Consider the following 144,179-nt stretch of genomic DNA (forward strand, 5'->3'; position numbering starts at 1 on the left):
GGAGCAGAGCCAGAAGAACTCTATACACAGAGACTGACATTCTGTGGTAAAATCGAATGTAATGGACCTCTGTACCAGCAGCAATACAATGACCCAGGACAATTCTGAGGGATTTATGGTAAAGATGCTACCCACATTCAGAGGAAGGACTGCAGGAGAGGAAACATATAAGAAAAACAACTGCTTGAACGCATGGGTTGGGGTGGACATGATTGGGGATGTGGACTCGAAACTACCACACCAATGCAACTACCAACAATTTGGAAATTGGTCTTGATCCAGGACACATGACAAAACTAGTGGAAATGCGCATGGGTAGGGGGGGCATGGGGGGGGGGGTTGAAGGGGTAAGGAGGAGCATGAATCATGTAACCATGTTAAAAATGAATATTAATAAATGTTAAAAAAAAAGTAAATATAAGTGAGCAAAGTGGACTATAGAAGAATGAAGTGTTTAAATTCTAATAAGGGGAAATGATATGAATATTCATTCAGAATTTGGAATCATCAGATATAAAAAGGGCATCATAAAAAGGGCAAGATTAGACACAGGGTCTAGTGGTAATTTTTTCTATTTCAACAATCTTAAAAAAGAAAAAGGAGTGGAAGAAAAAAAGGACTACAGTAAAGAAGAAAGGGGAAGGAAAGGTGGTGAAATTTATATAATTATATTGCTCAAGTAGAAGACCATACAAAGAGTGAGGAATATATGCCACTTACATCTTATTTTCATCTGTACTGATCAAAGGAGGGTAGAACATACAGTAACACACACAGTGTTTGGCATAGAATTTGGTTAGTGTTTGGCATAAAAATTGGTTAACTTGATTTTTAAAAAAAGGAAGAAAGTGAAATTAAGTGTCAAAAATGAAAAAGGTGAATTCACAACCAATGAAGAGAAAATTAATTATTAGACTTATTTTACCCAACTGTATGCGATAAATCTGATAATTTAAGTGAAAAAGATGAGTATTTTTAAAAATATAAATTGTCCAGATTGACAGAAGAGAGAATACTAAATCAATATCATCTCAGAAAAAAAACTTGAATAAACCATCAGAGAATTCCCTAAGAAAAAGCCCTGGGACCAGATGGATTTACAAGTACATTCTACCAAACATTTAAAGAACAATTAATTGCAATTTGGAAAAATAACTGAGGAAGGAGCTCTACCAAATTCCTTTTATGACAGAAATATGACATTGATACCTAAACCAGGAAAAGAAAATAACAAAGAAAGAAAGCCATAGACCAATTTCCCTAATGAATACTGATAAAAGAATTTAATGAAATACTAGTTAGGACATTATAGCAATATATCACAAGGATCATACACTTTGACAAGGTGGGTTTTATATCAGGAATGCAGGGATGGTTCAATATTAGGAAAACTATCAGCATAATTGACTACATTAATAATAAAACCAACAGAAACCATATGATTATCTCAATAGAAGCAGGAAAAGATTTTGACAAAATATAACACTCATTCCTATTAAAAAACACTAGAGAACATTGGAATAAATGAAGCATTCCTTGAAGTGATAAATAGGATTTATCTAAAACCATCAGCAAGCATTGCTGGGAATAAACTAGAAGCCTACTCAGTAAGTTCAGAAGTGATACAAGGATGCCTATTATCACCATTACTATTTAATATTGTACTAGAAATTATAGTTATAGCAATGAGAGGAGGAAGAAATTGAAGGAATTAGAGTAGGTAATGAAGAAATAAAGCTATCATTCTTTGAGATGATATAATGGTACCCTTAGAGAATCCTAGAGATTAACCAAAACCCTTACTAAAATAATTAACAACTTTAGCAAAATTTCAGGATATTAAAAAACTCACATAAATCATTAATATTTCTTTATACTACCAATAAAGTCCAACAGCAAGAGATAGAAAGGGAAATTTCATTTAAAATAACTGTAGACAATATAAAATATCCAGGAGCCTACCTGCAAAGACAAACCCAGGCACTATTATTATCACAATTACAAAACACTTTTCATACAAATTAACTCAGATTTAAACAACTTGTATAAATGGAGATTTTGAACCTTGGACTTCATCCCTCATGAGTCCCTTAGTTTTCTCAAAATTCCCTTTAATCTCTCCTGCACCTCCACATTTGTGTGGTCACATGATTGTTTTATAGTTGGCTGTAACTCCTCCCTCTTTCTCTTTTTGGCTCTGGTGAGTGAACTGATTAGTAACCTTTTAGTTACTCTCTTCTGTTAGTTTATTATTAATAAAATCTTAATAAATATAATATTTACTATTTTGCATATTAATTTTAATCCCCATAAACTGGAAAACATTAATTACTCATTGGTAGACTGAGCCAATATAATAAAAATGACAATTCCGCATAAATTAATTTACCTATTCAGTGCCATACCAAACTACCCCAAAATTATTTCATACGGCTAGAAAAAGTAATAACAAAATTGATCTGGTAGAACAAAAGGCCAAGAATATCATGGGAATTAATGAAAAAAAATGGAGAAAAATGGCTTAGCTGTACTGTAACTCAAATTGTATTTAAAGCAGCAACCATCAAAACAATCTGATCTTTGCTAAGAAATAGAATAGTGAATCAATGGAATAGATTAGGCACTCAACAAGCAGTCATAAATGACCAGAATAACCTAGTGTTTGGCAAACCCAAAGATTCAGACTTTTGGAACAAGAATTCAGAATCTGACAAAAACTGCTGAGAAAACTGGAAAATAGTATGGCAAAAACTAGGCACAGATCAACACATCCCACAACAGACCAATGTAAAGTCAAAATGGATATGTAATTTAGAAATAAAAGGTGATAGCCATAAACAAATTAGGAGAATGTGGAATAGTTTACCTGTCAGGTCTATGGATAAGGGAAGAATTTATGTTCAAACAAGACATTAAGAACATTACAAGATGTAAAATAGATAACTAATTACATTAAGTTAAAAAGGGTTTGCACAAATAAAACCAATGCAACCAAGATTAGAAAGGAAACAACAAACTGGGGGAAATTTTTTATATCAAGTATCTCTGACAAAGGTCTAATTTCTCAAGTTTTAGAAAAGAGTTAAGTTTATAATACAAAGCATTTTGCAACTGACAAATGGTCAAAGGTTAAGCAGGCAATTCTCAGATGGAGAAATTTAAACTATCTTTAGTCACATGAAAAAATGCTCCAAATAACAATTAATTAGAGAAATGCACATTAATACAGCTCTGAGGTACCACACTTATGAGACTGGCTAATATTACAAAAAAGGAAAAGGATAAATGCTGCAGAGGCTGTAGAAAAACCGGCACACTAATACACAATTGGTAGAACTGTGAATTGATATAGCCATTCTGTTTAGCAATTTGGAACCATGTCCAAAGGGTTATCAAATTGTAAATGCCTTTGACTTGACAATACCACTACTAAGTCTGTACTCAAAGAGAATAAAGATGGGGGAAGGACGTATTTGTGCAAATATATATGTATATATATATATGTTAGGACATATTTGTTTACATATTTTTAATAAATTTCTACATAAAATTTTTGAAGTTACATGATTATAGTCTCCCTCCCTTCTTCCCTTCCCCCTCCTGGAGCTGACAAAATTCAATCTAGGTTATACATGTATTATCATGCAAAACATATTTCCATATTATTCATTTTTGTAAGTTAACATTCTTATAAAACCAAAACCCCTCAAAATATACTCATAAAAAGTAGTAAATCATATGTTTTCATCTGCATTTATACTCTAACAGTTCTTTCTCTGGAGGTGGATAGCATTCTTTTTAAGTTCCTCAGAATTGCTCCATATTACTGTTAGTAACAGTCTATCACATTTGATGGTTCCACAATATTGCAGTTACTGTGTACAATGTTCTCCTGGTTTTGCTTATTTCACTTTGCATCAGTTCATGGAGGTCTTTCCAGCTCTTTCTCAAATCATTCTGTTCATTCCTTATAGCACAACAGTATTCCATCACCTTATAGCACAACAGTATTCCATCATCTACCACAATTTGTTCAGTCATTCCCCAGTTGATGGACATCTCTTCAATTTCCAATTCTTTGCCACCACAAAAGAAGAAATTATAAATATTTTTGTACAAACAGGTTTTTTCTCATTTTTAAAAATCTCTTTGGAATACAGACCTAGTATTACTGGATCAAAAGATATGTATTCTTTTGGGCATAATTACAAATTGCCCTCCAGAGTGGTTGGATCAGTTCACAACTCCACCAGCAATGCATTAGCATCCCAATGTTGCTACATCCCCTCCAACATTTGCCATTTTCCTTTACTGTCACATTGGCCAATCAGATAGGTATGAGGTGGGACCTCAGAATTGTTTTAATTTGCATTTCTCTAATCAAGAAAGATTTAGAACATTTTTTCATATGGTTATCAATAGCTTTGAATTCTTCATCTGAAAACTCTATTCATATTCTTTGATCATTTATCATTTGGGGAATTACTTGGATTCTTATAAATTCGATTTAGTTCTTTATATATTTGAGAAATGAGACTTTTATCAGAGAAATTTGCTATACCCCCCCCAATTTATTGTACAAAAATATTTATAACAGTTCTTTTTGGGGTGGCAAAGAACTGGAAACTGAAGGGATGTCCATCAATTGGGGAATGGCTGAACAATCTGTGGTATATAATTGTGATGGAACATGACTGTGCCATAACAAATGACGAACAGGTTGATCACAAAACAAACTTGAAAAGACTTATATGAAGTGATAAAAAGTGAAGTGAGCAAAACCAAGAGAAACATACATAGTAACCGCAATACTTTACAATGATCAACTGTGAATGACAACTTTTATCCTCAGTGCAAGGATCCACGACATCTTCTAGGGACTCATGATAAAAAAGGCTATCCACTGCCATAGAGGGAATTAAAAGAGTCTGAATGCAGATTGAAGCATACCATTTTTCACTTTATTTCCTCCATGAATTTTCTCTAACAACATGATGAACATGGAAATATGTATTGTATGATAACACATGTACAACTTATATCATATTATCTGCCCTCTTGGGAGGTGAGGAATATTAAGAAGGAAGGAGAGAGCATGAATCACAAAATATCAGAAAATGATTATTAAAAGTTGTGTTGTCATTTAATCTGGAGAAAAAAAGAAAATAAAGTCTTTTGCACAAGGGAAAGAAAAGAGGGGCAGCAGAGCAGAAACAGGTAGCATCAAGCATAGAGAGATAGGGCTGAACTTCTTTTTCACCTCTCCCATTTTTTTCTTTGTAAAGGGAGTGGTGAACAAAGAAAAACTATGAAAGAAGAAGTCTAGAGATACACACTAACCATTGTAAGTGTGAATGTGAACATGATGAACTCACTCATAAAATGGAAGAGAGAAGCAGAAAGGATTAGAAAGCAGAATTCAACAATATGTTGTTTGTAAGAAATACATTTGAAAAAATATTCATATACAAAATTTAATCTCTCTCACTTGCCACTTCTGTAGCATCTCAGTAACATATGTCAGCTAGGGTTCAACTCTGGCATAATATGGAAATTCTGCAACCAAGGTCCCCTATCCCTAAATAGAGGGGAAACATATGTTTCATGATCTGTTCTTAAAGACCAAGATGGATCATTGCAATTAATAAGAGTTCTGTGATTTCAGTATTATTTTCATTTATATTACATTCATTATTTACATAATGTTCTACTGATTATACTATCTCCACTCTGCATCAGCAAACACAAGCCTTACTCTGTTTCTTTGAATTCCTCAGTCATCATTTATAACACTAATAATATACCATTACATTTATGTACCACAGTTTGTTCAACTATTCCTCAGTGGATGGGCACTCGCTTGTTTTCAATTTTGTGAATTATAAAAAGCTTTGCTACAAACACCTTGATCACTATTATTATATTCAAGCTCTGAGAGTTGGTTTGTCTCACCTTGATTGACAGGCGAAGACAGTTGGAGATCTTGGAATGTTTGCAGGGGCAGTTAGGAGAGGGAAAAGTCAGTTGGCCTTAGGATATAAATAGCCCTCACAGTGATCTGGGGGGAGGTCTTTGGTCCTGGAGGTCTTTGGTCTTGGATCTTGGATCTTTGAACATTGCTCTGAATCTCCTTAGATATTTAGGCATTTGAATCATCATTAGCTATTAGGTATCTGGGCCCAGGAGGTGAAGGGAGGAAAGGAGGTATAAGAAGAAGAGGGTGGATTTCCTGAGGGGTTATTGATCATAGCTATAGTGACAGGGTCTCCTATCTCCAATCTGTTCCTGATTATTCCTTTCCCTATTTAACATCTATAGATAAAGTTTATTTAAGTATCTTCCTGAGTGGTCAATACATCACAGCCCTTGGGGAGGGAGTGAAGCAGTCAGAAGAAAACATTATCCAAGGCACATAGAGCCCAATAATATTAATTAATCCAACCCCAGGTGGGACCTGAAAGGATTACCCATCTATCTGACCCTTAAGGGTCCTGTCTGGGCACTGTTATATTTAGAAAGGGACTTATAACATCAAACTAAGGTGACTGAGTGGGTATTCCCAGCCACCAGCTGCCTAGGGGAATACAAAGGGCACAGCTTCCCTAACCAATATCCCTAGGAGCATAGCACTATCAAGAAGCATATTTATTTATTTATTTATTTTTATAACACTATATGGGTCTTTGTTGTTGACCTTCTGGAGGTACATTCTAGGGGTGCCATCCTGTTTAGAAGCAGTTTAGTGACTTTTTTCACATAATTCCAAATTTGACAGAGCTATTTTCAGAGCTGGCAGAGTACTCTTCCTCATAATCTTGCTGTATCTATCATCATTCCTTCTCCAGGAAAAAGGCCAGTCTCTTTAGAACTGAGAATTTGAGGTAAGGAACTTTGTAATTCCTACTATTACCCCTAGATATATACTTAAGAGATTTAGAAGGATCTATTTATTGCCTCAGAAAATGCACAGTGTTAATGGTCTTCTTTTGAACTTCTTACTCACTATTCTTCATCTACTCAGAGAACCTAAAGCAATATGCTGGGTCCTTTGACTGTATACTTTGTGTAGTTCAGAATTCATCCCAATGTGTGTGTGTGTGTGTATATATATATATATATGTATATATATATATATAGTATAATAAAGTATCTCTTTGACTCATCTTGTTCCCCACCATGCACTGCTCAATAGGCATAACCTGCCCAAGTGATTTCTAGAAATACTACTGAAATTCACCTTCCACAAATGCAAATTACAAATGTTTGGATGAGCAATCCCAGAAAACCCTTATGTCAGAGACTCTTTTATAACATAAAGGGCTCAGTAATATTTGGGGGGCATTTTCTTATTGTATTGGCCCATAATTTCCATGCAGGAAACTTGGGGAACCAGATGCATAGTACATCTTAGTTTGCTGAGTGCACCTTTTTATTTTCCAATACATACTAATGAAAAGTTATTTTTTTCCTGGATTTTGTTAGGTAATTTTTTTCAATTAATATACATTTTCTTTCCCTCTCACTTTCCCTTCCTCCACTGGAAAAAAGAAAAACCAAATCCTTGTAAAAAATATGCATGGTTAAGTAAAACAAATTCCCACATTGTGTAAAAATGTATGTCTCACTCTACATCTTGAGCCCATCACTCCTCTGTCAGGATGATCAATACAATAACTCAGAGGTCATTGATGCATTGATCAATGCAATGAATCCAAAGGACCAGTGATTTATTAAAACGCAGAGCAAAGTTTCATGAAAAAAGAAAGAAAATAGAAATCCTATAATAATTATTAGTTCTGACAATTGTGTAAAGCCTTATACTCATCTACAGTCTTGAGTATAGATTTCTCTGGCAGAATCCCTTCTTCACAAATCCTGTCCTAGTCCATTCCTCCATTTTGTTCCTTTGTGCCAGAGGGGAGGGAAATGAGGGAGATATTTCATTTTTTTTTCTCATGATCATCTAATTTTCAAGGCCAGTGTTATTAGTCTTCATATAGAGTTCTCCAATTCTCTTTAGGTTACCATCACTCTTTTTTTGTAAGCCTTTCTCTCTCCCCTTTAAACTTGATCACTAGTTGGGACATAAGTTATCTGCCACAGCTATCAGCATGCATTTCTCTGGGGCCAGATATATTTATTTTTTCCACTTACACAAATGAGAAAGTGGTGGCGGCAGGAGACAGGGCAAATATTCCAGCTCTTACTATATCGCATCCTTCCTTTTGTATTTGTTATTTCTTTTAATAAATCCTAAGCTTCTTAAAAATAGAGACTATATTGCTTTCAATTTTTGTTTCTCTAGTGCATGAAAAATAGGTGTTTAACAAATTGAATGTGGCAAATTAGGGTTCCTTAACTACTTAGTCTTTGTGTTAGTCAGTATCTCTGATGAAGCCAGGAATAACTGCCCTCTCAGAATATGTGACTTTCTTTGGCTCTTTGTTGAAAGGATGAGTACTGGACCAGAAGATCCATATGTCTGTGGGAAATTACTCTATGAACTACCATAGAATGTTAGAGATAGAAAGGACTCAGAAATTTAGCCTAACCCTACCCTCTTCCCATTTTACATGTAAGGGAGTGACCCTTGACAGGTCTGATGTGGGGCAGTGAGATCATGTTTTTGTCTAAGGAATGAATAACTCAGGCAATCTCCATGTATATAGCAAACTTTATTATAAGAGGGCAAAGCAATAATGTTAATATAGAGAAAGTGGCTATAGAGGGTGCCCATAGATAGTTAGCTAATGGGAGTACCTGAGAGGTTTTCAAGAATGCTTTTTGTCTTGATTGGTTGTCAGGGAAGGAGCTGAGGTGTTTGGGTGGTAGTAGCATCTCTGTAACTGAGGAACAGACATCACTTTACCCACAGTTCACTTTAGTCTGCATGGCTTTACCCAGGAGTCATTTTGTTTGCCTGGTGGGTGTGAAAACTGAAATATAAATGGGATGCTGATGAGATGTTAAACACCCCAGGGCAACTTTTGGTCAAATTTTGCTATTTCTGTGCAGATTCCAAAGAGAGCAGTAATTGTGGGAACTGGGCATTGTTTGACCTGGTCCTGTGTGTCTAGGAAACCAAATCACCTCTACTTGCTTTTCAGAGACCCTTAACCAAGGACCTAGATTATGACTAAAGATTGATGTAAGAAGTTTTTTTCATAATTGTAAATCTAAGCATCCCATATGTCTTATCTAGAAGGTGGCCCCATACCAATCACTTAGTTACTATTTTCATGTTCTTTTGATTGTTTACAGCTACTTGGCAGGGAGTGGGACATCTTTTTTCATGGCAGCCCACATTAATTCCATTTGGTTGGGACATAAGTTGACCTTGAGAAAGGCAGCTGTTGAGTTGTCTGCTTTGACAGTTCATTTGTCTGGGATATAGATCTGCCTAGTTCTAGGAAACGCAGCTCCTAAAGTTAGATTTTACTCGGAGACAGCAATTACTCAGTTAAATGTGACAAGCTATAGAACACCAGAGTGAAGGGGCACTTTATGCTTTGGTGGTTTGTATATGAAGAATTAGAGAACTTTTAGGTTAATAACTGGAGGAATGCAGGCATCAGAACTGTCTTGTGATACAGAAGAAATATAATTTACGTGATTATGGACAGAAAAGGAGGCTTTAGTTGCCAACCACAAGCTAAATCAAAGTTATTTTCAAAGAGTTGAGACTGAATCAATCTATCCATCAACATTTATTAAGTACCTATTATGTACTGGGTACTTTAAGACCTGGAGATACAAAATGAGCAAAAGACAGGATCTGCTCTCAAGGAGTTTATGCAAGCTAATGGGGGGTAAGACATGCAAACAAATACATACAAAGCAAGTTATATGCAGGATAAACAGAAAATAATTAAAAAGAGAGAAAGCCCTAGAATTAATAGGAGTTAGGGGAGGCTTCCAGATGAGATGGAATTTTAGTTGAGCTTTAAATGAAACCAGGGAAGCCAGTAGGTAGAATGGAAGAGAGTATTCCAGGTATGGAGGATAGCCAGAGAAAATGCCTGGAGCAAAGAGATGGAGTGTCTTGTTTATGGAACAACCAGGAAGCCTGTGTCATTGAATCAAAGACTACTTGTTGGGAAGTTAAGTTGTAAGAAGACTAGAAAGGTAGGAAGGGGCCAGATTATGAAGGGCTTTGAATTCCAAATGGAGCATTTTATATCTGCTCCTGGAGGCAAGAGGGAGCTAATGCAATTTACTGAGTGAGGAAATGATAGGATAGGACCTTTATGTTTTTGAGTCTCCTTTTCCATTTGGTCTATTCTACTTTTTAGGAAGGTGTTTTCTTTTTTGAATTTTTTCCCAAGTGGTTGAATCTGTCATTTCTCTTATTTGATTTTTTAAACTTCTTCAAAATTCTTCCAGTTCTTTTGGGACTTAACACTTTTTTGCCCTTTCCTTTGAGGCCTTGCATACTTCCATTTTGGCATTGTTGCCCTCTTCTGAGCTGGTATTCTGATCTTTTCAGTCACTAAAGTAACTCTCTAAGGTCAGGTTATTCCTTTGTCTTTTGCTTGTCTTATCAGTTACTCTTTTTCATTACCTTGTCTATATGTCGAAGTTTTGCTTTGCTCCTGGTATAGAGTGCTGTTCCAAGCCTGCAGTGTAGTTTGCTCGGATATGTGGAGTATGTCCAACTGCTTTTGAGTCCCACAGTTGCAGGGGGATGGTGGCCTGGCTGGCTTGCTGTGGGTTGCTTGCAGCTGTTTTGTCTAACTGGATTCTACTCTTTGATGCCAGTTCCCTTGCTGTCTCTGGAGGTGGGCTGGTTCCCAATCCTACTGTATTCCTTCCCTGCCCCCAGGCTATGCTGGGCTTGCTGATCCAGCTTGCTCTTGGGTTGTTTGGTGGGCCGGTCCCATAGGTACCCTTCTCAGCCTTGTTGGGCGAGTTTATCCCACTGGTACCTTTTCCTGGGCCATGTGTGGTGGCCTGGTCCCTGTTCTGCCAGTCCCAAGTTGCACAGGCTGATCCACTCTTCCTTCTTATCTGGTTTCTTCCTGCTTTTCTTCATTTAAAGGCGTATTTGTAGGTGGATTTGGGCAAACTGTAGTGTTCCTTACACTGCCATCCTGGTTCCAGGAGTGGAGGTCAAGTTAGTCAAGGAGATGAGTTTTCCCCACATGTTTGTTTCCCTGCTATGTTTCTGTGTGCCCACTCCTCCCCCCACCCCCCAGATGCTGAGTGCACTAGTAGGAAAACATGATCTAAGTTTATGTGTGGACTGCAATGTATTTAATATTCCTATATTTGCCTTCTATTAGTACCTATTGCTTTGATCTTATTCCTTATTAAGTAAATGGCCATGTTTAACATGCGATGTATCGTTATTGTGATTACTACGTTTTCATAAATGGAAACTTGAGCTACCATAGTGATTAGAGTGAGTGTATTCCTCTACAAGAGTGTACCCCTAGGGCCCTGGGAGAGTTTGAGTGTAGTTGGGAGCAGAATGGTGATGGTCCTTCTCAGGGAACCTAGACCTGTCAGTGAGAGCAGGCTGGGGGTGAGTGAATCATTCCAGAACATGAGTAAACAATAGAGGCACATAATGCAGACAAGAAAATTGAGACCTAGAGAGAAGTTTTTTTATTCAGGGTCATCATTTGAGTTAGCAAATGCCTAGAACTAGAACCCATTTTTCCTGATTCACAATCCAATGCTCTTTTTTATTATGATATACTGAGCTGGTTTTCTCCTCTGTAAAACAGGGATAATATGCTATCTGCCTACCTAGGTTATTTGTTTCTTTTAGATTTATAATTTCACTGTTATATAAAGAACTCCCAGTGAGAAAACCCCGTGTCTACAGTAGACTGGCAACTGTTCTATACTTTCAGTCTATAGGATTGGCAGGAGAACTGAGAGGTCAGGTAATTTGCAGTCAGTATGTATCAGTTGTGGGATGTACAAGTCTTCCTGACTCAGTGGCTGCCCCCCTAACCAAAGTAGGCTGCCTCTGGATTATCATGAAGACAAGATGACAAAGTATCTAAAGCACTTTGCAACCAAGAAATATTAAAGTTTAGTTGCTGCTATTAATGAAACAAGTTGTGACCAGTACAAGCTTCCAGAGCGGAATGGATCAATCACTACTATCTTTTCAGTTACCACCAACCACAATGGAAGCATATGTTCTTTCAGCTGCTTCAAGAGCTGTTATAATGGCCACATCCTGTTGGAAATGATTTTTTTCGTTAATTGATAGGAAACAAGTTTCACAGATGATAGAGAGGCAATTCCATCTGGTGCTTTAATCATTCCACTCATACACATTGATTTCAAGATGGAAATCCATTGCACAAAAAAATTGGAATTAAAGCAACGTACTGTGTACATAAACTAAATGAGTCTTTGACATACACAATGCTCTTCACATAGACTCTATTATAGTGGTGCTGTTGTTTTTCAGTCATTTCAGTCATGTCTGACTCTTCATGACCCCGTCTGGGGTTTTCTGGGGAAAGTTACTGGAGTGATTTGCCATTTCCTTCTCCAGATCACTTTTCAGATGAGAAAACTGAGGCAAACAAGGTTAAGTGACTTGACTAAGCCATACAACTACTTTGTCTCAATTAAGTCCAACGCATGTGCAAGTCATCATCCTCATAATGTCATTAGTCCTCTTTGAAAAGAACAAAAATAATACAACAATGTAGTGGTGTTTGTGACATCTGAATATCCATTTGACCAAATGGGGGAAATTCCACCGATGCATTCATCATTCTGTCTCTAATCTTGACTGGCTAAGCCCTACTACCAAGATTTTGGTCAGCTAAGAGAATAATACCCTTACCAAAATAAAGATATCCTATAAGGGCAGACCGAACTAATTCCAACAAATGTCAATCAATGAATCTTGAGTTAAAAGGGACCTTAGTGGCCATTTAGTTCAACACATACTCAAAAGAACTCCTTGCTATAAAATAACCCAAGAAGTAGTCATCAAGTCTTGGGAAGGCTTCTGCTTGAAGACCTCCAAGAAGGAGACTAGATCAGGTCAGGGGTCTCTTCCAGCTCAACCAATAATGAAAGTTACTGCTTGACATGCTTGATGTTAACCTTCTAGTGTTGTGGCAGGCAAATCTCCATGTTCTCCTGTTCCTTAAGAAGAAATCTTATCAAATGTTAAGAGCCCTAGACTCATTAGGTAGGGATGATTTCTTATTCTAGATTTTGCTCAGCTCTACAAAATTCAAAATGTAAATTGTAGATGAGCATCCTTATTTTATCATTTTTATGGATTTTTTTCCTGAGGAAGAGGAAGGCTAAAGACTATTTTTTTTTAGTCTAACAGGATGGCACATTCCTCAATATCATTTCATTTTTCTCCAATATAAGTTGTAAAACATAATAATTAGGTTTTGTTAGAAAAATGAATCCAGATCCAATATATAACACAATCATCTTAAAAAAAAAAAAGCCCAAACCCTTACCTTCCATCTTAGAATCAATGCCATGTATTGGTTCCAAGTCAAAAGAGTAGTAAGGGCTAGGCAATGGGGGTGACTTGCCCAGGGCCACCCAGCTAGAAAGTATCTGAGGCCAAATTGGAACCTAGGACCTCTCATCTCCAGGCCTGGCTTTCTATCTACTGAACCACCTAGCTGTCCCCCAAAATCATCTTTTCCAGTTGCCTTTTGGCATCTAGACACTCTATGGCAAAAATGTGGCTAACTAAAATATTTAGGTACCATATAGGTCTATACTGGCTAACATTTAAGGGGCAGCCATGTGTTCTGGGCAGTTCTCCTCAAACCAAATAGCAAAATGCCCTTCTTTATGTCACCAGTGGCTGGCAAGCAGGAAAACACATTTGAGAAATTTTAATAGGCGTGGGTCCTTGGAAACCTATTACACTTGGATATGCATTAAGAGAAGAGGCAGGGGCAGCTGGGTAGCTCAGTGGATTGAGAGTCAGGCCTAGAGATGGGAGGTCCTAGGTTCAAATCTGGCCTTAGACACTTCCCAGCTGTGTGACCCTGGCCAAGTCACTTGACCCCCATTGCCCACCCTTGCCACTTTTCCACCTATAAGCCAATGCACAGAAGTTGAGGGTTTAAAAAAAAAAGAGATGAGGCAAAGTTTGGCTATGTTCTTTCAGAGGTATATGATAGGAAGTGTGGTGGATGTAATCTTATAAGTAGACCTGGACTAACTCTGAAGTACTAGATATTTGACCAAGGGCATGCTAATTAACCAGGTTAAGACAGTGATGGGCAAACTTTTTAAAGAAGGGGCCAAAGGAAAGGAAATGCTCATCTGTCAGTCTGTTTTGTAATGTGGATAATTTGAGGAAAGGTGTGTGGTACAAGGGAATTTTGAAAGGAGGTTATCAGGGATTTATTAAGATAGTAAATCTAGGCTACAGGTAGGCTGGGGGAATAAGGAGATTCAGGATATAATAGGGCTAAGGTCAGGAGTTTAACACTGAAGGAATAAGATCTTCAGGGAGAGGGAGAATTAATCTAAACAGGCAAAGACAGCAGGGCTTATAGACCAGGACTCAGACTTAAACACAGGCTGAGGGAAATAGACTAAACTGAAATTAACAACAGGCTTAGTTAATTTCACAGGAAGGGACTTGTTTTGAAGTTACACCTTCCTTCAAGATGGATACCCGGCTTCCCTTCAAGCCCAGAGTATGTTAGTTCTTTCCCTCTTCTTCCCTCTCTTAATAACTAACTGATCAATTATACTAATAAGTCTGTTAAAACACAAAAGGGTTTATTATCTTTAAAGGTTGATGCGTCAGGAAAGTGGATCAAAGGAAGCCCTAACAGTTGTCTCAGGAACCTCAGGTGGGGGAAGGGAGGCAGAGATGGAGTCTGAGTAAGGACCTGCCTTTAACTCAAGCTTACAAAGTGCTCTTGATATCTAAAGGGAATAAATGATGACTGACTAGTTTCTTTATATCTAATATTGTCAATTATAATTAACCCTTCACAGATTTGAACTCCTCTCTAATTACTCTCCTTATTAACTCCACAGACATATAAGGTAAGGGAGGGAAGGTAGGAAATAATATTGGGAAGGAAGATATAAAGGGTTTATTCAAAATAACAATTTCTTAAATAAATATTTCAAAGCTAGGCTAAATTCCAATACTACAGATAGGTAAGGAGGCAGCTCCGCTGATCAAACAACCTCCCTCCATGGGAGACCCTAAACAACTGAACTTTTCCTCAAGATGCCAAACCCCTAACTGCTTTCAGAACTCAGCCAAAGCTAGAAAAAAACTATATGACCCCTCTCTCTATACTACAGTTTCTAAGGCAACTCTTTCAAGTTTCATTGTATTGTATCCTACTCATTGTATTCATCATATTAGGAATCATGTCTTGCAGTTGGATAAAACATTTTAGGCCTCCCCCCCAATCTGGCCTGCAGGCCCTAGTTTGCCCATCACTGCTCTAAGACAATGAATTACAGGGGAGTCTGGGGTGTGTGTATTGTTTTTACATCAGAAGAGGCCACCATGAATGAAATCAGAGATCCTATCCCAAAGGAAAAATCCAAAGATATTCAAAAGCTTCAAGAGGAAAGAATCTGAAGGTAGAAAAAGGGAGTAGGCAGAACAAAATCATAGAACTTGAAGAACCTCTCTAGGCCAAGAATATACTCTATAGCCCTAAGAAGCAGTCTTGCAACTTTCACAGGGGGGGCCAGTTACTACTTCTCAAAGCAATTATTTTGGGGTTGGTTTGTTAGTGTTCCTATATTTCAAGCCTAAATTTGCTTTGCTCTTCAGGAACAAGATAACCTCTTCCATATTCTAGTCCTTCAAATACTTAATGGCAACAATCTACCCCCTCCCAATTTCCTATGCTATGCTGATTCATAGTTGAAGTCAAGACTATTTTTAGTTTCCCCTTTGTCAACGAGCAGCGGTGTGACCTTGGGTAAATCACTCAACTTCTGTAGACTCCAGATTGCTTATCTATAAAATGAAGGATTTAAATAGATTCCTCCAAGCCCTAGCATTCTGGGTTCTCAAATCCCTTCCAGCTTTCCCATTCTGTGATTTAATGACCATCTTCAATGGAGTATATAAATGTTTGAGAAGACAACTGCTTCCACAGTGTGCTCCCTCTGCTGGCAGCATTACCACATAGCAAACTACATTCTTGATTTTATGTAAGCAGAAAGCCAACCTGGACCCAATTTATTTGGTGTTACTCTTCTCCTTCACCAGTGTAAGAAATCCTCCTCCTCCTCCCACCAAACACACACACACACACACACACACACACACACACACACACACACACACACACTCACACACTCACTCTCTCTCTCTCTCTCTCTGTCTCTCCCCCACTTCCTCCCTCCCCCTTCATTTGAATCATTCTATTATTTTATTTAAAAGGATTCCCAGAACAAGGGGTACCCAGTGGTGCAAGGCCACCATCTGCTCATCTGTGTCCCAATGGGAAATCTAGCTGTGAGTGAGCCAAAAAATGTAATGCAGAAATATAAAGTGGTATTTTATTTACATCTGCCCCCAGTGTGGTTGTAATTATGTTTTCTATCTTGCCAGCAATTATTTGGCAGGCTATAAATAACTATGCTGTTTGGATTTGAACCTATTATTTATCTTGAGCAAGATTTATATGCAGCACAGCAATCTACTCTCTCCGACAGACAATTTTAAGGAGGCAGGGTTTCTGTTTCATAGCTTTTGAAGGGCAAGTGACTTCTCACCATGGTGACAATCAGGTTGCTGTGGTGGGCAACACCAGTACTTTCTAATTTAAAAAAAAGAAAGAAAGAAAAATAGAGCCTCTCTAAATGAAAAACATCAGCGGGTAGTCTGGAAGAATAGTGCAGACATGTTCAAAACAGGACCCACTGAAATGAATGGCTTCTGCCACCAGCAACCTTTTTCAAATGCTGGTTAATTTTCCATGAGGTAATTGCCTGGAAGTCATCCAAGCAGTCCCTTTATTCATCGTAGCTTTGCCTTGCCGACAGCAGGGCCAAGCAACATTGAAACAGACAGTCTGAACCAAGCATATGTGATGCCTACTGCACAATATACCGAAGTCAGGAACAAAGGAAAGAAGGGGTACTTTAGCTTCCAAGGGGTGAAAGGAAATACAAGTTCACAGCAGATTTCCAAAGGCCCCAAGCCAATGAGGTAGATGGTTTCCATCCTATTAAGAAGTTTTTCTTTTCTAAGGAAAGAAAAAAAAGACTGTTTTAGGGCTATCCCTCTAGTTGAATGAACATTTTTCCAGTTCAAATTTCCAAGATCCATTATCTTGGGGAATAAAATAAGAGAGGCTATGTGGGGTGGCATGGCATAAGGCTGACCAGGGCATATATTCTGAGCCACTTCTGTCCTCAGTTCGCTATACCAACTTGAATCAATTACTTCCCCTCTTTCAGCCTCAGTTTCCTCTTTTATAAAGTGGAAATGTTAGATTAAATCTCTAAGATCCCTTCCATCTCTTTGTCTGTGAAGATAACAACATACTTTACACAGCACATGAATGTTTTACAAAGTGCTTTCCTCTTAGCACCTCTATGATGTAGGGAGGTAGGTACAATAAGCATTATCATACCCCATTTTACAGATAAGGAAACTGAGGTTCAGTGAAAACACCTGCCTAGAATTACACAAGTATTAGGGACTCTAACCCAGGTCCTCATTTTGAGTACCATGCTCTTTATTAACACCTAGTGGCTTCTGGTTTCACATATGGAAACATGGATGACAGAACATTATTATTAATTGTAAATAATAAATTCCATCCTTAAATTTCTGTAGCACCCAACCCCAGTATATTATAATTCTGCTGAGATGCTAATAATGGGGCTGTCTGTGAGCAATGGAGATGGAGGAGTCTAAAGACAAGTAGTAGACAGCTGCGACCAGAGCAGACATAACCAACTCATTTCACAATCACTTACCTACTTAGTGAGGTATGAATTAGTGATCGATATGACACAATGTGAGTTTGTAATTCAATAAGAGCATATCTCTCCAAACCTTCTGCTTAAAAACTGCTCTAATTCATAATGTATTGATTATGGGAAATGATATATTTACTCGTTTAAGAAGCAACATATTTTACAAGAGTAAATGTGACTTAAAGTAATTTTTTTCTGATTACCTGAACAAAGTCTTCAGTGATGAAAAACTATAAACAGTGAATAGTAGCATGAGTAACACTTTAATAGGGAATTCTAAAAAACAAAAGTACAGATTACATTCATTCATTAATAAACATATTATTAAAACCCTACTATGTACAAAACATTGCCACTTTCTGGAGAGAGAAAAAGTAAAAGCAAGGCCTCTTGCTTACCCTTAAGTTTATAATCTAGTGGGAAGATAAGGCACAAAAACATAAGTGTAATATGCAATACAGTCATCTAAGTGCATTAGGAAGGTAAAAGAGTGAAGTAAGTGTAGCATGTGAGTGGATCAGGACAGGCTTTCTCCAGAGGAGGCATTTGCAATGGTCTTTAAAGAATAGCCAGGAATTCAAAGACGGCATTCTAGGTACAGGTTTTGAGCGAAGGCCAGAAACAGGAAAAGACAAGGTATGTTCAGTGGGTAGTGCAGAACCCTTTGGCAGGGCTGTAGAGATCTAAAGGACAGTGATAGGCTAAGGCTAGAAAATCAGGGTGCTGCCAAGTCGTCAGAGTTCTAAGGAGGAGAATTTGAACTTTATTCTGCAGACAACAGGAAGCCAATGAAGAGCTTTGAGTAGAGAAGAAGCTATTTATTATAATCAGTAAGATAATACAATGATGGGAATATTGCTCTAGATATTCAATGATATACCATAGGTAGATATACCTCTAGTTATGCCTTGAATAAAACTGTTCCCATCAAGGTAGTTTTATAAGATATCGTGCCAACATAATTTATAAATATAATGTTAGTTGCATCCTAAGTAAAGTTTACCATGATTTTGTGATTGTGCCTTAGGACACTGCTCTGGGTGGTGGCTTTCCTGTCACCAGGGAAAGCCTCTACCTCACGAATGGAAGAGAGTAGGGATTCTGTCCAGTCAGAAAATGGATGCTGCAGAGAGACTTTACCTGTCTCCACCCATATAAGGAAGAGGACACAAAAGTTTCTTGCTTGGTAAAATTTCATCTAATTTTTCCATTCTCCTCCTTGTCTAAATTTTGGTGACTCAGAATTGGAACTTTTGGTTCAATTACCCTCTAGAATGTTGTTCTACCTAAAATATGATAAGATTGTAGAAAGAGCACTGTCCTTGTGTCAAGAGGACCCAAGCTCAAATTTTGTCCCTGACACTTATTATTTATGCAACCTTGGGCACACCTATTAACTTCTTTGGGTTTCAGTCTCCTCACCTAAGATATGAGAGGATTGAAGATTTCAAGTACATCTCACAGTGCTGGACAGAGGGCAATACCTATCATTTTAACTAGGCATTTAAAGATTAGAGGTAGACTAGAGGGTGTGCTAGCACCTTAGGGAATTCACCAATGAAGGGAATAGCCAGATTTCTTTGCAGTGCCCCTGGAATGGCCATTTATGTTAAGTGAAGACAAGAAACTTAAACCAGAAATGAACCTTATTGCAAAGTGGAAGGTGGTCAAACCAACAGAAGCAGGAAGCCCACTTACCTGGGGCCGTGAAGAGCAAGGGGAAGAGGGAATAATGGCCGGTTGTGGTCAGAAGCAGATAAATCCCAGCATCTTGTGGCTTTCCCACAGACAAAAGGCTAGAATAAAAATTCTCATGTTGATTAACTGTCTTATAAACAATCCCCTCAAATCACTGTTAAAGAATGTGAATAAAGAGTGCTCTAGTCAGTCAGGTCACTTATGTTTGAATCCTAGCCCCACAATGCCTAGAGCCAACTGTTAAACTTATTTAAAGTTCTGAGATCTGCAGCTTCCTCATCTGTAAAATGAGGATGACAATGCTCACCTCATATGGCTGATGTGAGGAAAGTGCTTTATAAACTTTAAAGTGCTCAGATCCATGTGAGTTGTTGATATTGCTTTCTGTTGGGTGGTACAAACAGATAACACTTTTTCAATGTAACTAACAAGTGAAGGATACTAATTTTTCATTTATTCATATTTATTGATTTTTGACTATTTGCCAGCACCTCAACATTTTCTGATCTCTTTGGCCAATAATAACCGTTTAAAAAACTTCTCTAATATACTTATTTTTTACTTTTATTTTTTAAAATCCCTTACCTACTATCTTAGAATCAGTACTAAGTATAGGTTCCAAGGCAGAAGAGTATAAAGGCTAGGTAACGGGATTAAATGACTTGCCCAGGGTGACACACTTTGGAAGTGTCTGAAGTCATATTTGAATCCAGGTCATCTCATCTCCAGGACTGGCTTTCTATCCACTGAGTCACCTAGCTGTCCCTTATCATGTAATATTGTCTATTACAGCTTCTGTGTTCAACCTCTACTGGAGAACAGTAATGTTATTTTTATTATTATTCTTTTTTAATTGAAAATTTTATTTAATTAATCTAGAATATTTTCCCATGGTTACATGATTCATATTCTTTCCCTCCCCTCCAAAACCCCACCCCGCTCCATAGCCGACACGCAATTCCACTGAGTTTTACATGTCAGTGATGTTATTTTATTGAAGCTTTGTATTCTCTTCTCCACCCTATCCTTCCACCCTTAACCCATAGCCTAGAACAGGGCATTATACACAGTAGGCATATGATAAATATTTGTTGGGTTGTACTCTAAGACCTTGAGTCAGGTGTTGGGTGTGGTGGTGGTGAGGAATAGTCAAGGATGATGCAAAGATGAACTCACCATCTAGCAAGGGAAAGAAGCCACATATACAAACATAATACAAGGTGTATTACAAAGTATAAAAAAGACAGGGCTATAAGAATTCGGAGAATGTTTGCTGTTGTTGACATTTCTGGGTAGGGCAAGATGATAAGCCAATAGAAGGATAAATGATTTTTATAATCACTGCCTAAAGTCTATAAGACAGAAATAAACTCCCCCTCCCCCCACTATCATAGTATCATAAATTCCAGATCTATAGAGGGCCTCCAAGATATCTGGTGCAATCCCCTTATTTGAAAGATAAGGAAACTGGTCCCCAACATTTCAAAGGTTACATAGGCAAAAATGATAGAGGTGGACTTGAAGTCACTTCTAGTCCATTTCTAACCACTTTTAGCCCACTAGCAGCCCATTCCCTGTTCCCCAGGGGAAGCCTGAAATTGGTAGTCACATCAGCTATTTTAAATTCTAGTGGAGAGCAGAAAAGAGAGTTCACAGTCTTTCTTTTGAGATGCCTTATTTTCAGCCAGCTCAGCATGTATAATGATAGATGTGACCTTCCCTTCTTTTGAAAGATTGAAGGGTAGAGTCTGGAGGTAGGAAGACAAATCCGGAAGTTATTACAATAGTCTAGGCAAGAAGGCAACAAATGGCCTGTATGAGGGAATAAAGAGGAGATGGGTGAAAGAGTAAAGAGGGGATGGATGACAGACTAATAGATAAATGAGACATCTTCAGAATACTAATGAGAATCAATAACTCAAGTGCATTTTCAATTCTCATAGATACTATTTATCTATAAAGCATGCATCACTACAGAACCTCTTTACTGTGTCTGAATGTTGTACTCAAAGCTTCTATAATAGAAAGTTGTCAATATTTTTGCTTTTAAGCCTCACAGGATTTTGAAGATGTGCTAAAATTTTCCTTAGTTATCCACATCCACTCACATAAAATGGTGTTTCACCTCTGTACAACACTTTTACATCCATTATCTCATTTGGTTCCTGAATTTTAGAGCTAGTCAAGGGCTAAGGGACTTATCTTAAAAAGCTGGCGGCAGCTGGGTAGCTCAGTGGATTGAGAGCCAGGCCTAGAGATGGGAAGTCCTAGGTTCAAATCCAGCCTCAGACACTTCCCAGCTGTGTGACCCTGGGCAAGTCACTTGACCCCCATTGCCTACCCTTACCAATCTTCCACCTATAAGTCAATACACAGAAGTTAAGGGTTTAAAATTCAAAAAAATCAATCAATCAATCAATCAATAAAAAGCTGGTGGCAGAGCTAGAACTAGACTGAGGGCTATTGAATCTTCATTCTCACTTGAAGGGGTGGATGATGGATTAGAATTTAAAGTGTAATAGAAGGGGAGGCACAAAATGGCCTGCATATTTCTGTTAACACAAGGTGTAGGTAAGACAAAGTACCAGACATAATGTAGGAAGAATATTCACAGGAGGATAAGGAATCCATAGGGGTCAATATCTAAGAAGATATCTAGAAATAAAAGGCATGGCTTCAAATGCATGTAAAAGACCAACAGTACTTCTGTTTTAATCTAACAAGATGAGTGAGTGACCTTGAGGCTAGATAAAACATTTTGGGAGGTTAAAACAAAAATGGTTAATTGTCAAGTCAACGAACATTGATTAAACACCTACTCTACATCAGGCATCCAAAAGACAAAAGTCCTCATTCTCAGGGAGATCATAGTCTAATGGACCTACAAGCAACCATGTACAAACAAGCTATAAACAGGATAAGGTAGAGATAATTTCAGAGAGAAGACACTAAAATTAAGGAGGATCAAAAGAGGCTTTCTGTAGAAAGTGAGTCTTCAAGGGAGCCAGGTGATTCAGTGAATTGAGTACTAGGCCTAGATGGAAGTCCTGGATTCAAACCTGGCTTCAAACAGCTATGTGATCCTGGGCAAGTCACTTAACCCCATTTGCCTAGCCCTCACCACTCTTCTGCTTTGGAGCCAATACCTATTCTAAGGCAGAAGGTAAGGCTTTTGTTGTTGTTGTTGTTTTGAAAAGAAAGTGAGGCTTCTGCTGAGACTTGAAGGAAGATAGAGAGACCAGGAGAGAAATGAAAATGAAGACAAGTTTCTATCAATGAACTCAAGTCACCAGAACTGAGTGAAATACATCTTAAGGTATGGGGAAAAAAAACTAGTAACATCACTTCAGGGCTTTTCCCAGTGACCTCTAAAAATCATGGAGAATAAGATAAGTACTTTATACATATAGCACCTGAAAAGGGGAAAATCCCAATTTTCAGAAAAGCTTAGAAGAGGATAAAATCTTCAATCCATAGTTTAGTAAGCTTGATTGCTAACAAAATTTTAAAGTACATTAATAATGTAATGGGAAAAAGATGAAGAAGGATGACTTCAAGAACATTTCATATCAAACTAACCAAGCTTCCTTTTTTTTGGTCAGGTTCCTATGGTGTGGATAAATCTATGGTTCAGTTTGGTTTCCAAAAAAATCCCCCCCAAACAGACTGGTATAAGTATAGCTAGAGAAGAATTTATGTGAAAAATATCTGATGATTTTATCCACCTGACTGTAAGCTTTACATAGGTCAACAGTTGGAACTAGTAGTCAAAAACACTAATGTGATCTTAGAATGCATTAAGATCAACATTATGTCAAGAAAAAGGAAGCTGATGATTTCATTGTACTCTACCCTGAGGTGTATCCAGCACACTGTTTTTAGTTCTAGTGTTCAGATTTTAGGAATGATGGGAAAATTGGAATCCTGAGTTGAAGAAGTCAACTAGGGAGGAAGACTAGGAAATCATTTCATCTGAGGATAGCTAAAGAAACTAGTGAGGTTTAGTTTAAAGTCATAGTAATTGTTGTCATAAAGTATAATGGGCTGTCCCAGAAAATAATGGGAAGATTTGTCACTGATGGTCCTCAAACAGCAGGTGGCTAACCATTTGGTAGAAATGCTCTAGAGTGGGGCAGCTAGGTGGCTCAATGGATTGAGAGCTAGGCCTAGAGAGAGGAAATCCTGGATTCAAACCTGGCCTCAGACACTTCTTAGTTGTGTGACCCTGAGCAAGTCATTTAACCCCCATTGCCTAGCCTTTACCACTCTTTTGCCTTGGAACCAATACACATTACTGATTCTAAGATATATGGTAACAGTTAAAAAAAAAAAGAAATGCTCTAGAGGAGATTCTTGTCTAGGAAGGTATCAGACCAGTTGCCTCCTTAGTATTTCTCTCTTTGACCCCTCAAAGCACCATGTGAATTTCTCTTATGCTCCTTATGAGATTTATAGTTATATTCTTATCTTATTCAATTGTTAACTACACAAGGGCAAAGATTATGTCTTATTCACTTCTGTATGTCCTTCAGATGTGCCTAGGACAGAGTAAAGACTCAATAAATATTTGCTGAATGAATTATTAGATGAATAATGGATTACCTACTGGGAGAAGTCTTTGTATGTTCTAGAATATATATTTGTAACAGGCAAATCAAAACAAGGATAATAGGTTCATTACGAATTGTGTCAACAACAATATAAATAAAAGATTGGGGGGGCACAGATGTGAAGTTTGCTTACCTCATTGGGAGAATTGCTAGGAGTATTGCTTTTTCATGAACATGCCATCCAAACATGAAGGAGCTTAATGCACAAACAATTAGACACCGAAGAAAGCCTCTGGGTCCTTGGGGTTTAAACCAAAGACAGAAAACAGATGGCTAGAAACAATAGGCAAAAACCAGACTTCAGTATCATTTTTAATAAGCTTTTCAGAGATATTTTTCAGCCTAGTTGGATGTCTGTATCATCAACAAGATAATGAATGATTCAGACAATCCTCAACAACTGGGAAAACTGATCAGTTTCAATAAGTTGATACCAAAGGAACCACCACATGAGGGAAAAATAGGGCTTTTAAATATGTTTTATTCTATAAAACCAACTGTACTTGTCAAAAGCTATTTCACTATGGTTCAAGAAGTCTAGTACAAGCCTAGGCCACATCCCCAACTTTAATTTATTTATTAAATCTTAGTTGAGCCTAAAGGTTCCCAGATAGCTTATAGGAATAATTATAACAATTAATTTCTAAGGTATATTGAGCTTTAGTAAGCACTTTCCTCACAACAACATTATAAGGTAGATGATGCTCACTTATGATCCCCTCATTTTCTCTTTTTTCTTCTTTTAAAAATAAAAATACTTACCTTCTGTCTTAGAATGAATACTGTGTATTGGCTCCAAGGCAGAACAGTGGTAAGGGCTAGGCAAATGGAGTTAGGTGATTCACCCAGGGTCACACAGCTAGGGAGTGTCTAAAGCCAGAATTAAACCTAGAAGCTCTGGTCTCCAAGTCTAGCCCTCTATCTATTAAGCTATCTAGTTACTCCTATAATTCCCCATTTTCTAAATGAGGGAATTGAAGTTCAGTAAAGTGACCTGGTCACACAGCTAGAAAGTATTGGCAGGAGGAAAGAAACTCTAAAAATTTAAAGATTATTATGGTAGGAATTAATCAGGATCTATCACATAGAAGACTAGATTTGGAGTCAGTAAATCTAAGTTCAAATCCAGCTGTTATTCAACAGTTGTGTGATACTGGGCAGGTCACAACCTCTCTGGGCCTCAATTTTCTCATCTGTAAAATTAGGGAGTTGGTCTAGATCACCTCAAAAAACTTTTCTTGCTCTAAAATACTTTGATTCTATATATTTGTTTCTATTTTGTATAAATCTTGTATTTACTTATTTGTGAATATGTTGTATACCCTGCCTCTGGAGTCAGAGGACCTGAGTTCAAATTCCATGTTAATTCAAATTCCTCAGCTTTCTCATCTGGAAATGAGGGGCTTGGCCTAGATGGCCTCTGAAAATCCCTTTTAGCTTTAGATCACTGCCAATGTGCTTAGTAGAAAGTAAACTCTTGAAGGCAGAGCCTATCTCCCCTTTGTCTTTGTATCCATTGTGCCTGGCACAAAGTAAGTGTTTAGTAAATTCTTGCTAGTAGAGTTATGTTGCATCACCCAAAAAACATTAATTAAAAAGATGGGTTTTTGTTTCAAGAAACAATTTGAGCTCCCTGAAAGTGCTCTAAAAATTTCCAAGGTCAATCCAGTCTATTCCCTTTCCCCATCTGGGGAATCTGGGCCCAGCTTATCTTTGGTTTGCAGCATCTGACTAAGTTGTATGTTCTCATGGATCAGCTCAAAGGAATGTGTACTCATCTGCACCTCCTAGTCCAGACTAGGGGCCCTCTGTCTTCTTTTGATTTCTTTGCGTGGATAGTTAGGACTAACTCCATAAAAGTGGTTATGGAGATCAGATAAAGAGGTTCTTAATATTGTTTGTATGTTGGGGCTCAATGCAATCAGTACAATGTCATCCACAAACAAAATCAACTGGAAGACATCACCATTTGGATTCTATGTTGACATCCTCCATAGCACTATCAAATAACTCTGGTTGAGTATGTGTCCATTTTTTATGCCCTGGTTGATTGATAATTAGAGGATCATTAATTAAAGTTAACTTGTTTATTAAAGAATCTTAAAAGTTCTCAACATATGCATGGCTAACAATTTGTGGAAACATGGTATAGTGAAAAGAACACTGAACTTGAAGTCAGTACAGACCTGGGTTTGAATTCCTCTGACACTGACTAGCTATTTCATTATGGGCAAATCACAACTTCTCCAGGTCTTTGTTTTCTCATCTGTAAAATGGAGAGATTATTTGTAGTACTTATCTCATGAGGCTATTGTGAAAGTCTTCTGCCTTGGAATCAATACAAAGTAGTGATCCTAAGATAGAAGAAAGGGTTAAAAACATGTATATGTATAGACATATGCATACATATGGTATTAAATACATATACAATACAAGTATTAAACATGCTGGCAAGTTAATGGCTTGGATGATATTAAGGATTGTTCAATCCTTGGAGAGAAATTGGGAGGCAATATAGTAGTTTCATTTGAAGGAAGACCTTTATAAAATGACAGTGAAATGCCATCTGGAAGTGGCTTCCATTTCTGCAGCTCTGTCATTTGGAATAGTGTTAGGTTTTTGTCCCCTACCAAATCTTCCCAGAAAACCAAGAAGATTTCATTAATTTAAACAGCTTACCAGTGATTGCCATTAGACTGTTTCAATCTTTGTAGTTGTATGCAGAACTCAAGGAATGCCCTCACATCACATTTTAGCCAAAACAAATGGCATTGTATGCCTTGCAGAACTAAGATGAAAACTATAATCAATATGAATAGCTTAGAAACTGCAACGGGCTATTTAATTGAATGCCATGAAAGTTTGATCCACTGGTCAGATGCTAAATTTCATTCAGTATTATTTAGAGTTGCACTTGATTGCAGTTCCTGAAGTTCTTGTGCTTTGTACACTTTACCTGCCTTTAACACACCTATTGTGACATGGTATATATATATATACATATATATATATATACAGCTAGACATTCATATGTGTAACTATGCATTGGAAGAGCTTTTGTGTTATAAATCTGTTCCCCTCAACAAGGAATGCCAATTAAGGTGTCATAACAGTCATCAGATTATTGTAGTAGCTCAGGGTTCATTCCTGTTATCTATAGAGCTTCCTAAATGACATCCCATCTTTGGTCTCCATGCCTTTGCACTTGCTACCCTCCATAACTGGTATGTACTTCCTCTGTCTCAGATAGTCCTTCCATTCCTTTAAGATATGGCTCAGTGGTCTGAGAATCAAGCCTGGAGATGGGAGGTCTTAGGTTCAAATCTGGCCTCAGACACATCCTAATTTTGTGACCTAAGTTAATCATTTAACCCCCATTGCCTAGCCCTCACCACTCCTCTGCCTTGGAACCAATACATAGCATTGACCAGGGTCAGTCCTGGGACATGAAAGCCAAAAAAGCATTCTGTGAATTTGAGCTTCATTGGGAGGCATAGCTACCAGGAATAAGTAAGTCGTGTTAGTTAAAATCACCTGGGGTTCTATTTGGAAGGATTGAACCTCAATATAGTGTTTGACAAACTTCTGTGGACCTGTGGGGGTCCTTAAAACTACATTTCCCGTGGTCCAATGGGTTTCCTGTTTTAGATGACGTATTGAAGGTGAGGGACTGTTTTAAAAGAGGGGGAAGTGACTTGGAACTTCCTCTTTAGTTACCTGCCTCTTTAGCTACCTGAGCTGGCAGAGAGAGGAAAGGTAAATGGCGGAGGTGAGGTTGGAATAGGTTTCTTACAGATGCATGGTCAATTTATCTCTATCAGCATGGCTTTTATTAAAATACTATTCTTCCTTTTGATCTCGACCATCATCATTTTTAATCATAACAAAGTGCTTGTCCCTCTGTACCATACTCTAGTTAGACAACATCTGAAGTACTGGGTTGTTTTCTTGGCATGCTAGTTTAAGAATAGAGAGGGTTCAAAAGAGGGTAATTAGGATAGTGAAAGGCCTTGAGTTCATTTCATGAACTGATGGAATTGAGGATGTTTAGCTTACAGTGAGGAAGACTCAGGGGGGATATAACAGCTGTATTCAAGTAATTAAAGGGTTGCCATGTAGAACAGGGATTAGATTTATTCTCTTTGATACCAAAGGACAGATCCAGAAGCAAAGGGTGGGAAGTTGCAAAGAACCCTTGGGCTTGATATAAAAAAGTCCAACAAGTTTCTAGTGATTAGAGTTGTCTAAGGGTGGAATGGGCTACCTCAGGAAGTGGTGGAGTCTCCTCCTTTTTTTTAGGTCAGTAGTCTGCCTACACATAGAGAGCTTCTTTAGAAATGACTCCCACACTAGTAGTCAGTCATTTCTTTTCTGTTAAGATCATTCATTTCAATTTGTGTGTATGTGTGGTTTGGTATTAACCTGTCCAGTGCCTTCTGACTCTCTTCTGGGAAAAAAAAAAAAGACTATTCAAGATATATAGATATGAGGCTTTTGGATAATCTGTAAACCTTTAGACTCTGGTTTCTTAATCTTAAAATATGCTTTCACTGTTCCTCTCATGTTCATCTTTGCATGGAAAGCAATCTAAGTATTAAATACACATTGACTTAGTTTGAAGGATTTTACTAAATTCTCTGTGAATTCTACCACTTTTTTTCCTCTGTTAGATTTTGGTATATAAGGTGTAATTATTTTCATGGTGATCTGTTATGTTCATCATGAGTACTGAAAGTCTAAATGATTGGATGTCCCATTAAATTATGCTTTGTGCTGCATTTGGATGTAAAATAAAAGCAATTCTTGCAAATATTTTATTTGTCTCTCTCAGGAGAGTATGGGAGTCATCCTTCCATTTAGTGGAGACTTCTGATATCTTCTGTTTCATTTATAATGAGACTGACAATATTGATAGTCAGTTCACTCTTTAATATATCAACAAATTGGTCCTTAGATGAATTTGACCATCATTTATTTAGTTATGTTTAAAGATAGCCTAAAAACCATGATTCTAAGACTCCTCTGCACCCTGCTGATATTGTTATTGTAGAATTGGAAGGATGCTCCAGAGGACTGAGAACTATTTCAGTGTTTTTCTTTGTTTCATGGGTGGTGTGGCCAGAGGACTTATCATCTGGTGGCTAGTCTATTGGAGATGAATTTGTCAATACACAGACACAAGGGTCTGTATGTACATAGACTCTCATGCGGCAGACATGTTTCTAAGACCATGCCCAAAGACTAAGTAGCTTGGCAGATCACATAATAGCTTATACTCCACAGGCATAGTTTTCATGATCTCAGAGTCACCTCTCTCACTGGGGTAGGACTTTTCTAGTATCAATTAATAAATATTTATGAAGTGCTACTGTTAGGCACCACATGGTACATTTATGGCAAACTTTTTCTGCAAGTATTATATGAGGGAAATGAAGCAAAGCCGTACAATCCTTAGAGATATTTTCCTCTACAGAGTATTGCTTAGGTATCTGCCTTGTAGAGACAGCAAGACAGATTCATACAAATATCTTGTTCCAGGGCAAAAGCAAACAAATGTCTTAAGATTGAAGTTTAATGTGATACTGGAAATTTGGGAGTCCTTGAACTAATTTTGAGGTCCTTGATCTAAACTTCCTGAGGACATTTAAGGCTCTTTCAAACTACATTTCCCATGATTCCTCTTGTGTAATCATGTAGATAGGAAGTGTAATAATGTAGAGCAGTGGTTCCCAAACTTTTTTGGCCTATCAACCCCTTTCCAGAAAAAATATTACTTAGCCGCCTGGAAATTAATTTTTAAAAAATTTTAATAGCAATTAATAGGAAAGATAAATGCACCTGTGGCCATCACTGCCCCCCTGGATTGCTGCAGCACCCACCAGGGGGCAGTAGCACCCACTTTGGGAGTCACTGACATAGAGAGACGAATAAAAAGGAAGTGCCTGGAAAGACACTCTCTTTTGATGCTGAAGCAAGATGGTGGTGGAGGTATGGTGGGTCCTTCAAACTAACTCTTAATATGGCACATGGCTTCATTTTTCTAATGGCTATTAATAAACCTTTAAAAACCATAATATTTTTAAATCTATTCCTTTATATCCATTTTATTTCTTACATTAATAAAAAATATAAAATAAAACTCAAGAAATGAATATTATCTTTTCAATACTTACCAACATGGCAATCACAGTGCAAATGAGGGTTGCTAATGGAGTTACAGAGGGCAGGACAGTGTGTTGGAACTGTTGAACCAAACCACTTGTCATTGAGGCCTTGGGAATCTTCTTGGGATCAAGAAGATTGAATTTCAAGCCTGTGGAAGATATAAAGCATTAAAAAAAAATAGACATCATAGTGTCTAAGAAAACAATTCAGCTTTTTTTTTTAAACCTTTATCTCCTGCCTTAGAATCAATACTGTGTATTGGTTCTAAGGAAGAACAGTGGTAAGGGCTAGGCAATGGGGGGCAAGTGACTTGGCTTGCTAACTACTAAGTTAGCACACAACTAAGAAGAGTCTGAAGCCAGTTTTGACCCCAGGACCTCTCGTCTTCAGTCCTGCTCTCAAATCCACTGAGCTACCTAGCTGCCTCCAAAATTTAATTTCATGAAAAATAATTTAGTTTTTTAGTGATGTTCTATAGCCAAGATTTTATAGATAACTAAATTTGAAACTATATTGTCTAATTAATTATATCATCAGTGTGTTGAACACACATGGAACAGAGTAATGGAATGCAAAAGCTGCTTGGGTGTGGAAGACTCCAGGAAGTTGGCTGAATGAATAATAATCCACCCTAGCTGCTATTTGCCCCAACTTTTTCTGATACCCACACTAAAACCAAAACACAGGATAAATCAGAACTTCTTATGTTTCTTTTTAGGCAAACTAACAACCAAAGGCAAAAGGCAGGAGAATCTGAGATATATTGTAGACTTGTTCTGTTCCCCTACCTATGGCAGTGAAAACCAGTAATTAATGGGAAGAAGCTAGACCAGTAATCAAAGAAAAGGAACATCAATTTCTTATAGTACTTGACAGTTTAAAAAGTGCCCCAGCTCTGTAAGGTAGGTACCACAGTATCTATGTTTTATAAATGAGGAAACGAATGTCCAGAGAGATGAATGACTTTTCCCAGGATCACAAAGGTAAAATTGGAGTCTTGGACTCTGCCTCTAATTTTAGTGCTCTTTTTCCTAGACTTGGTGTCCTTGACACGCTGCTCTTTCCTTAACCTGTCACCTGAACACCCATGGGGGTCTCTAATGTTCTTTAGAGCAATATCTCACTAAATTCTTGAAGATACAAGATAGGCTTGAAAAATGGGATCCCCTACAAGAGTAGAGATTATTAACAGTAAGCATATACAATTCTCATAACATTTAAGATCATTATTGCAGAGTACTAATGTATGAATCCTAGAATACCAAGTATAAACCCAAAGCATTACAAATGATCAATCTAATCTAGAAGGGAGTGTTAGAGTTAGCATGGATGCATGATTAAATACACAAGAAGGAGCTTTTATGTGTGGCTGTGCAGCAGTTACTGAATTTGGCTGAAGACAGCATTACTCAAGATCATGCTTGACTGAATAATAATAAGAACATACATCAAAGGTCAGGATCTAGTAGAAATCCAAGGACTTGCTTTGACCACTGGGTGGTAAGCCAGCTGGCAATGATCAGGTCATGCCAGACTAATCTCATTTCCTTTTTTGATTAACTAGACTCAGAACAGGGTGATATAGCAGGCACAGTATACCTAGGGTACAGTAAAGCATTTGATAAACTCTTGTGTTTTCTTCCTGGACAAGGTAAATTGATATGTGGTAACTAATAGTACAGTTAAGTGGGCTAGAATCTGGTTGAATGACTAGACTAAAAATGTAATTATCAAATGTCAGCTCAAAAGGAGGTATCAGGTAGAAAGTTACAAGGATCCCAAGAAGTAGCAGTGTTAAATGGTTCAATATCAGAAATGGATATGGCTTTATCAGTAGAAATAACATGGGATCTTCCATCTATCTGACTTTTACCTGAAAGCTCCTGTATGTGCTGCTAGAATGTGAGTTCCTTAAGAGTAGGGATTATAGGGGGCAGCTAGGGAGGTCAGTGGATTGAGAACCAGGCCTACAAATGGGAGGTCCTGGGTTCAAATCTTGCCTCAGACATTTCCTAGCTAGGTGACCCCGGGCAAGTCACTTAACTTCCATTGCCTAGTCCTTACCACCCTTCTGCCTTGGAATCAATACACAGTATTGATTCTAAGACAGAATGTAAGGGCTTAAAAAACTGTTTTGCTTTTCTATTTGTACCCTCATGATTTTTACACAGTAAGAACTTTGTACACAGTAAGAACTTAATAAATGCTTTTTTTTCTCCTCCCTTCCTCCCTTCTTTCTCTTCCTCCTTCTCTCTTCCCCTACTTTCTCTTCCATCTCATCCTCCATTTCTTTTCCTTCTTTCTTATTTTTCTTCCCTTCCTCCTACTCTACTTTTTCCTTCTTACTCTCTTCACCCAACTTTTCTCCCCTCCCTTCTTATCCAAGAGTGTAACTGGCTTCCTTGGAGGAAAGCAGCTTTCTTCCTCCATGAAGATCTGGAAGCAAAAGCTGTAAGATTACTTCCTGGGTGCTGCATGCTAGAGAAGGGATTCTTGTTCTGGCTTGTATTGGCCTGGACAACCTCTTGGGTCCCTTCCAAGTCAGATTTTGTGAGAACAGAAACTGAACTGTTCCTGTATAGTTATTAAAATGAAACTAAATGAAGGGGGCAGCTGGATGGCTCAGTGGATTGAGAGCCAGGCCTAGAGACAGGAGGTCCTAGGTTCAAATCTGGCCTCAGACAATTCCTAGCTCTGTGACCCTGGGCAAGTCACTTAACCCTCTCATTACCTCGCCCTTATCATTCCTCTGCCTTAGAACCAATACACAGTATTGATTCTAAGACAGAAGGTAAGGGTTCAAAAAAAATCCAACAAAAAATTAATTAATTAATTAATTTTAGAATTAAGAAAAAAAGAAACTAAATGAAGGCAGGCCACTTTTGCTTCATCAGGAGCCAGGATAGCCCCGTAATTGAGTATATGTGCATGTATGAGGGAGGGAAGGAAGGAAGGAAGGAAGGAAGGAAGGAAGGAAGGAAGGAAGGAAGGAAGGAAGGAAACAAGCATTTATAAATACCTCGTACTAGCCATACACTGTGCTCAGTGCTTTCCCAGTATTATCTCATTTAATACTCCAAACAACCCTGGGAGTTAGGTACTTTTATTATTCCCAATTTACAGTTGAGGAAACTAAGGCAGGCAAGTTAAGTATCTTTCAGGGTCACTATCCAGCAAGTGTCTGTGGCTAGATTTGAACTTGCCCAGTGCTCTTTGCAATATATAGCCTAATGCCTGAAACAAGGGAGATAAAAATTATGATTTTGAAAAACTGGAATTCCATGTCTGATGGTATGTGTATTATCTTACCTCTATCATCTGAGTTTATTTTTTAGCATCAACACTTCTTGACTCCAGCTAAGTTTATTGCTGTCTCTATTCACTGTGTTGGCTAGGAGAAGTTTTCTGGGGGATAGTAAATTTAGAGAACTTATTTATAAATTATTTTATAAAGGGTAGGTACACAGTTGCTGGATATCTAGTCAGTGACATCCTCCAATTACCTTTTTAATTTATGTATAAATTACTTTAACCTCACAAATCCAAATTTAAATGTACAGCTCAACTTTTCTATTTCTTCTTGTCTCATGCTTTAAGACAGCTTAACTTCTTTAACTGTTTGGCAGAATTATACAGAATCATAACTTAAATTATTTGAATTCCACTCATTCACTTTTTGATTCTTCATTTATTAAAGCTTAGAAACAAAGCTCACTTAGTCTGAATATTTGTTTCTCCAATCAAAAATTGACTTTTAAAAGAATTCTAAAAATTGTTTTATCCCCCAAGAAAAAGATCAATAACCTCAATTCTATACAAAGCTTTAGCAGGGATATTTCTCAACATGTTGTTTATTGTACCCCCTTCTTAATTCAAGGAGCCACTTCCCTCAATAATCCTCCAGCTTTGTCTGAACACTTGTGATTTGGTTTGTGCTTCTGCATGATGCCAGGAAACAAATGCCTGGCATCCTCTCCCAGCCTACAGCATTCCCCCACAGGACAGACTAAGCAGCAAGATTTTTAAATGAACTATACCAATAATGGAGAGCATCTTATCCAAAGCATTGTACAAAGCCCAGAAGTTTGGAGCCCAGTAGGCATGGCAGAGACCCCTCTTGAAAGGGAAAAGCCTTGAAATGACTTGAGGCAATTGGTTCTGTGAAAAGGAATAAAAAATCGATTAGAAGAGAGGTGAAAATGTGGAGACTGATGATAGGATGATGTGGTGAGTTTGGAAAACTGGTTTCTAGTCTTGGCTTTTTACCCTGGGAAATATCCTATGACCTTTTTGTCTCAGTTTCCTCTTCCTCTGAATGGGGACAATAGTATTTGCTTTTCCTATCCCCTGGATTGAACAGAAGCAGATATAAAGGGAAAAGAGATGGACACAGAGCCAAGAGACCCAAGCTTTTGCACTATGTGATTACGAGGGCTGCTGTGTCAGTCTCTGTCTATACACCAGGGATGACACTCACAGGGCTGCTGAGAGGAAGGCTGCTGAGATGGAGTCAGAGGGACACTACAAAGAATTAATACATAGGAATACTTGGAGGAGTAAGTGGTATGAAAAGGAAAAGACTCATTCTTCTTCCCTTTACTTCAGGGACATCAAGAAGAAAAGGGCTCAATGTCTATAATCTCCAAAGCCCACCACCTGCCTAAGGATGTAGGGCTGAGAAAAGAAAAGAGGCAAGACAGGGCCAGTGCTCCCAAGACACTCAGGCTCTCAGTGTGCACAATGCTGCAGTCTACGAGGATGGGAACACACAGTGCCAGAGATGTTGAACTTATCAATAAGGACAACAAATGCTACCACCAAGAATGGTGCCTGGCTTGAAGACCTGCCCCCACCCCCCAGCTGCCACTGAGGCCAGAATCCCCAGTAGAGCCTGCCTATCTGGTGGTTTTCCAGTCTCTGCTCAAGGCCCTGAGATGAGAGAAACTTTACTGATTCTCAGGAATCTGCTCTACTTTGGGATAGCTCTCCCTGTTAGAAAGATGTTCCTGACATGAAGTCTAAATGTGATTCATTGCCACTTCTATATATGTCTCCTGGTTATGCCTTCTGAGGCCAAAACTAATTCCTTTTCTATGCAACAGCCCTTTTATGAGCTCTTACATTCATTACTGCATTTTACCCAGAGAACACTGGAATACGGGAAGCCATGTGGTGATTTCATTGGTGTGGGACTTCCTCCACAGACACAAAACACGGCCCCTCCATGATTTCATGACTGTCTTCATAAGATGCTGTCGCTTTGTGGTGAGCCTGTGCACTTAATGTGACTGGTCCTCAGAGGGATGCATACATATGCCCATTCCTCCATTGGTCCTCAAAGCTTTTTCCGGTTTGGTAACACCTTCCAGTTTTGTCTCCATAGATACAGGCTTAAGAGCCCTAGCAACTAGAACACTGGACTTGGGAAGATATGAGTTAAAATCCTTTCTCAGACTTTATAGCTGTATGACCCTGGGTAAGTTACCACATCTCTCTGTGCCTCAGTTACCACAAATTTAAAATTAAGGAGTTGGGCTCAATGGCCTGTAAGATTTCTTCTAGCTCTAAATCCATGTTCCTATTATCAGTACCCCAATGTGACATTAGAGAAGACCTTTAGTATAACTTGGAACACATCTCTATTTGATGAATAAGAGATGCAAAGAGAGTGTTCTTTCTGCTAAGCACACCTATAAGAAGGTTTCCTGGAGGTAGGCTTTGAGGTGTTTTTTTGAAGACAAATGGAGTATGGTAAATGAAAGTTCTTCCTTGATCATTATCATTCTTATTAAGGATCATTTGGGGCAGCTAGGTGGCTCAGTGGATACAGCACCAAGCCTGAAGAAGTTTTGGGTTCAAATCTGGATGCAGACACTGTGTGCTGTGTGACCCTGGGCAAGTCACTTAACTCTGTTTGCCTAGCCTTTGCCCTATTGTCTTAAGAGTTGTTACCAAGACAGAAAGTAAGGGTTAAGAATAAAATTAAAAGAATAATTTATTCCATGTCATCTGTGCCACAGTGTAAAATATACCAAAAAAGTGAATTTTTCCCAAGTAGAATACAGCCAACACAATATTAACCTCAACAAGGTTCTAAAGAATACCTGAACAAACAATGATTATTACATAAATTATTAATATTACTGCCTTTACTGGGTGAGAAAAAACAGGGAAATTACTTAAGAGATCAAACAGAACCAAGTCATTCGCTTCTTTTCTGCTTCAGGAATTATTCAGAAAAAGCCTGATATAGATCACTATGTTGGAAATAGAAAGTTCCACATTCCAGTTCTAGTGGTAGAACATTTTTTAGCCAGCCATCTACCAATGCACTGCAAGAGTTTTATATATATATATGTATATATACACACACACACACACACACATATATATATGTTCACCCATCTATTTATTTATTTATGCATCCATTCGTTTGTTTGTTTATTTGTTTAATTATGTATGTATGTATGTTTAAAAAAAAGAATCAAATCCTTTGATCTAAACCTCTATGTTATTTGAAATATAATTAGGACTGGAAGCCTCATGTAGTAAAAATAGCCCTAGCCCAGAAGTTAGAAGAACTGGCTCAAAGGCTTGGCTTTATTATTTACTAGCTATGTGACCCTGGGCAAGTCAGCTAACATCCTGGGGATCAGTTTTCTGGGCTCTGAAACAGGAATAACTAGAGACCCTAAAGAACTGTGAACATTATATATTCTTCCTGTGAATACTAATGAACATGGGTATAATAGTGTACTAGATTGTAAATGTGCTGACTGATATAATAAGTAAGATCAACATAAACAGGAACTTGGGGGGCAGCTGGGTAGCTCAGTGGATTGAGAGCCAGTCTAGAGATGGGAGGTCCTAGGTTCAAATCTGGCCTCAGACATTTCCCAGCTGTGTGACCCTGGACAAGTCACTTAACCCCCATTACCTAGCCCTTACCACTCTTCTGCCTTGGAGCCAAGGCTCCAAGATGGAAAGTAAGGGTTTAAAAAATTATAAAACAAAACAAAACATAAACATAAACAGGAACTGGGCTTATAGAACAGAACAACAAAGGTACAAATTTGAGGGAAAAAAGGCAAAGACAATGAAAGAAGGAAACTGAAGAAGGAAGGAAGTAGTAGTTTATAAAAACCTGTATGAGAAAGGTCTTTTTATTTATTTATTTTTAATAACCCTTACCTTCCATCTTAGAATCAATACTGTGTTTTGGTTCTAAGGCAAAAGAGTGGTAAAGGCTAGGCAATGAGTGTTAAGTGACTTGCCCAGGGTCACACAGCTAGGAAGTATCTGAGGCAGATTTGAACTTAGGACCTCCTGTCTATAGGCCTGGCTTTTAATCCACTGAGCCACCCAGCTGCCCCTGAGAAAGGTCTTTAAAAAAAGTTAAATTAGTAACATTTATTTCACATTTATGAATATAAATTCATAATAAATCACACATTCATAATAAATTATATTTATAATTGCCTTGGATGAAATTTCTATATGATTTTCATGTAGTGCTTATAGAAAATCTGGTCTATAGTGTTACTATAAATTGCTATTTACTCCAAACTAACATGTCAAACTATAGAAAGTAGAAATTCCCAACCTAAATATTATCAGCATGTTGCTGCAGAAAAAATGAACATGAATTTCAGAGGCAGGAGAATCAGGTTTAAAATTCTAGTCCTGCCAAGTTACATTATCTTTATCATCTCAGTTTTCCTCATTTTAAAAATGGAAATAAAAATATTTCCTTGTATTACCCCATGTAGTTAGTTGTAAGGAAAATGTGAGATATTATTATTGCTGTAGTGAAGGGAATAACTGACATCAACATCTGGATCCTTCCCATCAAGTTTGAGAGTTGAGAGGTCATAGTAGGGTCCCAATTTGTGAAGCTGTTTTTTGCACACATGCCAGTGTTCTGTTAGAGCAATGGATTTAAAGTCAGAGAACTAAGTTTTAATCCCAAATCTGCTACCACCCCTGCTTCCTTAACTGCTCTGAACCTGAGGCATCTCATCTGTTAAATTAAGGAACTGGAATAGATTAGTGACATCAAAGCCAAATAGAAACAGGGCTACATAGTGATTTAGAAAATCATAAATTAACAATAACTATGTTGTATTGCATTTTTATTTTTTGCTTAATTTTCCCCAATATAATAAGCATTTATATAATACTTGTTATGTGCCAGGCCCTCTGCTGAGCACTTTATAAATATTTTCTCATTTGATCCTAAGGTAGGTACTGTTAATGATGGTCATTTCGCAGTTGAGGAAACTGAGGCAAAAAGAGGTTAAGCACTCTTTTGTGCCACAAAGCTAGGAAGTATTTGATGTTAAATTTGAACTTGGGTCTTCATGATTCCAGGCTCAGTGTTCTGTCCTCTGTGCCACCTAAGTGATCTCTTAAGGTCTCTTTTCAGCTATAACTCCTATTAGCCTAAGTAAACAAGTTTCATAGAATGATATACTTAGGAAGACTTTGCTCTCATATGTATAATATTTATATATCTTTATGCGTATGTATGTGTTGTTTAAAAACAAGGTAAGGAAGATACATACCATGGCTATAAAAGGACCCAAAGAAAGAGCAGAAACAATGCAAACAATGAAACCCAGGGTAATTAGTCGGAAAAAGCTGAAACTGCTCCATCTGACAGAACCATCTACAAAAGAGAAACATTATAATTAGCAAAAGGAAAGAGAAGTAATATCACAACATGTATTAAAATGATCAATGAGGTCATCTCATCTCCCTTATTAAACTAGAAGTTAAAAAAAAATACAACAAACTCTTACCTTCTGTCTCAGAATAGACACTAAGGGGACAGCTATATGCCTTGGTGGATAGAGAGAGAGGACTAGAGACGGGAGTGTCCATTCTAAGACAGAAGGCAAGGGTTTAAAAAAAAATAGATACTAAGTATCAGTCTTAAGGCAGAAAAGCATAAGGGCTAGGCAATGAGGGTGAAGTGACCTGCTCAGGGTCACACAGCTAGGATGTGTCTGAGGTCCAATTTGAACCCAAGACCTCCCATCTCTAGGCTTGGCTCTCCATCCACTGAGCCCCCACCTGCCCCAGATAAGAGGCTTCTTGAAGGTAAGGGCTACGTCTTACTCATCTTTGTATATAAAAGACACTTAATAATCATCTTCATGAAGCTTTTCCTAATATCTCATTTGAGTAATGACATTTCTAAGCCAGTCAATAAACATTTATTAAGCACCTACTATATGCCAGGAACAGTGTAAAGTGCAGAGAATACAAAGGAAGGCTAAAAGGAGTCCATGCTTTGAGGAGTTGACAATCTAATGGGGGAAGCAGCATGTAAACAATTAGGCACAAATATCTATGCAGGATAAACTGGAGGTAACCACCAGAGGGAGAGCAGCAGCACTGAGGGGCATCAGGAAGGCATTTCACAAGAGTTAGGATTTTAGATGGGACTTGAAGGAAGCTAAGAAAGCCAGATGGCAGAGATGAGGAAGGAGAGCATTCCAGGCATGGGAGATAAACAATGAAAATGTCCACTCAGGAGATGAAATGACTTGTGGGAGGAGCAGCAAGGCCAGTGTCCCTGCATTGTACAGCACTTGGGGTACAAGTCAGGGATAAGATGACGGGAAAGGGAGGGGGGGGGGGGGGGTCAGGGAAGGGTTGTGAATGGCTTTGAACACCAAACAGAGGACTTTATATTTGATCCTGAAGGTTTTAGGGAGTTGAGGGACAGTGAAGAATCAAGGAGGACAAGTGAGTTTCAGGCCTGGGTGATTAGGAAAATGGTGGTGTCCTTGACAATAAGAAGGAGCTTTGGAAAGGAAGAAGATTAAGGGGAAGTTAATGAGTTCAGGTTTGGAAATTTTGAATTTATTTATGGAACATCAGTTTGAGATGTCTAATAGTCAGCAGCAAAGATGCAAATCTGGAGGTGAGTAGTGAAGTTCGGGCTGGAAATTCTATAATTGAGAATTATCAGTATAGAGATATTACCTGAAATAATGTGAGCAAACAAGGTCACCAAGTGAAAAAGAGGGCCCAGAACTATGGTCTACATTTCTACAATACAATTATCACAAGGAATCATATAATTTAGAACTCATAGAGACTTTGGAGATCATCTCGTCCAGCCTCTTCATTTTACAGATAAGGAAACTGAGGCTCAGAAACATTAAGTGACTTCCATATGGTTACACAGGTTATAAGCCACATAGATGTGATGATGATGGTGATGATGATGATGACAATATTTCTTTAGTATTTTAAGGCTCAGAAAGTGTTCTGCATGTATTTTCTCATTTGAATCTCACAACAACCTATGAATTAGGTGCTATTATTCTTAGTCCCATTTTACACAAGAGAAAACTGAGGTTGAGAGCTAGTACTGACTAAGGCAGGATCTAGCTCAGGTTGTCTTGATTCTATGTCCAGTTTTGTATTCCCTCTTACAACTGGCTGTTGGGATCTGCCCCAGGTCCTCTGACTACAAATCCAGTATGTAATTTTGTGTCATTTTGCTACTTGTGTCTTACACACCTTGTTGTTCAATCATTTTTCAGTCATGTCCAATTCTTCATGACTCTATTTGGGGATTGCCTGGCAGACACTGGAGTGGTTTGCCATTTCCTTCTCTAGTACATTTTACAGATGAAGAAACTGAGGCAAACCAAGTTAAGTGACTTGCCCAGGGTAACAAAGCTATTAAGTATCTGAGGCCAGATTTGAACTGAAGAAGAAGAATCTTCCTGACTACAAGTCTGGCACTCTATCCACTGTGCCACCTAGCTGCCCTACTAGACAGTAAATTCCATTAAAGCAAGCTTTATATTTTATCTCAGTTTTATACTTCCTTCAGTATACTCAATAAGTAGGTACATGCTATTGTTGAACTGAAGCATGGCCTAATGGAAAGAACACTGATGAAAGAATGAGAGGATTGCTAGTTTGGATCTGCTGCCAGGATGTTTGCCAAGAAACTCCAAATGGGGCCATGAAGTGCTGGACACAAGTGAAAAACAAATGAACAACAAAGACCTGGATCTGCTATTTAAATACAATAATGATGATGATAACAGCTCAATCACACTTTTTCTCACTTTACTTTTCCCAGTCAGTCCACAAATTAGGTATTTATTGCCTACTAGGTGCCAGGCACTATTCTAATTTCTAGGGATATGTACTACATTAGATGAATAGTGTAAATATAATATTGTTATCTCCATTTTATGGATGAAGAAACTGAGACTCAGGGCTGATATGCCTATGTACAATAAGAGTTCAAGATCAAATCTTAAAATCTTACAGAACAATTATTATTTGTGTGAACCTGGACAAATTGCTTCTATCTCTAAAAACCTTATTTTTCTAATCTATAAAATGAGGCTCATGGACTAGAATCTAGATCATCTCTAATATGCCTTTTAACCCCAATATTCCATTATTTCTCTTCGATGTCTGTGATCCAGCTCTTACAATGTGAAGGAAAAAAGAATGGATAAAAACAGAAAAGAGTAGATTAAATCAGAGATTAGGAGATCAACCCTGGACTGCAGGTAGTCTGGTTCCCAGGTCCTGGGACAGAGAAGTTGGTAAAGAAAAACAAACCATATGATGGCTCTGAAACTTGCCTGGATTATTTGAAGTGAAACAGTAAGATCTCAGCAAATAGATGCCATAAGCTGGAGCCACATAAAGGTAGATGTGTTTAAAATGCAGGAGAATGGCAAAGAGAAATGCTCCTTCCAAATGCTTTTTCTGGGAGATTTAAAAGAGAAAAGTTACTTGAATGTGTGCAGAAGTGATTTTAGCTAGTTTTGTGCACTGAATTTAGCAGGTATATGTTATGATTAATACCTTCTCAGTACCCCGGGGAATCCAATTCCCATTACCTCCTTGCCATACTATAGAACGTTCAGAAGAGCTTACTCTATATTGCATATCATTGTGGTGATGGGGGAGACTGAGATTCTCCTGATGGTTGGAGGCACACAAACTGCCCAGTCCATGGAGGTCTTGGCTACAGGGGAGTGTAAAGGCCCAGAATGAAGTCATGCATAATATGGTATTAAGAAGGACCTACTACATTCTTCCTCTTCATCCCTCCTGTTACATACCACCTGGCTGGGACCTGATGGTAGATGAGACACTGGTTCTGTCCCTTCATACCCAGGCTTTCCAGCCCTGCTCTCTCCTCTGAGTGCTCCTGAATGGATTTTCCATCCTCTTTCTCCCATCCTCTATGGAGTTTTTCTGGATTCCCTCATCTTTCCTTATTCCTTCACCAGTACTCTGAACTTTGCTTGGGCCCTTGCCAGGTTGTGTTTCCTATTATAGCTGGGTAAGGCTCACATCTCCTTTTTGAAGCTGTAAATTCTATCTAGGACAAAGATGACACTTGATGTTTGCCTTGCATATGGTCCCACAAATAGTAGCCACTGAATTCAAAGGCAGAGAACATTACTGAGCAATTACCTGAAGACCAAGAACTAGATTAGTGCCTTGCTATAAATATTAGGAATGAGCTGAAGGTAGTACTCTTTTTTAAAAAGCTGATAGTTTCTAAAAAAAGAGATGAGTAAATAGTCCTAGAATTCAACAGAATTGCAACATGGATAATGAAATTCCCTGTTTTACTCTCATTCTTTTGTCAATTCAACCTAAATAAACTGGAGAAATATGATAGAGAAGAAAGTGGGAAGGTTCCTGTTTGCTCTTCACTAATTTTTATGATTTAGACTCATAACCTAGTTTTAAAGTCAAATTTTCAAAAAGACAACTTTTAAAAAGGTAGTTTGGATTTGGATAGCATACCATTGGTACTTTAATTTATTCCAGTATTTAACATTCCCTGAAGATGTTGTTGAATGCAAAAAACAACACAGGGCCCTAAATATGAATACTAGAATATCAATAATCAGGTGCTGTCCAAACATGAAAAGCTTTTGTAGTTCAAGTTCCTCTTCTTAAAAATGAAGAGGCAAATTGGACACTGGGAGGGTCAGCCATCAAGAACTTAGCAAACTTGCCTGAATCTACTGACTCAACATATTGAGTACCTCTTTCCTGGAGCCTTTGAGAGTTAAAAAATTATGTTTATTTAAAAAATAAAGAAAAATCTGTTTCCAGTACATTTTGTGGTTACCTGAAATAATCGAGCAATTGAAAGTAGCATTAATCCAAATAAAAAACCATTGTACTGAAAATGAATATCTGGATTTTGGGTCAAGGAAAGAGTAGGGAAGATCCCAAATTCAAAATTGCCACCATGCCCAAAATAATGGAGAGGAATATGAACAGTAATTACAAATACTTTTAAAGATGATTTAAACACAAAACTATTATTTAATATTGGACTAAGCACAAGAAAACTTGATTTGAATCTTGGCTGTCTAGTTTGTGAAAAAGTGAAAACTAGATTTGGACCAACGTTTAAATCCTTACTCTACTATTTATAGGTAGGGAGAAAAAGTATGACCTTGGGAAGATCACATAACCTAAAATGAAAGAGTTGGACTAGATGATGATTTCTAATGTCCTTTTGTAACCTAAATCCTGTGATCTTTGAACTTCAGTTCCTTGTTTTCAGCACGAAGATAATTAAATAATCTTACCACAGGGTTGTGGTAATGATGATACTCTTTCAACTATAAACACTATATAAATGTGTGCTAAGATGAACTCTACTTCTTGAATTTTCATGAAAAGCATTTTCAATTTTGGTAAATTGTCTAATATATTTCTTAGATTTCACTTTGAGAAGAAAATGAAAGAATTTCAAATTTGATTTTTTAAAAAACGTAATATCAATGTTAAAAACAGAAGGTATTTTTGGTTAATAATAAGCCTTTTAAAAACTTGTTCTTGCTCATTCTGGTTTTAACGCTGTATATATGGCCTCTTCAAAAAATTTATATCATCATCCCCTAGCCCCATGCTGTCCCCAAGCTTAATGTTTCCTTCTAACTTCCATATTTTGATTGATTTTCCTTGAATGACCAATTCTCCTTATCAATCAGTTTTGAGGGATGGCCCACCACCAAAACTTTACACTATATTAAGTAGAAGAACTGAACCTGAAGTGGGAAGACCAGAATTTAAGAAACCCTCTGCCCCAGGTAATAAAGCTGTTAAACAGCAATTAACCTCTTCTTAGACTGATCACTCCCTAGGGCTAATCACTTAGCTCTTCCCCCTCCCCTAGGCTGATTTAATAATGATAATGTATGGGGACCAGGATAGCTAAGCAGTTGCTCTCCTGGGAAATACACAAAAGGCAGGAGGGACATACAGAACAAAATTTTCCACATTTTTTCCCAAGGTATTAACAAATGAGCCTCCATTAAGTCTTCCTCCAATGAATAATCATGGTGTGGAAGTTACCCTGGAAGGCTAAATAATGGAGAGCATAAACTCTGGCAGATCATACTCAGTCTAGAAACCTTCAAGATGGAACCAGGAACAGAATGGTTTTGATCTGTACTCTGAGCAGTAATCTATGTAAGCACAGAGAAGCTCCTAATCAAAGAAGGGTCAGTCATATTAATTCATGAAGACCTTCTCCTAAGGAGTAGAGGGAGTTATAAACTGATTAAATCACATTAAGTATTAAACTGAGGCATGAGAGAAGCACATAGACTGATTCTACTAACAAAGAGCAAGCAAAATTCAGAGCAAAACTACTGTATTCACAAAAAGACTAAAATAGGTACTCATACTAACAGGTCTTACTGAGGGAGTGGTAGAGAGCTGGACTTAAGAGATATGGTTTGAATCCTGGCTCTAATGCTTAATAGCTGTGTAACTATGGGTAAGCCATTTAATCCAACTGTCTCAATTTCCTCATCTGTCAAATGAAGATAATAATACTTATACTACCTACTTCACAAGGTTGTGGTGAATCTTAAAAGGGCTACAGAAATGCCATTCATTATTAGCAGTGTGGAAATTTGGAATCAGAGAGCCTTTGTTCTCTCCAGAAGCAGCCACTCATTCTCTATGAATACAATTGTGGGGAAGTCACTGAACAAATCCTGTGAGCCTCAGTTCTCCTTTTTGTACAAAGAGGGCACTGGATGCCATGATGTCTAAGGTCTCTTCCAGCTCAAGATCTATGAATTGATGGATCCTAATTCAAAGGTTAGACTATCACTAATGACCAATATAGAAGAAAACATATTTTACTTAATCACAATCAAATGTAGAAGAAACAGCTTGGTTCATTGTGACATTTTGGTCAACAAAGGAAATCACAAAACCAGAGGTATGTATTTGGATTTAATATTTTACTTGCTATAGAATTAGACCCTGGCCTTACCACATAGCTCACATTTCTAAAGCACTTTCATGTTTACATTAAATGCTTTCTTCATAACTGAGATATCACTGGCATTATTTCTGACTGAGCTGCCAATGGTCAACCAGTCAGTATGTGCCACAGCTGGGCCTGGATCCCAGGTCTCCTCACCTTAAGTTGCCTTATAACTCACTTCTGTGACTAGTGCAGCAGAGATGCAGTGCTTCTAATTCTACCTTATATTCCTCTCATTGAAAGGGGTGAAATACTTGTAGTGTTATTCTTCCTCATAGTTCAACCATTCTTTGTCCTTGAAATTTAAAGACTAATAGAGAGGAAGTTTGTGCAGCTCTGCTCCAATGAGACAATGGAATTATAACAGGATGATTCCACTTGAACCCTGTCACCATTCTACCCAGAAGGATAATGCTATGGGAACACCAGCAGGCCTCGGAATTTGAAAGTAATATTAATAGCTTTCATTGAGATAGCACTTCATAGTTACACTTTCCTCTTGACAACTCTGAGAGGTAAGTAACACAAATATTCATTATCTTTGTGCTGGGGACAAATCTAAGGCAATTTGCCCAGGGTCACATAGCTGCTAAGTGGAAATCAAACTCAGATGAACTGAAATCAAAAGCAATGCTCTTGCTAAAAGCTAACAATAATAATGACTTATTAAGCTAACATATATCTATACACACACATATATGTATAGTGCTTAAGGCTGGCAAAGCATTTTCCATATGTTATTTCATTTGATCCTCATGATAAGCATGGGAGGTAGATGCTATTTATCTCCATTTTACAGATGAGACATGGGCTTAGAGTGGTTAAGTAGCTTACCCAGAGTCACACACCTCCAAATCTAGCACTTTCTCTACTATGCCCCACTAAACCAGAAGTTTTAACCATGGATCCACCTCAGCCCCTCTATGGTAGAAGAAGGAACACAGGTTTGATGGAATTTGCATTAGGTTCAGTAATAAAATTATGGACATGATGGAAAATCACTACATTTTTAGTGATAAGAGAAAACTTAAAACTCATCCAATTCTACTAAGACTCAATATTTAAACATAAAAAGCTAAAATTTCACCATGATCATCAACAGAAAGTATTAATTTTATGTCTTATATGAACATGAGATAAATGAAAAAATATACAAAATTAAAAGGATACGGTCCACAATTAGCAATCCAAAATTCCACAGAAGTAAAATTGAAAGAATAAATGTTGGTTTCTCTTTAAGTTCTTTACCAATTTTTCTCCCCTCTACACATTTGCAGCACCTATAGGAAAATATTGGAAGGAATAAGGAAGAAATATCAATGACTTCATTATTATAAAAGTAGACCAAATTTTAGAATTTAAAGGACCACCTATTTTAGAATTGGAAGGAAAAACAAATGACAATAACAATTCATATTTCTGAAGAGCTTTTGAAGTTTACTTCCTCCCAACAATCCTTTGAAGGTAGTAAAAATATTATCTACTTTACAGATGAGAAAACTGAGTGATTTGCCCATGGCAAAAGAGCACAGAAATGTACAAGCCCAGAGTAGAACTTACATCTTGGCTTCTTTGCATTATACCACACTAACTCAGAAATTTTTCAATCTCTCCTCTATTTTGAACAAGGAGTCAACAAACCTTTAAAGACCACTAGATTTAGAGCCAAATAATCAAAGCATCTAAGAGCAATTAGAGATTTCAGATGCCATCTAGTTCAACATGTATCTGACTAGGAATTATTTCTAAAACTCAACAAGAAGTTATCCAGTCTTTGCTTGAAGATTTTCAGTGAAGGGATATTCACTAACTTCTGAGATGGTCCTTTTGAGGCAAATTTTATTACTAGAAAGTTTCCCCCTACATTAAACCTAAACTTACCCCTTTGCAATTTCTACCCGTTGCTCCTTTACACACTTAAGACAGACATTATATCTCCTCTGAGTCTTCAGGTTAAGTATCTTTAGCTCTTTAAGCCAATTTCAGATATTGAAATCAAGCTTATTGGCACTACTTGTGTTCATTCTTTGTTACTTCCATCTTCTCCATGTATATAAATGTTAATATTTATTAACCAATTAATATTAAAAACCCTTATTTCTGCCTTCTCAATACTGTGTTTTGGTTCCAAGGCAGAAGAGTTGTAAGGGCTAAGTGATGGGGGTTAAGTGACTTGCACAGGGTCATAGAGCCAGGAAGTGAAAAAGGTCAACTTGAACCCAGGACCTCCCATCTTTAGGTCTGGTTCTTAATCCACTGAGCCATCTAGCTGCCCCTTCTACATATATATTTTTAAAATCTGAGTTTGTTGATGGATCCCCTGTACATTCATATCAGTTTTTTTAGGGAGTTCCTCCTTTTCTCTCCTCAATGGAATAATTTCTGCTTGTGACCTCAGAATTTTCAATCTTAAGAGAGCTTCCTATTCCAGTTGAGTCAACTTCTCTTGCAAAATATTAGATGAAAGATATCAAACATGTGGTCCAAGGGCTACAGGTGATGTACAATACTCCCAAGTGTAACCCAAAGTATTTGGGGATGGAAATAAATTAAATATTACAAATAATATTATTATGTGATTTTCTAAGTCAATAGGCAGCCTGCAGCAATCCTAATGTATCATTTAGTGGTTCCTATAAATATCTGAGTTTTTACACAATTTTATTAGACCACTATGCTTCCTTATTTTTTCTTTGACTTCACAGAAATTTAATTTCTCCAAATCTATAGGAGGCATATAAAATAATGCACAGTTTTCCTCTCCTTCTCTACCATGAAATCTATGATGTCTTGTTTACAAAATTCCTGTATTAAACAGTTCTTCCTTTGACAATCAGTCTCTCCTTGTTAGGGCAGAATAGGTCTTATTAATTCCTCTAACATTAGAAAGATAAAATTATCATTAAGGAAAGTCATAAATTTTTGAGTAGCTCTGCTCTTTGGTGGTAATTTGGAGAGATTTCAAGAAGATATATGGATAGTTAAATCCTGGGTCCTGGATTCAAATGTCAGGTCTGCCACTTAATACCTGTATGACCTATGACAAATCATTTTTTTTAATTAGGTGCCAGTTTCCTGATCTGGAAAATGAACCAGATGACTTCTAAGGCCTCTAACAGCAATAGATCCTATGATTTTAGTGTATTGTTTCTTTAAAAATAACCTCTTTATTCCTTTACTCTACTGACCAGGCACATGGAGTCTCAAGGGTGATTTGAAAAGATGACCTAATATGTGATACTTTGTCAGTAAGGGAGCCTGAAAAACACCTTAGAAACAGTGCTACTCTACTTTTTAAGCTATACTGCTTCTAATGAAAATCTCCATTTTAGACCTTTTTGTTTTTAAATGAACCATAAAATTCTGAGAACTGGAGGGCACAAAGTGTTTCATATCTTCTTAAAAGTGAAAATGTGGAAAAACAGATATCACAGTCTATTTAACAGTTATACTGACCAAATAAAGAACAAGACATATTGTCAATTATTGATTATCTGAATAATATCTGAATAACAAATCACTTCTATCTGAATGTAGAATGGATTTTTGTACTTGTCCATTCTAGAAACTTACACATTTCAAACAAAATAATATTAAATTGTGGAGGGGCTATAAATTAGTTATTCCCACTTTCTCCCTTGCTTAATTATTCCGTTGAGTAGAATAATATTTAAAATTATACAAAGGTCAACACAAATGTTACTTTCTCCACAAAAAGCCTTTCCCAGATCCCTCTAGCTAATAAGAGCATATGACTCTACTTCCTTTTTTTATACTTCCCTAGAACTCATCCATATTTTACTTTGCTTTATGGCTATCTGTATCTCTTTTCCTTCTAGATTTTAAGGCACATCTTATTTATTTTGTTTTCTCCCCCCCATGTCTAGCATAGGGCCTTACCCATAGTAGACCTTTAAAAATATTTGTTAAATATTTTTGCCTGATGTAAAATTTACCAAGAAGACAATCAAGATCTTTAGTTTAAAAGAACAAGAGCTTATATTTATATAGTCTTTTAAAGGTCTTCAAAGCATCACACATACTTTATAATAGCTAGCACTTATACAGCATCTACTATAAGCCAGTGACTGTGCCAAGTGCTTTATAAACCTTAGTTGATCCTCAAAATAACCTTGGGAGGTAAGAGCTATTATTATTACCCCTATTTTACAGATGAGGAAAAGCAGCAATTGGAGATTTTTTGGCTTGCCCAAGGTCACATAGACTGTAAATATCTGAGACTGGATTCAAACTCATCTTCCCTGACTCCAGGCCTAGGACTCTATCCACTGCACCACTTAACCTGCCTTTATCTAGCTGACTGAAAAAGAAAGTTCAAATCCCACTACCTACCAGCTCCTGAAAAGACTGTAAATCAAGACAGTGATTTCACAATTTTTGAAAATTAGACCTCCCTCTAAAAAAGCAGATGATGCCATAAGTCAAAGTTAATGGCATTTGGCTTTTCCTTTTCCCCTCCAGTCCTCTATTAAAAAAAAAAAAAATATATATATATATATATCCACCCCCACCCCCACCCCGAAAAAGGTTGTTTGGTATAGTTGGAAAGGGTAATAGGTTAAGAATTCTGACCAAGACTCAAATACTATGTTATTTATTATGTGTCAATGGGCTGGTAATTTCCTTTTTTGGGGTCTCAGTTATTTTCTCTATAAAAGGGGGATAGTAGGATTGGACTAGATCTCTAAGGTCCCTTCCAGCTCTGAGATCAAATACTGTAATAATTTTCTTTTCTCAGGCTTTACACAACACTTTTTCTCCCTGCTTCTTTTATGTGCTTGTGATCTCCTATTTTGAATATAATTACCTGAGCTTATATCACATCCTTCAACAGATTGATACTTTTTGCTTATGTCTGAATCTGACATCTCAAATAGGCCCCTACACTGATTACACACTAGAGACTTCCTAATTTTTTTTAAATTTCAACTATTTGTTCTACATACTGTACAACAGTTTTTAACTTCTGAAGTCATTGCTATTATAGTTTTGTTGTTAAAAAATAAGACATGAGAACAAATTAATCTGTGAAGCATTATTTTCTCCCTTGACCCACATGAATACTTAGACTTACTCGTAGACTGCATAGATAAAGAGAACATCTGTAAAGATGACGGAAAATCTCTGGAAAAGTACAGTTCTAGGACTGGCATAATTCAAATTCTCTACATTCAGCATCTCTGGATCAAAAATCTTGGCAATGTGTGACAGTACATATTCAAACCATGCAAAAAATGGAGGGTAATCTAAAGTCCACTCTGAAGTTGCCTATGGTCAAAGAGAGAGAGAACACACACACACTCAAAGTCAGAGATGAAAGAAAGAAAAACAGTGTACAAATCTTTTAAAAACATCACTTTTGAATCAAGCTACTTTTAAGTAGGATATAAACCAATACAATGCAATCCTCTCATATATTTAAATGCAAATGTCATATATTTCAAGCTTTCCCTGATCTCATTTGGTAACAACCTTCCCATTTAGACATCACAGAGTTTAGGACCAATGTACATTTCAAGTATAACTGTGTTATAACAATAATCTTACATCTACAATATAGGTCACTTTGAGATTTGCAAAGAGTATTTTCCTCACAACTCTGTGTGATAAGTAGTATAAACATTATTTTCCTCATTTTACATGTGAAAGAATTGAGGCTATGTGACCTGTCCACTGTGACAGAGCTGTTAAGTATCTTAAAAAGAATTTGAACCTAGTTTTCCTAACTTTAAGTCCAGTTCTTTCCACTACATCACACCGATTTTTATGCCTTATATTAATCTGTCTTACACCCCACATGCAAATTCCATGAAGGCAGAGAGTACATGTCTTATCTAAACTCTGCATGGCTCCCAGCAACAGCTCTAACATGCTAAGATCCTTTGATGTTGTTTTAAATTAAAATTTTTTCAATTATCAACCATTTAGTTTTTTTGCCACCCACCTTCCCTCTCCAAAAAAGAAAAAAAAAACCCTATGTAACAAATATTCATAGTCAAGGAATTCAAATTTCCATACTGTTTGTGTCCAAAAATGTATTTCACTCTAATGCACTGTTGGTGAAGCTGTGAAATGGACCAATCATTCTAGAGAACAATTTGGAACCATGCTGAAAAAGCTATTAAATCCCATGACAATGCTCCTAAGTTTATACCTTAAAGAGATCAGAGAAAGACTCATACGAACAACAATATTGATTAGCTCTTTTTGTGGTACCAAAGAATTGGAAACTAAGGGAATACTCATCTATTTGGGGAATGGCAATAGTTTATGGTATCATAATGTAGTAAAATATTGTACTGTAAAAATGATGAAAGGATGATAAAAGAGAAATTTAGAAGGACTTATATAAGTTTATGCAAAATGATGATAAACTTTGAAAGACTTGGGAACTCTGATCAATGTAATGATCAATAATAAAGGACTTATGATGAAACATTTTATCCATCTCCAGAGAGAGTTGATGGACTCAGTAAAGATTAAAGCATTTTTTCTTTTCTTTCTTTCTTTTTTTGGGCATGGCTAATATTGGAATTTGATTTGTATTACTATATGTATTGTAATAGATTTTGTTTTTCTTGTCTTCTCAATGAGCTAGGGATAGGAAAGGGGAAAGAAATAATTTAGAACCAAAAATAAAATGAAAATGAAATCTAAAAAAAGACTATGTAAGTTTCAGAGTTAATTGTTAAAGTGCATTACTAGACAGGTCCCTATACCAACAAATTGCTTATTTTATGTTTATTTAGTTCTATCTTATAAAATGATGAGTTTTATGTAAGATATTCTATATGTTTATTTTTGTTGACAAACTTAATTTATTCAGTTTACAGTAAAATATTTTAAATGAAGTCTATATACTTCCAAACAATGAAGAATGATTGTAGAACCACAGGTATATGATGTCATATGTTTAAGAACATATGAATACAATCACAAAATATTGTTTACATAATTAAAGGCAGACCTAAATAGCTAAAGAAATGCTAATTGTTTGTGGGTAAGGGAATATATTAAAAATGATAATAGTACCTAACTGATTACCTCTTTTAAATACATTTTTAAAAGTTTAATGAAAAATAAGATGAATCTAAATTGTATATATGTCACCTATAGATATACAGTCATCTTCCACATTGTGAGGGTTAGGGGCATGGCACTCCTACAATCTGGAAAATACATATAAAATTTTTTGGCCCTCCCTTAATACCAGAGAAGAAATATGAATTTTATTCTTTTTCTTTTATAGGATATTTACAGCATCTTATTTTAGATTTTCCGTTAATTATACATTTCTGAGTTTCTAAATTTTTTCTTTGTTGTCTGCTGGCCTTTGTGTATAGCCTGTAGCTTCCACAAAACTCCCCCCAAATTCCCATTAAATTTCTTATGCGAACTTGTGATATAATAAAACTGTGAGGGGAAAGTTGCAATGTGGAAGGGATATTAGTATAGTTTATGTTAACTCTAGCTCTATGTGTGTGTGTGTGTGAGAGAGAGAGAGAGAGAGAGAGAGAATATGAGAGTGAAAGCAAGAGCATGAGAGAGACAGGGTATATGAGAGAGAAAGAGGAACAAAACTACTTAGCAGAACTTCAGATAGACTTGGAGAGGGATACAGTCTAAAAGTATTTTATTTAGTTTTAAAATGATTTCATTGCCATTTCTAAGAAACTCAGAATCAATTGCTCAAATTGCCCTGGCAAAGAAGCTAGCTACATTAACTCCCCAGAAATTTTAGGCTCTTTTGGCCAAAATACTGAGTCTGCCATGGCCCTCTCTAAATGTTTTCTTCCAGAAGTCTACTTGCTTCAACATTTACAGAATCCCTTTTTCTACCAAATCTCATTGCAAATAGCCTTAGAAAGATTCCAGGTCATCATCTTGTGCCCAGTCTGGTAATCAGGCTTTCTTGTTTTATTTTAAAATAATTTAATTTTATTCACTGAAAAAAGAACTCTTTAAAAATTAGAATTGGGAAAATAGAAACTAATGACTCCATGAAATTTCAAGAAACAAAATAAAGTCAAAAGAACAAAAAATAGAATTAAATGTGAAATAATCTCAATAGAAAAAACAAATGCCCTGGAAAATAGATTGAGGAGAGATAATGTAAGAATTATTGAACTACCTGAAAGTCACAACCAAAAGAGATTATGATTATAAAGAAAATTATAAAGAAAAACTGCCCTGATTTCTTAGATCCTGAGGATAAAATGGAAATGGAAAGAATCTTGATCATCTTCTGAAAGAGATCCCCAAAAGAAAGCTCCTAAGAATATTATAGCCAAATTCCAGAGCACCCAGTTCAAGGAGAAACTATTGCAAGCAGACAGAACCTGATTATTTTACACACACACACACACACACACACAAACACACACACACAATAATTCAAATATCATGGAATCACAGTCAGGATCACATAAGACTTTAGCAGTTTTTATGCTAAAGGAGCAGAAGACATAGGAACTAAGATTACGACTAAGAATAATCTATGTTTAATGAAAAAGAGGATTGCTAAATATTTCTAATGAAAAGAACAAAGCTGAATAGAAAATCTGACAAAAGGTAAACTTGAAGAGTAACCTTAAGGGACTCAATAAAGTTAAACTGTTTACAATCCTAAAATAGAAGATGATACATGTAACTCCTAAGAATTTTATCATTATTAGGGCATAATAGGAGTCTACATATGAGGGCATAGGTGTAAGTCTATTTATGTTAGAATGATCTACTCTGCCAATAAAATGTAGTGATAAGAAAGAGGAATGTACTGGGAGAAAGGGGAAGGGAGAGAGAATAGGGAAATTTTTCTTATATAAAAAGGCATTAAAAAAAGAGACATATAGGGAAGAGCATTTATAGAGGAAGGGAAAATGGGGTGAAGTTGGGGTGGTGGCAATGTTTGAACCTTGCTTTCATCAGAATTGGTTCAAGGAGGGAAGAATATACAAATATACTCAGTTGGGTATAGAAATCTATCTTATTTAATAGATAAATAGGAGGGGAAGGAGATAAGAGATATGGGGGAAATTATAATATAGGGTAGATTAAGGGAGCAATGGCCAGAAGCAAAACAGACTTTTGAGCAAGGGAGAGAGAGAAAAGAAATTAGGATGGAGGGAACTACACAGTAATCATAACTATGAATGTGAATGGAAGGAGCTAACTCACAAAATGGAAATAGATAACAGAATGGATTAGAAATCAGAACCCAACAATATATTGTATACAAGGAACATTTAAAACAGAAAGATACACATAGAATTAAAATAAGGGCTAGAGCAGAATCTATCATGTTTCAGCTGAAATAAAAATGTGCATGTAGCAATCATGAACTCAAACAAAAAAAAAAGCAAAAACAGAACTAATTTTAAAAGATAATCTGGGAAACTGCATTTTTTTTTTTACCCTTGTACTTCGGTGTATTGTCTCATAGGTGGAAGATTGGTAAGGGTGGGCAATGGGGGTCAAGTGACTTGCCCAGGGTCACACAGCTGGGAAGTGGCTGAGGCCGGGTTTGAACCTAGGACCTCCTGTCTCTAGGCCTGACTCTCACTCCACTGAGCTACCCAGCTGCCCCCTGGGAAACTGCATTTTGATAAGAGGTTCCATAGACAATGAGTAATGTCAAAAATTTTTACAGCAAATTTCTCTGATAAAGTCCATGTATCTTAAACACACAGAAAACTAAGTCAAATTTGTGAAAATAAGAATTATTCCCCAATTGATATATGGTCAAAGTATGTGAACAGGCAGTTTTCAGAAGAAGAAATCAAAACTTTCTATACTTATATGAAAAAATGCTTTAGAAAAGCAAATTAAAACAACTCTGAGTTACCATCTCATACCTATTAGAAATGACAAATGCTGAAGGGGATAAAGGAAAATAAATAAGTTAATGAACTTTTGGTGGAGTAGTGAATTGGTCCAACCATTCTGGAAAACAATTTGGAACCATGCCCTAAGGATTATAAATCTGTGTATATCCTTTGACCCAGCAATACCACTACTAGATCTGTATCCCAAAAAGATAAAAGAAAAAGGGAAAGAACCTATATGTACAAAAATATTTACAGCAACTCTTGTTGTAATGGCAAAGAATTGGAAATTGAGGGGACGTTAATCAAATAGGGGAAGGATGAACAAGTTGTGGAATATGTTTGTGATAGAGTATTGTGTGATATGAAATGATGAGGGAGTGGTATCAAAAAAACATGGTAAGACCTATATGAATGGATACAAAGTAAAGTGAGAAGAACCAGATCATTGTGCAAAGTAACAGTAACATTGTAATGATGATCAACTGAAAGACTTGACTACTCTGATTAACACAATGATCCATGACAATTCCAAAGGACTCAGGATGAAAAAGTGCTATTTATCTTCAGAGAGAGAGATGATGAACTTTGAGCACAAAGTGAAGCATAGCTTTTTTTTTTTGCTTTGTGATATGGCTAATATGGAAATATGTTTTACATGATTTCACACTTGTAATTAATAATTTTGTTTGTTTTCTCAATGGGTGACAAGGAGGGAAAGAATGTGAAACTAAAAATTTAAAAAGAAACAAATTCTAATAAATTGAAAATAATTAATTTTATTGATTTCTTTTGTTTTTACATAAGCTAACTATCCCTGTATATTTTTCTCATTGTCCAAAGGTCATCCCATATAACAGAGCATTTAAAAATTGAGATCAGAAGAAAAATCAACAAAGCCAATCAAAATATCTAAAAAAATTAGACAACGTACATAAAGGTCCACACCTATATATCTTCTACCCCTTCTCCTAACTTGTTGAGGCTGGTTCTCACATATGATCTCCTGGCTGCCTAAATCTTATCTCCTCAGAAGGCTTCTCAAACCCTGAAGTATTAATCTTAAGACCCAAAGACTAATTTTATAAATTAGGAAACAAACTTTGAAGTAAGTGATTTACTCTTAGTGATAAAGAAAGATAAGAAGCAGAATCATGAAAAGTATTAAATTGAACCTTATTCTTTTGCTTAATGGAGGAGATATTGGTTAGCTAGTACAGTGAAAGAAGTTGAATTCATCTTAAAAGAATTTAAGGCATGGGGTCTACCTGGCCTGGAGAAGAGAAATTCAGGGGATATGAGAACAGACTAAACAGCAGCACGATGAAGAGAAAGCCAATTAATTCTAGAATCAAAGGACCTGTTTCAAATTCTACCTCTGAGTCTTAACTTGTGTGACCTCAGGCAAGTCATGTAACCTCTTTGGGCCTCAGTTTTCTCATCTGAAAAATGAAGCTACTGGGCTATAGTCTGAGGTCTCTTCTACACTTAGGTTTATGATCTTATGATATTCTTTTCAAATATCTGAAGGGCTGGCAGGAAGGAATTAGAATTGTTCTGTTGGTTCCAAAGTACAGAACTAAGTGCTATGTGTAAAAGTTGCATGGATGATGCAGTTTTAGGCTTGATATTAAGAAGAATTTCATAATAATTTGCCAAAAGTGGAATAAGCTGCCTCTGGAGCAGAGGAGTCTCCCCTGATTGGAAGTTTTCAAGTAGGGGACAGATAGCCATTTGTTAGTATTCTTATTCAGGTATGGGCTAGTGATCTCTTCCAACTCAGAAACTGTGACACTTTGTAACTCGAAACTATTTTCTCCTCATTGATGCATATTGATTCAAATCAAATCCCCCACAGGAAGAAAGACAACATATGCTTAACATTAAAAAACAAAACAAAACATATTTACCTCATAGTACCACTGTGATAATGGTAAACTGTGAGTGATGGCAAGCCAGTTCCTATGTACTTCAAAATCTGTAGAATAACTACCAAAACAAAACCAAACAAAACTCTTTCAATAAGAGATTAGATCTATGTTAAAGCATCTTGGATTATATTTTGGTTTCACATGGCCATTCTTAAGGGCTGTAATATTTCCTAATACAAAATTTATCCTCCTATAAAACAGACATTAAGTATATACAACTAGTTTTGCAATTACTACTGTAATAACAAACTTATCCAAAGGTCAGACTGGGGCAATCTCAACATCCTAGAACATAAATCCAAGAGTAAAGGAAAAAGACTTCTAAGCAGGTAAAACAACTATCATAAAACTCATGCATTTTACCCAGAGAGGGACTTTTAAAACACAAAGGCTATTTAGGCTATTTTCCACACAATTCTTATAAACTTAATTATTCTTTTTTTTTTTTTTAGTATACTGCAAGCTAGGAATAAAAAAAAAAACTTTTCTGCATAGAGAAGTGTCAGGTGACAGTAAACAGATAGGAAAAAGACCCACAAAATTAGATATATGAACTAAAAGCATAGCAGTCTGAGGTTACCTTCAAGTAGGAACAAGCAGGTCTACACACTTCAAAAATCTCTGAGATATTTACAAGTTGAATAAAGTAGGAAATAGGACCTGAGCTCTGCTTTTAAGGAAGTTAGGGATTCATAAGAGGAGGATGCTAAAAAAGAGTTCATTCTAGACACTCAGAACTATTTGTTTGGAGGCATGAAGGTAGGGGATAGAATATGGTATGGGGAAATACCTAGCATGCCAGTTTGACTAGAACAGATGCATAAGGAGAAACATGACATGACCATAAATTCAGGAGGTAATGAATTGTTGAAAGTTTTAAATGTAACAGAATGAGAGGTTTCTACTTTATCCTGGGAAGCAGAGAGGCACAAAAGAGGTGTAACATGGTCAGATATTGTTTTAGGAATATCAGAGTAACAGACAACTACTTTCTAGCTGTGTGACCCTGGATGGGTCATTTTACCCCCACTGCCTAAACTTTACCACTCTTCTGCCTTGGAACCAAAAAACAGTATTGATTATAAGACAGAATGTAAAAAGTTTAAAAAAAAAAAAGGAATGCATTACTCCCATTCAAAGGTGTTTAATGCGTATTTGTTGATAGAGGAGATACAGTTGGAAGGGCCCTCTGAATAGTGTCAAAGCCCAGGGTTGGGGGTTAGAACACTGAATGTGTGTGTGTGTGTGGGGGGGGGGCACAGAATGTCAGAGCTAGGAGGAGCCTTACCACACAGAATGACAGAATTGAGAAAGACCTTGGAACGCAGAATGTAGTGCTGGGAGAGACCTTAGAATATGGAATGTCAGAACTGGGCCCTAAGAATAAAGAATGACAGAACTGGGAAAGACCCTGTAACACAAGAATGTCAGGGAGGGGAGGGGCCTTGGTGTACAGGAGGTCGGAGCTGATTTCAGCTTTTCCCAAGACTTAATAAGGGACATAGTTTACAGTAATGGTTTAATAGAATACTTCGGTACCGAACAGAATAGAAACCACGTAGTGGGGCTGGTCTTGAATCTGGAATAGGGCCGCGGGCACTTACTAGCTGTGTCACAGCACCTTCCTGCCTCAGTTTTTCCGCCTGTAAGCCTAGGGTTTAGGGCTCGATGGCCTCTAATCTAAGGCCAGGATCTCCTCGGCGGGTGGCGAGTGAGGCTTGGGGAGCACCGGGGGCAGACAAAGGGGTCCCAGGGAATCTAAGGTATCCTCTCTCTCCCCCGGAAGATCCTCCCTTCTGCTGCCTCAGAGATAGCCGTAGGGTTGAAGGTGGGGCCGTGCCACCCCTCCGCACTCCCAACTTTCCCCCCCTCGGGACCCGGTCCGCTCTCCCTCCGACTCCCTTACTAGGTGGGTATGAGGAGGCATTTGAGCAGAGACACTCCGAGCGCCACCGACAAGAATCCCAGCCAGCTGTCACGACCATCTCTGACTGCGGCCCCAGACGCCGCCATTGTGGCCAGCTCCCGCTCTTTCAACCAACTTTATCAGTAGCGCCAACTGCCGGGAACACCACCGAGGATCTGGACGCATGCGCAGAAACTCTCTTAGCGAGCGTAGAAAGAGAGGGGGATGGGCTGTTTCGAATTTCCCGCGTGGACCAGTCTCCTCTCTCCCTTCTTTCCTACCCCACCCCCAACTCGATTCGGGCCCCCGGCAGAGGAAGACTCCTCTGCGCCTGCGCTTCTTCTGCGCTTGCGCACTGCCTAGAGACAGCTAATGTGTTTTAATCAAGTCCTTTCAGTCTTTCCCTCTGAATGCGTTTCGTTCTCGTGCTTCCAGACAACCCAACCCCGCCATCTTTAGAATGAGGTCATAGATTTAGAGCTGGAAGGATCTTTAGAGGCCGACTAATCCAACCATCTCATTTTACATCTGAGGAAACCGAGGCTCAGCTTGCCCAAGGTCACACAGGCAGTGAGGAATAGGACGATATTGGTGCCAGGGCTTCTAACTGAATCCAGAACTGGATCCCTCTGTCAGCAGGTTTTTCCTCCAATGGAGTAGGAGTGAGATGCAGGGTGGTTGAGATTTTACATGAATACAATACATTATCCATTCATCCTATACTGCCCACATACAATGTCTTTTGCCTCTCTTTATGTTCACAGTGATTAGCACGGTGATAAGCACGTAGTATGTGCTTATTGTTTTAGGACGAAATAAATTCAGGACTATACACTGAAGTGACCATTCAAAACTCGATCCAAAAGGGATTAATTTAGAGACTGGACATCCATAAAGCCTGACGTCTGGAGTCCTAATGCCTCCTTGATCTCACCGTGTACACATGGCTCCAATTTTTCGATTTTTCACCAATTAAAAAAAAATACCTTCTGTCTTAGTATAAGTTCTAAGACAGAAAAGCAGCAAGGGCTAGGCAATTGGGATTAAGTGACTGGTCTGGGGTTACACAGGATGTTTCTGAGGTCAAATTCGAATCAAAGTCCACCCCAATTTATTTTTAACTTAATAAGCTCAGCCTCATAAAATACTAGATTTGGAGGTAGTCTAACACTTTTTGAAGCTACCATTATGCCATGGATTGCTTCTAGGCACCATTTTAGAAGACTTAGATCAACTAATAATAGGGCTGGCAGTGCTAGCTAAGGATACAAATAGCAAGCAAGAAGAAAGTCAGTCTTTTCCCTTCAGAAGCTTACATTCTAATGGGGAAGGAGCAATATATAAAAGGGAGCTGAAAAATTGGGAGGTGGGTGAAGTACAGAGCGGCCAGTCCATTGGGTCAGAAGCACAGCAGGGAGAGGAATGAAGCCTGACTAGCCTGGGTCTAGCCCCAAAATGGACTCTCCCCTTCTCCCAAGGAACTAATCAATGTGAGAAGAAGGAAGACCTTGCCATGGTGAAGGGGTGTTCCAGGAGAAGTCTGTAAAGTTAGAAGCACAACCTGTAGGAGAAGAAAGATTTGTAATTGAAGTTCTATGTAATTAGTTATGCAATTAAATTCATGCAGTCCAAATACATTTGTATTTTTTTCTCTGATCATCTGTCTTTCCAGACATTTTATTTTATTTTTTGTGAAACTCTTCAAGGTATCAGTTATATAATAGTGTATGCTCTTTTGTGAAGTGGTCCTTCTTACTATGTAATTTTCCACTGGCTGCCTAGTATAATTTTATAGATGTTAATACTCTGCAACAAAGCCCCAGTTACTTTATCTTGGTTACAGCTCTCCTAGACTAGTTAATTTTAATAAAGGATAGGACTCTATCTTAAATAGATAACTAAATAAAATTCTGTCTTAACTAAATTTCACTAATTTTTTTTCCTCTAGCACCTAGCATAGAGCTTTGCCCTAATAAAGATTTAAAATTTTTTGAAAACATTGAATGAATTTCTGATCACAAGGCCCAAAATTGAAAATGTGAACATTCTTGACATGTAGTATTTCCATTTATTTGACTCCATAAATGTTTATTGAATCCATTTATAGACACAGCACTTTACTATAGAGGTTGCAGAAAATGTTCTCTCTGTTCTCAAGAAACTTGCTGTTAAAAAGAGCTGGAGAGAGAGAGAGAGAAAAAAAGCAAGTCTTTGTATGATTTGACTATCTTAAACAATAACCTGTGGGAAGGGATAGTCCTTTTAGAAAGGTAATATTAGACATGCTGTCAGTGTGATGAATTGATCTCAAAGGAACCCTGCAAATGGAAGGTTCAAATTCTAGCTTCCTCTAAGTCCCTTTGGACAACATATTCTAGAAGACAACATCATTTTAAGGAGGTGGGCTGGTATTTCTATTGAAGCTGCAGACAGCTAAAAACCTTCATAAATAGTTCCCATTTCCTAGTGCTTAAAGATTTTTGAAATTCTTTTCTCACAATGACCCAAAGAGGTAGGTCATGTGAACATTATTATCTTCATTTTATACATGAGGAATATGAGGCTCATATCAGGGAAGAGCCTTGCTAGTAATGGCAGAGCCAGAATTGAAACACAAGTCTCTGATGTCAAAATATAAGAATCTTTTTATTATACCATGTTGCCCTTGTTATTTTCCTTTTGCTTTGTTGTATACCAGAGATTGTTTAAGATTTGTTTTTGTCTTTTTCAGTTGTATTTGTCTCTTCATGACTCCATTTAGAATTTTCTTGGCAGATACTAGAGTGGTTTGTCATTTCTTTCTCTAGCCCATTTGACAGATGAGGAAACTGAGGCAAACAGGGTTAAATGACTTGCCCCGGGTCATACAGCTAGTCAGTACCCGAGGCCAGATTTGAATCAGGTCTTCCTGACTATAGGCCCAGAGCTCTATCTACCATGCCACCTAGTTGTCCAAGACTCAGGGTTAAGGAAACTTGGCGTTTGAATTCTCAAACACTTACTAACTGAGTGATCTTGGGCTAATCATCCACTTCTCAAAGTCACAGCTTCTTCATCTGTAAAATGGGAATAATCATAATTGGACTAATCTTCCGTACTGGATTATTGTGAGTAAAAGATCTTTTTAATTCTTAAGGCCATGAAAATTGGAGTAGTTAAGTTTGAGAGTTTTGACAAAGAATCATGCCTGAACCCAGTGATGACTGGTTAGTGGGAAGATTGGCTTCCACACTGAGGGTCCTCCCCTATCTGGAGCTTCCCAGAATCCTAGTGGACTTCTTTTTTTAAAAATTAATTTATTTTAAATATATTTTTCCATGTTTACATGATTCATTTTCTTTCCCTCCCCTTTTCCCTACCTCCCAGAGCCAACAGGCAATTCCACTGGGTTATACAAATGTTTTCATTTGATACCTGTTTCCATATAATTCATTTTTGCAACAGAGTGATCTTTTAAAGCCAAAATCCCAAATCATGTATCCATATAAACAAGTGATAAATCATATGTAATAAATGGCAGAGTCAAGATTCAAACTCAGATCTTTTGACTCCAAACCTTGCATTCTTTTTCCCTAGAAAAGCTAGCTTTATCTATCTTCTTCCTCTGCCTGCTCTCTTAGAGGAATAGCCTTATAAGCTATATCTCACTCAAAAGCATAACAAAAATTGGAAAGAGGATTTTCATTAAGTATTTTTTAAAAATCCTTAACTTCTAGGGTACTAAGTATCCATTCCAAGGCAGAGAAGCAGTAGGAGTTAGGCAGTTGGGATTAAGTGACTTGCCTAGGGTCACACAGCTAGAAGTGCGAGGTCAGATTTGAACTCAGGTCCTCCAAACTCCAGGCCTGGTTCACTATCCATTGTGCAACCTGACTGTTCCTTTCATTAAGTATTCACTGATGGTTTAAAACTCAAAGCATACACAGTACTAAGTCAAAGATTAAACTGTTGAGTTAGAGCTTAGGTAGCTCAGTGGATAGAGATGAAAGGTCCTGGGTTCAAATCCAGCCTCAGACATTTCCTAACTGTGTGACTCTGGGCAAGTCACTTAGCCTAGATTATTTAGCTGTCACCACTCTTCTGCCTTGGAAGCAATACTCGGCATTGATTCTAAGACAAAAGGTAATGGCTTAAAAAAATTAAACTGTCAAACTCTGAAGATATTTATACAACCTTATCTTTTGATAGTGTTTCAGGAATAGGTCACAGGAAATAATTGACCACACTGTATTCCAAGCTTAAAGGGCAGGTAAGCCTTCAAGTAATATTTTTAAATTTGCAAACAAGTCAGGAATTCTATATTTGCTATAGACAGATCTCATTAATTTGCAGATTTACTTATTCACTATTCAGGAGCAGCTAGGTGACATGGTGGATAGAATGCTGGGCCTGGTATCAAGAAGGCTCATATTCCTGGGTTCAAATCTGGTCTCAGACACTTCCTAGCTGCGTGACCCTGGGCAAGTCACTTAACCCAGTTTGCCTAGGTTTTCTCATCTATAACATGAGCTGGAGGAGGAAATGACAAACCACTCCAGTGTCTTTGCCAAGAAAACCCTAAATGGGGCCACAAAATATCAGACAAGAACTAAAAGATCATAGAACTAAGAATGGGAAGAAAACCTAGAGCTTATCTAATCTATATCTCTTTATTTCTCAGAGAAGGAAACAGGCTCCCAAATGGAAAATTACTTGCTTAAGATAATATATAAAAATAGTAAATAGAAGATCTAAGTTTTGAACCTTTCTCTTCTGATTTCCAATCTAGTGAACTTTCCAACCTCACAACAAAGTAAAAGGTATAACATAAATTCTTAATATATCATTATCCATTTAAACAAAAGATGGTGAAAGGGTACCAGGAAGATGAAATAGTGAATAGTCACTGGTCATAAGCCCAGCTCTTCTGCACCGTTTCAAAACAGTAACAAATGCCTTAAAAAATAAAATAATATCCACAAAGGAAAGAAGAAAAGGAAAGTTATCCTCTGAGGAAAAATCTTGTATGAAAATCAACAGACAAAATAAAAAAAATTATTTATCAAAAAAAGGTTCTAATAACTAACAAATATTATCAAGTAAAAGAAAATAATAGTAATAGCTACCATTTATACAGTGTTTACTATGTGCCAGGCATTGTACTGAATGCTTTATAATTATTATCTCATTTGATTCTCATAACAATCCTTTGAGATAGATGCTATTATTATCTCCTTTTTACAGATGAGGAAACTGATTATAAGCAAATGAAATTAAGTGACTTGCCCAGAGTCATATAGCTAGTAAATGTCTGAAGCCAAATTTGAACTCAGATCTTCTTGACTTCAGGCCCAGCACTCTATACTTTTTTCCACCTAGCTGCCCAAAGGAGAAATGTTCAGAAGGAAAGAACAAGAGTATAACAGCAAGAAGGCTATTTCTAGAAAAGATAATTAACAGATTTTGAGAATCTCCAGAGTGGTTTAGAATTGTAATAAGAGATATAGAGACCTATTATTTATAAGATAAACATTAATATTGGTAAAGGAAAAATGCAAGAAGATAAACCTGGTGAATGGTAAAGTAGAACACAATGGAATAATGGAATATACAAAGTAGAACAATAATGGAAAAATCTCAGTGAAGCAGGGGTACACCAAGGAATAATAGCTTGGCCAGGCAGAATGAAAATATATGGAGGTGGAAGAACAAATAATGAAGCAAAATTTAAAAATGACAAAACTTAAAGGAGACCTCAAATCGATAGGATTGCTAGAGGACAATCTAATTCAAAAAGTATTTGTTAAGCACTTTCTATGTGCCAGGTACTATGCTAAGTGCTGGGGAAACAATTAATAAAAAGAAAAAAGTCTCTGCCCTTTAGGAACTTAGTCTAATGAAGGAAGAGACAACACACAAAAGGAAGCAAGAAATAGGTGTGGGGGAATTCAAGGGGTACTTAGTGTTGGGGCATCTTGTTCTGTGGAGTTGAAACCAGATAAAGCAACAAGTAGGGTAGTAGTAGGTATGATAAAACCTCAGGAGATTATTTAAGAATTATTGGTCTCCTAGAAAATTATGAAGAAACAGACTAAATACAACATTCCAGGAAATAATATAGGAAAACTGTCCAGAAATATTGGAAACAGAGGGAAGAGTGAAACTTGATTGAATCCATAGGATGCTAAGAAGGAATCTGAAGTTTAACTCATCCAGAAATGTAATTACCAATTTCTAGAGCTTAATAGTCAAGAAGAGAGTCTTATTGCATCCACAAGGAAACAATTTTCACGTCAACTAACACTGATTCAAATGGCTCACACTCTTGTAAGGAAGACAAGTAATAAAAGAAGGGGTTAGAATGAAATATGTTTTAAAAAAAAAACAGGGGAAATTTTCCCCATCTAACTATAATTGCCTTTCAAAACTGAGCATGTTTCATCAGCTGATTCCTCAAAAAAATATGAAATTTTTATTTTTCTTTAACTCATGGAAACTTTAGGATCATAGATTTGGAGCTAGAAGGAACTTCAGAGGCCATTTAGTCAGTAAACAAGCATTCATTAAGACCTTGCTGTCTTTTAGGGACCGTAGTCTATCCCCTTCATTATATAGATAAAGAAACTGAGATGCATTGAGGTTAAATGTCTTGTCCAAGATGATAAAGATAGAGAGGAAACAAAGTAATTTAGAATTAAAAGCAAGTAAAGTGTAAAGGATGATTCAATGTTAACAAAATATAAAGAAGCTTTCAAATTATACCTAGTAAAGGAATCATTAGGGCAATAAGCAGTACAGTAGATAGAGTGTGGGGCCTACAGTCAGGAAGATCCAATTTCAAATCTGGCCTTAGGCACTATCTGTTAGACTTGGACAAGCCACTTAATCCTGTTTGCCTCAGTTTCCTCATTTGAAAAATGAGCTGGAGAAGGAAATGGAAAACCCCTCCCATATCTTTGTCTAGAAAACCCCAAATAGGGTCACAAAGAGTCAGGCACAACTGAAAAGACTGAACAATAACAAAATCCTTGATAAGAAGTTATTCATACTCTGAATGAAGAACCAAAGTAAAGAGGAATTTATCACACCCTGAGGTAGTTTGCTCTATTTTGGGGTAGCTCTAATTGTTCATATGTTTTTCCTTAGTTTGAGTCAAAATCTATTGCTGCAACTGGTACTCATCAACACTAATTCTTCCATATAGAACCAAGGAAAACAGCTCTAAATACTTCTTCCATATAGTCACCCTTTGAATACTTGTTGACAACTATTATGTCCTCCTTAACTTTAGTCTAAGCAGCCTAGTTTTTTCAATTGATCCATGATTTCTGGTGCCCTGGCATCCTTATTGTCCTCTTTTGTATGTCTTGTAATTTGTCAATGTCCTTCCAAAAATTGGAAGTGGCACCAGACATTGAGTACAGTATTACAGATATGGTCTAATAAGGGTATAGAAGGATGATTTCTCTCCTTGTTTTTCAATCTAGCATAGCACTAACTTTTTTTTTTTGGCAGCCAAAGCACTCTATTGAATCATCTTCAGTTTATGGTTCACTAAAACCTCCAATAGTTTAGATTCCTCCTTTTGCCATTATTACATTCAATATTTTATTATACCCATTTGAGTACATGGTTTTGCCCCTTCTGTTCAATTATATACTTCTTCAAGGTCAGGGACCATATTGTTTTTCATCTTTGTATCCTTAGCACCAAACACAGAGCTTTGTCTAGTCTAGATTCTTAAAAGATATTTATTTATTAGAATCGAATTAAAGAGATGAATGATCATCTAGCTTTTGTTTGAAGACATCCAGAAGAGGAAGGAGAAAGTCAACATTTTTCTCATTAACCCATCCCTAATTTTTAGGAAGTTGATCTTAGATAGAAATAAATTTACCTTCTGCCAACTTTGAGGTACTTGCTCCTAGTTCTTGCCTCTAGGACAAAACTAAACATCATCCTTCTCCATAAGATAGCTTTTCAAGTACTGAAAGACAGCTCTCCAGTGCCCCTGGTATCTTCTCTAGGATAAACCTACCTGTTCTTTTTCATCTAAGCCTTTTATGATGAACTCAAAGTCAATCACTGCCTTTGTTGGAAGGTTCTCCACATTATTGATGGATTTCCTTAAATGTAATGTCTAGAATTAGACATATTGCCTTAGATATGGTTTGATTTTGAGGAGAGTACAAAGGAACTAGCACCGTAATCCTGGAAGTTATATCCCTCTTAATGTAGTAAAACATAGCATCAATGAGCTTAATTTGGCATCTAGTTGGTATAGTGGATATAGCTCTGAGACTGGAGTTAGAAAGATCTGAGTTCATATCCAGCCTCACTTAGTAGCTATGTGACCTTGCACAGTCACTTAACCTCTATTTGCCTTTGTTTCCTCAACTTTAAAATTGGTATAATAACAGCCTATACTTCCCAAGGTTCTTGTGAGAATCAAAAAAGATAATATTTGTAAAGTACTTAGTTCCCAGAACATAGTAAGTGCTGAATAAATGCTAGCTATTCATAATAAATATAAAAGTAATAATGATAATCTATTCTGAGGAATTCTATCCTTGAAGCATCCACTGGCTTGCTCTACTTTCCCTTTGTTCTTGGAGTATGTGTGTTTTCTTCCAGTCCAGGAAACTAGTCTGATGTATCATCCTTTGGGAGTTTAGTAGAACATGTGTTCTTAGTGGAAGCCTGTTGGTTTGTGTATGTCTGGGGAGACACAAGAATATTTATTAGCAGTTGCTGATGAGAGTTGGCCCAAGATAATTTGAGCAATATCATTTTTGAAAGTTTGCCTCTGAGGGATATAGCTGATAAAGCATTGATTTTGTAGTCAAAACACCTAAATTTGCAAACTGACTGTCATTTACTGTATAACTCTAATTAAGTCATTTAAACTCAGTTTCCTTACTTGCAAAATAGAGATAGTAATCACACTATCTCACAACTCAAAAAGTTGTGAGAAAATTGACCTGTTAAGCAGTATAGAGAGGTGAGCTATAATTAAGGCTTTGATTGTGAAAAGCAGTCATCGCAGCTACTAAGGACGAGGGAGTAACCTCATAGAATAATGTAAACTTCCTGAGGGTAGAGACCACATACTTATTTTGTATGGGCCAAGATTAGTTCTAGATTCTTAGGAGGACTCAATAAATTCTTGAAAATGACATGAAACTGAAAAGCAAAACTAAATCACTAGAAAATAGAACTAAGATTTTAAAAGTCTCAACAAGAACACCCCCCTGCCCAGGGCCAAATCTAAGATGATTCATTTAATAGCATAAAAATAAAAATAAAGCCCTCTGGTGGGGCTGAAAACATTAGCTTCAAGAACAAGATGGAAAGGATGGGTGGATAAGAGTTTTTGTGAAAATGATCTGGAGACTTTAGTGGGTTATAAACTCAAAATGAGTTGAATTCACATAGCAGCTCCCTAAGCTAATGCTGTTATAGCTACATTCAGAGATACCCAGTGTCCTGAAGAAAGGAGGTGACATCTTTCCTGTGTTCTGTCTTCATCAGACCACGACTGGAGTAGTTTATAAAGTCACATTTTAGGGACAATATTAACCAGATCAACAGTGTTCAGAAGAGGGTAACCAGGGTAGTTATAGATAGATATAGATAGATAGTTATAAAAAGAACATTTGAAGAGGTTATTAAGATATTTTGATATTTTAATATCAGATATCAACTGATATCAACAATAATATCAACCGAGCTTGATTCAGTTGACCCTTGTCCAGTAAAGGCCAACCAAGATGAAGAAAAACTTCATCATGTCATTTAAAGATTGGTTGAATGAACTACAGATGTTTACCTGCAAAGGAAAAGACTTGGGGTTTTGAATTTGAAGTTATCTTCAAGTAACTTAAAGATTTTCAGGGGGAAAAAGATTAGAATTTTTTTTACCTACACATCTTCTCCTACTATCTTCTCTAGCAGATTACCCTCACTCAATTTTTAATCTCTAATCTCTTCCTATCTACTGCCTTCTTTTCTCTTACCCACAAGAATGTCCATGTCTCCCTTATCCTTAAGAAACTTTCATTTGATTTGATAGTTCCTGCTAACTATGAGCCTATATCTCTTCTCTCCCTTTCAGCTAAAATTGAGAATTTAATTTGCATTAGGTGCTTCCACTTCCTGTCCTTTTACTTGATTCTAAATCCTCAGTGATATGACTTCTGATTTCACCATTTACCTTAAACCACTCTCTTTAAAGTTTGCAATGATCTCTCAGCTGCCAAATCCAACTAATTTTTCTCAGTCTTGACTCTTCTTGATTTCTCTTCTGCCTTTGACACCATCAGTCAGGCTCTCCTATCGGATTCTCTCTCTATTCTTAAGTTTTTGTCACACTCCTTTCTTGGTTCTTCTTTTAGTTGTCTGATTGCTTCTTAGATTCTTTTTCTGGAATTTTGGCCAAGTGATGCTCACTAACCACGTGTCTCCTCTAAGCGTCTGTCCTGGACTCTCTTTTTTTCGCCCCCTAATTACTTAGTGATCTCATAAGCTCCCAAAAATTCAATTATTATATCTATACAGATGATTGATAGAGCTACATATTCAGCCCTACTCTCTTTCCTGAGCTCCAGTCACACATCACCAACTCAAATTTGGACAACTTGAATTGAGATGTTCAGAAGCATCTCAAACTCAACATATCCAAAACATAACTTATTTTTCTTTTTGAATTGAATTTTTTTCAATTAATAAAAATCTATTTTATTTCTTCCCCCAATTATTTCACATTATGGAAAGAAAAAAAAGAAAATCCTTGTAATAAATATACATAGTCAAACAGACAAATTCCTACATTAGAGATGTCCAAATAATGTGTTTCATTCTGCATCCTGACTCCATTACCTTTTTATCAGGAGGTGGTAGCAAGCTTCATCATAAATTCTTTGGTATCATGACTGGTCATTGTGCTGATCAGAGTTCTCAAATTTTTCAACATTGTTTGTCTTTACAATGTTATTGTTATAAAATTTGTTCTCTGGATTCTGCATCAGTTCATACAAGACTTCCTATGCTTTTCTGTGACTATCTGTCCCTTTCAAAAAATTTTGTAGCACAATGATATTCCACTTCATTCATATACATTTGTTTGTTGAATTACATCTTGAAAAAATTAACAAGATTTTATTTTCTCTCCTTCCCCTGTTATGAGGATTACTTAGTTATTAGTTTATATATAGTTTATGTGGACCTAGCAGGAAGGGCTGGAGAATTCCAAGATGGAATGAAGAAGCAAGAAGTGTCTTCTTGCTCACTGAGAGAGACTCCATGGTGGTTAGGGCAAGCTGCAACTGACCCTAGGAGATACCAAACTGCCAGTGATCCCATGGAAAGACTGTCACCTACTTGTGGGAGATTTTGGTAGAGACTACTAATCCCAACCTGAGTTGCAGGTGAACTTGGGCTGGGTCAGCTCCCAGAATCTACCCACCTGGAAGAGTACAGCAGGTGGTCTTGGAGGAGCAGAAACATTACTGGAGTGAGGCTGAACACTACTGTGAGGATATTCACTTTAGTCTTTGCTAGTCTCTGGGCCCTGTCTTGCTTAGGTCTGTTAGTGTAGATAAGTCCCTTCCCTGACCTTGGGTTTGCCCTTAGTCTGAAGAGTGTAGTTACCCCTATTTTCATCCTTTATCTTAGTTGTCCCTGATTAAAAGTGTTATAAAACTCTTGCCTTTACTTTGCTGGTTTCCATAGGCCTAGTCTAGATACTTCAGTGTGGCAGTTGGGCCTAACTGCCACTTCAGTAACAGACAACTCCTTAGCTGTTAAAACCTAGTCTCCCAATTTGTGTGGTCCCTCCTTCTGTCACTCCTGTCACCCTCACACCCTTCTGGACCCACATTTTAATATTTAAGCCTACTTCCCTGGTTATTCCCTATTACACTCCCCCACTACCATTGAGGGGAGGGGAGGGAACCCTTATAATGACATATACAATCAAAGAAAATAAATTCCCACATTGGTCCTCCAAAAATGTATATCTTGTTCTGCATCTTGAATCCATCAATTCTTTTTTAGGAAATGAATAGTATATATCACCATTGGTCCTCTGGAATCATGGTTGGCCATTGTATGGGTCAGAGTTCTTAAGTCTTTCCAATTTATTTGTCTTAATGGTGTTTTTTTTTTGTTGTTGTTGTTGTTGTTTTTTAGCATTATACAGAAGTTGTTTTGGTTCTGTCTATGCAAAAGCCTTTAAATTTTATGTAAACAAGATTCATTGATTTTTCACATATTCATAGTTATGAAAAGCAATCCTTTCCTCTTATTTATTTATTAGATTTATTTTATTTGTTTATTATTAGATTTATTTAATTATTATTTTATGATGTTTAAACCATGCATCCATTTGGAATTTATCTTAGAATGAGGTATGAGAAGTTGGTGCATATGTAGTTTCTATCACACTGCTTCACAGTTTTCTCAACATTCTTTGCCCAAAGGTGAGTATTTGGAATCTCTGGGTTTATCAAACAGTAGACTAATATGTTCATTTGCTTTTCTGTGTTAAGAAGCTATCCACTCCCCTGACCAGAGTCTCTGTTTCTTAACCAGTACCAAATAGTTTTTGATGTTTGTTGCTATGTGGTATAGTTTGAGGTCTGGTATTGTTAGGATTCTTTTTCTACCACTTTTTAAGTTTTCCTTTAGAGAACTCACTATTGTGTTGTTTAAAAATATTCTAAGCCCTGGGAGACCATGTCTCCCAGGACTCCCTGCTACAACTTCCCTCAATATCTCCCACTTCCTTTGTGGGAAGTGTCTGAGAAAGTATAAAAGAGAGTTTTGGCTCCTTTTGGCTCTCTTGATCCTGGAGATGCTCTTGGCCCTGAGCTCCCTCTAGGGGCCTTTTTTCAGAGATCTACCTCCTAGCTTCCCCAGACCTTCCTTTTTCTAATCTAAATAAACCTAGCTATTCTAAGAATAAGTGCTACCTTACCTTTATTGAGCTCCGAAGAGTTTGGGCCAATTTCCCCTCCTGGATTTGGGAGCTACCCCAGCTTCCCTTCCTCAGGCTTCCCTACATTCCTTTCCCTTCTTCCTCCAAAATTCCCTTTCATATTTTATGGCGACCCAGATGGGACCTGACCTACCTGCCTGACTACCAGCCTTACTGCCTACCAATAAGTAAAAAAATTTTCCTGCCCAAAACTCAGCACAGTTGGGGCCCCTTCCCCTACTAAGCCCTTGCCAAGCTCCTCTGCCTCAGCAGGAGTTCCATATCCCTCACCCAGCCCAGGAGTCTAAGCCCTAAACCTCCTTACCCCTGCAGGCAAAAACCAGCAGGGAGCCTGAAAAACCCCGGTCCCTCTCTCACCTTCAACCACCCAGCCAACCACCCAGTCTAATTCTAAAACTCCCTGCCTACCCTAACTCTAAAAGTCAAAAAGCCCAAAAGAAAAAGACCCCAAAAAACCCTACTTTCCTTTGCAGGGAGGAACCTCTGGAGTGCTTCACCTCCTTCTTCCATCTTGATTCCCAGAACCCCGCAGTGCCTTGGCACCACCCCTAGTCCCACCCCTAATTCTCCTCTCCCTGTGGTACTGCACCTTGGCCACAAGAGGCCAGCACTGAGCACTCAGTGTGTTCCCTCCTCCCTTTTTCTGCTAAGCTGTAGTGTTGCCTTTCTGCTACTCGAGGTCAACACCAATAACAAATAAATAAAAAAAATTTTTTGCAGCTTAAACTAAATCAATCAATCAATTAAAAAAGCATAAATAAAAATAAACAAACAAACAAATAATTGGAACTAACTAACTAAATAAATAAATACATAAATAGAAGCCTCAGAACATGTTTGCTTCTATACAAAAGAGCCTTCTGGCTTTTGCCAAATTGGAAAACTTTTTGGTTTCTTTTGATACTGCTGGGAATTTTTCTTTTTTAAATTTCCAATAACATGCAGAAGGCTACAAATAGGAAATTGCAGGCCCAGATCCAAGCAGTATTGGACAATTTCAAATACACTACGCATGGTGTAGTGGAAAAGGAGGATTCTAAATTTTGTGAGGCTGTTCCTGAAATACTCAGGGAGGAAAGTCCTATTTCTCCTATTTCCCCTGAAATAGAGACAGAGACAGATGTAATGAAATTCCTCTCTCGTCTTGTTCATCTCCTGGCCAACCTTCCCTCCTCTCCTCCTTCTAATGACACTCCTGTCCCTTCTCCCAACCCACAACCAAGCCCAACTGAGATAGTACCAGTTCCTATCTATGCCATGGTAAGCACGCAAGCACCTCAAAAGGCCAGTTCTGCCACAGTAAGCACCAAAATGACTCAAAAGAAACCAAAACCACACTATGATTCTGATTCATATGATTCTGATTCCTGTGATGGTCTTTTCCCTCTAAGGGAAGTGCCTACATTAGACCATTCTGGGGATGTGATAAATTTAACACACCATACTCCATTCACTACTCAAGATATCAAAGAATTTAAAAAAGATGTTCCAAATTATAACAATGGACCCATAGCTATAATGAAAAAGATGGAAGACATATTTTTCCAATACAATCCTTCCTATAAGGATGTAGAAAAATTACTCCAGATCTTCCTGACAGAGAGAGAAAGAAACAAAATCATCTCTCATGTAAATAAGGCCGAAGGATGAAATGCAGTACACTGGCCACACAAGGATCTTCACTGGAATTACAATGACCCTGAGGAAGATTTGCAGTTAACTAATACTAGGGCTGCAATATTAAAAGCAATGAAAGAATGTGCATAACGTCCAGAGAACTGGACCAAATTTGATTGCCTAACGCAAAATGATGACGAAATTCTCTCTCAGTTTATGGACAGGCTTATTGAATTGGGAGGTTGATATTTGAACTTAGATTTATCAAGAGAGCAAGGCATAAGACAAATAAGTCAACAATTTGTAAACAATTCTAGCAGAGTGGTCTAGGATTACTTTAAGATGCATTGTCCCAAATGGCCAGTAATGGATCTGGACGAATTAAGGAGAATAGCTGAGTATGTCACTAAAGGACATGAAGAGACAAAGGATATAAACTAATGATATATTGGAAACCATGCAAAAGGAACTGAAATCATTAGGAAATAAAATAGAAAAGCAGGAAAGAGGGCATGATGATACTACACCAATACCACTTGTCCCTGTCTGAGAGTCTAATTATCAATCTCTGACCTGCCATTTCTGTAACAAGAAGGGCCATTTAATGATGAATTGAAAAAATCTATTCCAGGCCATCAGGAATAACAATAATAATAACTATAGAAAAATACTAATTTCAGGAACAACTACTATCGGAACAATAACTATAGGAATAGTAATTTCAGGATTGATAAAGGGCAAATAAATCAAATGACCTCAAACCAAATAGCTCATCCACAAACAACTCAGGGTGCTACTGCCCCTCCAAGTGGGACAGAAGGTGGTGTCCCTTAAAACTCGATTGCTTTTGTGGTTTTTGTTGCTATTAACACTTTTCAGTTTTGTCTCCCTCAAAATAGAAAAGAAGAAGCAGCAGAATTTTACAATACAGTACCTGTCTACCCCCTTATCTTTATTTCTGCCATATGGTATTTGATTTGTGCCTTTGTATTGATAATTTGGAAAACTTGTATTTTGTGTATTTGAAAGATTAGATCAATTACCTTGAAGGAGACTTGTATTGAATTTGATTTGTTATGCATTTTGTGCTTTTTGTGAAATTTTTGTATTTTTTTCAATGTATTATTGCTTTTATATCTCCATTGTTTTATTTATCTATCTCATTTGCACTCACACTGTGGATCATGACTAAGCTAAGAGGAAATGCATCTAAATTCTTGGGTAAGAACCTTTATATTCTATCCCTTCTTAAGTGATACAAATTGCAATATCTAGGAATAGTAAAATCACTGATTATAGGAGATATATATTTTTTGAATTTTAGCACATTTTTTTATAATTGCACATGCAACTTGATTTTTCCTAAGCACATGTCATCTATCTAAGTTGAAAGAGTTTTTGCTTATTAGATTAGTGTAGGTTTAGTATATCCATTTGTTCTAACTATAATTGCCTGCCCCAAAGCCTTAAACTACTGAAACTGCCATTGGTATTTAACTAATATGGGACTTTGCACATCTGTCTGATTTGAAGAAATGGGATCAAAAAACGACCACAGATTTGATCTATACAGTGCCAAAGAAGTATATACTTAACCTAACTGATGCCAAACGAGCACACATGTCAAATAGAGAAACTAATCCTACTAGGATTGCTGAGACTTTTCTGCCAAAAAGGACTTGAACCTAGTGTGAGAATGAGGTTTTGACGCTTAATATATGTTAAGACATAGGACTCCTTGTATGCACTGCTTGTGAAACTTTATATCAAGTATCTAACAATTGGCTGTTCTAGTGTCCATATTCTACCCTGAGAAGAAATGATGAAAGAAGAAAAGAAGAAACGACATAATACCAGACCAATAAATAAAAATCTAGTCCTTTTTTCCCTAATTTTCTTACTATGTTGGTTGACTGTGGTCCTGGCTGCTGAGTGGATAAGTGCATGATATTGGAAATGGATTACTTTAATTGGGCATTATTAAAAAAAAAACTATTGTGATTTATTTTTTTAATTTAGAACTTTTTTCATATAAAATTTAGAATTGGATATTTAGAATTTTTCATCCACTAGTTATTTGGCCTTTTTGTGCTAATTTTCCTGATGAATTTGATTGGCAGTGATTCATATGCATCCTACCTCAGCCATATATCTCTCTGTGATTTCAATGTTTCTTTCTATCCTGCTCAGGGGGGAATGTGTTTTTATTTCATATGGAGAGTTTAAGTTATTTTAGGAAAAGAGATTTACTGCCTCCTGGAATACAAATGGAGATGTCTGTGGAAACCACATGGAGAATGCATGCTGATCCAGGAGCCTAAGAGAACAACTGGATGTGCAAAAATTTTGAACTTTGGGGGGTTTTAAATTCATTTGTTTGGTTTAAAATTCATTTGTCTTGCTAAAATTCATTTGTTTTGTTGATTCATCTGTTTGTTTAAATGCATTTATTTCATATATATATATATGAAATATATATATATATATATGTATATGTATGTTGTGAAAGAAGGGGTCTGCCCCCTGAATTTTTTTGTAAAAGAAGTGCGAAGTATTTGATTTCCTCATTTTGTAAAAATTGTTACCATTCTCCCCTTGTATTGATGTATATACCCTTTATTTTATTGTAATTGTAAATTTATTTATGTTTGTTATGATTTATTTGGGAGACTGGTCTCCCAAAGGATCATAGGGGGAATGTGTTGTTTAAAAATATTCTAAGCCCTGGGAGACTACATCTCCCAGGACTCCCTGCTACAACTTCCCCTGACACATCCCACTTCCTTTGTGGGAGGTGTTGGAGAAAGTATAAAAGAGACTGGCTCCTTTTGGCTCTCTTGATCCTGAAGATGCTCTAAATCCTGGAGATTCTCTCGATCCTGGAGGCTCTCTTGGCCCTGAGCTCTCTTTAGGTGCTTTTTTTTGGAGATCTACCTGCTAGCTTCCCTAGACCTTCCTTTTTCTAATCTAAATAAACCTAGCTATTCTAAGAATAACTACTACCTGATCTTTATTGAACTCTGAAGAATTTGGGTCAATTTCCCCTCCTGGGCTTGGTCGCCACCCCGGCTTCCCTTCCTCAGGCTTCTCTACCTTCCTTTCCCTTTCTACCCTACCTTTCCCTTCTACCTCTAAAATTCCTGTTCAAACTATCTCCCCACCCCCACACCCTCTCTTTTCTCCAAATTTCCTGTTACTAACAAGGGTACCCTAATCTTTATAGTCATTCAGGCTCAAAACTTTGTGGTCATTCTTGAGTCCTCACTTGCACACACCCACAAGTCTAATTAACTGTCAAATCTTGTTTCTACCTTCACAACACCTGTAGTATATGCTGCCTTTTCCTCATTCACATAACAACCACTCTAATTCAGGCCCTTATAATTTATTACCTGGACTACAGCAATAGTTTCCTAACTGATCTGCTTCAAGTCTGTCTTCCTTTACAATCCATCCTCAGCCAGCTGCCAAAGTGATTTTTCTAAAATGACAGAAATCAGGTGGCTCAGTAGACTGAGAGCCAAGCCTAGAGATGGGATATCCTGGGTTCAAATGTGGCCTCAAGTACTTCCTAGTTGTGTGACCCTGAGCAAGTCACTTAACCCCCATTGTCCAGCTTTTACTTCTCTTCTGACTTGGAACCAATACATAGTATTGATTCTAAGATGGAATGTAAAGTTAAAAAAAAATGACAGAAATCCTCTGTCTGGCATTTAATACCCTTCACAACTTGACTTTTTCTATCTTACCAGTCTTCTTACATTTACTCCCTTCAATTCACTCTACAATTCAACCACGCTGGCAGTTTTTCAAACAAGACACTCCATCTACTGACTTTGTTTTTGCATTGGTTATCCCCAATGCCTAGAACGTGTTTCCTCCTTACTTCTAACTCTTGCTATCTCTGGCTTCCTTTAAGACTCAGCTCAAATTCAACTCCTATAGAGGGTCTTTCCCAATCTCCTTCCTGTCTCCCTCTACTGCTAGTGTCTTTTCTCTTAGATAATCTTTTAACTACACTTTAGGTATTTTTTATGTATATAATATTTTTGTGTTTCCTCCTCAATTAGAATGTGGGTTCTAGGTAAAACAATGTTTCTACTTTTCTTTTTTCCCCAGGGCTGGTGTGTGGTAATGCTTATTAAATATTTATTGGCTGACTTGGAGCAAAAGGTAGAAGTTGCAGAAAGTCAAATTTCAGCTTAAGGTTAAAAAAAAAACAACTTTCTAGGAATTAGAGTTTTCTGAAAGTGAAATGAACTTTCTAGGGAAGGGAGTAAGTTCTCTGTCCCTGGAAATCAAGCGAAATATAAAAATGATTATCAGTTGTCAGGGAGATTGTTAGGGAAATTCCATTTCAAATTGGCACTGCCCTAGATAACTACTGATGACTCTGAGATTCTGTAAGTAACCAAGTGAGGGAAGGCATCATAGCATAGCACAAAGAGAGAAGATGTGCAAAGCACTTTGCAATCCTTAAAACTTTATAATCATCATCTGTAATAATTTTTGTTGTTCAGTTATTTCCCTTTATGTCCCCTTTTGGGGTTTTCTTAGCAAAGAAAGTGGTGACTTTTGCCATTTCCTTCAGCTCATTTTACAGATGAGAAAAATGAGACAAATAGGATTAAGTGACTTGCCCAGAGTCACATAGCTAGCAAATGTCTCATACTGCATTTGAACTCAGGTTTTCCTGACACTGGGCCCAGTGTTCTATCCACTGTACCACTTAGCTGTTAAATATTATTAATTAATATTTATAGAATATTTTGCGAAGTTAGAAATTATTTTATTTGATGCTCATAACAACCCAATGAAGTAGGTGCTAGTATAGTCCTCACTGTAAAAGACTAAAGCTGAGTGAAGAGAACTACTCAACATTCACACAGTTAGCAGATGTGGATTTTAATTTAGGGCTTCCTGACCCCAAGGCCAATACACTATCCACTGAGCCACCTCGCTTCCTAATTTAATTTTATTATTATTCTTATTGTTGTTGTTATCATTATATGTGATATGTGCATTGGGGAGATGTGAGAAAAGTGTTAACATGAAGTATGGAAGAAGGTCCTATAAAACAAGGAAGGCTTTATAGAGGATGAATAAGTAGGCAGCTAATATGTAGAGAAGAAGGGAGTCTGAGGTTACAAAGAACAGAAAGACAGGAACGTTCTGGTAACTTGCTCACAGACTAAATGTTCATTTCAATTTTTTTTCAGGTACAGCCTGAATAGTAGGTCTAAAAGTCATTAGAGGGTCACGAAGTTCAATGAATAGCATTTACTATGAAAAAATAGTTTCTCTGCCTTTTCCCATGCACTGAATTGATTCTCTTCTCACTTTTGCATATTAGTATACACTGTAAAAACCATCTAACTTGGATACCAGTGAAAGGATTACTTATATGATTAATTCTTTAGAATCACTTGGAGGAATTGGGGATGTTTAGCCTTTAGGAGAAAAGACTGGTGGGGAATATGATCTTCAAGAATTTATAGAGTAGAAATGCAAAAGCGAAACATATGACATAATTTATCACACGCATATATGGGTATGTGATTTGGGGATTAGGCTTTAAAAAGTCACTCTATAGCAAAAAATGAATAATATGGAAATAAGTATCAAGTGATAGCATTTGTACAACCCAGCAGAATTGCTTATTGGCTCTGGGAGGGAGGAGGGAAGAGGGGAGGGAAAGAAAATGAATCATGTAAACATGGACAAATATTTAAAAATTAAAATTAAAAAAATTTGTATTCTTGTGGCAGAGAAATTACATTTGTCCTTCTTGGCCTGAGTGGGCAGAACTGGGAGCATTGGGTACAGACTTTGACTCATTGTTAAAAATTATTAGATCTCTACCAAAGAAAATCCCAAACTTCCTAATAATTGGTACTAGCTCAATGAGAAATGGATTGACCTAGGAAGCAGAGCATCTTCCCTTACTGTTAGTCTTCTGGTAGAGACTGAGGGAGTCTCTTTCAGGAATTCTATAAAAGAGAGTTCTGTTCAGACATGAATTGGATGAGACAACCTGTGAGATTATTCTGATACTGTGGTTTTAAGTGTGATATTGTGGTACTGTCTGGCATTGTGGCCAAGACTACAGTTGTCATCAAGGTAGAAACAGATGATTAGTCATGGATAGTGAAATAGGGCTTTATTGGCTCCCTTTTCCCTTCTCCCTCTTCCCCAAGGTGATGACATCTAAGGGACTTCTTCCCCAGGAGGGCATATTTCCTTCCCAGGCAGTCTGGAAACCCATGTTTTTTGGTCCTTCTCTGGCCTCTGTTTTATTAGGGTCCTGTCAGAAGTATAATAAGGCATTTCTCTCTGGTGTCTTTACCCCCTGTTACAAACAACTCAGGGTTATATCTGGGTTTCTCTGGGGCATGGGCTGCTTCAAATCTCTTCTGATTCAACTTTACCCATGGTTGGACTTTCTTCTGAGAACCAGCCATGCTTCTTCTTTTCACCATCCCCTATGCATTCTAATCCACTGTGTTATCTTCCATTTTATGGATGAGTTCATCCTATTTCCATTATTAGGTACGTTTGTCCCTTCATCATATCCTATTATAATATTTGTTTTATTTTTTAACAGCTTGCTCTTTACAAAGATAAAAAAGCTGGGAAGTAAAAGGGAGAGGAACCAATAATTTAAATGATTGGATCCCACTTCACTCTATCCTTCCAATATCTCTCCTCCAAAGTGGTATGACCAAAGAAACAATGAACCCAAAGGGCCCAGGAGTAGATTTTATCTATGAACGTGGATGGTAAAAGTTATAACTTTAGTTCAACACAATTAATTTCCTTTGTAATCTTATGTGTTGTGTTTTGTATATTTAAAAACATTATTCTGATAATAGGTCCATAGGCTTCCCCAAATTGCCAAAGTGGGCTATGACACAAAAAAGCTTAGAATCTTTGAGGTAGAAGCTATATCTTGGGTATAATTTTGAAGGAATCAAGGGATTCTGAAGCTGAAGTAAGCTGAGAATATATTCCAGGCAGGGGAGATGGTAGAGGCAAAGATAACAAGGTAGGAGATGGAGTGCTATATGTGAACAGCAGCAAGAAGGCCAGTTTGGCTATGGTGTAGAGAATTGGAGGGGGAGTAATTATATAATGTTAGATAGATTAGTTGGGTCCAGGTTTTTGATGGCATTTAAAAAGAACCATATGTGAGCTTATTTGATCCTAGAGGCAATAGGAAGCCATTAGAGTTTATTGAGTAACAGAATGATATGACCTAACATGCACTTTAGGAAAATCACTTTAGGACCAGTGTGGATGATCTCAGGCGCTGATTACCAATGTAAGTATAATAATAATGGAGAGGGGAGAGGCTTACCCATGGCAAAGAATTAGGAAGCTTTTGCAATAATTTACGAGAGAGATAATGAAGTCCTGAACTAGAATGGTGTCTGTAACTAGAGAAGTGGATGATTGTGAGAGACAGTGTGAGGGTAGAAATAACAAAATTTGGCATTTAATCTATGGGATGAAGGAGAGGAAAAAGTCAAGGATAAATTATGACCCATAGATCACTGACTCACTTTATAACTTTATGTAAATTACTTCCCATTTCTGGGTCTTGAATTTCTCATCTATAAAACAAAGGATTTGGACCTGAGACTCACCAATGCCTCTTTGGTTCTAATATTCTATCACCCTACATCTCAGACAACCTAGAATACAGTCATGACTTCTTAACCTTATGACCCTTATGACTTTAGCTAAATTGGGTTTTGATATTATAGTCACAGAATTTCCCAGTTGGAAGTGACCTTAACAGCTATCTATCCCAACAAATATCTGAAAAAGAATATCCCTTACATTAACCTGACAAGTAGTCATCCAGATTTTACTTTAAAACCTCTAATGAAAGGAATATATTATCTACCCAGGTAGTCCATTTCACTTTTGATTTTTTTACAAATTTTTCTGATTTTTGAGGAAGTTTTTCCCTAAACACAAAGATGCTTCTTAGCAACGTCTACTCATTGTTCTTAGTTCTTTCTGTCTTCTGGAGATCTAAATTCGTCTCTTTCAGCATGAGCTGGAAAAAGAGTAAATGATTAATAATGGGTGGTTCCATAGAATAAGCAGCAAACAAGGGATCAGAACATATGGATTTGAATTTTTTCCTTAAATTAGTAGCTTGGTGACACTAGGCATGTAAATAAAACCTTTAGCCTCAGTTCACCTGTTTATAAAATGGAAGTGCCCATTCTTTCACTATTTACCTCATAGTATTGTTGTGAAGATCAAATGGGATAATGGATGGACATAAAAATTTTTGTAACTATGAAGAACTATAAAATATGCTGTATAAATATAACCTCAGCTTAAGTAGCTCCTCTCACAAAGACTTTGGATAGCATTACTATATCTTAGAGAAAAGAAATAGAATCTTGAGGAATTACCATTATCTTAAGTATAATAGTAACAACTGTGATTTATCTGCACATTTATTGAGGAACTGACCCAAGGTAGAAAGCTATTTATTGCAGTTCTAATTCTAGCAAAGCTTTCAAATAGAACTCAATTGTTTTGTGGAAACAAAAGTGATCATATTACTGGTTGGTGGTCCATTGATCAGATAAGAAATCAAATTGTTTCAGGTTTTACAGGGCATGATAAGTTTGCCTTGCTTAACTAGAGATGTGCTAGAGCTAGTTCATCCTTGAGTTGATGGTTATATTTTCAATGTGAACATTTGTACCACATAAATGGGTCAATTCCTCAGATCAGGGCTTGATTTATTATTTTATTGATTGTGTGCACTTAAGAAAGTGATGAAAAAAATAGTACTAGAACAGAGTAAACTTAAAAGTGTCATAATAAGGTATCTTTATTTTTTAAAAAAAGCAAAAAAAAAAAATAAAGTACAATAGACAAAAAAAGTTTCATGAATACATTTTTTGATAGATGTGATTGTTAAACATTTACCAGAACACTCTTGCCCTGGGATCCATTTAAAGTTAATTTATTTCATATCTTGTCATTTCCTGATTACCTAGAAAAAACACTTGTAAATTAATAGTAAATATCTCCTCTAATAAGAATCTTCACTTCTTAGTTTTGTGTGAAACCATGACCATAATGTTTTCCATGGGCAATGCCATTTCATTTCTAAATCATGGATGAAATATACAAGATGGTGTTTATATGCCATGGAGTAGCCAATTTGCTGTTCTTTGCACAGAATACTCTGGTTTTTGACTCAGTGCCTTTACATTGGCTGTTTCCCACCTTATGACTTCCCTGAAGACTCAACTTAAATCCCATTTTCATCAGTAGGCCTCACCTACACCTTTGTACATTTCTTCTCATTTTATTTTCCAATTACTCTGTATATATCTAATATTTGTAGTTATTTTTGTGTTGTCTTCCCTGATTTGAACATGAGCTAAAGGACAAGACCTGTTTTTATCTTTTTCTTGTATTCATACTGCTTAGAACAATGATTCCCAAAGTGGGTGCCACCGCCCCCTGGTGGGTGCTGCAGTGATCCAGGGAGGCGGTGATGGCCACAGGTGCATTTATCTTTCCTATTAATTACTATTAAAATTAAAAAAAATTAATTTCCAGGGGCACTAAGTAATATTTTTTCTGGAAAGGGGGCGGTAGACCAAAACAGTTTGGGAACCACTGACTTAGAACAATGCATGGAACATAGTAAGCCCTTAATAATATTTGTTGACTGATAGTTTACAGCAAGGTAATTATTTACCATGTGACATTATAAACCCCTAACTCATGTGTTTACTTTAGCCTGATAGCTAGAAGATATGCTAGTCAGAAACAAAATGTCTTTAATCAAATAAATGTAGCAAATAATTTGACAAGAAAAGATTTCCTTACTTGCACATATAGGACATACTTTCCCAGGAGTACTATACCACCAGTGGGGAAGTGCATACAGGCAGGGAACATGTGTAACTCGAGAATACTCAGGGAGGGAGACATACAGAGAATGCTTATTGCTAAGGGACCCATCTAGAGGGAACATTCATCAGGCTGCTGAGATAAGCCTCACTGCCAAGATACTCTTTCACTGGCAAACAAATAAACCTAGGCTAAGCAGGCACTGTTGTTTTATATATATATATACATACATACATATATACGTATATATTCATCAGCAATAACTCCCCTAACTTATGCACTAAGAAGTCCTTTACTAGTATTTAACACTAAGCCCTATTGGTTTCTTTCTAACAAAATGTTCAAATATTCAAATAGATGTAATCATTTCTTTCAGTGATAAAGATCACATCATATCCATGGCTATCCATCATACCTGTCCTTGTCTTACCATAAGTTTGCTGCAAGGGGACCACCCAAATTTCTTTCATTTTTTATGTCATGCAAAAAACACATTTCCATATTGGTCATTGTTGTAAGAGCACACTCATACATAACCTAAACCCCAAAATAAAACCAAAGATACACTGATATTGAAATAGAATAAAAAGAAGTCCCTGAACCATTAGTAAAAATAGTAATCAATAAAGCATTCTTTCCTTCATAGAAAACAGGCTTAAGGAATGTGCTTTCTCAGGCTGTAGCAACAGATGGTCAGTGGAACAAGAGGATGGTCCCTCAAGGACGGATAAATCAGGTGTAGGATAAGATACCCAAAGGAATGTCCATCCTCCCCCCTTTATGGCGCATCTGGCTTGTGTCCGATAAGGCTGATTGCTATGGTCATTCTGCCCTGGTCAGTAAGGCCACATTTTACTTATTGTAAACTATAAAGCCATGTATCCTTCTTTAACTTTGTATGAGCTCATTTCACCTTTTTACCTCTTGCTCTTTTGTAACCCTATAAAAACTGCCTGTAACTTTACTTCGGGGGAACTCTCCCTAGGAAAGTTGCCCTGGTCAGTTAGGTATGTTTATTAATCAGCAGATTAATTGCTTCCACTAATTTGAACTTCTGGGTGTCTGGACTTGCTTTTTGAAGTATGCTACTTCAAAATGAAAGACAACTCCAACAGATCTGAACTAATACACAGTATTGAATCTAAGATGAATGGTAAGGGTTTTTAAAAATAAATAAAATAAAATAAATTCCACAATCGGTTGGAACTAATCACAAATCTATGCATTCTGTGTTCTGGAAGCATGGGTGTTTCATTAGCTGAACAACTGAGGTTGATAACATTCCCCATCATAAGTCTTTCAGGATTGTCCCAAATCATTGCGTTGCTGAGAGCAGCCAAGTTTTCACAGATAATCATCGTACAATATTGCTATTATTGTGTACAATGTTCTCCCAGTTTGGCTTATTTCTCTCTGCATCTGTTCCTACAGGGGACTATCCACTTTTCTAGGCACCTTTTTTATTTCCCCCTAACATCAGGAAGACACCAGTGGAACACTTGGGCTGTCTGCATAATTTGTCACACACTTACCATGTGACCAGCCCTTCTTCCTTTCTTATAAGTAAATAAATAAATTATTTATATAAGTTCCTTGTATATGTTGCAATCTCCTCAACAGATGGCCCAAAACAAAAGAAATATGGAAAGGATCTACAAAGACTTTTACAACAATTGTTTTCACTTTTAAGAATAGTAGAGCCATCAGCACTTAGATTCTAACAACATAGTCCTGGATCTGTTTTTTCCCCCCGAATATGCTTATAGAGAAGATAAAAATGATAATAGACAGGATAAAGAAGCAGCAATAGGCCAAGTATAGATAGAAGAGTTCTGTTCTGGAGGTTACATAATTATGAAAGTAGTGAGAGACTTATTCACCAGAACTAGAACAAAACAAGGAAAGAGATTATATAATTGGTAGTTGATAACCATTTGCCAGATTTTCCTCCTAGGGAGCTACTATAGTAATCACAAGAATGAATATAAGATGCTGCTTTCCATCTAGTGAAGTATAGTTGAAGATCTATCTCTTTAAGGGAATAGGAATAACTAAGGAAAATCACATTTGGATTTATCTATCACAAGATGCAGTCCTACAGTGCTCAGGCTCCCTTTCCCTTCCTTTTTGAAAATCAGTTTGCACATCTAGGGCTCTTCATCATATCCTGAGATTGATAGGGAAAAAATCTTGGACAGTGGCCATATTGGCTGATGCTGCATAGGATACCTTGAGAAAGTATATTATTATTTCACTTTAAGAGGGGTCGACCTTTAGCCAAGGTGAAGGAACCAAAAGCAACAACGTGGACACATATAGAGTTCCCCTGATCACCTCCTTTTTTTTTTTTTTTTAACTTTCAGCCAAATTTAATGAATTCAATAGCGAAATAGTTTAGTTAGTCTAAGTGCTGGAAATGTCCTCCTGTCCCTTACTTCAAATGAAAAGATCACGGTTTAAGACTACCACAATATCTGACAGCTTTGTCATGGATGACCAGCAGCACTTTGCACAACAGCTCAACAAGAGGACAGCAGTTTAGTTATTCTACACCCCAGTTGTCTGGTTCATTGATGTACAAATTCCTGTCCTTCACCAGATGTGTTCCTCAGTTTATCCCATTCAAAGCAAAGGTGCTATTTTCTATTTGTCGAGCTCCTAAGTGCTGTTGCATTAAAGCTACATGTCAATCTCTTAAAATTTTTTTTTTGTTATCATTCTGGGGGACACATGCATTCCAAATAGCAGTCAGTTTCATTATTACTGATATTAGATTTTGTTCTTCCTCCTTAAATTCTCCACCCCATATTACCTTATAATTGTGGCGCAATATGGTATAGCTTTAAAAAACTTGGTATCTTCCCTTGTTATAGTGCTGACTTAGCAAGCTCCTCTCAGTCTCATTTCTGCCTCTGGCCATGGTGCTAATAAACTATATATTTCTTCTTGGGTTCTAATCAGGAGGAGATGGGTGTGGGGTTTCATGTCTTCAGGAGAGAAGAGTTTCTTCACAGGTTTTTTCTTGTTGTAGTTAGGGCTAGATGGATTCAGGGGTATAGCTTCAGCTGGTTAAATTACCACAGATGGCAACTACCAATGAGAATTGACTCCAGGTTAGTCAGTAGACTGTGTATAGATTGTCATCTAAAACTGTGTTCTGAGTCTCCTCTGGGTCAATTAATAGAAAGAACAGTTGTAAAAAATACAGTACCTTTATATTTATATGGTAAGGTAAGGCAAAAATAATCTACAGATCATAAGTGTGACTGTCCAAACTTGAAACTTGGAAAAATTAATTCTTAGGAATACAATCAATAGAGATATTATCAGGGTTTTCCAACGTTGGCCAATACAGACCAATATAATAAAAAAAAATAGTGGATATAAAATAGTTTGCAAATCTTTAAGCACTATATAAATATCAATTTATTATTAATAATGATAATATATTTTATAGCACTTTAAATTTTACAAAGCCATATAATAAATAATAGTAGTGGATAAAAAGTATTTTGTTAATTTTTAAACACTATGTAAATGTCAATTTATTATTAATAATGATAATATATTTTTATAACACTTTAAATTTTACAAAATTTTTTGCTCACAATGGCTCAGTGAAATAGATAGTAGATAGATGAAGAAACATACTTAGAAAGGTTAAGTGACTTTCTTGCGGTGACAAAGTTAGTAAATGTTAGAACTGGAACTTGAAACCAGGTCTTTCCTGAATCTTAGTCTAATTCTTAAAACACACATGTCTCCTCCAAGTTTCATGAAATCTAAATAGTACCTTAAGGTTTGCCAAGTGTTTTCCTAGTAACAATCCTATCAAGAAGATAGTATAAATATTATCCCTATTTTAGAAATGAGGAAACTGAGGTTTAGAAAATGTAAACGACTGAGGGCCAAAAGTCAAATTAAAGACATAATTTGAAGAAATGTCTCTCTAGGGGCAGTTGGGTAGCTCAGTGGATTGAGAGTCAGGTCTAGAGATGGGAGATCCTAGGTTCAAATTTGGCCTCAGATACTTCCCAGCTGTGTGACCCTGGGCAAGTCACTTGACCCCCATTGCCCACCCTTACCACTCTTCCACCTATAAGCCAATACACAGAAGTTAAGGATTTTAAAAAAAATGTCTCTCTTAATTACAAGTTCAGTAGAGTGTTCATTATTTTGTTTTGTGAAGAGTTTGGCATCTGTTGGTGCTTGGTGTACTTGTAGTGCCTTACTGCTACATGCAGGGCAGTTAGGTTGCCCAGTGTATAGGGTGCTGTACCTGGAATCCAGAAGACTCATCTTCCTTCATTCGGATTTGGCTTCAGACACTAGCTGTGTGACCCCAGGCAAGTCACTTGACCTTGTTTGCCTCTGTTTCCTCTTCCATAAAATGGACTGGAAAAGGAAATGGCAAAGCTCTCCAGTATCTTGGCTGAGAAAACCCCAAACAGTGTGATGAAGAGTTGGATATGACTGAAAACTATTGAATAACAATGGCTACATGCATACTGCTAGAACTTGTTTGGATTTACCATGTATTTGAAACCATTACTCATCAGTTCCCATTTCCAATACAATCGCTTCCTAACCCTGCCAGAATTAAGTATATGACATCATAGTAAGACAAAAAAGATATTTACTTAAAGTAGGATGCAGAGTAATAACAAGAAAGAGCAGATATTTCTATTGGTATTCCCAAACTATCTGCTCCCATACTCCCAGTACTGGGAAGGAAGGAATGAGTCCCTCATCTTTGTTCCCTATGCTGCCTTATCACCAGAACAGTGCTACACATTAGCACAGAATTCATGTTATAACTTGTTTGACAGATTGCTTCAGGAGTCTCAAGTTCTGACAGTTTCTTTGTTTAAAAAGTAGCATATCTCAGCAGGACTACAAAGTATGTGGCTTTGCATGCAAAGTGTGGCATCTTAGCTTGGGAATTACAGCTAAACAGAAGCCTGTAGTCATTGCTTCTTAGCAAAAAGAAGCAGCTACATCCATGTCTAAAGTATAGAAAGTACTGATGCCTTAATGACTAGAGAAGGAGCACCTCATGATCAAGGAGAAGCCCTCTGGCAGTATTGGCAGTCATACACAGCACCCTGCTGATGCCATGTTTCTCGCATATCTCTAGTTTCCATTTTTCTCTAACTTTCTCTTCCTTTTCAGTCCCTTAAACCTTCTTTCATCTCTATCTTTCAACTTCCTTATGAGAATTCATTCTTTGAAGCAATAGTTTTAGCAAAACCAGCGTGGTGATCAATGCCCATTAGTACACACAGTTATACCCCAACTCCAAGGGTGGGAAGATCTAGAAAAGGCAGCAGGTGGGTGCTGGGCTGCCCTTAACATAGAATTAGGGAGAAAGGAAAAGGAAATCCAGTCAGAAATTAGGCAGAGACCAGCATCTCATATCATATATCAAGATAAGCTCAAAATGGGTGAATGATTTAGACAACAGATGTCATAAGCAAAGTAGTAGAATATAAAATAAATTACCTTTCAGATCTAGGGAGACAGGAAGAGTTTATAATCAAACAGAAGATAGAGAGGTTCATAGTAGATAAAATGTATAATTGTGATTACATAAAATTAAAGTTTCTGTACAAACAAAACCAAGGCAGCTAAAATTAGAAGAAAAGCAGGAAATCTAGGGAAAATCTTTTATACTTTTTATATATTTTATATATTTACATATATATATAAATATTTGTCTGATAAAGGTCTCATTTTTAAGATATATAAGCACAGAATTGAGTCAAATTTACTAGAAAAAGAATCATTCCTCAATTGATAAATGGTTAAAGGATAGAATGGGCAGTTTTCAGATAAAGGAAGAAAGGAAAAAAAAGGAGAACTAGAAGACAAAATGAAAATCTTACCGAACAAAAGTCTATTAAGGCTGTGCGAAACAGGATATGGAGAAATAGAAGAGAAGGTGGGAGTCATGGTGGAGGAGGCAAGTGACAAACATTTTAGGGGGGAAATTAAGTATTGGAAACAATGTTTTGTTCACATACAAACTTTTGTCTGAAGAATATCAAGTATTAGATAGATGTGGAGAAACTGAGGCAGAAAAAATTCTAAATAAACATGGAAAATCTAGCCCAAAGTCTTTCAGTAAGTCTTTGGTGCTAAAAAGTCTATTGTTTCTGTCTTCCAGTGTTATTCTTTGCCCAAGTAGTTCACAAAGTATGGTTTGAAGACACCTGATTATTCTAGAAGAGCGTTCTCTGGGTGTTGGTCTGTGGACTCACAAAATGTGTGGTTCGTTCAAACTAGTAACTTTTCAAGCTCAGTAGTTGGAAAAGTTGCACTGAATTACCACTCAGGTCCCTTTCAGCTTTAAATACCATGATTCTAGGGTCCTATTATTTTGGAATTAACATTTTAAAAATGAGCAATGATTATTCAAGCAAGAACATGACAAGCTGTCAACATTTTAAAAATAGTTATATTTTACAGTTGTAAGAAAAAGAGAATAATGTAATTTGCTTATGTAGTGATTTACAGACCGCAAAGTTTAGTGACTTCTGTTCTAGACCATAGCCAATAAAATTCATTCCAAAATACTGCATAATAATGTCAATGCAAATCAAATTAGAGAATCTGAGAATTTCAGAGCTGGTCCAGTCTATGTCTGTATCTTTACATCAGTCCTGACAATTGTTCCTCTAGTCTCCTTTTAAAGATGCTCAGTGATGAATTGCTTTTTTCCTAGAAAATTTTACTTGATTTCTATATGTAATCTTTAAAATGAAACCCAGTTTCTTGCTTCTCTTCTAATTTTAGCTGCATTGGTTTTGTTTGTGCAAAAACTTTTTAATTTTGTGTCATCAAACTGTCCATTTTACTTCTAGTGAACCTCCCTATCTACTATGATCATGGTCTTTTCCCCTATTTTTACATATATCAGGCAAGTAATTTCTTTTATATTCCACCATTTTCCTTATGATGCTATTTGTTATATCTAAATTATGCACCCATTTTGAGTTTATCTTGGTGTATTATGTGAGATATTGGTTTATACATAGTTTTTACTAGACCATGTTCCAGTTTTCAAAGTGGTTTTTGTTGAATAGTGAGCATTTCCCCAATAGCTGGGATCTATGGGTTGATTAAACATTAGGTTACTATGCTTTTTGCTTCAATTATAACATGTCTAATTTGTTCCATCGACCAAAACCTCTCTATTTCTTACCTAGTACCAAATAATATTGGTATTTATAACTTTTTAGTATAGTGTGAGATCCTTCTTGTCCATTTTTTCCATTGGTTACTTTGTTTTTTCTTGACCTTTTGTTCCTCCAGATAAATTTTGTTATTATTTTTTCTGTTGCTATCAAGTAATTATTTGTTTGAATTCTTTTGGTATGGCAGTGAATAAGTAAATTAATTTAGTTAGAATTGTCATTTTTATTATACTGGCTTGGCCTATCCACGAGCAAAGAATATTTCTTCAATTATTTAGATCTATGTTTATATGAAGAATGTTTTGTAATTGTGTTTGTATGATTATTATGTGTATCTCAGCAGCTGGACTCCCAAGTCTTATTGGTTCATGGAGTCATTAACTTCTATTTGGTCCATTCCAATTGTTAACTGTTATTTAGTAAGGTTTCCTGTACTAAAATTGATTTTCTTTCCAAGTATTTCCTTCAAAACTCTTATTTCTTTTCTTTCAGCATTCTTATTCCCTTCTAAGATAATTTTTTAGCTCTCAAAAACCCTTTCAATTTTTTTTTCAGGGATTCTTCTTGAACTTATATCTAAGCTGTGTTTTTCATCAAGGTTTTAAGGCTCATAGACATTTTGGAGTAGTTCTCTTCTTCTGAGTATGTCTTAAAATATTCCTATGACCATAATAGCATTTTATGGTGGGTAGAAGAAGTCTTTTTTGTTTACTCCTTCCAGTACCACTTCTTGAATTGGGAGTTTGTTTTAGCTCCAGATTTTGTGCACTTTTGAAAGCAATTTCTGGGCCTCTTATGGTGCTGATTTGTATTCTCTGAGGTTCTGGCTGCCACTTTCCCTGGGTATTATGTCCTATGTTCTTCAAGGTGGCTCAGTCTTGGGACCTGCAAACTTTTAGTGAGTCCAAATAAGTCTGATCTAGATTGAAGTCTTATTTCTGTCCAGCTCTGAGCTTTGCAAGCCTGTGACCCTGGTTTGAGTCTGAACAATGAAAAAGTAAGTAGGCTTGACCCTGGTTGGAGCTAGAGCAAAGTGCAACTGATCTTAGCCCCTTATCAGTTAGTTGAAAAGTTTTATAGGTTTAGAGCAAAAGAACTACAAGCTTCCTTTATCTGAGCATTCTGCTCTAGGCACTCAGTTTACAGACTAGATTATGGGAGCTAACTCTGAGATTTTACTCTTGGGCAAAGCAGAGCTGCTGCTTCATTCTCTGTTCATGCTCTTTCCTTGGTATACAGCCTCTGGCTAGAAATGCTCCTTACCATCATATCTTGACCATTCTTGGGCCCAGGTTTCCGTTTTAGTTCATACTATATCTGTGACCCAGGCTTGGGATATGAGCAATGGAGCTGCCACTTCCTCCTATTCCTTCTCTCCATTGGTGACAGGCTTATCCCTGATGGATCCCAGACTTCTTATCCTCCCCCATGGTCGTAGACTGGAAGTCTCTGATGCATGGCTACAATAAGCTCCCTATTACCTCCAGAATTTATAGAGTATCCTCTATTGACTTTTTAAAAAAATCTTTACCTTCTATCTTAGAATCAATACTGTGTATTGGTTCCAAGGCAGAAGAGTGGTAAGGGCTAGACAATGGGGGTTAAATGACTTGCCCAGGGCCACACAGCTAGGAAGTATATGAAGTCAGATTTGAACCCATTATCTAGGCCTAGACCTCAATCTACTGAGCCACCTAGTTGCTTCCTCTTAATGTCCTTAATAATCTGGCCACTTCTTTCTTTCCAATTTTCTTATACTTTATTCCCTTTTGGATATTCTAATATCTAGGGTCATTGGCCTTTTCTTGCTGTTCCTCACATTGGATGCTCAGTCTCTTGATTGTGCCTTTGGACTGGCTGTCTCTGATACCTAGATTGCTTTTCTGTCTCACCTCACCTCACCCTGGCTTTATTCAAGATTTGGCTCAAAATCTGGAACTATGTCCAAAGGGACTTTGACCTAGCGATATCACTACTTGGTCTGTATCCCAATGAGATAAAAAAGGGGAAAAGACATAATTACCCAAAAATATTGATAGCAGCTCTTTTTGCAATGGTAAAGAATTGGAAATTGAAGGGATGCCCAAGAATTGGGGAATGGCTAAACAAGTTGTGGTATTTGATTGTGATGGAATATTATTGACAATCAGGATGGTTTCAGAAAATCTGGAAAGACTTACATGAATTGATTCAAAGTGAAGTAAGTAGGACCAGGAGCACATTGTACACAATAACAATTTGTATGATGGTCAAATGTGAATGACTTGGCTATCCTCAGCAATGCAATATTCCAAGACAATTCCAAAGGACCCGTAAAGGATGCTTTCTACTTCCAGAGAAAGAATTGATGGAGTCTGAATGCACATCAAAGCATAATAATTTTCACTTAAAATTTCTTTTATATGTGTGATTTCTTTTACAACATGACTAGTATGGAAATATGTTTTGCATGATTGCACATTTATAACCTATATCAAATTGCAGACTCTCAGGAAAGGAGAAGGAAAGAGAGAGGGAAGAGAATTTGGAACTCAAAATTTTAAAAAAATGAATGTTAAAAATTGTTTTTATATGCAATTGGGGGAAAATGTTATCAAAGGAAAAAAAGACAGCTCAAATCTTGCTTTTTGCAAGAGCCCTCTCCTGTTTTTTCCTTCAGCTATTGCTTTCTTTGTGAAATTACTTCCCTTTTTTCCCTTCATATTTCTATTTGTGCATAGTTGTTTGCATGTTGTTTCCTCCATTAACAGCTAAGTTTTTTGAGGGCATGGACAGTTTTATCTTTCTTTGTATCCCTAGCAGTTAGCACAGTATTTTGCAGATCCTAAGCCTTAGTAAATGCCTGTTGACTTGGTGACTGGTTTTGAGGGTCAAATAAGATAATGTGTATAAAGTGCTTTGTAAGTATTAAGGGGCCGTGTAAATGTTGTTTGTGACTGTGATCATGATTATGTAGTTTTTAGATATTTGAGTCCTTAAAACTGAGTTCTAGGAAATGGCCAGTATACTGTTGGTAGAGAGAAGGGAGAATCCAGAGAGGCTGTAACTTCTCTTAACTGTTGTTTGAAACTCAACAAACCTCTGGTATAGCTTGATTGTTTTAAGCTTAAAAAATCTACAGTGTAGGTTTGTGTTTTGCCTCCTAAAAAACTTCATGCAAACCACAATTAGGAACATCCCCACCAAAACTCCAACTACTTCAGAAAAAGAAAGGGGCCCATTTAGTCAAATTCCTTCCAATTTGACTAATGCACTGTTCTCAGAAAGGTCTAGCCAAATACCGAGTTTCAAGTGTCTTTGTTCTATGATTGTTGAATAATTAGTCAGCAAAAGCAATCCAGATAGTTCTTCTCATTTTCCTTCTGCTATTTCAAAACTTCCAGATGGAGTCTTGTCCAAACTTTCACACTCACTCCCACATTCAAAACAATTCTCTTTGGCTCAAAAAGGAGTGTGACAAAAGCATTAGATCTAGGATCAAATGACTTAGATTCATGTATTGTTTTTGCTACTTATTAGCTCTGTGATTTTAGTTTAAGTCCCTTTCCCTTTCTGGGTCTTAGCTGCTTTCTCTGCAAAATGAGGGGGCTGGAGATAGAGGTAATCACAAAAAATAAAATAACTTTATTACATGAAATTAAAATGATTTTGTTCTAGCAAAACCAGTTTAACTAGTGTAACTTGGCTTTTGAGCATGCCTAGTTTGCTAAACACAGAGCCCACTGTGTCTCTACCAGGTGGGTAGGAAATAGCCACCATTACTGGCTACCTTGAGTCTTTAAAAGTAGAGCAACCACACTGTTTGCTCTCTCTGTTTTGCCATCCTTTGGCTGTGTTTCTAGCTGTTGTGCCCAACGTGAATGTCATGAACTGAACCAGGGAGAGGGGAAGGATTTTCCTTCCCCTATTCTCCCTATTTTACCTCAGCTCTGAGAAATAGTCTTGGAGATGATTGTTTCTGCTTTGCATTCTTTATCATCAGTTTCAGGTGCTTGAGGTAATCCCCAGTAGACTGGGCATTAAAGTCATGGAACCAAGATTGCAAGTATAGTAGTGAAGTAGCCTGCCATTTCAGCATGTAAACCCTAAGAAGCCAGAGTACCTTTGACTTGAGCCCAAGAGGAGTTTTGGGCTTGACCTGTACTCTAAGGGAACCAAGCTAAACTATGAATCTAATCCCCTTTCCCTCTCTAGAGACTGAGATGGTGTAAGACAGAAGGGGAATCATGCCTCCCATGCATTGGGGAAAGTGTGTTTGAATATGTGAAATTATCTTTTGAAATCAATGTTCCTCTTTGTAATATTTCCACTGAGTTATACTAGTGTAAGAAGGGAAGGTGTCAAGTGAAAAAAAATTGAGATCAAATATCTCTGATAATGGTGTGATATCCTATATTCATATGGAACTAACATAAATATAAAAGCTATAAAAGCACAAAAGCAATTTCCCAATACATAAGTAGTCTTTATTTCTTCAATAAAGAAATGCAAGCTACTAGTAACCATATGAAAGACTGTACCAAGTCACCAACAATAAGAGATAGTCAAATAAAAAGAATTTTGATTATACTCAACAAAATGGTAAAGGGAAATGATGGGAATAGACAGTATTGGAGGGCAATAGAAATAAAAGCACATGATTATATTATTGGTGGGTGGGGCTGTAAATTGGTTTGACCATTTTGGAAATCAATTTGAAATTGTATTAAAAAAAAAGCTAGTAAAATGTCCATGTCCTTTGACCCAGAAATCTGACCTGTTAGGTATATATCTCAAGGAAGTTAAAAACAGATATGAAGATCCTATATATACCAAATATTCATTATAGCATTTTGTGTGGTAGTAAAGAACTAGAAACAAAGAAGACAACCATTGATTTGTGCATTATGAGGGACATAGTTTCCAGGAGTAGGAAGGTTATAGTTCTACTTTACTTAATCCATCTTTAGACATCATTGTGTTTAGTTCTAGACACAATAGTTTATGAAGGACAGTGATAAAGTGGAAGACTTTCCAGAGGAGAGCAACCAGAATGGCAAAGGATTGAGTCCATGACTTACAAGAATTGATGAAACCATATATATTTATATGGGAGAAAAGAAGACTGGGGAGGGGGGAGGAAAGGGAAGGAACATGATAGCTGTCTTCAAGAATTTGCTTCTCTTGAATTTTGCATTTGGACATCAAATTTTCTATTTATGTCTAGTCTTTTCATCAGGAATGCTTGGAAATTTTCTATTTTGTTAAATACCATTTTTTCCCTCTGAAAGAATATAGTCAGTTTTGATGGGTAGGTGATTCTTGGTTGTGAACCCAGTTCCCTTGCCTTCCAGAATATCATATTCCAAGCCTTCCAATCCTTCAGTGTAGAAGCTGCTAGTTCCTGTGTAATTCTGACAGGGGCTCCATAATATTTGAACTGTTTCTTTCTGGCTACTTGCAGTATTTTCTCCTTGGCCTGGGAGCTCTTGAATTTGGCTATAATATTCCTGGGGGTTGTGATTTGGGACTTATTGTAGGAGGTGATCTATGGATTCTTTCAATGTCTATTTGACCCTCTAGTTCAAGAATATCAAGGCAGTTTTCTTTGATCATTTCTTGTAATATGATGCCTAGGCATTTTTTTTTATTATGGCTTTCAGGTAGTCTAACAATTCTTAAATAATTCTTAGATTGTCCCTTCTGGATGTATTTTCAAGATTAACTGTTTTTTCAATGAGATAGTTCATATTTTCTTCTATTTTTTCATTCTTTTGATTTTGTTTTATTGTTTCTTAATGTCTTATGAAGTCATTAGCTTCCATTTGTACAATTCTAATTTTTTAAAAATGATTTTCTGACATGACCTTTTGAACCTCCTTTTCCATTTGATCAATTCTACTTTTCATGGAACTCTTCTCTTCATTGGATTTTTGAACCTCTTTTCCCACTTGACCAATTTTGCTTTTTAAGCTGTTATTTTCTTTTCCCCCATTTTTCTTCCATCCCTCTTATTTGATTTTTAATTCCTTTTTGAGCTCTTCCAGCACCTGAGACCAATTCCCATTTTTATTTGAAGTTTTGCTTGTGGCTGCTTTGATCTCAATGTTACCCACTGAGTCCTCTTATTTGTTTCCATAGAAATTTTCTTTGGTTAGGTGTTTCTTTGCTGTTTGTTCATTTTCTCAGGATTTTTTTTCCTTTTACCTATATCTAAAAGGTGGATTCTGTTTTTTGGTTAGAAGGTGTACTCTCTTAAACTTCAGTTTTTCTGTGGTATATGAATATAAAAGAATATTATCACTCTGCAAAAGACAATGACTGATTTTGTATGATTATTATCTTACAAAAATGAACAATATGGAAATTTTTTTTGCATAATATGTATAACCCACATCAAATTACTTGCCAGCTTTGAGAGGGGGAAGGTAGGAGGGAGAAAATTTGCATCATATAACTTTGGAACACTTATGTAGAAATTTGTTACTACATGTAATTGGTAAAAATAAAATATCTTTATAAAAAAAGACAATGACCAAGATAACTCTAGAGAAGCACATGAATACTGATATGCACAAACACGAAGTGAAGTAAATAAAAAAAGGAAAACCATATTTTCAATGACTTCTTGTTCAGTTATGATCAATTCTTCATGACCCTATGGATCATAGCACACCCAAATTATCTATAGAATGTTCTTCACAAAGATACTGGCACAGTTCACCATTTCCTTCTTCAGTTTAAGGAAAACTGATGTTAAAAGACTTGTCCAGGGTCACACAATTAGTGTCTATAGCTGGATTTAAAGTCAAGTCTTCCTGACCCAAGTCTAGCACTCTTTTCATTGAGTCACCTAGCTGCCTTGCTTCTCTGACCTCAATAATGCAAATGAAAAGAAACAAGTAAAACAATATTAAATGCTGTGCCATTAATGACCAACCTTCATCCCATAGAAGGGATTAAAACGTGTACCTTTTTTCTTTTTTTGCTGAAGTAGGAGTCTATGGGTTGAATAGCTGTTGAATTTTCCTAAATTCCTTTCTTCCTTCTCTTCTTCTTTGGTGAAGATATCTCTCTGGGAAAGGGGTGGGGTGGGAGGTGGGGATACAGTAATGAAAAACAAAATGCATTAACAAATACTAAAAAAGAAAGAGAAATACATTTCCACCCTTCTTTATAGAAGTGGAGAGATTATAGGTGGAGAACTTTGTATATATTGTCTGACTCAGTCAATATATGATCTCATTTTCATAAACTACTTTTTCCTTCTTTCTTTTTAAATTTTTGTCACAAGGGATGGGTTTCTTGTAGAGAAGGGAGAAGTGGTATATTCAGAAATGAAGGTGAAGTGAAAGCCAAAGATATCAATTAAAAAGTAGAGAAATGTCAATAAAAAGCAAAGAAATAAAGAGTAACTTAAAATTTAAATATGAAGGATTTGGAATAGATGATCCCTATATGAAAAAGTTCAATGTGTGAAAAAGGTTTGGGAAAAGTAGTATAATCAATTAAATTCTCTTGAGGCTGTATTTTATTATAAAATATTAATATCTTGATCAGCCACTCAAGAAAATCTAACCAGCCAATGGACTCCCTCCACAGTCTGAAGAAATGCCAACTTGAGAGAGAGAGGTATGAATGTGAGCAGTAGTAGCCAGGCTAGGTCAGAAAAGAGTAGAGACTTAAGTGTGAGCAAAAAAGCAGATAGGTTCGGGAAGAAAAAAAGAGAAATCATGTAGCCGGAAGAGAGGGGCAAAACAGAAGCCAACTTCCTCTCCAGCATGTCTTATATGCCTTTTGTGACATCATCATCCATTTCCTACCCAGGACATCCTAAGATCCTCATTTGGAAGACAGGGACACAGGGAAGTGCCTTCGAGACCTTAACTCCTCCCTCACCGCTTCATCACAGAAAGAGGATACCAACACACCCTTTTCTTGTTGCCATGTGACTGGACCACCAGGGCTACCAGAGCTGATTTCATCGCCTAAGAGAGTTCTTATTTACAGATAAATAAGGAGCAAGTCTCCATCTTTCCTGTAAAAGATCTAGACAAAAGATCTAACCCAGTTTCATAGCCTGAGCTTTAAAATCAAACTGTTTGGGGAGGGCAAAAGGGTGAAACCAATTCAATATCACAATTCATTATTGTAGGAAACATAGGATTCCATAATAAAATAACTCATATTTCTATAATTTTTTAAGATTTACAAAGAATCAAACCTGGAGTCACCCAGAACCATAGAATTTCAGAGCTAGAAGAGACCTCAGAAGTTGTGGAAATCAACCTTCATGGGGCACTTCTGCTGCATCAGATTTATTCTGTTCCATCCCAGAGGGCCAGAGGTGGGTGGAAGCTGCAAGGAAGACAATTTAGTTTTGATGTCAGGAAAAGTTTCCTAACAATGAGAGCTCTGCAGAAGTGGAGGAGCTGCCTTTGACAAGGAAGTGAGTTCCAAATTCATTGGAGGTCTTCAAGCAAAGACTAGATGAACCATCTTTGGACATATTGTAGAGGGGATTTCTGCAGAGGTACAAGGAAGTCTAGATGAAATCAAGACAGAACAGTAAGAGTTAGGCAAAGGGGATTAAGTAGTTTGCCCAGGGTCACATAGCTAAGAAGTATCCAAGGCCAGATTTGAATTTAGGACCTCCCATCTCTAGGCCTGGCTCTCAATCCACGGAACCACCTAGATGTCCCCTTTCTTAGGCCCCTTAATAAATTTTCCCTTCCTTCCTTCTTTTATTCCTCCCTTCCCTCCATATCTGATTTGTCTTTGAGTTCAAGTTTTCTATACTAGAAGCAAGTAGGTAATGCAATGGACAATGTGCTGGACTTGGAATCAGGAAGATATGAGTTAAAATCCCAACATAGGTATTTATTAGCTATGTGACCCTAGGTGCATCACTTAACTTCTCTTCAGCTCAGATTCTTTATCTGTAAAAATGGGGATAATAATAGTATTGGACTATTGGACATTTAATAGGTGGTACAGTGGGTAGAGTGCTTGGTCTGGAGTCTGGAAAACTCCTCTTCTTGATCTCATATCTAGCCTCAGACACTTACCAGCTGGGGGACTGTTGGTAAGTCACTCAACCCTGTTGATCTTGGTTTCCTCATTTGTAAAATGAGCTAGAGAAGAAAATGGCAAACTATTCCAGTATCTTTTCCAAGAAAACCCCAAATGGGGTCATAAAAAGTCAGACATGAGTGAAAACGATTGAACAGCAACAAATAATAGTTTTATCTCACATGACTTGTGAAGATCAAATACGATAGTACATCTATGGGCCTTTTCAAATGTGAAATTGCTATATAAATTCTAAGCACTATTATTATTAATGTTTTCTGCTTTATTGTTATTTTTATCTGATTTTCCAGCCTTCTCTTTTACTTCTCTTCTTTATTGACTATATGGGCCAGCTTACAAACTAGACTATTTCTCTCCCCTATCCTGCCTTTGTCCTTCATTGATTTTGTTCTTTTCATACCCTCTCTTATGCCTGGAACAGATTTCTACTTCCCCTAATCTTTATCTATTGGCATCCTTCCATTTTTTAAAGGTCCAATTCAAAAAGCCTTCGCTGACCTACCTCTGTGTCCCCAGCTGAAAGGGATCTCTCCTTCCTGAGGTTCCCCATAGTATATTGCCTCAACCTTTCCTCTGGGCTTAACTCATTCTCCCATGTATCTAAGACTAGGATTTCCTGTTGACTGATAGATGGAAGGATCTCTATGTGATTAGATGGCTGATGTTCAGTTGACTTTTTTTTTCTCCATCTTATTTCATTTCCATTTTCATCTCCATTTCATCTCCATCTTAGCCACAGTCTTTCTTACCGTCTTGGAGTAGGACTGAAGAGGGGGCAATGAATATAAGGCAGCTCAAGAAATCTGGGGGAGCTTATGGTAAAGGCTCTTTGAAAAAAATGTATTAGGGAACCAGAAATAGAAATTATGCCCATTCCCAAGGACTAGGTATTAGGACATACTTTGTTAGAAAATAGACCATAAAAGGTCAGAGTGAGAAAAACCTGAGAGGTCATCTAGTCCTTTCATTGTTGTTCAGAGAGAGGCTGGCTCCCTATTGTCTCTAGGACAAAATACAAGCTCTTTCTCTTTGCTTTTTGAACTTTTCATAATTTGGTTTTAGCCTTTTTTTTAACACCTCTCCCCCACATATTTCGTGTTTCTGCAATTCACACACCCCATGTTGCAAAATGATCAGTTTGTTGTCATTCAGTTGTTTTTCAGTCATGCCAAGATGAGCCTTCCTGACTCCAGGCCTGGAGTTTTGTCCACTGGGCTTGCTGTTCTCCAAACCTGGCCTTCTAACCCCTGATCTTTGAACAGGATGACCTCCATGATGCAGCCTCTCCTCCCCCTTAATTCTCAGAACCCTTGGTTTCCTTCAAAGTTCTACAGAAAAACCTTTCCTGTTCCCCTCTAGTGTTAGTGCTTTCTTCCTTGTGAAATTATTTGTTTACTGTTATCTGTTGACACATATAGCTCTCTCCCCCAGTAGGATGTAAACTCCTTGATAGTGGGGACTGTTTTTGGTTTTGGTTTTGTGTCCCAAATATCATTGGATTTTGATCAAATCACCAAAGCAGTTTGGACAACTAGGCACTAGGCCTGGAGTCAGGAAGACTTGAATTCAAATATGACCTTAGACACCAACTAGCTTGTGACCCTGGACAAACTACTTAACCCTCTCTGCTTGCCTCAGTTTCCTTAAAATGAGCTGGAGAAATAAATGGCAAACCGCTCCAATATCTTTGCCAAGAAAACCCTAAATGAGGTCATGATGAGTCAGACACAAATGAAAAATGACTAAAAACATGAAATAATCTAAGGTCTTTTCCATTTCTAACATTCTACATCTTTTATTTTAATATCCTGCATTCTATGTTCCTTTCAAACCCCAACATTGAATATTTTAAGGCCTTTCCTAGCTCTGTCATTCTGTGTTCTAAGACTATTTTCATGCTCTGCTATATGTTCTAAGGTCCCATATAGTTCTGAAAACCCTATTTTCTGTGGTCTAAAGTCTTTTCCAGTCCTAATACTCTCTATTCTTTGATGTATGGTCTCTTTTAGCTCTCATTTTTTATAGTTCTAAGAAGCAGTCCTCCTAGATTGGTAAATATCCTACAGACATTGATTTTCTGAATTTCCACCAAAGTCTCCTTTCTCTGTCTTGCCCCAGCCAAAAAAGAAATGGCATTTCTGCTTAGTAATGAAACAACATTGCTTGCATAACTGAGTTTTGTCTTCAAAGGCTCCTAGGTTTAGAGTCTTCATATTTTAGCCAATGAATCTCATTCTTGAAAGACTTCCCAACATAAAAAATGTAGCATGAAGGAGTGTCAATTTCCTGATGTCTCAAATAAGTGAAATGATTTTCCTGTTGGTCTCCTTCTCCCAGCAGCATTTATACAACAGTGCCCTTAATAATGGGGAAAGAGGAAATGCTGTTATAACAATTGGTTAAGAAAAAAAAAGACTGAGTTCTTCCAGCTTTGTTAATTCTATTTTTCAGAAAAAGATAGTTTGCAAGGGAATGTAGTTCAGTGATCTAAATTGTCAGAGAGGGTATTCAATTTAATTTAATTCAGCCATCATTAACAGCCTACTAGGTGAAAAACACTGGGATGGTCACTGGATAAAGGAGGGGAAGGAGAGACATAATAATAATTCATGATTGAAAAAGGTGATATGGTAGAAATTTCAATTCCATTTTAAAAATTATTCAGGGCTTACTTTGTGCATGGCTTTACATTAAGTGCACAAAAAAGATATTTCTTGACTATCTTAAGCCACTGTCAAGTGACTTAAGTTCCCTAGTATTTTTTAAAAACAGGAATGGATATTATGTCTTGCATCTATTGTTAGGATCATATGAATTTTATTGTTCTTATTAATATAGTCCATATTGTTGATAGTTTGGCTAATAACCAACCAAACCTGCATTTCTGACATAAATCCAACCTGATCTTAGTGTATGGCCTTTGCGATTTGTTGCCATATAAGGCCTCTGTCTTTATTTATTTATCTATTCATTTATTCATTCATTTATTCATTTATTTATTTAATTTAGAGCATTTTTCCATGGTTAAATGATTCATATTCTTTACCTACCTCCCTTCCTCCCTCCCCCATCCAGTAGCCAATGAGCAATTTAACTGGGTTTTACATGCATCATTGATCAAGACCTATTTCCATATTATTAATATCTGCATTAGAGTGATTATTTAGAGTTTACATCCCCAATCATATCCCCATCGAACCATGTGATCAAGGAAATGTTTTTCTTCTATGTTTCTGCTCTGGATGTGGATAGTGTTCTTTCTCATAAGTCCCTCATAATTGTCCTGAATCATTGCGTTGCTGCTAGTACTGAAGTCCATTGCATTCTATTGTGCCACAGTGTATCAGTCTCTGTGTATAAGGTTCTCCTGGTTCTGCTCCTTTCACTCTGCATCAATTCTTGAAAGTCATTACAGTTCACAAGGAATTCCTTCAATTCATTATTCCTTTTAGCACAATAATATTCCATAACCATCAGATACCACAATTTGTTAAGTCATTCCCTAATTGAAGGGTATCCGCTCATTTTCCAATTTTTTGCCACCACAAAGAGTGTGACTATAAATATTGTTGTATAAGTATTTTTCCTTATTATCTCTTTGGGGTACAGACCTAGCAGTGGTATGGCTGGGTCAAAGGGCAGGCAGTCTTTTAAAGCCCTTTGGGCATAGTTCCAAATTCTCTTCCAGAATAGTTGGATCAATTCACAACTCCACCAGCAGCTCATTAGTGTCCCAATTTTGCCACATCCTCTCCAATGTTTATTACTTTCCTTTGCTGTCATATTAGCCAACCTACTAGGTGAGAGGTGGTACCTCAGAGTTGTTTTGATTTGCATTTCTCTGATTATAGGAGACTTAGAACACTTTTTCATGTGCTTATTGATAGTTTTGATTCTTCATCTGAAAACTGCCTATTCATGTCCCTTTCCCATTTATCAATTGAGTAATGACTTGAGTTTTTGTACAATTGATTTAGCTCCTTATGTATTTGAGAAATTAGACCTTCATCATAGGTTTTTGTTATAAAGATATTTTCCCAATTTGTTGCTTCCCTTCTAATTTTGGATGCATTGGTTTTGTTTGTACAAAACCTTTTTAATTTAATGTAATCAAAATTATTCATTTTACATTTTGTGATATTCTCTATTTCTAGCTTGGTCTTATATTCTTTTCTTTCCCATAAATCTTACAGGTATACTATTCTACGTTCATCTACATAGTCTCTTTGTTGATACAGTTTTCCCTTGCTCTATTGTAGTTCACTTATCCCAGCTTCACTGTATAGCGGGTTTAAAAAAAATTCCAATTCTGCATCATGGAGTTTTCACTATATCATGGGATTTTGTGGTTGAATACTGCACTGCATACAATGGAAATTCAGTACACCACTACCACTTGAGCAAAGGCGACCAACCACAGTGCTGTGTTCCGTATCCTGGGTGCTGATTGGCTCAGTGACTGTAGCATCAGTTGATTTGCTCTCTCACTACTTCATGGATTTTCACCTATTGTGGGGGTCTCTGGAACAAACTTGCACAATAGGTGATGAATCACTGTATTTTGTATTAAATGTTTTTCATTAATGTTCATTAAGGATATTGGTTTATAGTTTTATTTCTGTTTTGAATCTCTGGTTTAGGTATCAAGACTATCATATCATGGAAGAAATTTTGTAGGAATCTCTTCCTATTTTTACCCAAGGAGTTTAGTTAATATTTTAATTAGTTGTTCTTTGAATGTTTAATATGATTTGTTTATAAAATTCATCTGGTTCCAATGTTTTTGCTTTGGGAGTTCAATTTATGGCCTGTTCATTTTCTATTTCTAAGATTAGGCTATAAATTCTCTAAGAATTAATCTGAGCATTTTATATTTTTGTGTTTCAAATGATATGTTAGGAGAAAGAATGAGAGGTAATGTTTTGTAAAGTCACTTAACCTCTCTATTTCTCAGCTTCTTTATCTGTAAAAGGGGATGATAATAATAGTAATTACTATGGGCTACAAGTAATAAGATGAATTGTAATAGGGATGCATATATATATACATATACATATGTGTGTGTGTATACACACACACACACACACACACACACACACACACACTTGGGCTCAAAGTCCATTTCACAAGTAGAAATTTGAGGAGGAGTGGTTAAGTAGCAGTTTATCTGGAAAAGAATCTTAGGGAGGGATCTGGGTGGTTCAGTGGATAGAGAAGCCAGCTTGGAGACAGTAAGTTTTGGGTTCAAATTTGACCCCAGACAAATTTGTGTGACTGTGTGACTTCAGGCAAGTCACTTAGTTCCAGTTGCCTAGCACTTATTACTCTTCCACCTTGGAATTGATTTGAAGAGCCGTCATCACTAGGAAGCTATGTTGGACTTCTTTCATTTGACCATAATGGGCAGACTAAGAGCAAAGGGTGGACATTGCAAAAAGACAAATTTGGGCCTTCTATGAGCAAAAATTTCCTAACTATTTAAAAGTAGATTGGCCTGGAGGTGGTGGCTCTCCACATCAAACAGAAATTAGACAACCACTTGTTGGGTAAGCTAGGGAGGCATCCTTGGTCAGGAATACATTGGTGTAGATGGCTGCTGAAGCCACATCAAACTAAAATTCTGTGATTCTGGGACATTCTATGACTAAATCACTAAGAGGATAGTGATTCATCAATGTAAATAATGTATTCCTTTACCCTTCATCCTTAGTTTTGTTTTTTTTTTAAAATGATACCTAAGAATGCCTGTAAATAAAACAAGTCAATGGAAAGGAAAAGATCAAAGCTGTGCATATATGTGTGTCAGTGTGTGTGTGTGTGTGTGTGTGTGTGTGTGTGTGTGTGTGTGTGTGTGTGTACAGAGGGGGATGGGGGATGAAGGGCCCAAAAATAGCATGATGGGCTGGAAAGATGGATTTAGATTGTGAGGAGCTGAATCCTATTCTCAACCCTGACATTTATTACTTCTGCGACCTCAGATAGGTCATCTAAGCTCACTAGACATGAGTTTTTTTCATCTGTAAAACGAGGTTAGACTAGTCCTCTGTGGTCCTTTCTAGCTCTAAGTCTATGCCTCAGTGTTAGCTTTGGCAGTGAGGAGAGCTATGTCATCTTCTGGAAAGAAGGAAGAAAGGAGGGGACATAGAAAGGCCTAGGGGTCTTGAGGGAATTTATAAAGGATGACCTCGATCTTCAAAATAAAGGAGGCAGATGTCTGTTATGGGCAAAAGGATTGGGCCACCTAGGAGTGGGAGGAAGAAGGGGAAATAAAGATAATTAAGTAGAGGGGGTGCAGTGGAAAGAACAGCAGGCAGATTCAGAGAGATGAACTGACTTTCTCAATGCCAAATGACCCATCAGTGGCAGAGCCAGGCTAGAAAACCACAGTTCTGGGTTCTGGAAATAGAATCCTTTGCTCAGGAACTGTAGTTTTCTGCATTAGGGGTAAAGTTGTAGGTTTGCTAGTTAGTGAGTCAATCAGTTAAGTGATGTTGTGCTTATTAAATGATTAAATTTAAACTTATTAAACTTTATATTTAGTAACTTTTATATTATAAATAAAATTAATTCTATTATATTCTAATATTAGATTATAGTTATATTTGATAACTTTAATACTAACTCCTAGCTATAGCACATGAATATTTATAAAACACTTTCCTTCTCACAACTCTGTGAGGTGGTGCAGATATTATCCCCATTTTACAGATTACCAACCTGAAGCTCAGAGAGGCTGTGACTTGCCCAGCTAGTTTAAGAATTAGGACTTGAACCCAAGGTCCATTATTCCTTCTATTACACCAGGATACTTGATAACCTCATATTTCTATTGCCCTATAAGGTTTACAAAAGGTTTTCTATACGACAACCTTGGGTTGGGAGGGAGATAGGGCAAGCATTATTTCCTCCATTTTAATAACAATAATAACCAGTCTATATAGTACTTTAAGGTTTGCAAAATGCTTTATAAAACACTAAACTAGCAACATAGTTAGTTAAATATCTGAGGAAGGATTTGAACTAAGGTCTTCCCAACTCAGTCCAATGCTCTTGCCCATTGTGCCACCTAACTGACTTTTACAGATGAGGAAACTGAGACTTGGAGAGATGAAATGATTTGCCCAGGGACACACAACTAGGTGCCAGGTCACAGTGTCTGGTGGTCACTGAGGCTAGGGTTTGGTTCCATACCAGAGTTCACCAACAGAGTAGGCTCTCAAACACGAGAAGAAATGCCACAAGAGACTCAGGAATTGTGCTGCATTGAAGCCATACAATTTATTGCATAAAGAAAGCTAGACTTGCCTGGTGCCCCACAGAGAATATAGCGATATAGGTTTCTCCAGGGGCCCATGGAGCCATTAGCTTGCCCAGCATTAGCCAACAGCAAGTTAAGCATCTCGGATTCCCGTGCTTTGTTGTCATGGAGAGGAATGATCCAAGTTTGAGTTTTTGTGGCTCAGCTGAATGAGCCTTGACAAAAATAAGAGGACCCTTTGGGGGTCCTAAGGCTGATGGCCCAGTGGCATCTCATAGGGTGCTGTATGGAGGTTTGCACCACTCGTCACCAACTGGGATTCTGCAGAGCCAAGAGGGTGCCCTTGCCCCTGGCTTTCTTGACCTGTACCTGACCCAAACAGTGTGTGTTCCAGGTGTGACTATGAAGTAGCAGGACTGATTTCCAATGGTGTAAGACAGTGGTCACACCCAGCTAACATGAGCTCAGGTTTCATTCATAGAAGCGTAGTTTCCAGAATGAGAGAGGTGATAAGTCCTGCAGTAGCATGCTGCCCCGGTCAGACATCTGTTAGAGTACTGTTCTGGGTACCACATTTGAGGGAGGATATTGACAACCTGATACTCATTATCAGTTCTTCCAGGTGAGATAAGAGAGAGGGAACATGGCCCATAACTATTTCTAGGGTGCTATTAGCACAAAGAAATGGAATGTCCAGTGAGGGAAATGATAGTCCTACTGTCCTATGGCATATGTCCATATGTAGTCATTATATTTAGTGCCATGTTTTAGGGGGAGTAGGGGCAACTGGAATACATACAATGAGAGCAAAGAGAAATCAAGGAGTCTGGAGATCATGCCACACAAGCACTGGTTAGGAGGACTGGGGATATTTACTTTAGAGAAGACTTCAAGGGAACATGTTAGCCAGTTTCAAGTATTTGATGGGTCATCATATAAAAGAAGGATTAGATTTGCTCAGCTTGGTCCCAGAAGAAGGACCAATGTGTGGAAATTAAAATGGAGCTAATTCAAGCTCAGTGTGAGGAAAAATTTCCTAACCATTAGAGTCGTACTGAACTGGAATAGGCTGCCTTGGAGGGCAGTGACTTTCCCATCAGTGGAGATCTTTAAGCAAAAGCTGAATGACCACCCTCTGGGCATGTGGTGGTGATGGGGTACATATGGTTTGGATTAGATGGTCTCTGATGTTCTTGCCAGCTTTGAGATTCTATGTTTCTAGGAACTCTATCATCACTTCCAGTGACAGAGAATTCCACCCCCTTCCCCCAACTCCTACTAAGACAAACACGTTCATTTTCAGAAAGCTCCAGTTGTTAGGAAGGTATTCCTCAAACTAAGCTGAAATTTCTACACTACTCCTGTAATTTCCACCCCTTGTTCCAGCTTTTGCTTGATTAAGGACATCCTTAAAGAAGAGTCCAGAAAGAACCTGGGCACAAACATGTGGCTTCCCAGGGTGATTGCTATGAAGGGATTAACACTTAGCTATAATATAAGGGACTAGTCTCTGCTAAATCACCTCTTCACTGGGGACCATGGAACCTGATAGCAATAATGTGATGACAGAGTATCTCTTCTCCCCAACGGTCCAGGTGCTCTTGATCAATAGTCTTAAGGACCACGACTAAGGTCCACGTTCTAAGCTGTGGTCAAGCTTAGAACAAAACTTCTCTTTCTTATGGCTTGTTCCCTGCTCTAACTTGCCTTTCCAATTTCTTCCTGCCTCCTTCCCCTATCTTGGAGATTATTGCTGAAAAGGAAAAGAAAATCTCCATGATCACAGCATAGCTCCAATGAAGCCAAAGATGTTTGGCCTTCTTATATAACTAACTATGGGGCTACAGAAATTCACTTGCTTATGGATGAAACAAGCTTGGCTTGGAAACCAGGATCCTAGAGCAGTGAATGCATTTTACAAGCCTCACATATCCCCCTCCCCCCCAACGTGGCACAGATGGGTTAACTGTGATCCTGGACAATGGTAGAGACAGGAAGGCAACCCACAAAGAGAGTCTGCCATTCCTTTGCCCTAGCCATAAAGACCATCAGCTGCCTCCTTTGAAGAACATTGGGAGACTCTATCCCTGGTAATACAGTAGCAGTACCCTGACAAACCTAGAGAAGAATGCTCTCTCTGACTAGAGAACATATTCTGAAAGAGCAAACAGATAGCTACATTATGGGGGGAAATCAACTCCTGCTTAGTGATTAATACATATTAGTATATGATTCTGTATCACACTGCTGGTGAGTGTTTCTTAGCTGGTGCTTTAAGAGAAACACTCTGTTGACCTTGTGTTATCTTGTGGACTGCAAATCTGCTGGAAGCTGGGCCATTCTACCTATAGCGTATTAATCGAATAATCTTATTATTCATAAAATCAGACAGGTGTGGGTGGGAAGAATCCACACAAAAGCCATCGCTGAGTGCGATTTTCAATACCTCCTCTACAAACACTTGGAAGCTATTAATTTGCTTGTTGGCGGGCACCACCCACAGTCTCTTTAAATTCTGCTTGGTGTATTCTTCCTCAGGCAAGCCATCCACGCTGGCCACCCAATCCAAAGTGAGATGGTTTGGGTCTTGCAAATAGCTGGAGATGGAAGACAAGTTGCCGTTGAAGCAGTAGAAGAGCTTAGAGCCCAAGAGCTTCAGGAAAAGGCCTGATGTGCTGAAGATGTTAGCATTGAAGACCTCCATGTCAGAAGAGGACAAGCTGTAGATCTGCGGTGCTTCTCGAACGGTGAAATGGATGTTCTGCACACGTTTGTTCAGGGTGATGTTGAGCATGGCGTTCTTCTCCGCCTTGGACAGCTCCACCTCCTTTTCCTGAAGGGCTTCAATCAAGGGTTGCACTTGATAGAAGTCGGCTTCTCTCCGGAGTAGCCCCATCTCTTGGAAATCCTCAGGCAGGTCCAGGTGGGAAGTCCTCAAGAAGTTCAGGATGTAGCGGAAGACCTTGCCATCACGATCAATGAAGCAGTTGCCTTGGCTGTCTTTCTTGGTGGGCATCTTTCCACTGAACATGGCTCCTAGCATGGAGTCAGGAAAACTGGTCAGAGTTGACAGGGAGGTAGTATATAGCTTCCCTCCAACGTTGAGAGTGATGGGGTCAGACATGGTGAGAAGCGAAGATGTTGAGAAAAACCTAGAGGGGGAAGATCAATTAATCAGCATTTATAAAGTGCTCGATATATATAAAATGCATGTTCATTTCTAGATACACAAAACTTAGAACTTTTTTGTTTAAATTTTAAATACAGATGACTAAGGTAATACCATTTCAGATGAAGAAATAATTTTGTTGAATGAAAAATGGGTGAAACAGATTTAGTGACTAAAATCCTCGAGTTCAACTTCTTTCTGAACAAATCTGCTGTTGAGTCATCTGAATTTTTAGTGTTCTCCAGTCATGTTGGACAATCCCCGATCCCATTTGGGCTTTTCTTGGCTAAGATAATAGAGATAAAAAGCTATTTTCTTCTTTAGCTCATTTGACAGATGAGGAAACAGAAGCCAATTGGGTTAAGTGATATGCCCAGATGAGTCTTCCTAATGTCAGGCCAGATACTCTATCCACTGGGTCACCTAGCTGCCCGAGTCATCTGATTAGTCCTATTTCCAATAAGAGCCAGTTCCCTCAAATCTGCTACCTGATACTTTCAACTCTGAGTGTCCATATTTTTTGCAATTCGTTTCAATTAAGAAATCTTTGATATTTTTAGAGAACATCTTCTTGCTGATGAGGAGCTAGGTGGCATAGTGGATAGAATGCTGGACCTGGAGTCAGGAAGACCTGAGTTCAAATCTAGCCTCAGAGGCTTACTAGCTATGTGGTCCTGGATAATTTACTTAATCTCTATCTCAGTTTCCTCAACTGCAAAATGGGGCTAATAATAGTATCTATCTCTCAGGGTTGTTGTGAGGATCAAATGACATAATATTTGTAAAGCATTTAGCATAGTGCCTGGCACACAGCAGGCACTTAAGAAATGCTTAGTCCCTCTCTCCCTAATTGAGGAAATTAAGTTTAGCTCTCAATTGTGTTCTCTGAACCTTACAGCCTAGTAGGGGAATTGTCTACTGAATGTCACTTGCATTTCTTCAACAGTCTGCCATTTCCCCTATCATCTTCAACTGTTAGAGTAAGTAATTATAATTTTAAGGCAGAGTTTGAAAGAACCTTTGAATTACTCAAACTAAAAAGGACATTAGAACAGAGATTGCTGGAACACAAAATGTAGGATATTAAGATACATACAGAATGTCAGAACAGAGAACATGGGATATCAGAGCTAGAAGGGCCCTTAGAAGGACTTTTCAGGGGGTTGGACAAGATGACCTCTCAGTTCTCTTTTAGTTATGACCCTTAATATTCTATTTTCCAACAAACTAGGTCCTAATAATTACTCTTAGGGAATAGGCATAATTTCTAATTCTGGTTCCCTAATAAAACAGAGTGATAGAATATAGAACATGGAATGTTTGAGCTAGAGATACCAGGATGAGAAAATACAGTATAAAGAAATACTAGAGCTAAAAGGCATTTAGATTATAGAATGAAAGAACACAGAACACAGAATGTAAGAGCTGGAAAGGCCTTCAGAATATATAATGATAGAGCACAGAAACACAGTGTGAGATCTGGATAGGACCTTAAGATCTTTAGAGTGTTAGAGCTAGAATATTTGAATATAGGACAATGGAACCTGGAATATAAAACATTAGAACACAGAGGACTAGATTTCTAGGACTAGAAGTTCATCTAGTTGATTGAATCTCCTGATTTTACAGTGGAAGAAATGGATGTCCAGGGGGAAAGTGATCTGGCAGGATCATTAGCTCACACGGTGAGTGACTGGCAGAGCTGAGACCTGAGTCCAGGTCCTCTGACAACTAGTCCAGTGCTTTCCCATTACGTACTGGTCCTGCACCTCAATGTTAGGTTCCTCTTGCTAAAACACTCCATTGCAGGCCCTCTTCATTCAAACAGATACATTAGATAAATTCAGAACAGAGAATGTTAAACCTGGAAGAGATCTCCCAGCACAATTCCCTCGTTTTACACACGGGGAAAGGAAAGTCCAGTAAATGACTTTTCTAAGGTAACACGACTAGTTAGTGGCAGAGACTGAATAGCACCCTCTCCAAACTTAATTAGACAAGGCCCTCCACCATCTTGCCCCTACATACATTTCCTGCCCTCTCTTGCACTATTCGCATTGTTGAGACTGCTGTTACAGTCTCCCAAACAAGCCATACATGCTCTTCCTTTCCCTTGGTTTCAGTTTCTCCATCCTTCTAAGCTCTATTTCAAATCTTTCCTTTTAGGAAGCCTTCCCTCACTGTCAGAGCTATACCAGTACCAGTCAATATAATTTATCTCTTCATGTGTGCACGAAATCCTCCCAACTAGGTTGTAAGGCCACTTCTACAAAGTAGGTGATCAGTAAATGTTTGTTGAATGGATAAGGAGTCAAGAAATCCAGGGGATCTATCCTGAATTTTTTCAACTGATTACCTGTGTGATTTTGATTAGGGCATTTAATCAAAAAGGAAGGAAACAAGCATTTCCTAAGGACTTACTATGTGCCAGGCAGTATAAAGCTAAGCACTTTACAAATCATCATTCATTTGATCCTTACAATTCTTCAAGGTTGGTGCTGTTATTATTCCCATTTTACCATTGAGGAAACTGAGACAAATAGAAGTTAAGGGACTTGCCCAGGATCACACAGTCAGCAAGTATCTGAGGTCTTATCTGAACTCAAGTCTTCCTGACAGCAGGTTCAGAACTCTATCCACGGCACTGCCTGATCTATCTTCTCTCTAAAATGAGGGGGATGTGGTGCTTGAGAAGACTTTTGAGAGTCCCTTAGACAGCAAGGACTGTCAATACTAGAAGAAATTAATTTAGACTATTAAGAGGAAGGTCAAATACTGAAGCTGAAGCTTAAGTACTTTGACTACATTTTGAGAAGAGAGGACTCACTGGAAAAGACCCTGATTTTGGGAAAGAGTGAAAGCAAAAAGAGAAGGGGACAACAGAGAATGAGATGGACAGTGTCATGGAAACAACTTGATAGACTTTGAGAGGTAGTGGAGAATAGGAAGGTCTGGTGTGCTATGGTCCATGGGGTCATAAAGAATCGAACACAATCGAACTACTGAACAACAAAAGAACTAGGTGATCTCTCAGGTCCCTTTTTGCTCTGACCACTGTGTCCCAATATTTAGTCTTAGGAATGGACATAATTTCTAATTCTGATTCCCTAATAAGTTTCTGTAAGAAAGAGTCTTTACCATAGGCTCCCTCAGATTTCCTGGGCTGCTTTATATCCACTGCCCCTTCCCCAGTCCTAGTCCAAGATATTGAGAAAGATGGTGGCTAAGATGGAGATGAAATCAAGTCAGCTATACATTGGTCATCTGATTTTTCCAACTTTCAATCAACAAGAAATCCTAAAGTCTTAGATCAAAGAGTTGTAGACTTAGCCAATTAGTCCACAAGATAAAAAATCTTCCCCCCTAGGAGGGATCATCTAGTTTACCATCTCCCTTCGCCTGCTCACAAATTCCCCCTCCTGCATTCTTTATAGGCAGTCACCCAGCTTCTATCTGAATTCCTAAGTCTTAATTTCCTCATCTCTAAGTTGAAAGAATTGGACTAGATGTTCTCCAGTTCTAAATCAATGACTCTTTGACCAGCCAGTGAACTCACCACTTCCCAAGTCTGGCTTTGCCACTAGCAGTAAACCAGGGCAATCTGTTTCACTCCAGAAATTAATTAAATTAACTGATCAAAACTTAATTAAATCTAACTGTGAAATGAAATAATAAAATGAAATGAAATAATAATCTGTGAAATGGAATAAAGATATCTGCAACATCCACTTCATATGGCTGCTGTGAGGAAAGTATTTTATAATGCTACAAAAATAGGAATCATTCTTATGAACAATAATGATTATAATTATTTACTGAGTCACTTATGTGCCCAGAACTTTGACCTCCAAGAGGGTCAGGCAGGAACCAAAGTGGATCCTCAAGGGAATATATCTGCCAAGGAGAGAGAAAACAGGTTCAGAGAGTGAAATTACTTTCCTGTGATCATAGAGCTTTTAAGTGTTCGGGCTAGGGCTTGATCCCAGTGCCCAAGTACTTACTGAGGATGGTCCTTGCCCTGTTAGCTCTGTCGGGAGGCTGACTCACACCTGGAAGGAGCTCCTCTCTCCTGCGTTCACCTCCTGGCAGCCCAAGAGGAAGGCTGCTGAATTCTGGGCTGTGGTGTGGGTGATCTGGGAGATCCACCCCTGCCAGGGCCTGTGCCTCAGGCTAGGCTGGGCTGGGCCTCTGGTCACTCCCAAAGCCAGCTGGATTTGTCTGCCCAGCCCAGCTCCTGAGAGTCTGCGTGCCAAAGGTACTAGGGCTGTCCTTCTAGGCTTCTTATTGTGGGTCTTCAGAAGGGACTTGGGCAGAGACACCAGATTTTGTGACTCAACTCCAAACAGCAGTGGCCTCTTTTTCTTGCTGACTGTTCGGTTAAACTGGTCGGACTGGGTCTCCCTGCTTACATGGTATAACCCCTGAGGGCAGGGACTGCCTTCATAACCTGTTTGATGATGCCTCTAATTTATGGAAATTTAACTCAAATGCATAGATAATACAAATGCTTGATAAGGGTTTAAAAAAATAACAATTCCCATCTTTCTAATGCTTTATGATTGACAAAGCACAGTCTTAATAATAAGGATAGAGTATCTCAAAAATCATAGTGAAGTTTTAAGTTTTAAACTCATCTGAGTCTTATAATGACCCTGTGAGGTAGGGGCTCCAGGTGTTCTTATCCCCATTTTATAGATGAAGAAAGTGAGGGTCAGAGAAATTAAGTGATTTACTCTCAAGTTCACAGAGCTAATAAATGCTGAAGGTGGGATTTGAACCTATGTCTTCCTGAACCCAAGGCAGCTAGATTGGCACAGTGGATAGAACTCCAGGTTTGGAGGCAGGGACATTCATCTTTGTGAGTTCAAATCTGGCCTCAGATATTATTATCTGGATGATCATGGCCAAGTCACTTAACTCTCTGTTTGCCTCAGTTTCCTTATCTGTAAAAATGAGCTAGAGAAGAAAAACGGTAAGCCACTCCAGTATTTTTGCCCCCCAAAAATCCCAAAATGGGGTCACAAAGAGTCAGACTTGACAGAAAAACTGATTCAATAATGTGTTCAAAGTGCTAGGATGCATAGAAAGAGTTCTCATTATAAATCCATAAGATATAGGGAAGGTAAAAGGAAGATAATCCCAGAGAGGGATGGCACCAGAAATTCTGGGGGGAGGGTGGGGCATAATTGGACCAAGAAAGGTCCAGTTCAACATGAAGGAAGCTGGGAAAGCCAAGAGGTGGAGGTCAGGAGGGAGAGGGTTCCAGGTGCCTGGTCATCTGGAGATGGAGAGTAATATATGAAGAATAATGAGTAAGCCAATGTGCCTGGATTGAATAGGATGTAGAAGGGAGTAAATTATAAGCCCGGAAAGGAAGGAATGGACAAAGCTGTGAGGGGCTTCAAATGCCAAGCAGGATTTTCTATTTGATACTGCAGGTAATATAAAACCTGGAAACCTGAAACTCAGGGTATTCGAATGACTTGCTTAAGATCCAATAGCTGGTAAGTAAATGGGAGGGTCAGATAGCTCTCCATGTGCTAGGAATACAACCTGAGAATCAGTGAGTGGAAGTGATTTACTCAGGATGACAAGGTTGGAACCAGAATTAGAACCCAGATCTTGTGACTATAAGATCAGTGTCATTCCCACAGCAGTGAAACTCATGAGGAGTTACAAAGAAATGAAAAGGGGATGTTGTTTCCAAGACTTAGCAACAATTCTTGCTCCTGACCCTTCTTTTCTCTGTCACCTCTTCCCACAAATCTTTGATTAATCCACATTACTTCTATAAATCCACATTAAGGGGGCAGCTGGGTAGCTTAGTGGACTGAGAGCCAGGCCTAAAGACAGGAGGTCCTAGGTTCAAATCCGGCCTCAGATACTTCCCAGCTGTGTGACCCTGGGCAAGTCACTTGACCCCCATTGCCCACCCTTACCACTCTTCCACCTATGAGCCAATACACAGAAGTTAAGGGCTCAAAATAAATAAATAAATAAAATGTTAAAAATCCACATTAGCCTGGTATTCAAGGCTCTCCACAATCTGGTCCCTTCCAGTGGGGATAATCATACCTTTATCTAATCCAGATTTCCCAATTCAGTCTACCACTCTTTCCATAACATCAGAGTGTCTCTCCAAGTTGTCTCTTTCTGTGATGTAATTATGGGACAGGCTCTACTACCATTTTTCAGAATCAAACTAACAAGTGAAGTGGCCCACCCAAAGTTACCTGGGAAATCAGTCCTAGACCCAGGACCAGAGCCCAATTCTCTTTACTTTCACTTCTTCCCCTCTGGACTTTAAAAAAGTTTTAAAAAAATCAAGATCTAATTCAGCAATCTGTTGTGAGAGTTGACACTCAGAGCTTCTTGGGTCTTGTATGTTAGGGTTAAGAGTTTGTTAGCAAATAAGAATGAAAAGCAGGATGATGTCAGAAAAACCTGGGAAGACTTACATGAACTGTTGTAAAATAAAGTGAGCAGAACCAGAAGAACAATGTACACAGTAACAGCAATATTTTACAATGAACAACTGTGAATGACCTGGCTATTTTCAGCAATCCATGGATTCAAAACAATCCCAAAGACTCAGGATGAGAAATGCCATCTGCCTTCAGAAAAAACAATGGATGGAGTCTGAATCAGACTAAAAAAAGACCAAAATATTTCATTTTCTTTCTGTCTTTTTTGCTCAATAACAATTCCACAAAATGACTAATATGGAAAAATGTTTTGCATGATGGCTCTATCAGATTGTTTGGCATCTCAGGGAGAGATGAAAAGGAGGTAGAGAATTTGGAACTCAAAATAACAGACAAAGACAAATGTTAAAAATTGTTTTTATATGTAATTGCCCTATAGGCGGGGCTGGCTTTTGCTAAGGTCAGGCTAGTTCTTTTCCTTTAGAAGCACAAAAACTGTCTTTAAGCCCCGACTGACGAGAGGACTGGCTCTTGTTGTCCTGACTACAAAAGGCCACAAAGAGCTCCATAGTTTTCTCTGAAGTTTCTAATTGTGGACTGACAGCATCATCAACACCAAGAAACTGTCCTCCGTAGAATCAGCGTGGTGTCCCCACTGAATGTCCTGGTTGAATAACCTTCCCCTGCTATGGTTAAGAAACCTCCGTTTGTTAACTGGGTTAAACCATAAAAGACTTATTTCTTTTCATTCAGATAGGGAAGCTAATCAACCACTAGGGCAGGGGTCAACAACGTATGGCTCTATCTGGCTCTTTTGAGGGCCAGATATGGCTCTTTCTGCAGGAGCCATAAAGTAAATTTTTTTTTTCAGGCACTGTTACAGGAGTGGCACTGTGAGCACTCTACGGCTCTCATGAAATTACATTTTTTAAAATGTGGCATTTATCGCTCTCCCGGCCAAAAAGGTTGCCCACCCCTGATCTAGGGAATCAGCCTGAGTCTGGCCCAGCCTGCTACAATGGGGCATAGGAGAAAATGTATGGGAGTAGGTTTAGAGGAGCTGGGTTTGAATCTACTCTATGCCCTGGGGTACTTCCCTAGTTTGGTCCTCAGTATCTCCCTCTATAAAATGGGAAATCAAAGTAAATGGCGTATGGTCTTTTTCAGCTTGAAATCCTATAATTTCTGTTTGTTTCTCTCTGCCCATCTTATTGGCTTGTACAAGTGACCAAGAGGAGACTGAAAGGATAGAACACTGGGCTTGGAATCAGGAAAACCTGAGCTCAAATTCAGTTTCAGACAATGACTAGTTGTGTGATCCTGGGCAAGTCACTTAACTTCTGCCTGCCTCAGTTTCCTCATCTGAAAAATAGGGGTAATACTAGACCTACCTCCAACTGTTGTTGTGAGGATGAAATAAGATAATATTTGTAGAGTGATTAGCACAGTGCCTGGCATATAGTGCTTAATAAATGCCTGTTCCTTTCCTTTCCTTTCTAAAATGGACTGGATTAGATCACTGATAGATCATTTGACCACTCAGGTGCTCAATCAATCAATAAACACTTATTAAATGTCTACTATGTGGGGGCAGCTAGGTGGCACAGTGGATTTAAAGCTAGGTCTAGAGATCCTGGGTTCAAATCTGCCTCAGAAACTTCTTAACTGTATGACCCTGGGTAAGTCGCTTAACCCCCATTGTCTAGCCCTTACCACTCTTCCACCTTTGAACTAATATTAGTTCTAAGACAGAAGGTAAGGGTTTTAAAAAATGACTACCAAATACAGAAGAAAAACAACTGTTTGATCACATGATTTGATGGGGATATGATTGGGGATGCAGACTCTAACCAATTACCCTAGTGTAAATATCAATAATATGGAAATAGGTCTAGATCAATGACACATGTAAAACCCAGTGGAATTGCCCATCGGCTGTGGAAGGGCTGTGGGGGGGTAGGAGGGAAAGAACATGAATCATGTAACCATGGAAAAATATTCTAAAGTAATCAATTAAACAAAATGGATAATGCAAAAAAAAAAAAAAAAAGACTACTATGTGCCAGGTGCTGCACTAAGTGCTGGGAACACAAAAAGAGTCAAAAGACAGTCCCCTGCCTTCAAAGACTATAATCGAATGGGGAAGGCAATAGTTTACAAATATTTACAAAGCAAGCTATATACAGGATAAATTTAACCGAGGGAAGACACTGAAATTTTCAAGATGGGCAAAGAGGCTCAGATAGGAAGTAGGAAGACCTGGGTTCCAGAAGTAAAAGTAAAAGTAAAGTAAAGAGGTAAAGTAAAAGAAGTAAAAAGAGGTAGGGCTTAAAAGAAGGCCTGGAAACAAGAGGTAGAAGGTACAGGGGAGCAGCCTAAGGCTTGGTGTGAAGAACAATCTTGTATGAGTCATAGCTGTCATCAACTAAAAATAGGCTGCCTCAGGAGGTAATGAGTTACCCATCACTGGATACCTTCAGGCAGAGCAAATTGGGATAATGTAAAAAGATTTCTTGTTTAGATAAGGGCTGGCTGGAATAACCTTTGGGTCATTTGTTTTTAGAGAGTATAAACCCTTTAATTTTTCATTTATGGACATATCTGCAATAGTCAAGTGTCTCTGTGTGTTAATGGGTAGATTACATAACCTCCCTGGTTCTCTGTTTCTCTGTAAAGTGAGAGCTGAACTAGATGGCCTTTGAAGTAATTCCCAGTTCTAGAGTTATGAATCTTGGGATGCCCAAGATTATTTAATTCATCTTCAGTGCAGTCCCCTGCCTCATCTGTTCTTCCTAGGTTTCTACTTTCTAGCTATCTTAATTGCTGTAGTCATTACATACACGACACCAATAGGTTCCCTGATGCTCTAAATCAACAGAAGACACATATAATTTTTTTTGTCCCACATGTCATTGGAAATCCATCTCTGAACCATTAATAATGAGGAATTGGGCTGGTAATGAGGAATAGGACTTCCAATAGACACACACTGTAGAACTAATTGTGTTGCCTGGTCTCAACTTTGGGGGTTTAATACAGATTTGGAGTTAGATTTCAGAGAAGCCATCCAAATTTCTATAGGAACCTTCAGAGACTTCACAAATATCCATCTGTGTCCACTAGCTGAATTCAAATGTAGAATTCTTCTAGCTCAGAATCCTATGGTCTATCCCAAAGAGAACCTTATTTTTACATCTGTGGCAGAGGGTCCTCCAGCTCCTGCCTGAACACTTCTGGTAATGGGAACTCATTTCTTCCCACTCCATCTCAGCCTAGCTGTGACTGACTGACTGACTGACTGACTGACAGTGCTTCCTTACATTAAGCTTAAATCTATCCCCTTGTAATCTAAGCTGGAGTTCAAATTCCCTTGACCCAAGAGCCCTTCTTGTAACCGGGCAGACAAGCAGAGGCAGAAGGGCTCTGTGATTGGTGGAGCGAGAGTTGGCATCAATTTTGTGCACCTGTTCATAAAGCATCTCTTTTTCCATTTCATCTGGTTTGGGATTGAGGGAGTCTCCTCAGACTAGTGTGCTGCTAATCCTCTCTCTTCCCACCCAAGCCCCTGGTGTTAACAGCACCAGCATCCCAGCTGTTCCCTTCTAGGCAGAAACTCAGAAGGGGCTGCTAGAAGGCATGTGGTGGCATCACTTCTTTGGCATAGTTTTCAGCTTCCTGTGTGACATGTGTGCACGAGACTCTTGAGTGAGCAAGCTGATGGCCGAAGCACCCTGGCCTTGGAGCCTGAAGACAGGGCTCAAGTTTTAGTCTTGGCACTAACTAGACCTGGAAGCTGTCTGACTCCATTGTGTCTTGTCTCATCTGTCAAATAGTCCTAACAATATTACCCTAACCCATCCTGGGGGTTGTTGGGGGGAAAGCACTTTCTGGATTTTAAAGTACTATAGAAAGATAGATTATTAATTATATTTATCTAAGTATCTGGGTTTCAGCTAGCTGAAGAGAATGGAATTCAAGAGTTTCCTGCTTACCATGTAAATGAGAGAGCCATAGAGCTTGGGCATGCTCTTTCCTGGGGGGCAGCTAGGTGGCTCAGTGGGTGGAGTGCCAGGTCTGGAGCAGGGAGGACCTGGGTTCAGAACTGATCTCAGACACTTCTTAGCTATGTGACCCTGGGTGAATCACTTAACCTCAACTGCCTAGTCCTTATGCTCTTCTGTTTTAGAACTGATGTTTAATATTGATTCTAAGTCAGAAGGCCACAGTTAAAAAAAAAAGTATTTGGATGTCTCTGGGCATTATACAACTGCTAAAATGACAGAGGCTTATGTAGCTAGCAAGAAGGCAAAAGAGTTGTTTCCTACAAATTTCTTTCAAATCCTAGATCCCCAAAGAAAGGAATTATGGGCCAACTATAGAGTAAATCACAGCAAAGTAACATAAGTATATAGAGCCCTGATACAAAGTAGAAAACTTCAGGGATCAGCACCAATGATTTTTAATATGTACAGCTCTCATTCAGTCCCTTATCCCTAACCAGTGAGCAGAAGTAAGCTAGATCTGGCTTAGAACGGTGGGTCTTGATACAGTGATCAGACACAGCAGTGATTCTTCCTAAAGTGCTCTGACCCTCCAATTACAATATAGATGACAGACAGTGATTGAGGCCAGTCACTCAAAGGAAAGGGGGGAAGCAACTGAAAACTCTGGCATAATGAAAGACATGCCACAGGTTAAAGGAGAACAAAATGTGTGACCTGAGGAAAATGGGATTAGAAATTCAGCTGGGACCAGTCTTTTCCTCCAGGTTATTAGGAGAAAGGGCTGCCATATCTCCCAGTGTGAAGAGGCTGAAACCACCTAGTAGTAGCCCAGTCTCAGGAGTCTGTACAGCAACAGGAGGCAAAAGAATGAAGAGGGGCAGCTAGGTGGCTCAGTGGATGGAATCAGCAGGACCTGGCCCTAGACACTTCCTAGTTGTATGACCCTGGGCAAGTCACCTAATCCCAAGGGCCTGGCCCTTGAAGCTCTTCAGTCTTAGAATCAATACTAAGACAGAAAGTAAAGGTTTTAGGGGCAGGAAGAAAAAATGAGGAGGATTTCCAAAGGTTAATGACAGGGAATAAAAACTTATTCCATAAGCAGATAACCAACAAAAGAATAAAAGACAAATAGAAGAATAAGTAAAATCTCTAAAAGAAGTTAAAACTTCTTTGACTTGGAACATTTTTTAACATCTGACTTTTGAAAAATGAACCAATGTTATAATATTTAGGAAAAATGTAATACCAGAGGAGATAATTCTCTCCCCAGACATCATGAGAAAATCAAGAAATTTCAAAGTTTGATTTAAGGCAGAAATTAGAACTTGCAATTAAGAATGAAAAGACACACAGCAGAGCAGGAAAAAATGAACACATCCAAAGAAGTAGAAGTTGAGAGAGAGAGAATGAGAATGAACAATACATTTGGAACACAAAAATACTTAAGTAGAAGAAAATTTTGCAAAAGAGAAGTAAAAGGCAATAATGGTAAAAGAATGCATGGGCCCTATAAAAGCCCAAACAACTGAGTTTGAAATAGAACACTCAAAGATAACCTAATGATTGAAAATATCTAAGAAGAATATGATAAATAAAAAACTTAAATACTACATTGCAGGAAATAATGCAAGAAAACAAAATTTCTGACTATCAAGAGAATTCACAGATCACCACCAGAAAGAATTCTGTTCTTCAAACTTAGTGACATAGTGTTTAACTGAATAATTTCAGCAACAAACAACAAATTTTCTAAGGATCCAGGAGAAAGATCTTCAGATATGAAGTAAAGGCAATTCAAATGGCATGAGATTATTTTGCACACCAGAAAAATCAAAGGAATAGTAAATGGAAAAAAGCAAAAAGTTCAAGATGCAATCCCAAACAGGCTCTCCCAAACTGATCCCAATCATTAGCATATATAAAGGATGGATAGTGAACAAAAGAATGCCATTGGAAGAATTCCTGAAAACAACAACAACAACAACAACAACAACAACAACAACACACACACACACACACAAAACAAAAAAAAGAAAAAAACTAAAAGAGGCTGAACAGATTAGTTGACTTGCAAATATCCCAAAATGAATTCTCTCAGGTTTTATAGGTTATCTTTTTTTTTTTTTAAGAGGAAAATTGATCTGTGGGTGTAAAGTACAAAGAAGGATTATCAAAGGATAAAAGGATCCTAAGAGCTAAAGTTTAAGGAAGACTTAAAGAAGTATGAAAAGGAAAAGTGAAAGAATTGAATTAAAGAATGAAGTTTCTTGACTCCTTCCTTATAAACAAATCAGTAGCTTTTGTAGATGGGAATAACAGTGGGAAGTTGGGTAAATAAGAAGAGAGAACAAGTGATGTACCCCTAAAAAGTATGATAAAGAGGAAAAAGATAAGCCCTTTACTCTCTCAAGAAAGGGGAGCTCTTTGGTGTGATGGACATTACAGAACAGGATAAAAACAATGGAAGGCAGCAAAAATGGGGCAACAAAGGTCTGGGGTTCAAATCTGACCTTAGACACTTATTAGGTATGTGACCCCATTTGCTTCAGTCTCATCTGTAAAATGAACTGGAGAAGGAAATGGCAAAACACTCTAGTATCTTTGCTAAGAAAATCCCAAATGGGGTCAGGAGGAGTTAGACAGGATGAAATGACTGAGAAACAACAAAAGGATACATGGGACTCAGAGTGGCATGAGGAACCAAGACAGGTTTAGAAATTGTGGTCCTTGGAATGGAGATGTGATCATGGTAGAGGTCGGGGGGGAAGGACATAATTTTTGATATATAACCTTTCTGGACCTTGGTCCTTGAAATCTGGAGATCCCAAGTTTTCCCTAGTGCCCTGATGGCAAACCTATGATACGTGTGTAGCCATTTTCGATGATATGGGGCTGCATGCCAAGGATGAAACATTTGCTGTAGTGTAGTGTAGACACTCTGGGCCAGAAGTCTGTAGGCCAAAACAACTGTCACTAAGCAGGTAAGTTAAATAATTAGTTTTTGGTTTATTAAATACAGTTATATGTTACAATTATACATTTTTGTTATTTAAACTATAAATATCACAAAATTATGGTTTTTCTCGAAGTGACACACCACCCAAGTTATGCTCGGTTTTTTGGTGAATTTTGACACATGTAAAAGGGGGGAAAATTATGGTTGGATTGGATATTTAAGAGTTTGGTCACCAGGAAATCGATTACACAATTTCCAAATTAAAGACCCAAGTCAGGATTAATTTTATGGTAGTTTATTTACAGATAGGAAGAGTGAAGGTAGGGAAAATTAGAGAGAGAGAGTAACTCTGGCCTGGTCTGGAGGCCCGAACCAGGCAAGGCTTCAGAGGTCCCAACAAATGGGGCACAGAGGTTAATTAAATAAGGCTTTTAGCCAGGAGGCCTCCTCTAAGATGAGAGGCCTCTTTTTGAGGCTAGAGCCTCTAGAAACGCCAAGGAAAAAGTAAAGGGAGTCAGCCTAACTTACCCATGTGACAATTCAAATGGAAGCAGACTGAGGTCTCAACCTGAGCTCTTCCAAGGCTAAGTTCGAAAGGCAAAATCCCCTCCACAGGAAGTTACCATCATATTTAAAAGATAGTTCTTTTCCTCACTTCTTGCATCCACCTCCAGTTCTACATGGACAAATGACAGTCTCGACCTTGTTTTGGACTGCCCAGAGGGCAGACACTTGTTTTTGATTTGTCACTTACTAGCACTTGGGGGTCATAGACCTCCAAGCTCCCCTCTTAATTCTAAATTGGGTGGGGTGACATATTCTTGGTAACTAAAATCTAAAGAATTAAAAAGGTAAGCTAATTCCATTTTCACACACACACACACACACACACACACACACACACACACACACACGCGCGCGCGCGCGCGCGCGCGCGCTCAAAAGGTTGCCCATCACTGCCCTAGTCCCACCAGAATTCTCCCCAGGTAGGTTTCAGATTTAGCCATTTCAGATTGAATAATAGACCTTTAAGGTACTTAAAGACCCTAGTTCAGTGGAATTAGTAGATGTAAATCTAATGTTAAGTACCCTTTTGTCCTAGTAGTTTCTCCCATAGTATCAGAAGTCCTTTCCCAGGTAGCCCAGCCCTTGGCTGGACCTTTCTCTTTTGTTTCCTTGGCAAAGCATCCCCTCTCCCTGATAATCCTGTCTTGGCCTTCTCATTTTCTAGTAGCATGGTAATGTCAATCAATCATATTTCCCTGTCCCTACCATTCCCCAAATGGTATATAAATTCCCCCAATTCTATTGTTCTTCAGAGAAATCATCTAAGATGGTGCATTCTCCTAGGGATATGTTCCCAGAGTCCTCAGGATATAGGCCCTGTGAAGTTTTTGGCACTGAGTTTTGTGTGGTGGCTGATTATTGGACCTATCCCTCTCCTGGACTCAGTTTTTCTGACTACTTTAGTAATTCTGTTTTGCCTAGCAATTCTGCCTGAGAACCAAATTCTTAGTATTGATTCTAAGACAAAAAGTAATGCTTTCAAAAAAGAAAAATAAAATAGAATATTAGATCTGGAAAGGATCATATAATAGAATGTAAAAAATGTGAGATGTCCTAGAAAATAGAATGCTTACACTAGAAGGGGTCTTAAAACAGAGAATGTCAGAGCTAGAATGAATTTTGGAAAATGAAGTGAATTGAGAGCCAGGCTTAGAGAGCCTGGGTTCAACTCTGGTCTCAGACATTTCCTAGCTGTATGACCCAGGGCAAGTTACTTAACCCCCACCGCCTAGCTCTTATTGCTCTTCTTCCTTGGAACCAATACACAGTATTGACTCAAAGATGGAAAATAAGGGTTAAAAAAAAAGAAGAAGAAATAAAATGAACTATCAGAGGTTCAAAGGGGCCTTAGAAAATAGAATATTAGAACAGGAAGGGACTGTAAAACATAGAATGCCAGAACTATGTAAAAAGGATTTAATTTAATGGGGGACCTGGAGGTGCTCTTACCATAGAGATGTGTAGGGATTAACCAGCCCACAGTGACAAGTAGGAAGAGGGAGCCCACTGCTGGGCCAGAGTCAGTTGGTTGGGGCTATCTGTTGCTGACAGGTGGGTCTGTGAGTTGCTGACAGTTAAGGCTGGCAGTTGTGGGAAAGTTGACTGCTGGGCGTGAGTTGGTTGTTGGGGGTTGGTGGCTGGTGGTGTGGTTGGTGATTAGTTGGTGGTTGGCATTTAGTTGCTGGAATATAAAGGCAGGCCTGAGCTTACTGAGAGGGCTTTTGGCTTTAGCCGTTAGAAGGCTTTTTGCCTTTTGGTTTGGGCTATTAGGTTTTTTTCACCTTCCTTGAACTTTTTGGAAGGTGGCTGGTCTTTGTTGACAGACCTAATTGGGGTTAGATTTAAACACTGATTGGGTTGGTTTTGATTGGGCTGGACTGGGTTGGAACTTTGTGGGGTGATGGTTATTATAGGTAGATATAGGCTGTTTTAGATAGTAGTTATAGGCAGTTATAGGATAATGAGTTAGAAAATTTCTTTCTCTACCCCTTTCCCATATTTCCCTTCTTTACTATATTCATTTTACTATATTCTTTTACTAGCTCTATTTGAATAAAACTAAATTGTTAATTGGTAAAAGATGCTAGAAGTTTTCTTTCCTCTGGCTTAAAGAGATAATATTAATTTGCAACTCGACTATATTCTCATTAAAACTTAAGTTATTAAAAGCTGCTCTCTTATTTTGTCAAAAGCCCTATTTTAACACTTACAACTAGGAAGTACCTTAGAACCTCAAGAGCCCAAGACAGTCATCTCTTCATTTCTTACCAGACTATAATTCAAACTACTCCATTAAGTCATCTACCCTATCAACTTGAAATCTGCAGACCAGACCCCAATTCTGCCCCTGACCCCTGAGAACTCAACCTGAGGGAAGTCCCAGACTTGCCCATTTCAGACAGAACAAGAGATCTAAAGGTAGTCCTAACCAGATGTTAAGTACCCTTTTGTCCTAGTAGTTTCTCTCATGGTATCAAAGTCCTCTCCCAGGTAGCCCAGCCCTTGGCTGGACCTTTCCCTTTTATATCAGTTGTAAAGCATCAACCTCTCCCAGATAATCTTGTCTTAAACTTTTCATTTCCTTGTAGCCATGGTAAAGCCAATCAATCATACTTCACTGTCCTTAGTTCCCCAAATGATATATAAGTTCCCCAAGTTCTATTGTTCTTTGGAGGATCATCTAGCACAGTGATCCCCTCAGAGATACTATTCCCAGAGTCCCAGAGACCTTGGCTTTGTGTGGTGGCCAAATATTGAACACTATCTTTTTCCTGATTAAAGACTTGGTTTTTCTGACTACTTTAGTAGTTCTGTGTTTTCCCAAGTTAACAACCCTCACCCACCCTGGGTCCTGTTCAGTTTATTTTCCTAACTTTCCCTATTAGAATGTAAGCTCCACTAGAACAAGGACTGCCTTTCTTTTTGCTTTAGCACAGTGCCTGGCACACAATAGGTGCTACATAAATGCATATTTCTGCCCCTTACCCCCAATTCTGTGTCTGACACACAGTAGGTGCTATATAAATGCTTATTTCTACCCCTTGCCCCCAACACTGTCCCTGGCACACAATAGGTGCTAAAAAATGCTTATTTTCACCCCTCACCTGCATGCACAGTATCTGGCACACAGTAGGTGCTGCATAAATGCTTACTTCTACCCCTTGTCCCCAACACAGTTCCAGGCACATATAAATTCTTATTCTCACCCTCCACCCCCTACCCTACTCCCAACCACTGTGCCTGGTACACAGTAGGTGCTACATAAATGTTTATTTCTACCCTTTTCCCCCAACACAGTGCCTAGATCATAATAAGCTCTATGTTAATGTTTGTTGGCTAATTGATTGATTAGAAAGGACCTTAGAACACAGAAAGTTAGAATACATACTGAGTTTGGAAGGAAGATTCTCACATTGATGCTAGAAAAAAACTTTAGAATATAGACTGTTAGAATTAGAGGGGACTTTGAAAGACCCTCTAGCCAGAAGCCATTAATCTTTATTGTGTGTGATGGATCCCTCTGGCAGTCTGGTGAAGATTGTGGACCTTTCTCAGAGTATTGCTTTTAACTCGATAAAATGAGACACATAGGATTAAGATAGAAACCAATCATATTGAAATAATTATCAAAATATTAAAAAAAACAACAATAAAAAAATAGTGTCTGGACCTCGACTTGAGAATCTTTGATCTAATCCAACTTTTGCCAGTTTATGGATTGGAAAATTGAGTCCTAGGGTGATGGTGATGAATCTTTATTTGCTATTCTCAGTTCAGCTTCCCTAGACTATGAGGAACATAAGCCATTTGCCAAATAAATAATAAAATAAACATCATTGGCTGATACTCCCAAAGTCTAGCCATTTATCTCCTGAAATGTGATATTCTTCAAACAAAACTAACTTCATTTAATTAAAAATAACTAACACAGAATGGTATTATAATCTGGCCTGTATACAAGCAAGCCATAGTGGTCAGTGTTAGATGTGGATTAAAATTCTGCTCTTCACTTACTAGCGGTATGATTGTGAGCAGACCCTTTGCTTTTCTGATTCTAAGTTTCCTTACCTATAAAATGAAAGAAAGGAAACAAGCAAGTATATCTGATCCTTGGATCCTCACAATAAACCATTTAGGTAGATGCTGCATTTATCCTCATTTTATAGTTGGGGAAACTGAGGCAGACAGAAATTAAGTGACTTGCTCAAGGTCACACAGCTTGTAAGTGTTTGAAGCTGTATTTAAATTCAAGTTTTCCTGACTCCAGGTCTAGTGCTTTGTCCACTTAAGTACCTATCTTCTTCTAGCTGGGATGATACTATTATTACTGACCTCACAGGCTTGTTACAAGGCACAAATGAGATAATATACACAAGGCCATACATGTCAGTTATTAGTATATTTTTGCTATCAAAACCAGGAATCTTATATGCCAAGACAGTTGTTCTCAAAGTGTAGTCCATGGACCACAATACTTAAGGGTTGCTTTGACCCTTTAGGGGGTCTTCTGTGTCAAAACCATTTTTTGTAATAATACTCAGACATTGTTTGCCCATTAAAATGCTCTTCCCTTTTTCAATTATGTGTCTGTGTGAGGTCCAATTTTTTTTGCTATACTTTAATCAAAGCAACAGATCAGAACAGACTGAATAAACAATAAATGAATAACAATAAAACATAAATAAAGAAGCAGATCTGAGAATTCAGCTGTCTTCTATTAGGCCAGACATTAAAGAAGCTTGTAAAAATGTGTAAAACAATGTCATTCTTTTCACTGATTTTTTTGTTTTGGAAAACACATTTTTCATAAAAATGTTATTTATGTAATGGTCCCTTCTAGCTCTAAATTTATAGTTCTAATAGCCTACTCTCAAAAGTCAAAGGGGAAGGAGACATTATGGTACAGTGGAGAGGGGGTTAGCTGTGAAGATGGAGGAGCTGGGTTCAAATCCCACTTTGACACTTATTACTTATATATGCTTAAGTAAGTCACATAACCTTATTTTAAACTTCCCTACCCCCACCTCCCTCAGGATGGGGTTGGATGAGTGTTAGACTAGAGCTTTAACATTCTGAGGTCTCCTCTTCCTCCTCTAGATTAAATGATCTTAGAAGCCATTTAACCCAATACATACTAAAATGGGAATTTTCTCTATAGCATCATCATCATCATCATCACTTACATTTATATAGCACTTTAAGGTATGCAAAGCATTTTGCAAATATTGTTCATTTTAACTTCACAGCAATATTATCATCTTCATTTTACAGATGAAACTTGAGATGGAGGGGGATGGAGAGAGGTTAATTGGCTCATCCAGTGTCACACAGTTAGTAAATATATGAGGCTGGATTTGAACTTGGGTCTTCTGGACTATAAGTCCAGCACTCTATGCACTATGGTACCACCTAGCTGGGTTTCCAACAAGTGTCTTCATTGGAATAATTTCAGTGACCAAAGAACTCACCATTTCCTGAGTCAGTCCATTCTACTTCTGAACAGTTTTAAATGTTATAAAGGTTTTTCTTGATGTTGAACTGGAAGCTACTTCCCTTTAACTTTTACCCTAGAACAAGTCTAAACCCATATGGTAGAGGACAACTTTTTGCATATTTAAAAAAGGACAATCACGTCTTCTATCCACTCTTTTCTTCTCCAATACAATACAAAGTAAATTCCATGAACTGATCACCCATAGTGGGCAAAATGTTGTTAGAAGCAAGGAAAACATAAAGTTTAAATAAAGAGGAAATTCCCTGTACTCATGGAACTGATGGTCTGGGAAGGGAAAATGATGCATGCAAAGTAAGGAAGAAGAAAAAGGATTTGGAGGATCTGGATTTGGAGTCAGAAGATCTGGGTTTGAATTTCAGCTCTGCTGCTTACCAGTGATGCAAGTTCACACAAGGCACTTTACATCTCTGGGCTTTAATGGCCTCATCTTTAAAATAAGGAGGGTAGACAACTCTGTGATTTTAATTCCATAATACCAAATAATACATGATAAGCAAATTAAATGGTCATCATGTTCCTCCTAAGTGGTTTCTTATCTAGGCTGAACTTTACCAGTTGCTTTATCTATCTAGAAGTTGTGTGACTGAGGAAGACTGATGATACTGAAGCTCTTCCTCCAGAGGTGGGGGTCTGAGAGGAGGGAATACAGCATATAAGATTGACCTAGCTGGAATCAATGACTGAAGGGACTGTGCCAGCCTCTGTGGGCATTCTTAGCTCACCTTCTTAGTCAAGTGGATCTAGCACTGCACTTGGAGTCATGGAAATGTGGGTTTGAATCCCACTTTGCTCTGCCACTTACTAGCTATGTAATCCTGGGCAAACACTTAAGTCTTCTAAGCCTCAATTTCTTCATCTGTAAAATGAAGGGAGGAAGAAGACAAACATTAATTTGCATATATAAATATGTAAACTATATGCCAGGCACTGTGCTAAATGCTTTATAGATGTAATAAAAATGATGATGATGATTAATAACAATTAATAGCAAACATTTACATAACCCCAACAAAGTGTTATACTGTGCTAAGTGCTTTACCAATATAATAATAATAATAATAATAATAAAAATAAAATAGCAAGCATTTACATAGCTCCAAAAATATGCCAGGCACTGTGCTAAGTGCTTTGCAAATATAATGATGATGATGATGATGATAAATAATTAATAGCAAGCATTTACGTAGCTCCAACAATGTATTAGTAACGTGCTAAATGCTTTACCAATATAATAATAATAATAACAGCAAGCATTTACAGGATGCTGTTGCTGCCGCTATTACTACTACTACTACTACTACTACTACTAATTTATAGAATGCCTACTAAGTGCCATGCATTCTTCTAAATGCTTTATAAGTATAATAATAATAATAATAATAATAACAGCATTTATATTGCCCTCATTATGCACCAGGCACTGTGTTAAATACTTTACAAATATAATAATACTGATAGCAATCATTTTGATAATGCCTACTATATGCTAGAGACTATATTAACTACTTTACAAATATTTTATTTGATTCTTACAACAACCCTGTGAGGTAGGTGCTATTATTATCCCCATTTTATAGCTGAGGAAACTGAAGCAAACAGAGGTTAAATGCCTGGAGTCATCCAGATATTGTCTGAGTCCAGATTCAAACTTAGGTTTTCCTGACTCCAGACCTAGTGCTCTATTCACTACATCACTTAGCATATAGCCCAAATGGTCTCATTTGTGGTGATAATCCTTGAAGTTCCTACTTTGCTCGATTATTGTGCAGTTCTGATAAGATAATGCATGTAAGATGCTTTTCAAATATTAAAGTATTACATAAATTTCAGTTTGTTATTATCTAGTATCAAATTTGTTCCTTATCTTATTAAATTATTTATAATTTATAACTGATATATTCCAAGTTGCTTGGTATCTGCCTACTTTAGATCACTATATCTGTAAAAGGTAAAATTGTCACAGTGGAAATAGTCATAGAACCTGAATTTGAAAGCTAGACCTGCCCCTGACTACCTGTGAGACTGTGGAGAAGTCACTTAACCTGTCTGGGACACAGTTTCCTCCTCTTTAAACAAAGGGGGTAGACTAGATGACCTTCAAGGATCCTTCCAGCTCCATATGTGGGGACTATAAGTTCTGTGATGGTTTGGACTCTTGAATATGGAGGAGGGCAGCCTCCAACAGCAAGAGTCACTCAGAAAAGTCTGCAGCCCTGGTAGAGAGGCTAAGCTCCTCACCAGCCCATTGTGCTGCTATGGAACGTGCCACCTCAGAGCAAAAAGCTCATGAGGACCAGGGATGCCCCTTGTTGCCTGGCTTGCTGCATCACTACATCCTTTATCATCAATAAGCTATAACTATGGGAAGATAGATGGTGCCACAGAACACCTATGAGCATTGGGCCGGGAATCGGGAAGACTCATCTTCATGAGTTCAAATCTGACCTCAAATACCTACTGAGTTATATGACCCTGGTCAAGTCACTTAACTATTACCAGAGAAGGAAATGGCAAACCACTCCAGTATCTTTGCCAAGAAAACCCCATATGGGGTCATAAAGAGTCAGACAGGGCTGAAACAACTGAACAGGTGAGTTGCTCTCCCTATGAAGCACAGGATCACAGGCTTAGAATTACAGTGCATTGAGTTCAACACCTTAATTTTAAAAACAAGGAAACAGAGAGATTAAGGAACTAGTCTAAAGACATACAGATAGTAAAGAATAGGGCAGAGATTTGAACTCAGGTACTCTATACCTAGCAATTTTTCTACTGTACAAATGAGTCTTGTAATCATAGATTTAGAACTAGAAAGGCCAATCAATCAACACACATTTATTAAGTGTGTACTATGTAGCAGGCACTGTGCTAAACATTTTACATGCTTCATCTCATTTGAAACTCATAAGAACCTTACGTGGTAGGAGTTATTATGATCCCCATTTTACAGTTGGGGAAATTGAGGCAGGAAGCAACATGCAAATAACTAGGTATATATAAGCATGTTAGGTAAGTGGAAGATAATTTCATAGGGAAATTTAGGTGTCAATCCATCAAATCTCCTTATTAATGAAGAAACTGACACATAAGCCCATAATGTTAAAGTAGAGATAAAACTTTTTTTTTCCTTAAAAAATTTTTCTTTTTCTTACCATCCATCTCAGAATCAATACTACGTTTTGGTTCAAAGGCAGGAGGCTGATTAAGGGCCAGGCAATGGGGGTTAAGTGACTTGCCCAGGGTCACACAGCTGGGAAGTATCTGAGGCCACACTGGAACCCAGGACCTTCCATCTCTAGATCTGGCTCTCAGCTCACTGAATCACCCAGTTGTCCTGAGAAAAAATAATTTTCAAAGTAGAACTGTGTTCCATTTGACCACATTGCTCAATTTTCTGTACTCTCTAGCTGATTGCCATTGTTAGTTCTTTAAAATTAAATGATTAAAATTAATTAAACTAAGTGATTTGTCCAAGAAGTAAGTCTCAAATCTAGGATTACCACTCAAAGCCCAAGACGCTAAGGCCAAGTCCAGCACTCTTTCCCCTCTCTAACCTCAGTGAACAAACAGATGGACTTTTGGTCTTCTCATGTCCCAAAGAGCTGACAACAATCGCCCTGTCATACTCACAAGGTTCATCATGAGAAAAATAAAATTCCATGAAGAACTATAAGAATAGGAATGATGGAAATGATGCCCCCAATGGGAGAATCCCACAGAAACCACTTTAGCCTCTGCCGGCTTGCCACCACAGAGCCTCCAGGGAGAGGCAGACAGGGAGAAGAGGGAGCCCACCCACAGGGAACCCAGCCACCGGCTGCCAAGATGTGCATTTAGGAAATGGGGATGCTCATTTCATCAGGGGCTTTTTAAGCAGTCGCCTGGGCACTAGTCCTCCTGAAATTTAGCACCCAATGAGTGGTGCTGTGACTTGGTGCAGAGCTGTCTGGTTCAGGGGCAAGATTCCAATCAGGTGGGCAGGGGCACAACCCCCATCTAAGTCACTCCCATTCATCCCCTGGGCCAATTTCATAGCACGTGAGAATAAGAAGAGGATTGATTTAATCCAGCTGCCTCCTTTTATGCATGAGGGAAAGCTCTGAAAGGCAGTATGACATGGTGGACCAGAAGTCAGGAAGATCTGGGTTGAAATCCTGCCACAGACACTAGCTGTGTGATTCTGGGCAAGCCCCTTAATCTTGTTTGCCTCAGTTTCTTCAATTGCAAAATGGGGATAATAATAGCACCTGCTTCGCAAAGTGATTTTAAAGACTAAATGAGAACACATGTAAAGTGTTTGCAAATCTTAAAGTAGTATATATTATTATTAGCTATTACTGCCAAGGGGCAGCTAGGCAGTGTAATGGACAGGGTGCAAGAGAAGACTTGTTTTCACAAGTTTAAATTTGGTCTTGGACACTTATTGGATGTGTGACCCTGGGCAAGTTACTTAACCTTCTTTGCCTCAGTTTCCTCACTATAAAATGAACTGGAAAAGGAAATAGCAAAACGCTCCAGGGTCTTTGCCCAGAAAACTCCCAAATGGGGTAACAAAGTCAGACACAACTAAAAAACGGCTAAACAACAAAAATGATTGCCCAAGGCCACCCAATAAGTTAGCCATAGGAAGCCAGGTCAAGGGAGGATTTGACGTGGTTCCTTGTGTGGGGCTCTGCCTATGGCTTCACAGTTGCTGACCTGTCCTGGCTTATATCTCCACGGAAAGGCCCATATCCTTCACTGACAGTCAAGCCAAGAGAAAGCTGGAATGACTGACAGAACTGTCCACTTGCACTGAGAAAAGGCTGGCCTTGGTGCTGGTGATGGCCCCTGGAGTGCTGAGATCCTTGGTTTCTATAAACCAATGCCCCCTTTAATCTGCCCTAAAAGAGCAGAGTACCCAGCTGCTCTGAGCTCCCAGCAGGTCAATTCTTTACTCACTCAATCACCACCCTAACCCTGGTCCTCACCCAGGCTATTGCTACAGCCCATAGATCAGTTCCCCAGCTCCCAGGCTCTCCCCTCTCTAATCCATTTCCAGACAGCGTCCACATTGAGATTCCTAAAGTACAGGTTTAGCTGTGTCACTCCTTGGCTCAAGAAGCTCTGGTGGCTTTCAACTACTCCAGGATAAAATGGAAGCTCCTCTGTTTGGCAGCCCTTCCCCTTTTACTCTTCATCCTTGTGACTGCCAAGACCAAAATTGCCTTCCCTGGTCACACGTCCCTTAAATGGGTTGTATCTACCAACGAGAATATAAGCTACTTGAGGGCAGGGACTAGCTCACTTTTGTCTTTGAATCCCTAGAACCTGTCATAGTGCCTGGCACTTAGAAGGTGTTTAATAAATGTTTATTGACTGATCTTCCCACTTACAAATTCATAGTTCTGAAAGAATCCTAAGATGCACAGTTTATGCTATTCCTTTGTCTTTCAGTATATGCAGCCTCGTGTTAGCTATGTTTTCATATATGTTCATATATGAACACACATGTATATATTCTTCCCCAACTAAAAGCGATTATTTAGAGATATTACACATTATTAATAATTGTGCTGAAATAGTTATATATTATTAATCACACTGAAACATGTTCATCTTATGTTGAAATATAATTATATCATTAATGATATTGAAATATTAATGATATCAAAATATACTTATATTTTAATAATTATATCTAAAGACATTATCAATTATATAAAATATTTATATATTAATCACCTATTAAACTAAATATACATATTAATAATAAATAATACGCACAATACAAATATACATGCATATGTTTGAATTAATATATCAATTATAAAATATGTTGATATGATTATATATTAATCATTGACAATACTATCTAAATATTTTTGCATATCATTAATTATATGAAATGTGTCTACATATTGGTAATATAGAAAAATATATTTATACATGATTAATATATTTGTATTATTAATAATGGCAGAATGTGATTCCATGTTATTAATTAAATCAAATTATATCAAAATATAGACATGTTAATTATATATATTTATTGACTATATCAAAATATATTTATATCAGAATATATTTATTTATATCTTATTATTACATCAGACTATAAATATTGTTAATTTTATTAAAATCCATTTATAGGGGCAGCTGGGTAGCTCAGTGGAGTGAGAGTCAGGCCTAGAGACAGGAGGTCCTAGGTTCAGACCCGGCCTCAGCCACTTCCCAGCTGTGTGACCCTGGGCAAGTCACTTGACCCCCATTGCCCACCCTGACCACTCTTCACCTATGAGACAATACACCGAAGTACAAGGGTTAAAATAAAAAAAAAGAAAAAAAAATCCATTTATATTATGGGTTTTATCAAAATATAGTTATGTTATTAATAATCACATCTAAATATAATTATTAATAATTATATAAACTATATTTGTATATACTTATGTAATGTGTGTAATCTAGAATGTAAATTCTTAGAATGGGAATTATTTCATTTTTGTCTTTGTACTTCCTGACTTTGTTACACAGTAGGTAATGAATACATATTTGTTGATTGTTTAGATTCCTCTCAAATTGTCAGTGGACCTCCACAAGGGCAGGCACCATATCTCCTTCGTATGTTTCCCCTGCAGCTCCAAGCATAAGCCCCTACATATAGAGGGTGCCTAGGAAATATTTGTTGCTTGGGACCATATGCTCAAGAAGGGAAAGTAGGAGCCCAGGGGTTAAAGAAAACTTTTTTGCTTTCAGGGACTACAGAGTTGGAAGAGCCTTTGAAGACCAATCTATCCCGGACCCTATTCATTTTACAAGTGAGGGAAATGAGACATAAGGGAGCAGTGACTTGACTTTGGCTCAAGGCAAATTAGAGGACGATCTGAGACCAGAAATCAGGTTTCCTGACTTGAAGATTAGGGTTTTTCCTATCCCCACCCTGTTGCTTTTTACTCTTTACCTTATGCATAATAAATCCCAAAATGTTAGAACTAGAATGGAGTTTAATACATAGAATGTTAAGAGTTAGAAGAGACCTTAGAATAGTGATGGTAAACCTTTTAGAGACTGAGAGCCCAAGTTGCAAACTGTGTGGGTAGCCCCACTCCACATCCCTCTGGCTTTCTAGTAATGAAGTCTGTGTTGGGGCAATGACATGCATGCCCACAGGGAGAGCTCTGAGTGCCCTCTTCTGGCACATGTGCCATAGGGTTCACCAACATGGCCTTAGAACATAGACTTTTAGAGATGGAGGGAACCATAGAGCTGGGAATCTTTAAAATATGAATATTAGAAGTGGAGATAACCTTCATAGAACAAAGGCTATTAGAACTGGGAAAGACTTCAGAATAGAATTAGCATTGGGAGAGACTTTGGAATACATAATTTCAGAGCTGGGGAGGGTCTTAGAGTACAGAATGTTAGAGTTGGGAGTGTTCTCAGAATACAGAATGTTAGAACTAGGAGAGAATTTAGAGCATAGAATGTTAGAGCTGAGAGAGACCTTAGAACACACAATGTCAGAGCTGGGAGAGACATTAACATGGGAAATGTTAGACCTGGGAGAGAACTTAGAGATATAAAGAATTTAGAAAGTAAAATTTTGGAGTTGAAGGCAACTTTTGAACATAAAATGTCAAAATCAAAAGAGACTTTATAACCTAGCTAGACCAGCCCCTCTCATTTTATAAGGGGATACTGAAGCAACTTGTCCAAGGTTACAAAGTTGGAATCTTTAACTTTTTGTATCCCTCACCACCTCCTTTGGGGATCTCTGGGTTTGCAGATCTGGAAGGAAACCAGACTTAAGGGGTGGAGGAAGTTGCTCAGGCCCAGGAGTGCCAAGAATTTGGGCTTTCCCAAAGAAGAACTGAGCCCCAAGAGCTGGCAAAGGGATATATTACAGTCAGTGTTTGGCTTTGGCTGAATCTTCAACCCAATCACTCACTGCCTGTAAGAGTGCTTTACTTCCTTTCTCTTCAAATGAAAAAAAAAACCAAAAAACTGACAGAATGCCAAGAGTCACAGAGAAAGAAGGGACCTCAGAAGTCATTTTGCTCAATTTGTACCTGGACAGAAATCTCCTTCAGAACATTTCTGGCAGTCCTCTGCTTGAAGGCCATTTGAGAACCTCACTATCTATTGAAGCAGCCTGTCAGAGCTCTTAGTGATCCTTGCTTCCCTTTCTAAATACTCCCAAGCCATCCCTTTAATGATACATGCTAGATTTTTGCCAGGAATCAGTTAAATGGCCTGACCTATACTTGAGAGATATGAACCTCAGCATTTTTGAAAGCCAGTACAACATTAATACAACTCCAATACTATTGTACTTCTCCCATTTTTCATCATATTCAAAGACCATCAAAAGTAGTCATCACATTCATTCATTCATCAAGGTCAGCCATCACAATTAATTCAGCTTACATTAGTCTAAAGGGCCCCTTCTTTGAGATATGAGAGTCACTTTAGTTAGGGGCAAGTCAGAGACAGAGCTTTCCCCTGTATTTTGGCCAATACTTTTTTTTTTTTTGAGTCAGTTATGGTACAAAGAAAAGAACAATGGATTTAGGTCTATTTTCAAATCCCAGCTCCACCATTCATTATCTAGATGGTTTTGGTAAGCCACTTAACTTTCCTGAACTTCAGTTTTCCCATCTATAAAGACAATAAAAACTGTACTATCTACCTAGTAAATATTAATTTAGTTTTTGGTACTCTAAGTGTGATATTTTTGTGCAATGAACAACCAGAAGATATAAGGAAGTTGTCGGTAAAAGGAAGGATGACTAACAAATTTTCCTCAGAGGCAAACAAAGGACTTAATTTCACTGGACATTCAAAGATAATAAGAAATGCCATTTCATGGAATATTTGGTCATTTTGCCTTGCAGGGCTTACAACAATTGTAAACAAATAGATTTCCATAAAAATAACTATCATATGTGCTGATATCTCTACCAGAGGATGAAAAAATAGAGAAATTTTATGAAAAACTCAACAAATGTCTCCAAACCAAGTAAAATTATGTTGACTTTTTCTTTGAAGTTTGACACAGGGAAGGATGGTAGAAAATGATTGAAAACATAATTCTTGTGCACATCCTTTGACCTAGCAATACCACTAGTAGTTCTGTATCCCAAAAAGATTAAAGAAAAGTGAAAAGGTCCTATATGTACAAAAGTATTTAGAGCAGCTCTTTTTGTGGTGGCAAAGAATTGGGGAATGGCTAAACAAGTTGTAGTGTATGATTGTGATGGAATACTATTGGGCTATAAGAAATGATGAATAGGATGCTTTCGGAAAAACCTGGGAAGGCTTTATGAACTGATGCAAAGTGAAGTAAGCAGAGACAGGAGATCATTACACACAATAACAGCAATATTGTAAGAATGTCCTACTGTGAATGACTCAGCTACTCTAATCAAGACAATGATCCAAGATAATTTCAAAGGACTTCTGTTGAAAAATGCTATTCATCTCCAGAGAAAGAACTGATGGAGTATGAATAAAGATCAAAGTCTACTCTTTTTTTTTTTTTTTTTTACTTTTTTTCCTTTGGCTAAAAGCTTTTTTTTTCTTTTGGTCTGTGTTCTCTTTTATAATATAGTCAATATTGAAATGTTTTGCCTGACTACACATGCATTAATCTAAATCAAAGGGGCTGGGGAAGGAGGGAATTTAGAACTAAAAAACTATTAAAAGTTGTTTTTACATGTAAAAATAAAAATATTATAGAAACAGCATAATTTGGGGAAAAATAAAAGATGCCCAAGCTGTCTCACAAATAATATCACAAATACTAACTAGCTAGGAGTGAAAATCAAAACCCACCCCAAATTAGAAGAAAAATTACACGGATACATATAGTTATCACAGTTTTAGCTGTATTTATTTAAACAAGATATTGAAGACAGTGAGGTAGATTAGTATATAGAGATCTAGGCCTAGAGACTAGAGGGTCCTGGGTTCAAATCTGCCCTTAGATACTTCCTAGCTATGTGATTCTGCTTTTAGCTTCAATTGTCTAGCCCTTACCACTCTTCTGCCTTGGAACTGATATTTAGTATCGATTCTAAAACCAAAAGTAAGGGTTAAAAATTAATAAACAAGTTGTTGGCTGTGAAAAAAGGAGAAATGGGTAAAAGTAAAGGGATTGACTCTGATGATCACCATTTTTTAGAGAATATAAAGCTGTCACAACAACAAGGCCAATTAAGACCAGGAGCTGCTTCAGTCAGTCAGCACATACTTAATTTTTCTTGTCAAGCAAAGATTTGGCCTCTGAGGGAGAATGTAATCTCACTTACAAAGTGTGATAGAGAAAGATGGTTCAAGGTTATGACGACAGAAATGTCTCACAAAATAGAAAGAAGCAGGATAAGAAAAATGAGATGAAAGAAAGTTTGGCATGAGGCTCCAAAAAGTCAAAACATCCCAAGAGCATTTCTAAGTGAAACTAAAAGGACAACCAATAAATCCAAAGTGGAACACATTTGGCAGTGTTTCTATAGCTATTTTTAATCTTTGATGACAACAGAAGCGCCATATTTGGACTCTAATACCTCAGTGCTCAATGCTATTGGAAGAAGTGGAAATGCCACTTAAAAAGATGAGGAGGGAAGAAAAGTTAGACCTAACCAGTAATTCCAAGGCTAAATCTGTCTGGAGGCAATACATTTTAAAGGCACTCAGGGATCAATTTTCAAGATATCTATAAAGGAAGATAAAAGCAAAAGGAAAAGATCACAAACTATTTACACTCTATGTAATAGACTCCCTTAAAGTCCTAAAGTTCTAGTATTAAAACCAAAAAATGACTTTAAGACTTTGGAGACACCCCATATTTGTTATGATCATATGATTTCTTGAAAGAAGTAATCACAGAGAAGACTTAACAAACTTCTTGATTCTGATGATCCTTATCACACCTCCTACTGTGTGACCCTGGGCAAGTAACTTAACCCCATTGCCTAGCCTTTACAGTTCTCCTTCCTTGGAATCAATACACTATATTGATTCTAAGACACAAAGAGTTTTAAAAAATTAAAAAATAAATAGGCCTTCTATAGAAATAGAAGACAGATTTCTTATATGGACTGAGATTCTTTAGTTCCTCTAATTTGTAGGTGTCAATGTGCCAACTGCACCAAACTCTCTAACGCTCTAGGATCTTCTCAGTTAGATTCATAGCACCTCAAAAAAAAAAAAAAAAAGAGATGATTACCCTTGCAATTCACAGAAGGAAAACCAATTGATAAAGGATATTACTCAAATTACAACAGGCTGCTGGATGGGCAGGGAGTATCTATCAGTACCTACATTTTGAACAAGTAAAGCAGAAAGACAATGATCTGGGCCCAAAATGGGAATTGGAAGAGAATGAGTTAGACTATATTTGAGAGAATGCACAGTAATTCTGATACTTAGTCTTTCCCCACTATTAATCTAATAACAATGTATATCTTTTCAAAAACAGTATTCTAATATGATGCTAAATGATTGCTAATCATAAAATACCACCATCTCCAAAGCATCACAATCGTGGATAACCCAAAAGGGCAATGGAAAGATACGTGGTGTTTCTGAGTAGCACAGTGGGGTGTTATCAGTGATGACTTGTGTGCAAATTAGATGTAAGGCATCATCAAGGTTTTGTACCTGGAAAAGGAGGGCTACGTAAAATAATAGTGATGAATGACATGGATAATCTAATGAACTGGTTAATTACTTATTCAAAGAGCCCAAAGATGGCCTCCAATGCTTTGGATAGATCCTTTATGGATTTTTTTTTTTGAAGGAGATGGACAAGATAAAAGAGGAAGAATGGTCTTTGTACCCATGTAGGGAATACCCACACTGATGAGACAATGAGTCCATGGAGAGTAGTAAATAGAATACTGGACTTAGAGTTAGTAAGACTTTGTGTAGTGCTGGCTGTCTCCAAGCTTCTTTGGGCCTCAGTTTCCTCTTCTGTAAAATAAGTGGGTTGCTATTCTCTTCTGGCTCTAAGCCGATGATCCTATAATGTTCTCTAGCTCATAAGTTTTATGCCTCATTGTTAATGAAAAGATCAAGAAGATAAAGTATGGTGGAGGACATTCTGGGATCGATGGCCTTAGAGGAACGGCACAGCTCTTTCAAAGACTATAAACTTCTCTCTGAAGCAAAAGGCCCATTAAAAAAAACCACCAATATTCTACCACTGGGCAGCAAGGTAGCATAGTGGATAGAGCACTGGGCTTGGAAACAAGAAGACTCATCTTCATGAGTTCAACTCCAGTCTCAGACACTTACTAGTTGTGTGACCCTGAGCAAGTGACTTCACCCTGTTTGCCTCAGTTTGCTTATGTATAAAATGAGCCAGAGAAGGAAATGGCAAACCCTTCTAGTATCTTTGCTAAGAAAATCCCAAATGGGATCACAAAGTGTCAGACACGACTGAAATGACAGAAAAACAATACTCTACCTGTGACGGAGTATACTCGCAAGCTTGTAAAATCTGACAATCACTTAAGTGCCTACTGTGTGCTAATGAGCACTGTATGGAATACTATAGTTTCTGAAGAAATTTAGTTGAGTAGTTTCACCCAAGGATAGTGCAGAGATTCATGGTAGGCCTGAGCAGAAAACAGAGCCATTGTTCAGGAGAAATGGGTGTGGAGTATGTCATCACAGATACAAATGACTAGAAAAAAGATGGTCCAGTCATGTGTTAGCTTCTCTTCACCTATTACACTCTTTTGTTGTCCACACAATGTCAACTGATCCAGGAAGGACCCCCAAAAGGTGGGTGGAACCCCTCTGGGCGATTTATAGGAAGACTCAGACAGAGGACTGGCAGATAGAGGAGGGGTTACTGTACGTATCACTGGAGAGAATATCCACATTGATAAGATTTCATATTCATTGACATCTAGAATGTTCTTCAAATGTTTCATTATGGCTTGGAGGTAACACTGACTCTTGAAAGGCTCTGCCTTTGGATTATAAGGTCTGGAATTTCCTATCAATCTGGAAAGACTCTGAGTGCCTTTGGCCTGAGCCAAACTATGTGCCTGTCATCAAAGGGCTAGCCTAATAAGATGAAGAAAGGGTCACAACCCAGAGACTGGCCACTGAGTAATGTTTGTTTTCTAGCCAGACAACTCATAAAGGACTATTTAGTAAAGTGTAGATGGGCTGGAATCTTCTTTGGCAATAAGAACTCCCCACTGATAAAATTATAGATACTCCCCCGAAATATTGTTATTAATGATCAATAGAATTGTATATCAATTTATATTAATATACCATATATTACATTAATGTATATTAATAAAATCAATAATTTTATATTAATGATAAATATAATTATTTTTCTTAGTCCAGACTGGCCCTATTGAGCTAACTCCTGTCTGTGAGTGAGGATATAATACTACCATATTTCCCTACTGCAAGTAAGGAAGATCATAGGATCATAGATTTTGAGATAGAAAAAAAGAGCCTCAGAGGTCACCTAGTTCAACTTGCTCATTTTACAAGTGAGGAAACTGAGGCCCAGAGATGTTAAGTCACTTGCCTGAGGTAACACAGTAAATGGCAGAAGTGTGTTAACTTGGGAAAAACACAGAACTACTAAAGTAGTCAGAAAAACCAAGTCTTTAATCAGGAAAGAGATAGTCTTCAATATATGGCCTAAAATTTTTTTTTTCCTATTCCTGTTAGGTTTAGTTTTTCATGGCATTTGGAGATCCCAAATTTGCCCTCATCCCATGAGAATTCACTCTGAGGGAGGTCTGAGATTCACCAGTTTCAGACTGAACAATAGACCCTAAGTTAGACTTAAATCAAATGTTAAGTACCCTTTTGTCTTAGTAGCTTCTGTGATAGCAGATCATTGGAACTATCTCCTTCATGATCAAAGACTTGGTTTTTCTGACTCCTTTAGCAGTTCTGTGTTCTTCCCAAGTTAACACTACTAAAAAAGAACATCCACTCCTTATCCTGGTATTCAAGACTCTCCATAACTGGGACCCAAAGAATCTTTCTTTAATCTTTATCTCTTGCTCCCCACACTGAACTCATTCTGCCCTTTCTCCTATCTGTTTTTGTGCATGCTGAGGTCTTAAAAGTATAGTGGAATGGAATGAGGCAATGGATTTAGAGC

General features: G+C 37.7%; 2 protein-coding genes across 2 annotated transcripts; both read right to left on the reverse strand.

Moving 5' to 3' along the window:
- Positions 1-16,492: 16,492 nt before the first annotated feature.
- ALG8 (ALG8 alpha-1,3-glucosyltransferase) lies at positions 16,493-59,503 on the reverse strand. The gene is made up of 13 exons (XM_044666005.1): positions 59,397-59,503; positions 57,470-57,548; positions 50,810-51,003; positions 46,885-46,994; positions 43,549-43,616; positions 42,035-42,161; positions 38,972-39,075; positions 34,445-34,565; positions 30,416-30,555; positions 24,376-24,515; positions 19,633-19,730; positions 18,138-18,210; positions 16,493-17,195 (listed from the first exon to the last, which is right to left on the reverse strand). Exons 1-13 carry the CDS (start codon positions 59,501-59,503, stop codon positions 16,967-16,969), a joined length of 1,590 nt encoding a protein of 529 aa, XP_044521940.1. The 3' UTR covers positions 16,493-16,966.
- Positions 59,504-109,605: 50,102 nt separating this feature from the next.
- Positions 109,606-110,536, reverse strand: KCTD21 (potassium channel tetramerization domain containing 21). The gene has a single exon (XM_044666006.1). It carries the CDS (start codon positions 110,534-110,536, stop codon positions 109,754-109,756), a length of 783 nt encoding a protein of 260 aa, XP_044521941.1. The 3' UTR covers positions 109,606-109,753.
- Between the last annotated feature and the right edge of the window lie 33,643 nt (positions 110,537-144,179).

Source organism: Gracilinanus agilis, chromosome 3, assembly GCF_016433145.1.
Source record: "Gracilinanus agilis isolate LMUSP501 chromosome 3, AgileGrace, whole genome shotgun sequence".
NCBI classification, from domain to species: domain Eukaryota; kingdom Metazoa; phylum Chordata; class Mammalia; order Didelphimorphia; family Didelphidae; genus Gracilinanus; species Gracilinanus agilis.

Bases quoted from the DNA above. Each gene is read 5' to 3' on its own strand.
- ALG8 (XM_044666005.1), bottom strand. From the start codon at position 59,503: ATGGCGGCGTCTGGGGCCGCAGTCAGAGATGGTCGTGACAGCTGGCTG. The intron at 57,549-59,396 runs GTAAGGGAGTCG...TTGTTTTGGTAG, and splicing joins TGCCTCCTCATACCCACCTA to TTATTCTACAGATTTTGAAG. The intron at 39,076-42,034 runs GCAAGTTTCAGA...TCTCTTTTGTAG, and splicing joins TTTCACTTCAAATAATCCAG to ATGGTTCTGTCAGATGGAGC.
- KCTD21 (XM_044666006.1), bottom strand. From the start codon at position 110,536: ATGTCTGACCCCATCACTCTCAACGTTGGAGGGAAGCTATATACTACC.